At 33.5% G+C, this 144,179-nt stretch overlaps 12 protein-coding genes and 1 long non-coding RNA gene across 13 annotated transcripts in view; 1 reads left to right on the top strand and 12 right to left on the bottom strand.

Moving 5' to 3' along the window:
* LOC123654638 (endocuticle structural glycoprotein ABD-5-like) overlaps positions 1-2,553 on the bottom strand; it is a 2,640-nt gene extending 87 nt beyond the window's left edge. Inside the window, exons 1-3 of the mRNA XM_045590531.1 lie at positions 2,452-2,553; positions 1,631-1,737; positions 1-316 (exon numbers count right to left, since the gene is read on the bottom strand). The exon at positions 1-316 is cut by the window's left edge and continues 87 nt beyond it. Of these exons, the coding sequence (XP_045446487.1) occupies positions 130-316; positions 1,631-1,737; positions 2,452-2,463 (306 nt within the window). The 5' untranslated portion in view covers positions 2,464-2,553 and the 3' untranslated portion in view covers positions 1-129. The remainder of the gene's footprint in view (positions 317-1,630; positions 1,738-2,451) is intronic.
* Positions 2,554-9,470: 6,917 nt separating this feature from the next.
* On the top strand, positions 9,471-12,536 carry LOC123654636 (endocuticle structural glycoprotein ABD-5-like). The gene is made up of 3 exons (XM_045590530.1): positions 9,471-9,482; positions 9,794-9,915; positions 12,038-12,536. The coding sequence occupies exons 1-3, from the start codon at positions 9,471-9,473 to the stop codon at positions 12,234-12,236; spliced, it is 333 nt and encodes a 110-aa protein (XP_045446486.1). The 3' UTR covers positions 12,237-12,536.
* Positions 12,537-16,399: 3,863 nt separating this feature from the next.
* Positions 16,400-17,870, bottom strand: LOC123654707 (endocuticle structural glycoprotein SgAbd-5-like). Its single transcript, XM_045590593.1, has 2 exons — positions 17,617-17,870; positions 16,400-16,618 (listed from the first exon to the last, which is right to left on the bottom strand). Exons 1-2 carry the CDS (start codon positions 17,700-17,702, stop codon positions 16,426-16,428), a joined length of 279 nt encoding a protein of 92 aa, XP_045446549.1. The 5' UTR covers positions 17,703-17,870; the 3' UTR covers positions 16,400-16,425.
* Positions 17,871-19,757: 1,887 nt separating this feature from the next.
* Positions 19,758-33,039, bottom strand: LOC123654635 (larval cuticle protein 65Ab1-like). Its single transcript, XM_045590529.1, is given in 3 exon segments — positions 19,758-19,973; positions 31,999-32,123; positions 32,858-33,039. Coding segments are annotated over 3 exon segments (456 nt in total). The 5' UTR covers positions 33,005-33,039; the 3' UTR covers positions 19,758-19,789.
* Positions 33,040-54,710: 21,671 nt separating this feature from the next.
* On the bottom strand, positions 54,711-57,343 carry LOC123654712. Its single transcript, XM_045590597.1, has 3 exons — positions 57,189-57,343; positions 55,804-55,948; positions 54,711-54,755 (listed from the first exon to the last, which is right to left on the bottom strand). Exons 1-3 carry the CDS (start codon positions 57,341-57,343, stop codon positions 54,711-54,713), a joined length of 345 nt encoding a protein of 114 aa, XP_045446553.1.
* A 12,869-nt stretch (positions 57,344-70,212) lies between these two features.
* Positions 70,213-77,239, bottom strand: LOC123654710. The gene is made up of 3 exons (XM_045590596.1): positions 73,666-77,239; positions 71,958-73,587; positions 70,213-70,444 (listed from the first exon to the last, which is right to left on the bottom strand). Exons 1-3 carry the CDS (start codon positions 77,237-77,239, stop codon positions 70,213-70,215), a joined length of 5,436 nt encoding a protein of 1,811 aa, XP_045446552.1.
* Positions 77,240-77,681: 442 nt separating this feature from the next.
* LOC123654633 lies at positions 77,682-78,539 on the bottom strand. The gene is made up of 2 exons (XM_045590527.1): positions 78,262-78,539; positions 77,682-78,225 (listed from the first exon to the last, which is right to left on the bottom strand). Exons 1-2 carry the CDS (start codon positions 78,522-78,524, stop codon positions 77,775-77,777), a joined length of 714 nt encoding a protein of 237 aa, XP_045446483.1. The 5' UTR covers positions 78,525-78,539; the 3' UTR covers positions 77,682-77,774.
* A 2,247-nt stretch (positions 78,540-80,786) lies between these two features.
* LOC123654632 lies at positions 80,787-82,941 on the bottom strand. The gene is made up of 2 exons (XR_006743257.1): positions 82,543-82,941; positions 80,787-82,480 (listed from the first exon to the last, which is right to left on the bottom strand). It is a non-coding gene; the product is annotated as an uncharacterized LOC123654632 (long non-coding RNA).
* A 12,540-nt stretch (positions 82,942-95,481) lies between these two features.
* On the bottom strand, positions 95,482-103,831 carry LOC123654631 (endocuticle structural glycoprotein SgAbd-5-like). Its single transcript, XM_045590526.1, has 3 exons — positions 103,780-103,831; positions 97,639-97,763; positions 95,482-95,785 (listed from the first exon to the last, which is right to left on the bottom strand). The coding sequence occupies exons 1-3, from the start codon at positions 103,786-103,788 to the stop codon at positions 95,560-95,562; spliced, it is 360 nt and encodes a 119-aa protein (XP_045446482.1). The 5' UTR covers positions 103,789-103,831; the 3' UTR covers positions 95,482-95,559.
* A 1,760-nt stretch (positions 103,832-105,591) lies between these two features.
* On the bottom strand, positions 105,592-113,944 carry LOC123654709. Its single transcript, XM_045590595.1, has 6 exons — positions 113,940-113,944; positions 113,800-113,881; positions 113,324-113,431; positions 112,824-112,909; positions 106,021-106,134; positions 105,592-105,930 (listed from the first exon to the last, which is right to left on the bottom strand). Exons 1-6 carry the CDS (start codon positions 113,942-113,944, stop codon positions 105,705-105,707), a joined length of 621 nt encoding a protein of 206 aa, XP_045446551.1. The 3' UTR covers positions 105,592-105,704.
* Positions 113,945-114,855: 911 nt separating this feature from the next.
* On the bottom strand, positions 114,856-116,777 carry LOC123654630 (endocuticle structural protein SgAbd-6-like). The gene is made up of 3 exons (XM_045590525.1): positions 116,729-116,777; positions 116,094-116,233; positions 114,856-115,096 (listed from the first exon to the last, which is right to left on the bottom strand). The coding sequence occupies exons 1-3, from the start codon at positions 116,729-116,731 to the stop codon at positions 114,886-114,888; spliced, it is 354 nt and encodes a 117-aa protein (XP_045446481.1). The 5' UTR covers positions 116,732-116,777; the 3' UTR covers positions 114,856-114,885.
* Positions 116,778-124,188: 7,411 nt separating this feature from the next.
* LOC123654708 (flexible cuticle protein 12-like) lies at positions 124,189-130,272 on the bottom strand. The gene is made up of 4 exons (XM_045590594.1): positions 130,177-130,272; positions 126,243-126,370; positions 125,112-125,313; positions 124,189-124,367 (listed from the first exon to the last, which is right to left on the bottom strand). The coding sequence occupies exons 1-4, from the start codon at positions 130,270-130,272 to the stop codon at positions 124,326-124,328; spliced, it is 468 nt and encodes a 155-aa protein (XP_045446550.1). The 3' UTR covers positions 124,189-124,325.
* Positions 130,273-136,087: 5,815 nt separating this feature from the next.
* On the bottom strand, positions 136,088-138,881 carry LOC123654629 (endocuticle structural glycoprotein SgAbd-2-like). Its single transcript, XM_045590523.1, has 4 exons — positions 138,793-138,881; positions 137,950-138,092; positions 136,726-136,880; positions 136,088-136,380 (listed from the first exon to the last, which is right to left on the bottom strand). The coding sequence occupies exons 1-4, from the start codon at positions 138,799-138,801 to the stop codon at positions 136,253-136,255; spliced, it is 435 nt and encodes a 144-aa protein (XP_045446479.1). The 5' UTR covers positions 138,802-138,881; the 3' UTR covers positions 136,088-136,252.
* Between the last annotated feature and the right edge of the window lie 5,298 nt (positions 138,882-144,179).

Raw genomic sequence — 144,179 nt, 5'->3', positions numbered from 1 at the left:
ATTCCTGTCTGTGCATTAAGCATATTGATGAGATCGATAATTCTGTTATTAAGTTACGCGTTTCTCTGGTACCGACCAAGATTATTATTTACACGGTCATAAGTTTTACCAGATTTTTATTTGATTGGTTTACTTTTGTCCCAGGGAGGTTTTGGGTTGGAAGCCATTAGGACCGGCGGTGAATATGACAGAGTATTTCTTTCCGTCGGGAGCGACGTAGGAGTATTGACCGTTCACAGTGAGGGCTGCGTTTTCGGATTGTGGGTTGTCTAGTTTTCCTTCTTCTTGTCTTGAAGTACCATCGCTGGTCTCGTACCTGTTGATATAAAATAATTGTCATAGTGTCCCATGTATCAATGTCTTTAACATGATTTGAGACGACTGTTAGCTCTTATATTACAATACAATTAAAGTAGTATGATTAGTTAATTATATAAAAAAGAGTAGTCGCCTAAAATACCGATGGTTTGAAGGTTTGATTCCCGCTCGGGATGGATTGTATTTGTACAAATATTTCTTTCCAGTTTGGATATCTGTCCTTGTGGGTCTCCACAGAGTGCCTCGGAGAGCACGTTAAGCCGTTGGTCCCGGCTGTTATCCTACATATCTGATAGCGATCGTTACTTATGATAGGGAATATATCTACCAACCCACATTGAATTAAGCTCAAATCCTTCTCCTACACGGAGAAAGAGGCCTATTCCCAATAGTGGGATGTTATAGGCTGAATGCATGAATGCATAAAATTAATTTGTATATGTATTAGATTAAAAATTAATGGCTTGTAGCACAAGTTTAATCTTTTTATATACTTGGGAAGTCTCTAATTCAAGCACATAAATCATAAACAAGAGTTTCGTAGATCTTAGATTATTACTCTTATCTCAATAAAAACGAAAGTTAAAACGTGATGTTTATAAAGTTCAAAGAGTCATCTGACTATGTGAAATCTTCTGAACCAATCAAGCTCATTGACATATAACATTGAAAGCCTACTGTTAAACATAGACATAAATGAATAAAGTTTGTTTATTTTATTGTTAAAAGTACCTAAATTACTGTTTACGTTGTTTTCATAATTACGATGATGATGATCGTCTATGAATGTTATTTTCGTATTAAGTAGCATTCCTATACCAATACATCTCAAATGTTTATATTATATTAAGACAATAAATACAAGTTACATAAAATATCTACAAGTGTTTTATAATTATTAGTTTTTATTATATGTCTACAGCGACGCGATAATTGTTTTATATGACCACATTTGACAAACATAAGAAATTAGTATTATTAGAAGTTAATTATTCAAATGATCTGTTTATTAGTTACAAGGATTTTGAGTCTTCGTTTGAATAAATAGTAACCTAAATTTAAGGATACGATTAAATAATTTTCTGAAAAATAAGTATATAATTTCAATAACAATGGCTTTGAAAATATCTAAGCTTACACTACATCCTTATTTAGTTCTTTCAATTGTTAGTTTCCCCATAAAAGGATAAAAAAGGGAAAAATTAGTATTTTCTAGAACTTTTTTATAACATAGATTTGGTATACTATATTTATACAGGAAACTTGAAACTTAATATATATGTTATATTAAAAGAAAAGTTGTATATCTTACGCAAAGCTGTATCCGTCCGGTTGTACGTCGCTGTCGAATCTCAGGATTTGTACGTCCTGTTGAGGAGCTCCAGCGCTAAGCGCAGCGAGCACGCACAGAATTGTTACCTGTTGAGGAAGAGTTTAAACTATATAAGTAATAAATTATATTTCTTTTAAACTTTTTATCATACATAGGCATTGGTAATCAACATTACATTAGAAGTAGTAAAAATATTTATTAAACTGTCTAATGAAGAAACAACATTACAAATTTACAATTATAAGATAAATTACAATAAACTAAAAAAACCTTAAGTATATATATACATAATATAATAACTAAAAAATATTATTAACAGGAGTCCCTTTAGACAAGGTTCCGAAGATACTGGCAGCGTTCCTTCTTTGAGTAGCTAGACCAATTCTTTGTCAGAAGTAGCTGCCAGCTCTTCGGTCTTCTGTGACGTCGAATAACATTTTTGCTATTTCCTTAAGTAGTAGAAGTAGCTTAGAAGTAGTTTGTATCGATTGATGTTACTGGATTAACTTTTTAGGTCGCATCTTTAAACGAGTTTGATATCCTGAGAACTTCTATTGTATAAATATATATATATATTTATATATACTATACCTTTTATGTACAAAATATTTACAAATAGCTTTATGAGTAGCTTAATGTCACATACTATTTTTTTTTTTAATATTTAAGAAGCTGATGTAAACTTTAAAGTTACGACACACTTTCGTAATCGTAAAGAGAGGTTACAAATTAAATATTTCAAGTGACGTATGTTAATACGAGTTTTACTAATATTATAATATGCAAAAATAGGAACTCACGTATTTAAGCATGTTGTTAAGTATTCTTCGTGAGCACAAACTAACGAATGACTGACTATTGTATGATCGTTCATTTTATATGCATTCAGAGGTGCAGCATTTGCAGTAGTCTGACATCATACGAGGATGGTACACGATCCACCACTCTCCTGAGAAGTCTCAGTTTTTTATAAACGCCAGCCGATACAAACACAGCCGTCATTACAAGTACCTATCTGATGATTTAGCTTTGATTTTTTTTTAAATTAATGAATTTACGATTTATTAATTTATTTGCTTTGATTAACCCTGGCTTAATTATATTTATTCCTTAAATTTTTTTAAGGCACTTAAATTTACAATACTTAAAATATTTCAGTAGACAACATTTTGAGACAGGTTTATATAAAAGATACTCATTACTTAACAGATTTTTTTTTAAATTATTGTATTGAATTAAATTTTATATGTTATTGTTATTATTTTTTAATTATTAATTGTCATGCCCATTACTGTATTGTTATTTGTTAATAAAATTAGTAATGGTATGAATAATTAATTAACAAATATTCTTGTACGTTAAAAGTAATCAATTAATACAAAATGTAATATATATTTATATATTTCAACAGAAATTCAAATAAGATTTAATTTTTTTGATTAAATAAGGGTCTAATTTTTTCTTTTTTTTTTATAATAAATAATTTAATGATTTTTTAATGATTTAATAAATAATTTAATGATTTAATTTAAAATTAATTTTTTTTAGTGCGTAACCAAATCTGTAATTTTCTCATATATTTAGTATATTGTCATATTTTAATGAAAACAAAATTCATTAAATTTTTTTTAATTTAAAATTAATTTTTATATGCTAATAAAATAGGCAAAATTACAAGAATATATTTACATACACTCGAAAAGTAATGCCTTTCTTGTAGCGATAACTTTAATAAATCACAGTATATTCTTTTGTAGACACACCCGTCATCATGTCCATGTTGTGTTATATATTTTAATTATCACCGTTTTTAATTACAATTTAATTCAAACGGGATTTGACTTGATTATTATTCGAACAATCGCAATGATTCTACTCGCGAATACTATTGTTTTCAATAGTAGTCGGTATTTTTATATTATTTACGTGAATGGAATGAATGCCTTATCTATACAAATAGAATAAAATTGGAGTGTCTGTTTGTTATATTAAAATTACCGATTTTTGCTAAATGCATATGGTTATATACCGGTACATATACGAAACTAGATTTTTTTACAATTTTTGTCTGTCTGTCTGTCTGTTCGTTCCAGCTAATTTCTGAAACGGTAGGACCGATTTTGACGGGACCTTCAGTGGCAGATAGTTGATATAATAAGAAAAACATGAGCTACTTTTATTTTAAAAAAATATTTTTTTTATAACTCTACGAACTGAACAATAACTTTTTTGCTGAATAACACGCGGACGAAGTTACGAGCACAGCTAGTAAGCTAGAATTTTATTATATATACATCGATAAAACTCTATTATTTTTATTATGAAATTACTGTAATAAAATAAAATGTTATGTAAATGACAAATAAATCAAATCAAGTTATAATAATAAATAATACATTGTTATTTTATGTGACGATTATGAATATCTTATTAATTTTTTATTACCTAAAGCCATATTAACGTAGACTGTCAAAAAATCACAAAAACACAATGTTTGTTCAAGAAAAGCTCTGCTTGCATCGGCACGTGTACACAACCCATAAAACAACTGGACATACGACTATATTTGATACGCTACCCTTGAAATACAATCACCATTATCATCATGATCACTTCAGCCTAATACAGTTCACTGCTGGACATAGGCCTCCACAAGCGAACTCATGTGTTTTACCCATATTCACCACGCTGGGCAGGCGAGTTGGTGACCGCAGGGCTGGCTTTGTCGCACCGAAGACGCTGCTTCCGGCTTCGGCCTGTGTATTTCAAAGTTGGATGGTTATCCCGCCATCGGTCGGCTTTATAAGTTCCAAGGTGGTAGTGGAACTGTGTTATATCCCTTAGTTGCCTCATACGACACCCACGGAAGAGAGAAGGTGGTTATATTCTTTATTGCCGTTGCCACGCAGCTTACGTGAGGTAACAACGTTACAAGAAACAATACGTACGTATACATCAACGTTAAGTTATTGGTCCTGGTTGTTATCACAGATACCTAATAATCATTGTTACTCATAGTAGGGAATATATCTGCATAATATATACATATATCAACTCGCAGTGGATCATCGTAAATAATATTGTAATTATTGAATGAACTTCAGATGTGCCCACTAAATTCGTTTCTATCTATTTTATATTTACAAGTATAATTTTAACTTATATTTTGGTAAACGATTCATACATAATTAAGAAACAACTTTTGAAGCTAATCATAATCATAGTACGATCATCGTTTGTGTCAAGGTAAATTACACAAGTGCGATGTTTTTCTTAAATATGTTTTCAAAAGAAACTTTTAACTCACAACTTAAGCAAATTGTGTTAACTTGTCATTGAGTATGTTTTGCTAGGTGTCACAAACATAATACAAATATAATTGTAATAATTCATGTTTTATCGCATTTCAACTAGCTAGTGTAATTAAGATTAAACTGCATTGTGAATAACATTTCTATTGTTGGAATGATTGAGTTAAATTTGAAGGAATTGAATAAAAACAACATAAATCACAAGTAACCTGACATGCTGCTCAGTTGCAAATGGATGTACAAACGTACAATAAAATTTGTCCCGAGACATAGAATTTTGCACATAATGTTTAAGTTTACCTACGATTATAAAATAAGCATTTAATAAAGTTTATGAATATTCAGTAGCTATATTTCGGATTATTACTATCCTAGTAATTTATATGTGTTTAAGTTTTTACAACAAAAAATAGTTTTTAATTCTTAATTCTTTTAAAATAATAAATTAAAAACATATAATATTATTATCAACATGACAAAAACATTTAAAAATTTGATTATTTCGATTGGTATGGTAATGGAAAATATTATTCGTAACAGGGAACTGAAATTACAACATTGATCTTTGGTCAAGATAAACACTTCTATAAAACACAACACAATCATCTGAGAAAAACCATCGACAAAAAATAGCAAAAATAGAGGATAAGTATCATCTTTGTATTTGATTTCCGCAATCAATAACTGTGATACTACATTTTTTGTTACAGTAGTCAATCAAACTTTGTAAGTTAATTTGCAGTAATGGTCAAGTATCCATATACTTGAATGGCCTTAAACTTTTGAGATGCTTAGAATTTTTCAAACACTATAATTAAGCCTTTAGAAAATAGATAAATTACGACAGTAGAATATAGTTATAAAAAATATAATAATAGTGAACTTTTTGAACCAAGGTTGCAAGATTTTTTAGGATATAAAACTTCAAAGAGAATCAGTGACGTTCGTTATATACATATATATAAAACGAACGAACGTCATTGATTCTCTTCATTGATTGAATGAATGAACGTCATTGACTAGCTGTGCCCGCGGCTTCACCCGCGTTGAAATCAGTGTGTCATAAAGTTTTCCGTCAAACCCCCAGTGAAAATCTCATCAAAATCGGCTTAGCCGTTCCGTAAACTTTCCTCTTCAAGGCCTCTCTCAAAAGGTGAACCGCATGAATATCCGTTCAGTAGATTTTGAGGGAATCGATCACATACACTTTTGGGGACTTTGTTTTATAATACACTAACTGTTGGCCGCGACTACGTCCGCGTGGTTATGAAGATATGCATTACTATTAAGATGTTTAACGCAAAATATTTTTTTATTTCAGTCACTTGAAATGCTTATCACACTGAGTAACTTTTTAAAAGGCACAATTTAGTATAATTTCATAGTTATTTTTATAAAACCTCTCTATACACCACAAATTTTGTCTTTATTTTCAGGTTGCAGTATAAATAACCTTTCATGCGAACTTATAGCTAGCTGCTGTATATGTTTTATACAAACTATCAACCCCAATTAAACTCCCTTAGCAGTGGAATATCGCAAAATCCGTTCTTAGTGGACGTCTACTAACTATAAACTACCTCCCTGCCCAATTTCATCTTTGTCCATCCTGGATGGATGGACCCATCCAGTGGTTTTTGAGTTCTCGTGATGAGTGAGTCAGTGAACTTTCTCTATTATATATATAGATTACGATGCATTATTTGGACATCTCCTCACCATCTATAGAGCATACATTTTAAATTTCAAGCCTTTTACTTCAAAACATAGGACTTTCATACAAACTTCCAACCCCCGTTTTATCCCCTTAGATGTCGATTTTCGTAAAATTCGTTCTTAGCGGATGTCTTCGCTCTATAAGGAACCTTCCTGCCAAATTTCAAGTTTGTAGGTGTTATATTTTCGGAGATTTCGTGATGAGTGACCTTTCGCTTTTATATATAGATTTTTTTTTTAATTTACATCCACGGGCTCAAAATGCCCATGACTTTTGTTAATCATGCATGCATTATAACAACTCAACAGGGGATTTTTCATTATCACTACAAATCGACAGTCAGACAGACAGATTGATGGAAAAGTATACACATCATTCCTTTGTAATTTCTGAACATATTTTATCTATCTATGTCTATATTTACACTTATTATTAGCAGATATTTATAGTTGAAGGTATAAGATTTTTCTTCTTTTGTAGATATGCTATACCATTGAAATTGGTGTAATTTATACTACAAAAAGTTTTTCTTCAAGGGGTATTAAGGAGCAAAGATTAGATTACTCAATTTAGACAGTTGGTTACTCCTTAAAGTAACTCAAAACCACAACATCTACAATTAACTAGAATCTATACCAATAAGAGATGATAAAAATGAGATAATTGAACTTTATCAGCTATATTTTTACTTTTAAATCAGATACATCAGAAGAAATAAATGTTTTAACAGAAATGTACAGAGTTACACAATGTATTGAATGAGACAATTAACCTTGCTGGGTTTTTACTGTCATTGAGAGGTCTAAAAAGGTAACCTATGAGCTGCCAAAACCTCATAAAAAACTAGAAAACAAAAAATAAACAAACTGTAAATGGTGGTACGTTTCATACACTAAGAATAAGTACTTTAAAACCGAATTTTAAAGGTAACGATAGAATTGAATAAAAATGAGTAAAACCTTAAATTGTGTGTGGTTTCTAAGTTTAAATGTCGTTTTTTGTGTGTTTACTTAGTACTCTTAACGTAGCAGTTTTTTTTTTATTTTTTAAAATGACGTGGTGTAATCAACGTTTTTTATCCTAATCCTAATCAATTATAAAAATTTAGAAGAAGATGACAGTAAATAGTAACACAATAATTATATATGTCACAAAATAAAAGGGATAGGCAAATAAATAGATTTAAAGAATATTTATTTTTTTGTAATAGATATATTTCCTACTACGAGTAACGATCGCTATCAGTTGTACATGATAACAACGGGAACCGACGGACCGCTTTACCTTGCTCTCCGAGGCACGATTGGGAGATCCACAAGGACTGCATAAGCACCCAGACAGAAGGCCAATACAAATGTTTGTCATATGCGGGGATCGAACCCGCAACTGCCAACGCAATAGCCACAAACCAGTGCTGTGAACGTTGCGTCAACTCGTTGTCAATATTTATAGGTGTATCAATTTGAAAATAATTGTGTTTGCTCGTAAATGAAAAAACCGACTTCAATTACATCGACAATAATACAACGTAAGTAAACGAAAATAATTAACAAACGCAGTGTGTGAAGTCGGTTAAATTTTTTTTTCAGTGTTATAAATATTATATCATTAATTCAGATACAAATTTGTATCTTTCGTAAACTTGAAACGTACATCAATGCATACATTAATCTGAAGAAAAAAAAAACAGATTTTGATATATTACGTTACATACTCTATATGTAATACGTTTGTATTCATATAGTATGGTAATACTATCACATACTTATGTTTGTTATAAAAATTATACCTTTTTAATTATTATTTATTAAGGTCAGAGAGACACTAACATCACTTATATAACGTAACATAAAATATTGTTTATGAGTATACTCGTAATGTACATCAATGCTCCACAAATCTTTTTACGTTTTATTTTATTTTATGTTTGTGTATTGTGTGTGCAGTCCTTGTGGGTCTCGCCACCGTGCCTCGGAGAGCACGTTAAGCCGTCGGTCCCGGTTGTTATCATGTACAACTGATAGCGATCGTTATTAATAGTAGGGAATATATCAGCCAACAAGCATTGGAGCAGCGTGGTGGATTAAGCTCTGATCCTTCTCCTACATGATAAAAGAAGCCTATGCCCAGCAGTGGGATATTACAAGCTGAAACATATATGTAAAATAGTTTGTTGTGTCTGTTTTCTGTATATACGTGAAAGTTTCAGGATAAAATATATTTTTGCGTTAAATGGTTTGTTTATTAAGGAAGGTAATGTTGTATATTAGCAGCCAACTAAACAAATAAAGAAAAAAAGTCGTCTTTAAATTTATTACAAGTTTTAACACATCGTTGTAGAAATTATGACAAATATTATCAAACTTTTGTTTAAAGTGTCAAATACATACACTTGTTTTTAGAAACAGACGGAGAATCTGATCTTAGCTTTAAAAATCAACAATATATAAAAGAAATAAATAAATATATGAAATTTTGTAAGATGCTTTTAAGCTATAAGGAGTCTTGTATAACTGTGTTGGTTACTGTTTCGTGCAAGGTCCTAACTACATACGCAATTCAAAGAATTGACAAATCCATGTAACATTTTCGTGGATCTCCTTAAACAAACTCTTTACATGATAGTGATTAACACCTCCGACGACAATGAAATCTCAAAACGACGCATTGTCAATAAATGATGATATTTATACCTCAGGGTGTCGCTGCAGACAACAGACGCATCGGATTCATCCAGCCATCTACACTTGAAATTCAGTTTCAGAAACGCATATTTTTTTTTTAAATCAAAATGATGAAAATTGTAAGTTTAATTACTTAATTTGTATTTATAATATAACAATACGATTTAATAATATTAAAAAATTCAGTGACAAATTTTATTAAAGCCATTATCACATTGACTTTAATATTACTGTGATGTAATTTGATTTTGATGGACTCATTTTAAAAACGTTTAGCTTATATTTTTATTTGAAACCTTTAACAATATTGAATAATGTAAATATGTGTAAAATAAGTTTCTCTTATTACTGTTATAAATATGTATCGTTGTTTAATATCGTCTAGTATTTATTTCATTTTGTTTATTTGCTATAATCATTAAAATTTCAGACTATTTTCGCTTTGTCCGCTCTTGCCCTGGCGTGTGCATTGCCGCAAGAAGAAGCTCAGGCGCAGCCGGTCCAAATTCTTAAACAAGACTCCGAAATTAACGTTGATGGATACAATTTTGAGTAAGTTTATATTTACAGTATATTTCTGTCACACCATTATTTTAAATTAAAATTGAGTAAAAAATATGCAATTTTTGTAACCATCAAATGTTTTAGATATCAGGTTTTTAACTTTTTTGTTTTCAAATTGTCGTCATTGAAATAAATTTCGTATTTTTAGCACAAAACGTAAAACTTTTGTACAATATAATAATCGTATTTTGCTGACTACGGTTTAAAACCTTACTCGATTAAATTCAGTGATAAAAACTTTGCAATATGCCATTCAAAATAAATATAAATCTTATTACCTATTCAAAGACTACATTTGTGGATTTAGTCATAATCGGGTATAAATAGTAGTATTTAAAAATAATACACAATGTATCGAATATAAAGTATATAAATACACAATGTATATACTTTATATACATATGAAACAAAACAAACAACTAATTCTTAAATTTCAATTCTTAAAATAAATATTTAAGACCTCGAATAGTGTGTACGGTTTACAAATGCATCATAAAGAAATATAAATAATACTGTCATGTTATGTTACGTAAACCTTAAATATTAATTATGAACGTAGAACATTGCGTGATATGCACAAGGCTCATTAGATATAAAAATTTATCAGTTTTAAAATTTAAAGTGTAAGTTTATTAAGAGGATTTAAATCACAATTTTACTTTATTATTCGAACGGGAGTTATCGTCTTAGTTTACGATTTTGTAATAAAAACTTTTGTTAATTTTGAAGACTATAAATAAATACGAGTAAAGCATGATGTTCACAAACAAATTGTTTACTTATGGCTACTTTATTGTTGATTATGGGGACTACTATATTTCTTAAAGTTCTCAAACAATACAGTACTTACTATAAGTGTTATGACTAGATTGTATTGCACACTAGAAGTACTTTTAATCTGAGACTGAAATATTGTACACTTTTTATGTAATGAAACATAAACATGGCCATTTCTTCTGCAATTTAAGTTTTCCCATTAGATTACAAAACTATAATTGAATCCGATGGTTTTCTGGGAAGATAATAATGAAAAATTTAATTTATGAAAAATATGTTGTGCATATGAAACAAACGAGTATTTTTCGTTGTTATTTGTAACATCTTTAGATTTTGGATTAAGAAGCATTTATATATTTAAAATAAATTATGTGTATAAAATAGTGATATTAATAAATAATTATATATTATATAGTGATATTAACAATTAATAAGTAATAATCGTATTTGCTCGTATACGAAAAAAACAGACTACAATTACATCGACAAGTGATACAACGTAAAAAGTAGACGATAAAATAAACAAATAAATGCGCATTCTCGAAAATTACTTTTCGTTTTCGGTTAAAACAAGAATTATCAAAATCGTAATACCCAGTGAAAAGTTATGCATACAATCGCCTCAGACTGCAATATCCCACTGCTGAGCATAGGCCTTTTTCCCCATGTACGAGAAGGATCAGAGCTTAATCCACCACTCTGCTCCAATGTGGGTTGGTGGATATATTCCCTACTATGAGTAACAATTGTTATCAGGTGTACATGATAACAACCGGGACCGATGGCTTAACGTGCTCTCCGAGGCACGGTGGGGAGACCCACAAGGACAGCAAAAACACCCAGACCACGGCAAACACCTGTATGGCCAATACAAATGTTTGTCATGTGCGGGGATCGAACCCGCAACCGCCAGCGCAACAGCCACAAAACAGTGATGTGCCCGTTGGGCCATGCATACAATATAGGTCAACAAAAAATAGTCAAGCATATACGCATTATTATATATAGCTCGAAAAATACTGTTTAGATCTCAATTAAATTTAAATGCGACTACGTGACACAAGCTTTTGGTTAAAAAGTATAATCGAAACAGAGTCCAAATTCCTTAGGAACATACATAAAAAATTACAATAAGAAAAAGATCAAGGTTGTCGAGGTGCTAGATTTTGAGCAGAATATTTCTTGTTATTTCCTACTTCAGTGCTATAACGGTTTCAATCCCTTAAAAATTTCGAGACTTATTTAATCTTTTATGATCTAAGACTTCAGTAGTTTACAATTACAGTGAAGTAGTAAATTTTCACGTTTTTAATATTTATACTAATAATTTTAGATTTGAGACAAGTGATGGTACTTCAAGGCAAGAGCAAGGAGAATACAAAAACGATACGGAGCAACAAGGACTCTCTGTGAAGGGTAGCTATCAATACGTCGCCCCTGATGGCCAAAAGATATCCGTCACTTTTGTTGCTGATAAAAACGGTTACCAACCCACCGAAGTTAAGGATGAAGATAAACCAGCACAAGCTTAAAATCATTTAAGGAAGACCCAAGAACTTAAAAATGTGCTTTAACCAAATATAAGGTATTGAATATACCGCAGGCATTAAACTATAAAATATTAAGTATATAATGTATGTATATAGCGTATAAAGACTGTATATATAAATAAAGAATACAATAAGTAACCAAATAATATTATTTAATCATATTATATGAAGGAAGTTCCACTACGGCATAAAAAGTTAAAATCAGTCCTTATTTTTACCAATACTAGTTGGTCACCCATATGTCGAAATTTTACCATAATTAAAAATTTAAATTAAAGAAAACCAAAAAAATTATGAAAATAAAGAACCTTGTTTAACATTTTTCAATTTGATTATGACTTTGTTAATTCAACAAAAGAGTATATGTAATATGCGTGTGTGTGTCAAATACATGATAGTGTATGTAATGTTTTTTTTATTGATTTAATATATTTTTATGCTTAATTCATTTTGCATTTGCATTCTCCACTCCTTCTCTATATAAACTATAAGTGTGCAAAATTTCATACTCCTCCGTCCGCACAATTTTCGTAAAAAGGGGCACAAAGTTTTTGTTTTACTTATTAATATATAGATTTCGATATTACATTAATGTTTTATCTTGTTTATTTTCAAAATGTCGAATGTCATCGACTTTTTAATGTTAACAAATTTTTCTTAAATATCTGAATATTAATTCTGTTCTTTAATATTGAGTAGGTACATTAATAATAAATCTAGAAAATTTTATTTTAGCATAAACAAAAACTAATAATAACTGATTTAAGAGTACAATCAATAAAATAAAATGTCATGTAGGATAACCTATAACTTAACATAAATCACACACATCGAGTTTACACTGAACGTTCGACGTATAAATCATTATAACATGTTCTTATCCGATTTAAAATGCACACGCAAAAAATAAATTTTCATTTATATAATTGTGCCAAATGATTGCTAGCGGAACTACTATTTGTCTTTAAAATTGTCAGAGTTATTAGTCAATACAGCACAATCTTTATATAAATATTACTCAAAGAATAAAAATTACTTATTTGCATACATATGACTGACAGTTACATAAAATGTAAACAAAAAAATACCATTGGACTGGTATGGAGCGTTATGTAAACTACAACTTTGTATTATTTTTTAACGAGCTACTGCGTCCGTGACTCTGTTCTTGACATGGTTTAATACATAAATAAAGTTTTTCGTGACACACCGGAATATCCCATAGAAACTGCCATATCTCTTACTGTACAATACATTATTTTATAATATTTTATCTAACAGTACTTTAACGTAATATCTTCGGAATCCCTCTTTGAGGGGTATTTTTTAATATACGAGAGGAAGTGTGGATCTTAATCTTACGCTGATTTAAAGAAGATGATTTTGAAGACGTAATGATAATGATGCAACATTAGGAATATCATTATTATGAGTCGTGATTTATTTTTATTTATTTATTTTTATCGACCATTGTACTTATTAAACTGCTAATTAATTATTCTATTTCAGTAATGATATTGAAATACAGACAAATTAAAATTTTATTAATCTTTAATGTATGTTTGTTGAATATGTTATTGTTGAAAAACCGTTGACCATAACCTAGTGATCTTTCGAAGTATGAAATAAACAATAAAATATTTACTACCAAAGTGTCCATACGATGTGTTATAGGTTATACTTGCTTGAATTTCTAGGCGGCTTAGCTGATTCGATTTTGATTTGCAGATTAAAATAATTGATCGGTAAAAAAGTCTTTTCGTATTTTCTAGTAAAGAGCTGCGATAAAATATTTTTAGTTATATTATTTATAACTGGCTGGTTTTGATAACAAGAATAATATAGATGCCTATGACACCAGAAGCATCCCAAGTGCGTTGCCGACCCTACAACAAGCCCGGAGGGGTTAGCACGCCAGTAGTTTATACAAAAGTAGTTACTCACCACAGGAACACAATACTGCTTAAAATCAGTGTTATTTTAGCTGTGACCTTCTTTAAAGTCGAAGTATTGCACCAATCGGGCTGCTCCATATTTTGAGCAGAAAATTTCCTGCTGTGCCCTGCCTCATAGTTCTGGACTATTAGGTTTTAAACATAAAATCTTTTATAACTAGCTAAATATTTGTATACGTACTTAGAAAGCTTAGAAAATTAATGTCCTAAAACTCCCACCCCTCCGCCGCGCTTGTGTTCCTAAATACACCTCCGTCTCCCTCCCGTTCTGCCTGCGCTTCGGGAGTCGAGTAAACAACGCCCGCCGCGCATGTAGTCGGCCGTTGGAAGTGATCGTTTTTGATCTCGAGTTTCGGTAGATCTTGCCATTGAGCGTGGTCTTATACGCTCTATGAAAACTAAGGGAGGACTATATACACTAAATACTGTTGCAAGATATTGAATAAGCAGTGCTGTCATTTTTTTTTATGTAATACTTTAATCATTTTTTTTTACAGGCAGAGGTATAAGTGGCTTTGCCACGTTGCATAAAATGTGTAAAGTTATTGAAGAGTTCATAGGTGTAAAGTCAGATACCTCCGACCAACATGTAGATCAGTGAGACGCAAGAAAAACCAGAGACGATCAAGATCTCAAAATTTTACGTTACTGGTTATGAAATCACAATCCATTTGTATCAAGGTGAATAAAATGAACTGGTATCTTTGGTCACTGGATTACTAGGTGACGAAGCAATAAATTGTGATCGTGTCTCGGAATTGGCCAAGAGTCTATGAAAAACGTTAATGGCAATTTCGAGAACATAAAACTTAAGAGGAAGGGCAGAGTTAAATTTTTGTCTTCTATGAGTCACTGTATAACTGCGCGTAATGCTTGCGTGAAAGGGAATCCACAACAACTATTAAACAGAATATTGTGAGTAATGAATAGCGAAGACTGTCTTAAGGAAACTTTTAAATATGAATTCGCGCCGAAACCCCCCTGTCTATTTGATGATGTTTCATAGAGGAAGACAAACAAGGCAGAACTCGCAAATAAACTTGAAACTTACTTCCCTTGCTTATCTACCTTTACGTCGAACAGGTCTTATATCCCTGACGGGGGATATCTTACACGAGAATTAACTGGCCACCATGTACTGCAACTTACGAAGTTGCATGTAATGCTTATGTACCGTAAATATGGGAGATCTTGCATTATATTACTTGACGGTTGCAGAGGAGACATAAGTACAAAAATTGAAGAAGAAAAGCATCGATCCGCAGTTAAATCATGTGCAGACTTCAAAACTGAAGGATGAATTTCTTTGTAATTCAAAAAACAAAGCACAACTTAAAGACCTATTAATACAAAAGCTACGGGAAAACGAAATGGTCTTACACCAAGTTGAAGCAGACGCAGACACATTGATTTCAGAAGCGATTGATTTATGTTCTAATAATCCTTTACTTACTATAGTCGCGACAGATACTGATATTTTAACAGTCATACTCATATAGTATAGCAAGATCAGACGAGAGCAATGCTCCAAAACTGAAGATGCTAAAACCTGGAAGTCATAATAGGGAAAGTAAATACGACATTGCAGAAATACAAAAAAAAATATAGGCCCTTTGAAAGATGCCTTATTATTTGCACACGCTATGTCAGGCTGTGATACGATATCAGCGTTCTTCAGAAAAGGCAAAGTAAAAACCTTCCAATGCTAAAAAATACAATACTTCCGGACAACTGTTTCCGTATTTAACAACCTTTGAACTGAGCATTACATACACTACTTACATATCTCAAGTTGGATTTAGATGAGCTAAGGTACTTTTTGTTATCAGTTAATTTCTTTGCTACTTGTGTCATTAAATATTCGGAACTAAACTGTTTATCTAGCCTTCAATGGAACGATTGAATATCATTTAGGTCGCTATTTGAATAATGATAATAGATGAACATCAGAATGTGACTACATATATGTTTAGAGGTACTCTGTTCTTTCTAGTTATAACGTGATATGATTAACCTTTCAACAATATCCCACAAAACGCTTCCTAAATACAAAAGATTTTTTTAAAATTAGTTTAGTAGACCTTGATATCAACACGTTTTAATAAACATACCAACTCATTTTTAAATTTTATAATATTAGTAATACAGACTTAACAAAGGGGGATTTAAAAAATTATAAAACAAAATAAATAGTAAATTTTTAGAACAGATATATTTTATAGGCTGCCCGCAGGGCTGATGCTAACTTTTGGTCGGAAACCCTTATCATCAGCGGTGTAGGTGACGACGTACTGTTGTCCGTCGGGACTGAAGTATGAGTAAGAGCCTTTCACTCCGATGCCCTGATGATCTCCGACAGTGATTAGCTCAGCCTCCTCTTTCCTCGATACGCCATCGCTTGTCTGAAAGCTGAACGAAGTTGAAGATGTTAGTTTAAATTATTAGGTACACGATAGCAAACATCTATAGGCTTTTCTTATTGATAGCCTTTCTAACATTTCTGCCTTAATACTGCATCAACGGAATTATGATCCAAAATGAGGATATATTAACATGATGCGAACAAAATAACTATGATACAAATATTATTGTGAAATGACGGGTTAAAAGTTTTTAAAAGCCCAGTAGCATAATTTTAAATTGAATGAATAATTATTTTATATTATATTTAAAATGTGAGCAAAATATTTATCAAAGCTCAAAAAAAGCATAAAAAATACAAATATGTAAATTAGTATTTATGTTTTTAACGTATTCATTGCTATCTATAAAAATGTCTAAATAAATACTGTTTCTTGTTGCCTATCTACATTTCGAAGACAATATCTAAAGTCTTTAAATTACTCCACATACATCTTGTATATACATAACAAAATCGTAAGTCTAGTCCATGTCTGTTTGAGAGACATTAAAGAAAAAGATTCATGGAAGCAAAAAAAAAGACAACAGAACAATTAGATTTAATAATTATATTATTAGATGATTAAGTACCAAAATCACGATTATGTACTGCTAAGCTAAATCCGAGTACAGCTAAACTACTGAATAAATATTTATGTTAAGCACTTTTATTTTCTTTTGTTAACAAATTTTATCACGAAACTCAAACAGACGAACGCAACAAAACAAATAAAATTCCAACGTTCGTTTTATAAAACAAGTTTTTGTCAATCTTTATTTTTGAAGTTTATTTGGACCGACAATTTTACTAAAATTAACAAATTTATTTATATTAGACACAATGGGTTTTATTTTGTTTATTTGTATGTTCTCTTATAATAATAATAATAATAATCTTTATTTCTGGACTAGCCTATATAGTGTTAGTATATATTTTTAAAACCTATGTTTATTAAAGTATGTAAGTTTATATACACTCATTCTTACTGTAAACAAATATTACTTACTCAAAGTCATAGCCATTTTGTCTTAGAAATGTTCTTTCAGTGATGATTTTAGGAGGCTCAGATTCTTGCGTAGCTATTATTGCCATCCCAGAGGCGACAATAATCAGTCTCTGAAAAATTTAGTATAGTTTTATATGTCAACCATTTATAAACTTATATATTACATAAAAATTCTTCTTAAAACTGCCTTTAGACATGTATGCGAAGAATTTATATTTTTTAATTTTTATTGTTAAAAATAAACTTACCAAAGCTAACATCTTGGTTAGATTCTAGTAAATAATATCGACTGTCGAAAACTCGGTTTTAAATACAGACTTTGTTTGCTGAAGTTACAGCATGCTATTACATATTGAAAGTTAGCGATAGTAGATGAAGTGATAACACGCAAAATTATGAAACAATATAACGTCAGTCCTGTAATGATTTCGGATACTTACATTTAAAGAATGATGCAAAAAGTTTTGTTTGCAAGCAATGGTAAAAAAAAAAACGTTACAAAGTTTGAGAGAAAATTGTTGAATGATGATGACCATTTCTAGTCATCTTTATGCACCACTTGTCATCTTTTTCTTTGGACTTAGACAAAAGTAGTTAGAGTACGTAAGAGTTGAACTTAGATCAGAGTAGTATTTTTTACGCTCCTTAAATTTAATAGTATTTCAAAGTATAGGCTACTTACTTCATTTTTGATTATCATCGAAATGTAAAATAAGGGTTACATAGTAATAGTACATGTGTAAGAAAATAAAATAATAAGAAAGACTATAGTGTAGTATCTATTAGTACGCTCTGGCTTTAAGTTTACCTCGTTTATTATCTTTAACGTTCTAAAAGTCTTAAAGGGCAAGGCTACTAGTAAAACAATGAGTCAATGTTTTAACTTAACGTTATTAATATAAGTCAAAACAATTATTGATCACTTATTTTTCGAACTTCATAATCACAGATAGAAACAGAATCACATAGTTTTCTTTTTGATTATACAATAATTTTTTTTTTTTGTAAAGCCACTCCTAAGCTAACTAACCTAATGTTCCTCCTTGACCTGAAAACTACTTTTTCTCGTTTCAATTTTATTAATATCTTCAGGGATTCGCTACGAATGCTACGTCGCTTTAAAATTTTTTTTTGTTAGAAATGATCTTAACCTATTACATAACTCAAAATTTTAGAACAAACACGTGCTTATTTTACATTGCTAAGAGTTTAATAAATTTAATACAAATCACAGATTTTCATTAATTCTTAGTTAATTAATTAAATTTTATTGAATTAAAGTAGTTTTCCGCATAATATACACTAATTTAGGAAAAGGATCCGGCGTTTATCATCGAAGGACATAGCTCTCTTTAATAGTACGACAATCATTCATTCAAGTGACGGTAGTAACTTTGTTAATACTTCATTTTAATAGAATATCATTCATTTTAATATAAGAGTCCAGGAATCATTAGGAATTTCTTGATCGCTTGAATAGAACTCCATACCTCGGACCCATATGACAGTATGTTGCTGAAAAAGGGGTTGAAAGTTTGAAGGAAGCTCTGTTATTTTTTATTTCACATAAATGAAATATGGTATTTTAAAAAGTGCTTTAGCATATCAGCTTAGAGTAGAATACGATGATAACATGTTCAACAACATAAATTAGTTTCGCGTTATTCTATTACATCATAGTAATCGTATATGTTAATATAATATCACAAAATAATGGAAGTGCTAGCAAGCTAGCTAGAAGTCCGCTAATCAAATTTTAGGCTCATTAACTGTACATTAGGTTTGTCTTTTTATTTACTTGTAAATATACAAAATTATTCAGAGAATTGATATTTATATTGATAACTAATTTTTAAATTTGCTTCTATTACTCTGTAGTGTCAAATAGTTAATTTCAAGGCAATAACTGCAAAAATTTAAATATTAATATATTTCTGCAAATAGTATTTTTGACAGATCGAAAGGTAGACAGCTGATGGTGAGTGAAGTTTAAGGATTCCATTATTATGTTAAGTTAGAAAGCTCATATACATCAAGAAATCATTCTGCAGGTAGAAAGTCAGTCATAGACGAGTTTTAATAACTTAATAATTTAATTTAATAAATAAATAATAGTCAAACAAATAAATTATCATATCGTATCCAGTCTAATTTTAGTTTTATTTTTTATATTCTAAGATATTTTCTTGATAACTGTCCTGTAGCCTCTTTTTCCCGCTTTGTACGTCATTTCGTAGTGGTTTCCTTTCTCATCATACCAACGGACGGCTCCCTGTACGTCTAATGCCATATCGCCTTTTCCTGTATCTACCATGTGCCCTTCCTCTACTCTGGAAGATCCATCACTGCTATCGTAGCTGGAATATATAATATACGGTTATTTATTTGCTATATTTTTAAACTATATCGAAAAGAAAAAGGTATGTGTCATAATTATTTATTCATTATTTTCACGTGTATATTTTTAATTTCGTGCTTAAGCATAGGAAACTATAAATTGAGAAACGATTATCTTTGCTCGTCATTATGTTAGTGCTATTTTAAAGTCAAACCATTAAATAAATGTGATTGTATAACAATATAATAATATATATATATATATATTTACGATTCTATGAAGGACATACAGACTGTTGTCTGTATGTCCTTCATAGAATCGTAAACTATGCTTTTGATCATGTCATGATCTTTAGCAAAGTGTTGTGCATGAGTCTACAAAGGTTTTTGAGATGGTACGACCAAAAAAAAGGACAACAACGCGTGCAGGGTACAGCTAGTCTACTATATACATATCTTAATTCACACATTACTGTGTTTAAATCTGTGGAAATTATTTCTCAATGACAATTCCAAAAATGACAATTACCAGCAGTCATAGCTCCTAACTTGTTTTTGTCTTACTATGGACTTGCCTATTTGAACATGTCCATTCATCATTAAAACCATCTTGTGTCTACAGAGTTAATTATCAGATCATAGTCATAGATTTAATCCAGCAGGAGGTGCTACCAGGTAAAATTTACCACATAGTACACACAAATTAAAAAAAAAAAAAAAAACATCAAAATCGCTTAAATGATCGACCGCAGTTAGTGCGGTATTCCTCATTAACAGACCTTTTCGACGCGTATGGGTATTTTTGACCCGGTAGTCGTAGTTCATGTTGCATTATGGGGAACACCTCCCGCCGAATTAAGATTACCTCTTTTGTAGTCTTTTGTATATAAAAATATCTACGAATTACAGCCTAAAAACATAACCTCCACATCCACTAAAAAAGCTTAAATACTTATGTCAGGTTATTGTTTATTTAAAACAATTAAAACGCATTAATAAACTAATAGAGGCGCCGATCTAAACACGTGTAAGAATATGTAATAAGCATTCACACTAATGGCCTAAGAAATATATGTTTATAAATCTAAAACATACGTAGTTTTTTTTTTTACTTAAATAGTTTAATGCTCTATTGCTTCTTATTTGCATACATTTTACAACATTATACTATGAGTGATTTCTATAAATAAAGGCCAAAAACTAGATTAAAAGTTGTTTATAAAAAAATAAAATAAATAAGTAGCATTAGTACGCCGCGATTGACGCCGCGTTGGCGCAACGGTTACAGCCATGGATTGTACCTATTGCGTTGGCGGTTGCGGGTTCGATCCCCGCACATGACAAACATTGGTATTAGCCATACAGGTGTTTGCCGTGGTCTGGGTGTTTGTGTAGTCCTTGTGGGCCTCCCCACCGTGCCACGGAGAGCACGTTAAACCGTTGGTCCCGGTTGTTGTCATGTACACCTGATAGCTAGATACATGGGGAAAGAGGCCTATGCCCTGTAGTGGGAAATTACAGGCTGAAGCGTAGCGATTAGTAAGATGTATACGCTCGATGTCTTTATATTTTATATTTCGTGCTTTATTATAAAGTGAATAATATAAAAATTTGTAATATTATGTAATAGGCGTTTTAAAAGAAACGTGTAACTAACGAAGTTAAATTATACTAGCAATACCGGTGCGAAAAATTCGCATTAAATAATTTTAATAATTAATTAATTTACAAAAAAAGCAACAATACATTTTTACATTTTTTAGTTATGGATGCCGGTAGAGAAAGTAATTATCTATAAAATAATATATAATTTACTAGCTGTTGCCCGCGACTTCGTCCGCGTCAATTTCTATTATTATGATCGCAATTAAGAAGTTTTTAAAATAATATATATTTTAAAATACTTCTGCGTAATTGATATTTTTAGTTTCATTTACTTGTGACAGAAGAACATACTGATTTTCTCCGCAACCCGATCTTGACAGTGCGACATAGGTGTAGTTTGCCGTGTGAAAAGTAGTCTTGACGTAAATCGATTCCTACATATTTAAATGTTTGCCCCTGTGATTTATTAATTGTTACGGCAAAAGATAACTTAACAGGAAATTGGATGCTTTTAAAATTAAAAGATAACTCATTTGGAATCATTGAGATGCGAGGTATAAGCACTGATTGATCAACTGCTATACCAGTCAAAACTATTACTACGATTACGTTGTTGCGCAAAAATTTGACTTGAAGTCGGGCCCCGAAACATGAATTTGGTAGTTTAAGATTTGTAAGTAAAATTATTGGGGCACCTAACTTGAGGGAATGCGGGTGAAGGCCACACGGGTTTAAAGAACTAAGAATCTCCTGTGGGTGATGAACCGCATCTTCTTGATCCATTACATTATCGATAGATGTGTAGGTAACTATATCTCCTGCCTCCCCTTCGCCCGCAGGCCAGCGCAGCATCTTGTCTTGCACATCATGCGCGCGTGTTAATTTTGTTGTGGAGTGATTTTAAAATTGTATTCTTTAATTGAAATTAAGTGATGTCAAGGATAATTTTGTTTAAAATTAAATACTCTTAATCAACAAAACATATATTTGGATAAGGATTAATAATTTGTTGATAAAAATTTTTGGCAAATAATTGGCATTAATGCATTAATTTCGACCAAATTTTATTACCATAAAAATGTTATAGTGAGTCAAGCTTAAAAGATGTCGCGTCATTTGATTGTCGCGGACATTTTTTTAGATCATTTAAAGAGGAATAATCCTTTCATACATATTTTTTGGGTAACTTGAACCGTTCACGCAGCGCACGCAACGGAAGCCTTCAAATATGAATAATTTTCCCCGTTTTTGCAACATTTTCCACTGATCTTCGCTCCTATTATAAACAAACAAACAAAGAAACAAACAAACAAATAAAGTCTTCAGCTTTATAATATTAGTATAGATGTGGATCAATTGTGTGTTTTTTCTTAAAAGGGAGGAAAACATCTTAACCTTAGCGTATTAATATATATGATGATTCATGTTGATCCTTGATCCTCACAGAAGGTTTTTATTATACGTATAAAAATAGTTATGTGAGTACATTGTATAGAGAAGAAAAAACATAGTTTTTTCAAACCTTCATCATCAATTATAAATATTTATCCTTTTAAGATATACAAGTAAAAACTATTAACCTACACTATTTTAAAAGTTTTTAAATCTAAAGGCTTGAATGAAAAGCGTTACAATGATTTTGCTAAAAAAAGTATTATTGACTTGTCAATTATGTCGATAGTAATGATAATCTTATTAGTAACTAATATTGATATTTTTACTAGGAAAATGACTAGCCCGTTGGCGCAGTTTGTAGTGAACCTGCTTTCTGCTCCGAGGGTTGTGGGTTCGATTCCCACCCCGAGTCTGGGTGTAATATAAATATTTATTTATATATGTATTATTTATAAGTATGTTTATCGAAAAAAAAAAATGTGGCTATATATACCAGTCGGCTGTAACCTATAACACAAGCATTAAGTTGCTTACTTTAGGAACAGACGACCGTGTGCAAAAAAAAAAAAAAATTACTGTTCTTTAACAGTCTACAAATTTCCCACTAAAGGCGGGGAACCTCTTATTTATCAATGATGTCCATACTTGTAAGTTATCTTACAATATTTTGACTTATCGCAAGGCACAAAATAATATTAAAATAAATGTTGGCATTAAAAAATTATCACCTAGTTTTCACCAGAGTCAGTGCCCATGACCGTCAATTTAAAAGTATCGTATACTGTAAAATCGCTCAAGATATTGTAAAAATAAACATAAATGATGTTTTAATAACGTAAGAGGTTTTTCCAGAATAAGTCATAATATATAAAATATGTATGCATAGTATGTACATTTTCATTATTAGCCATTAAAATCACGATAATTAAGACGAAGACGTGTATAGTTATTGAGTATTATTTCATTATAACTCACATAACCATATAACTTGATGCGTCTACGTAAACCTAATGTTTCAAAAATAATACTTTACATCATCACATGTTTGTTGTTGGCTGTAATAATCACCTAAGCCTTGAACCTATTGTATTAATAGATATTTGTGACAACAGCTAAAACAAAAATCAAAACAAATGCCGATATATATGACTAAAAATCACTAACTAATATAATGGTAATTTACATCTATCGTTTTTTAACCGACTTCAAAAAAAGGAAGAGGTTACTCAATTCGACCGTATATATATATATATATATATATATATATATATATATATATATATATATATATATATATATATATATATATATATATATATATATATTTGTATGTTCGGGGATAACTCTGTCGTTTATGAACCAATTTTGATAATTATTTTTTTGTTGGAAAGAAGATATTCCTAGTTTGGTACCATGATAAGGAAACCACGGTCTGATGATGGGATCCTCTAGAAATCGAGGGAAACTCTCAAAAATCCGCATAGCTTTTTACTGGGTGTACCGATTTTAATGATTTTTAATTTAATCGAAGGCCGATGTTTATCATGTGGTCACATTTAAATTTCATCGAGATGTGAGTACAACTTTTGAGTAATCTTTGATAATGCGTATTTAATTGACTATTTTTTCGTCTACCTACGTTGTATTTCTTGTCGATATAATTGAAGTCGGTTTTTCTTCATTTGCCAGCAAACACAATCATTCATAAGGAATCCAAAACTCTTTGATAGAATATGTCCTGACCTAAGAGGATGGGCTATTATAATATACAATCTATTTATTTTGTAATGGTTAAACCAGGGCACGGGAGGAGGCTGACTTTGAATCGTGCGATACCAAATTCCTTTAATTTTGGATATTTCATCGAAATGTTCTTTTCAAATACCATTAATATCTTTTTGTATTTAACTAGAACTTCTGAATAATCTGGTTGTATATTAATTTCCTTTCCTGACTTTATTCCTTCTTTAGCTAACCGGTCAGCCTCCTCATTTCCACTGATGCCGATATGGGACGGCACCCATTGTAAAATTAAATTGACAGTAATATATTGAAAATGGTACAATTTGCTTATTATATTATAGGCTGTAGGTAAACCTCTTTTCCCTAAACTACACCCTTTAAGATGTTTCAATGCACTTTTATAGTGTGTCAATATAACAACATTTTATAAGCCCAAGTTTTGTACATAAGTTAGAGCTTCTGAAATAGCAATCAGTTCTATTGACATCGTAGACAAATTATCCGTTTTTATTTTTATTTTTTGTTATTGGAACATAAAATGCAGCCCCGGACCCGTTACCACATTTCGATCCATCAGTGAAAATTCTAATAAAATCTTTATTAACCGACTTCCAAAAAAGGAGGAGGTTCTCAATTCGACTGTATTTTTTTTTAATGTATGTTACATCAGAACTTTTGACCGTGTGGACCGATTTCGACAAATGTTTTTTTAATCGAAAGGTGGTGTGTGCCAATTGGTCCCATTTAAATTTATTTGAGATCTAACAACTACTTTTCGAGTTATATCTAATAATGCGTTTTTACTTGACGCTTTTTTCGTCGACCTACGTTGTATTATACCGCATAACTTTCTACGGGATGTACCGATTTTGATAATTCTTTTTTTGCTGGAAGGGAGATATCTCTAGTTTAGTACCATGATAAGAAAACCAGGATCTGATGATAGGATCCCAGAGAAATCGAGGAAAACTCTTGAAAATCCGCAATAACTTTTTACTGGGTGTACCGATTTTGATAATTTTTAATTTAATCGAAAGCTGATGTTTGTCATGTGGTCACATATAAATTTTATGGAGATCTGATCACTACTTTTTGAGTAATCTTTGATAACGCGTAGTTACTTGACTATTTTTTCGTCGATCTACGTTGTATTACTCGTCGATGTAATTGAAGTCGGTTTTTTTTTCGTTTGTGAGCAAACACAATTATATAATTCATTTATCTCTTCTAGAACATTACATTTAATCGTGTTTACTTCATAAGAATTTTTCGACTTAATTACACTAAGATTACATCTAATACAAGTTTGCGTATTTATTCTAGAAATGATATTTGAGCAAAACATGATATTTGAGCAAACATATTAACTATTAACTTAAAAATTAAAGTTTAAATTGTTTTGTTGGCGAATTTACACTCGCTGTAGTTAGGAACAGCCCATTTATTTTGATAATCTATACGAATAAATAAAATTGGAAAGTCTGTTTTTAATATTTAAAAAATCTGTACATATAAATAAAATGAAATTACCACTTTTTACTAAATGCATATGTATATATTTCATGTACTATATTTAACAAAATAATTTTTTTTATAGTTTATGTCTGTCTCTCTGTCTGTTTGTTGTGGCTAATTTCTGAAACGACTAGATCGATTTTGACGGGACTTTCACTTAGGATACTTTTTTAACCGGTTTAAAAAAAGGAGGAGATTACTCAATTCGACCGTGTTCAGGGATAACTTCGTCGTTTATGAACCGATTTGGATAATTTTTTTTTGTTGGGAAGGAGATAGCCCAAATATGGTACTATGATAAGAAACTTCTAAGAAAAAAGAAACGTCTACTTACGTTGTATTACTTGTCGATGTAATTGAAGTCGGTTTTTTTTGTGAGCACACACTATTATCTTACTTCGTTGTAGACGTAGACATATCCGTCGTATTAAAGTTACATTAATTGGATATAATATTTCATGTAGTGTATCGTAATTGGATTAAATGTATCAGAACAAGCTACATTTTCTAAGGTTTGAGTATAGAAATGATATAATATAGAAATGACTGAAATTCTATCGGGACATAAACCGCTTTCATTGCCCTCATTAGTTAAGAGCAGTAAATTTTGTTATTTCAACTTTAACTTATTATTAGTTAAAATATAAATTACAGCAACAAACATACACTGCACCTTACCCTACAAAATACTTATAAAACTTAACTTTAATCTTTGGTATGTGTCATAAAAAAAAACAATTGAAACAGCTTTTCAGTAATTTAGTCAAAGGAATTATTTCCCTGAATTTTACGAATAATTGATTATTTTTAATATAATATATCATGTATTTAAGAAATCAACACAAATTGACGTCAAATAATCGTGTTCTTGTAATGTATTTTTGTTTATTTTCTCAACGTTATGAGTCATAGCACATATAGGATGTTTATATATGAGTACCTTCACTGATATGGTCGTATCGTTTTACATTTATTTGTTAATCAAATCTAATTTTTACAATTAACTAGCGATCCGTCTTGGCTTCGCACGGGTAGTACATAATGATCTCAGCGACAGCGATGGGTGCGGTGCGGAGTTCACTTTAAGCTAGTCTCGTCATTGTGTGAGATCCGCTTAGATTTATTTTTGCGCGCGTTAATTTATATTTTGCAATAACTCCTAAGATTTTTTTAAAGTTATCATAATGTGTATGATATGCTAAAAATAGTATTTTATGTAGGTATTCAAGTGGATAAGGATTAATAACTAGTCTAACCTAACCTATAACAGTGAAATAATTCCACTATACACGCAATCTTCCACAATACATTAATTTGTTATATCTCAAAAAAATTAAATAGATTGCCGTTTTGACGTACGCTCAGAAGCAGTTTGATTTATTACGATTATTTCAATAATTATCTTTTATATTTCAAAGAATGAAAATCATGCACCTACAGCTTCTTAATGAATTAGTGTCTGTTGGTGTAGACCCCATGAAAAGTTTTTAACAGTTCTAGATATTATTGCAAATACACAAATATACATAGACGTTACGGGGGACTTTGTTTTATAATTATGTGCTAGCTTTTAAAATTTAGCGCCAGTTAAAACATTTTAAATTACCTATAATAATTATTTAGTGCTGGTATTAAAATGTTTTAAATTATTAAGTTCGTGATCATAAAGATTTTAAGTTATGCTTACAACCAATACAATGGTATAGAAATTAAAATTTTCGTAAACAGGATTCTATAATATTTAACGAGTAGGTACGTCTTGTAGCTTCCGGAATAAAGCGAAAAGAGTTGAAATGACATAAATGACAGTTTATGTATTTAATAAGTATTTTATTTGGATTTTATGAGACTGAAAATTATCTAATACTATTAAACGAGCAATTCTTGTATATATATATATTATATATATAGCATCTGAATCTCGGAAACGGCTCCAACGATTTTCATAAAATTTAGTATATAGGAGGTTTCGGGGGAGATGAATCCATCTAGCTAGGATTCATTTTTAGAAAATGTCGTTTTATCCCTGTTTTTAGGGTGTGAAAAAACATCATTAGAATACGAAGGCAAATTTCGCTACTGTCAATTTAGTTGCAATAGGTCGGTGGGAAATCGGCCGTTCAGGATCAACCGAGAAGATCATGGTTCAAATCCCCATGTCTCTGATCAATTATTTTTTCTTTTTTTTTCTAATTGGATTCTTTATTTTGTATTTCAATAGGCAGTTCTTATTTTTTATTATTATGTCGGTAAAATCGAAAAATATTATTTATATTTTATCAATATGTAATTCGTGTTTAAATATGATTTCCAAAACACACGATTTACTAAAAATACCGAGCTAAGCTCGGTCACCCAGGTACTATTTATTATAGTAACTGACAGGCGAACTTCGTACATCCAATTTTTTTAATCGTAAATATATCGACTTTTTATTATTTTGTTTTGTGCAATCTGTATATACATTTTGCGATTCAATTTAATAATCAATTTAATACTTAATACTTCTTCAGCTTTGGAGATGGTGTGTAGGTTTAAGATATCTCATACTATAGGTACTATAAATCAAAAATTGGGGGCGAAATGGATATCAGTTCTGTAAAAGGATATTCGAAACCGAACCGAGTATCCAATTTAAAGTTGTAACACATTTCTTAAGCGTCAACTTTTTGTGGAGACTTGTCATCTTCGTTCTACTTTTTATAACACCATTGTAGCTTGCAGGTTCATTAAGCCTTTTAAGGCTTTCAACATTTAAATGTTTATCATGAAAAGCAGACAGTGTTGTAAGTGGCTTACTAATTTTTTCACATACTCATTAGTTATTGTATTAACATTAAACATTGTTCTCAAATATTTATTTTACTTCGTAACTTCTTCTAGAAGTCGAACTTTAAGTAAATGTAAATATAATTGTGTTTTCTTACAAAGGAAAAAAGAACCTACATCAATCACATTACAAAGTACGAAAAAATAGTCAAGTAAATACGCCTAATTAGAGATAACTTAAAAAGTACCTACTCATCAAATCCCGATGGGTCCACCCAGTCAAAAGTTCTGAAGTAACATACATAAACAAATACAGTAGAATTGAGAAATTCCTTCTTTTTTAAGTCGGTTTAAAAACTAATTCCAATATACATCGACAAGTAATACATCGTAGGTAAGTGAAAAAATAGTTAATCAAATACTAATTATTACATTAGGGACAGCTTAATTTCTTGTCAGATCTCGATCAAATTAAAATGGGACCACGTCAAAAGCACAAGTTTTCGATTATTTATTTTTATTTATCTAAATCGGTAAACTCAATAAAAAGTTATTAGGCTAACACACATAAAAATACCGTCGAATTCAGTATACTCCTTTTTGAAGTCAGTTTAAAACGCTCGAAACTCAACCATTTCTAGTAGTGGAGTAGGAGGCTCTATAAGCACGCAACCTGCAGATGAATGTTTAAACTGTTCCATAGCATGTATAATTGATTAAATTGATTTTATATTGCATTTTTTTTTTTTTGAAAAGAAAGTAGTTGAATTTTTTTTATATTTATGGTTACTTTCGCTAATAATAATATCTCGTCACGTAGTCGGATAATCAGACAATTGCCAATTGATGTCGATATTTATGTCAATTTGACGTGCTACTATGTTCTTAACGTAACAACGCATCGTTATCACACTTTTACGATTTATTTATAAAGTACTTTCTTTTTTATTTTTCTTATTGATATAATTAATTCTAAATATGACTGATCGGCACGTATGGTGATATATAATATGTAATTATAAGACAAGCAAAAAACGTTAATCTCTTCTACCATCTTATTGCCTAATGACTCTTGCTTAATGACATAATATTTTCCACGTGATTTCAATTGTTTTGCACATACTTTGAATTATCTCTATAAAATATGTTTACGGTAATAATTACGATTAGAAATAGTGATAAAATATTTCAAATCCGCATGCTTCTTCACGTTACTACCGTGAGTATAATTCGTAATTGTTTTAGAATTTTAATTGGATGTTTTGATTGGAATGGTAGTTAGACGTGGTTAGGCGATATATATATATATATATATATATATATATATATATATATATATATATATATATATATATATATATATATATATATATATATATATACCCCGACCCCGAATGAATATATATATATATATATATATATATATATATAAATTCGGGGGTCAAAGAACGTAAAATACATTTGAACACGGATGTATGCTTTATTAATACATGTGTAGCGTACATTAGTACACTAATAGGTTCACAAATATGAGGACAAGATGTGGGAGGACTGGTTAGCTGGTTGGCATCTTAAAATCGTGATAACAGTCAGATATATCTGATTAAGCCGATAGAAAGGTTAATGTAGAAATTTTTACCGAAACATGATTGAAATCAATATTATCATGTTATATTAATATTATAAGCTTAATATACTAATTTAATTGTATTTTTACCAAATTTTAAGTAAATTATACAAATAAATTATCCATGCACATTGAAATGGGTAATTTTTTTTTACGCCAGGGAAAAAAATCCATTTCACCACTCCACGCTTAAAATGAATGGCTTTAACATAAATATAGCTTCAGTCAAGCATTTGGATCAATTTCAACATTCAATTTCAATGAAGGCGTACTAATTTTACTTCCAGTATTATTATTTATTTATTAACTTAGTATGTATAGAAAAATAGACAGTAATATTTAATGTGACAAATGAAAATAAGCTTAATAATTGAACTAGGAAAGAAATGATTTTTTTTTGTGTGTATAATAAAAAGAGTATTATTATATATCTCATTTAAATTTTATGTAAGGTTGCTGATTAATTCGTTTTTAGGTTCCTGATTAATTCGTTGACAACAGTTTTTATGATTTATGCGATTATATTCCGATTTCTAATGCCTTTTCTATGGATTAAATTTACAATAATCATTCAATTAACGTTTTTTACGGATGCCTTTATTATGTATATACGATGACTGCGACTTTACAATTTGCTAGTTCGTATGTTGTCACTCATGCTTTTTTTTGTTTATCCATCGTTACCAACCGAGATGGAAAAAATAAAAAATAAATGTTCTTTACTTTGATTTTCCTTCTATTATTACCATTGTTTAACAATTTCAAAGATGTTTCAAACACGCAAAATTTTTGTATTTTTTATACTTAAAGTCTAAACATCATCCATTTCTTATTAAGATTAATTCAAGCCGTTACAAAATTATATTCTCCAGATTTTTGTCCTACCTTCTTCTGGAAGTAATTTCTAGTCAATATAACATTAATAAAGGTTTTTAATTAAATTACAAAAGTATCCAATTTTATTTGAACTTATTTGTATTACAAAAGCATTAAAGTAATAGCGTGACAATAAAATAATATTTTAGAAATTTTATTTATTTCAAAAAAATATTTTAATACAGCGAAAATAGGATTTGCGCTTTGATCGTAAAAGTATAGAAATTGATGTATTAATGTGAATTTTCTTTTCATGATTTTGATATGTTTAACTGCGTTTACAAAATATGAATGAAATATTTGTTACTAATAGCTTCATAGGGCTAAAAATTGTGCTACTTTTTTACATCATCGCTTGTGTATAGGAATATTTTACTTTTGAACAAATATGTTTATATTTTTAGTACGTCTATTTCGAAGGTTTCAGTCGTATATTTCAAAATATGATTAATTTTATTTTATACTTTTGGAGATGTTTACGATAATAGCATGTTAACAAGAAATATAATACTCACTGAAAATTGTAAGAATTTGGCATATTTTCCGTATCCATATCGTAAGTTATCACTTGGGGTCTAGGTTGATTTTCAATACTAGGACTAGCACTCGTTATTTGTATTGCAGCAAGCATCACTGTGACCTGAAAAATGTGAAACATGGTATTATTTTAAATTTTTAGTAATTTTGCTCTTTATGTTTATGTAAAGGTTGCCTGGAAGAGATCGCTCATTAGCGATAAGGCCGCCTTTTGTACTTAAGTCCTGTTTTTATTTTTGTATTTTTGCTCACTTGTGGTGTACAATAAAGAGTTTTTATTATTATTATTATTATTATTATTATTATTATTATACGAATAAATTCCAATCCTAAATTTCTTTAAATTAATTTCTTTTGATACTGGAAAAATAATTTTATGTGAAGCTTTGGATATTATGACAACATGCTTATTTTAGTAGAAAACCAGTTACGATAGAAAAATAATTACGAATTCGACCTCAACGTCTTCATAACTTCGTGACACTATCCAAATTGAATAAAAAAAGAAACTTAAAAAGGTAAATGCGTTTTAGTTTCCATAAATAATTAAAATAGTAGCTCTCATATAATTTTAATGATAATTTATATAAACAAACATAGCTTAGGTTATTAAACATAGTGCACTAGACAAGAAATATTTTTGCGACATGTCTTGGAAGGCATCGCGCAATCATTGAGAAGGTCGTTGGATCTAAAGTTCATAACACTGTTGTCGAATCATTAAATACAATTGCAAATTTTAGATGCATCACGTGACTGATTACAAAACTTCGTAAAAAAAAAAACGTAAACGAACTATACACAAAACTATACTTTTAATAGACATGTTATAATTACCATTATTAACAGCATCTTGAGTCGTCCAATGAGAGCTATAGCAAGGGAGGTGATTTCCTGGACAGGCTATAGTCCGAATGTGCTAACGGTTTCGTAAGATCTCCTTATATATAAAGAGTCCCCGATGTGCGCGTTGCTTGACCGCATACAGAACGTGTGTTGAGCTCGGCCTGCACTGAAACTGAGCCAATTCTGTCTGACCATTAACTTGAAGTTGACACATGAATGAGTAGAAGATTAACCGCTACGTTACGTCAGGTCCTAATGCTATGTACTTCGTTACTCACAAACTGAATATTGAATATGAGTCGTTTGAAACTATTTCTTCTCAAAAATTGAATATATAACTTGTTTAAGGACTCAACATAAACATTTTTTAAACTGCAAGAAAACGTGTTTGTCAAGCTAAATTTTTCTATGTATTGATGTTTATTTTACTGAATGTCTCTTTAAATCCGGGTGTTTATGTATATTATGTTTTTGTTTTAAAACAAAACGTTAGAAACATTTACGGCCATATTATTCATGATTTAGTACATAATTTATATTAAAAGTAATAAAGGGTTTTTTTTTTTAATTTGAGCTTTCTTTACACATTTTTTTAACATCACCGAATGACGGGCTATTTGTAGATAACGGACAATATAACTACTTAGTTAAAAGTTCTTCTCCTAGTTACTAAGACTTACTTTATAAATGCTTAGGACCTAGTACATTTATAAAGTAAATAAGGGATAAGTATTTGTACTAATTTGCGTAGTATCTGTAATTATTAAATATGTAATACGCGTAATACATGTAGACGTTTTGGCCTTAGCTTATAAAAACTGATTTTTCATTTTGAGTTTGTATATGTCAAGAAATATAAGTATGCCCTGGATCGTATCAATCATCAATCATCATTACAGCCTATACAGTCCACTGCTGGACATAGGCCTCCACAAGTTTACGCCAAAAATAACGTGAACTCATGTGTTTTGGCGTAAACTTGTGGAGGATCGTTTAATAGTAAATAAAAGCTGATTGTCCGTCTCCAGAAGAAATTTTTAATATCTTTACAAGCATTTGATACCTATTTAAAATATATTGGGTATTTAATTTTTTTTGTTATTTTTAATTTCCATTCAAAGGTTGCCTGGAAGAAATCGCTTTATTCGATACGGCCGCTTGGTATTTTTTCTTGTTTTAAAATTAATTTTAAATATTATTTCTGGCGTACAACAAAGATTACATTAGTACTATTATTATTATTTAAATAATTGTTTAAGCATATAAAATTGCAATTAAACTATTGAAACTTTGTACCTACACTACCATATTATTAAATAAATATAGGAGCATATTGAATGAGAGATTAACATTTTAGGATTAAAGAATGTTTAAAAGTATAAAAGCCTAAAACGTATCTGTCATTTTAATATAGATAATGAAATAAAACTACAGTTAGCGAAAATATTTAAAATATCATGTTAAGGTAATATATGGATAAAACTCGCGTTTTCCAAGATTAATGACATATACAGTTATAATATATTCGAAGTTGTAATAATAATACATAAGATTCTTTCGTTTTATTTTGTTTGAAGGACACTCAGATAGTTTCAACTTTAACGATGTCTTCGTGCTTTGAATTAAGAAGAGCAATCGTACTTTCACGAAGTGGTATAATGTTTATTAGCACGCACACTTTTCAAAACAAATGTGGGTAAGCAGTTGTCGTAAGCCTATATGAGTCAGACAAAGAGTAAACATGTTTTGACAATAAAATTAAACAATGGAAAGTGACTGCGAGAAATACATACTTGTGTGTGGTCTATGATTGGTTCTTTAATAAAGTGTATGTTGAATTACTCTTCACTAATATATCAGATCTTTGCTAGTATCAGTATCGAAATTGAGGAATAGGTACTTAGTTTTGTATCATCTCATTTTATATATTATGATAACTTAATGTTAATTTGATATTTGTGTCTCATCGCAATGGTAGGATAACGCTTTAGTCAAACAAGGTACGAACACTTTATAATTGTCACTTGATCTTCTGCTGAGTATTGCTAATGACATTTTTACTACCAAGATCTGCTCTGTGACTTAAATTCCTTCTACTTAGCACAACATTTTGGATCATTCAAAGTTAGACCATTGAATTTCATGCAGTGGTGTGGCATTATGCCCCAGGCGCTACTCACAAAGGGGCGCCAAATGGTCCACAAAACAAAAAATTGCTGAACATATATTGCTTTCAAATGAAGGAGGAGGGGGTGCGCTACAAAGGTATTGTGCCCGGGGCGCGAGTTAAGATCATTACGTCTCTGCTTTCATGCCCTGCTTTACAACGTCAATCCATCTCATTCTAGGACGTCCAAGAGTTTTCATTTTTATTATATTTGTATTACACACTTGAGGAGTATAATTACTTCATACTTAAGTACAATACTATGTCAATAAGTAAACAGGCCTGCAACTTCACTGTAATCTGACATAATGTTAGTGTGTATGACTAAAATATAGCCACTGCGACAAAGTCGAGGCGTCGCTGGACGACACTGATAATGCACGGGATCCTAAAGAAACCGCGGCGCACAATGCCATGTCTCTAGTAAGATTTTAAATTACTATTATTTTTGTTGTAAACAAAAATTTCCATCAGTATTAAAAAAAAATACACATATTTTTCATAAAATAAATATATATTAAAGATGGATTTTCAAAGTATAATGATATTTATGTAATATTTATTATAAAAAATTTAAAGTAAAAATCATATAATCAATTAAATAAATAAATAAACATCTTATAAGATATTTCTTTGCTTATTTATTTTTACAACAGACAGGGTCGTCTTTAAAGTCAATTAATTAAAAAATATTTTACATTGAATGACGGCGTGAGCTAATTACAGGACATGATAGGTGAGTCAGTGAATATAAATGCTAATTAATAATGTATAAAATGGTAATAAAATTATGTAAAATAAAATTTAATGGCATATTTTCGATATAAATAACAACTAGTATTAATATCTAGAAATAAGTAAACGTAAATAAATGTTTATTATTTATTTTTGTACAAAGATCTTCAAACATAATTCAAATGAATTACAAAATAGATCATATCACTATATCATTTTACTTTATACTTACTAGTCTATACATCTATACAAATAAATAAAATTGGAGTGTCTGTTTGTAATATTAAAATAACCGCTTTTTACTAAATTCATAATTATGTATGTATACACGCTACATATACCAAAATAACATTTTTTATAATTTTTGTCTGTCTGTCTGTCTGTTTGTTCCGGCTAATCTCTGAAACGGCTGGACCGTTAACATTTAAATACATTTGCTTTATGCATGTATAGGAAAATGTTAAGATTCGCAGCTAGCGAATGAGATGATATCGACAGAAAAGACAAAAGGAGAGAAACGTTTTACAAAGATATTTATTCTTTTTAAATTATTTTAAAACAACAATATCCTAGCACCACTTACAGGAAAATTTTCGAAGTTTGTCCTGTTTTACTTTGGTATTCTTTCGATCTAACGAATTTGTCTTTAAACTTCTCGCAGTAGTACAAGTCTAAAACTCGCATCAACAACATCGGCTCCGTGAAAAAAATTCTTAAAAATAGGATTTTTGAGCCGCACGTGTAAAAAAAGTGGTGACCGTAACAGCTTAAGCTGTAACATAATAGTAAAAGTGTTCGCAAGCCTGTGGAGTCCTTGGTTCCCGAAATATTGCCATCAAAACTTCAGAGCCCTGAAAAGAGCGGAAGAACTGCAGGCACGGAGTTGAAAAATTGACGGTTCGGAGCCACCAAAGAAGCCCGCCGTTTGACATCTTTGTTGTCTCTATATAGGTCTTGGATCCAGGTATATAATCATCCAGAGTGGGTACATATAGCCTCTCTATAGAGGAATAGGATCCACGTGCCCGCCAGACCGGCGCCGTCAAGACCTAGTAACAACATTATTTAGAGACGAAGGCACGTACGTCACGTACATCACGTACGCCGCATAGATACGCGTCTGTCGTACCCGGCGCTCCACCGACGACAACCGATCTGTCGAGGACTCGGCCCGGCCACCTTCGGACCAGCTCTGAAGAGGATTAGCTCGCGAATAAAGTCGGAGAAAACTTGGCTCCAACAGAAATCCCGGATTAACAACCTCAGGAGCGGACACTAACATTCATCACACCAACTACCATCACCACCGGTCACCACTAGATCGAGCTTGGTACTCCACGGGGAAGCATCAACACCGGCGACCTCGTGCTACTGCAACATCGGCGACGTAACACCTTGCGCCACGTGAGTCCAACTGACCGACCAAATTAGTCTTAGTATACATTACTGTTAAGCTTAAATTGTAAGTAGTATTAAGTACAGTACAAATAGTAGTTAGTAAGTTGTAGAAAAAAAAAAAAAAAAAAAAAAAAAAAAAAAAAAAAAAAAAAAAAAAAAAAAAAAAAAAAAAAATGTCTTCAACCCAAAACACCAAGAAAACAACCGAGGCGTCATCGGTGACCTCAAAGTCATCGGTGTCGCTCCGGAAAAGAGTCTTAAAAAAGCTTGCTACCGTAACAGGCGCATCTGCTGATCCGTTGCCGTCGACATCAAGCGACCAACTGACACAGCAACAATATAAAAACGTGGCCGAAATAGTAATGGTCCATACCGATACAGCATCTGAGCCTCCAATGTCGGATTTGGAGGACAGCGAGGCGTCCCCGGAGGGCTCGCTCGCATCGGCGAGCAGCAGGAGAACCTCCCTGCTATATACCACTCCAAGGAGAGGCACAGGCGTTGAGATGGACATGGTCACGGGTGTGGCCAACAAACTTCTGCAACGCGGAAAGGAAGCACTGGAGAGTGCCGAAAAAATGAAACGGGAGTTAAAGATCACCGTCTACGAGAGCCTACAGGGGTTGTATGAAACGGTCCTGTCGCTCTCGGACTCACGAAATCGGCATAAATGTGCCCTCGAGAAGGAGCGCGCCCGTCACGCCCAAGAGCTAGTGAGGGTTGAAAGAGCCCATACAAAGGAGCTCACAGAAATGAAAAAGACGCTCCTCTCGGGGATACAAACAGTGCAGACAGACGTTGCAGAGTCATTAAGGGAGACTCGAGCCGTGCGTTCCTGGCTGGGCTACGAGACGGTTGAGCCCTTTCATCAGATACGCGAACTCCGGGAGATACAAGTGGAGCTCCAGGAGAAACAAAATGAGATCTGGAGGGCAATTTCGTTGGCCAAGGCCGGCAGTGAAGTGCCCCCACAGACTAACTTCGTGTCTCAGGAGGCGCTAGAGGCGGTGGGGAAAAAGATAGGTTCGATCTCAAGCTTTCTAGAGAAGCTCAAGGGTGACTTAGCAGAGACCAGAACCCTTCTCACTGCGAAAATAGACAACATTCCGTTGGCTTTGGACGACGAAAGCCGCACACAATCAAATATGGACACGGTGTGGAAAAACCAAATTGAAGAAATTTTACACCAAACAAAAATTACCAACATTCAACTATCCAATCCCCAAACACACCCAGAACTGGATCTGACCCCTTTATTCGAAACGCTTAACGAAAAAGTGGAGATCATGTCCTCGGAGGTGCGCACCTTGAGGGACTCGAACAAGATCACGACCTCCCCAAAGAAACCGTCACTGGAGACAGAGATGGCGGTTCGGGAAGTCAAAGAGACCCTCAATACAATTAAAGAAGGCGTCACCAAACTGGCTCCTCGGGCGCCGACTACCTACGCCCAGGTCGCAGCTCGACCCAAACAAGAGAGTGCGGAGCAAAGACCCAACCACACTCTCATCATCTCGTCCCGGAACCCGCAGGAAACTGGCGAGCAAGTACTAAACAAAATCAAAGACTCGCTGGACCTAACGAAGTCCGGGGCAAGGATGGAAAGGGTCCGGAAAGCTCGCGACCAAAAAATTGTAGTGAGGTGCGCCTCAAAAGAGGATATGGTCAAAATAAGGGGTCAAGTCCAAAAGAACGCAGACTTGACGGTGCGGGAGCCCACAAACCAGGACCCCCTGGTTTGCGTGCGGGGAGTGCTTTCAAGTTACACCAACGAGGAGATAGTAGACCTCATCAAGGCCCAAAATGGCCACATCCTCGAAGGAGTAGACGAGAAGGCACTTAAAATGAAGGTGCGGTTTAGGAAGCGCGCCCGAAACCCCCACGAGTGCCACCCTGTGATCGAGCTTTCCCCGGTACTCTGGAAAAAGTTTATAGACAGGGGCAAGATATATATAGGATTCGGTAGATGCGCAGTCGAGGATCAGTCCCCCCTCATCCAGTGCATGAGGTGCCTTGGATTCGGACATACCAAAGCACTCTGCAAACAGGACAAAGACGCCTGCAATTACTGCGCTGGTGAACACACGGGGGGGAACTGCCCCTCGAAAGCGAAGAGTGACCTGCCCCAGTGTATAAACTGTCTCAGAGCCAAAAGATCTGGTCATGACCTGGGACACACTGCATACAGCGCGGAGTGCCCAGAACGAATAAAATGGGATAATATAGCGAGATCACGGGTGCAATATTGCTAAGGGCGACCCGGGAGCCAAAGTTTTGGTCCCTAACAAAGAGGCGGACGGTGCAGGATGCGCTATGCGCTTTATACAAGCAAACCTGCAGCGCTCAAAGTTGGCAACTAGTGAACTACTTCAGGTGGCCCAGAAAAAGGGGATCTCTTTCGCCCTAGTACAAGAACCGTATACCGGTAGAACAGGCGAAATGAGACAATACCCAGGCACGAAGATCATTCAGTGCACCCTGGGCCGCCAGAAACCAGTAAAGGCGGCGATTATCGTGTTCGGTGACAACGTGGAAGTCATTCATGATCCCCAAATTGTCACCGAGAACGTGGCCGCCGTCTTCGTAAAGGCCGGCCGACTCGAGCTTGGCATACTGTCCGTCTACTTCGAACCAAGGGACCAAGATATAGAACCATATCTCAAACAGGTGAGAACGGCTACCGCGAAGTTTCCCACACACCATCACATAGTGGCCGGTGACGTCAACGCCTGGAGTCACTGGTGGGGCAGCAGCTCCGAAGACCAGCGAGGAGCACAACTCCACGGATTTATCACTGAAATGGACCTCCACATTCATAACAATGGGGATGTACCCACGTTCGAGACATACAGAGGAGACAGGTTATACTCGAGCTGCGTGGACTTGACCCTAACCAGTCAGTCACTTCTCGCGAGACTGGAAACCTGGCAAGTGGAACGAAATCTGATCACATCTGATCACAACGCCATAACGTTTAGACTGCGCACTGAGGGGCCCTTAAAACCATTGGTCCCAATCTCGACGCGCAGATAGAACACTAAAAAAGCGAGATGGACCGATTTCACCGCGACCCTAACATCCAGCCTCGCAGAAGAAAGCGTCACTCTGAGTGCCGTCCATAAAGTCTCGAACAAGGATGAGCTGGAGGGAATGATCGCAAAATATGTCACGATTATTCACCGCACATGTGAGAGGACCATTCCGAGGATAAAACCGTGGAAAGGCGACCCCCGACCACCCTGGTGGTCGTCTGAGCTAGACTCCCTGAAAAGGGAGCAATTAAGAGCCAAACGTCGCATAAGAAACGCTGCACCCTGCAGAAGGCCTGGCGTCATCGAAGAGTACGTACGGGCCAAGGAGAAATACAAAAAGGCAGCAGACGAAGCAGCCACTCGGAGCTGGAAGGAGTTCTGTACGGCACAGGACCGTGAAAGCGTATGGGACGGTATCTACAGAGTTATCAGAAAGACCTCTCGTAGGCACGAGGACGTACTGCTAAGAAACGAATCCGGCGAAACGCTGTCACCAGAACAGTCGGCAAAACTTCTGGCCAAAACGTTCTACCCAGACGACTCTGTAGACACCGAAACCATCTATCACAAACAGATCCGAGAAGCCGTAGAAAGCAAAACTCCCGCGGAGTTAGAAGATCTGTCCGACGACGACCCGCCGTTTACGGCCGCGGAGCTGGAACAGGTTCTTTTGAGCCAAAATCCCAAAAAAGCTCCAGGCCCAGACGGGTTGACGTCGGATATATGCGCGGCGGCAATAAACTGCGACAGGGAGTTATTCCTAGCTTTGGCGAACAAATGCCTATTGCTATCCTACTTCCCCAAGCAGTGGAAGGTCGCCCACGTATGCATCCTCCGCAAACCAGCCAAAGAGGACTATACTCACCCGAAGTCCTATAGACCTATCGGACTCCTGTCGATCCTAGGAAAGACAGTTGAGAAAATGATGGTAGGTAGACTTCAGTGGAGGCTCTTCCCTACGCTGCACCGAAGCCAGTACGGATTCATGCCACAGAGGGGAACGGAAGACGCCCTCTACGATCTCGTCAAGCATATCAGGCAGGAAATGGACTCTAAGAAGATAGTACTTCTGGTATCGCTTGACATAGAGGGCGCTTTCGATAATGCATGGTGGCCGGCTCTCAAAAAACAGCTGGTGGACAAGCATTGCCCGAGAAACCTATTTACTATGGTCGCCTCATACCTCCAGGATCGAAAGGTCATTGTTAACTACGCCAGAGCGACCAGTGAGAAGGAGACCACGAAGGGTTGCGTCCAAGGATCCATTGGCGGGCCAACCTTTTGGAACCTCATACTGGATTCGCTGCTGAGAAAGATCAGCGATATGGGAGTGTATTGCCAGGCCTTTGCGGACGACGTGGTCCTCGTCTTCTCCAGCCAAAAATCCGGCAACCTACAGACCTCAGCCGAAACCACCTTAGCTGCCGTACAAGAGTGGGGTATACATAACAAACTGAGCTTCGCCGCGCATAAGACCAACGCGATGGTGCTCACTAAAAAGCTGAAATACGATACCCCCATAATCCATATGTCCGGCACCCGACTGAGGCTTGTAGATCAAATTAAACTGCTGGGGCTCATTTTGGACTCGAAGCTCACTTTTAACGCGCACGTATCCGCCGTATGCAAAAAAGCTGCGGACATTTATAAACAGCTTGCGCGCGCGGCGAGAGTAACTTGGGGTCTGAATGGAGAGATCGTACGGACCATATATGTGGCGGTAATAGAGCCCATCGTTCTGTACGCAGCGAGCGTATGGTCCTCTGCAGCAGAGAAGTTAACCATACGAAAGCAACTAAACTCCCTGCAGAGAGGATTTGCACTGAAAATGTGCAGGGCGTACAGAACGGTGTCGCTTACATCGGCACTAGTCCTCACAGGCTTACTCCCGTTAGACCTTCGCGTTCGAGAGGCGGCCTTACTTTTTGAGACAAAAAAAGGTTACAGCACGGACCTTCTTCCACCGGGAAGAGAACTGGAGCGCAGGGTGGGACCAATGCAAAACCCCCACCCTTCTCTACTCATGCCAACAGAGTACGAGCGCTTAGAGAGTCTGAACCCCGAAGTCCTTGAGGAACACAGCATCGTCGGACCTCTCATCTTTACCGACGGAAGCAAAATAGAGGGTAAAGTAGGAGCTGCCCTCACATGCTGGGATCAAGACAGGGAAGTAAGATACTCCACTTTCCGGTTAGAGCCGCACAACACTGTCTTTCAATCCGAGATGTACGCACTCTTCAGAGCAGTGGAAATGGCAAAAACCTCAAAGTCACGCTCCATCAACATCCTGAGCGACTCGAGGTCATCTTTAGATCTGATGAGGAGCCCCTCAGTAATTCACCCTCTGGCCGTGGAAATGAAGAGTCAAATCAGACAGCTCCGGGAGGAGAATAAGACAGTACGGTTCTTTTGGTTGAGGGCCCATGTTGGAACACCGGGCAATGAGAGAGCGGACGAACTAGCCAAAAGGGCGGCTTTAACGAAAAAGACGGCACCTGACTACGACAGAGTACCACTCTCGTATGTCAAAAGGCAGATACGGGAAGCGTCTGCCAGGGTGTGGCAAGACAGATACAATTCTTCGGAGACTGGCTCGGTCACGAAAATATTCTTACCGGATGTAAAGACCGCTCGCAGACTGGTAAGGAAATCGGCACCAACATCTGTCGACACACAAATTCTGACCGGCCACGGAGGATTTGCGGCGTATCTTCACAGATTCCACATCACTGACAGTCCTTCGTGCGTCTGCGACCCGAATTGTGAGGAGACAGTTCTGCATATTATACTGAGCTGCCCGAGGTTCAGTAAGGAAAGGCTGGATCTGGAACTCAAACTCCAGATTAAATTAGACCAGCCATCGCTCCATACCATCCTGGAGAGCGAGACTAGCAGAACGTCCTTCCTCACATTCGCGAGAAAGGCCGTCAATACAGCCGCAAAGAGGAACAGCACGCTTTCTCCACCACTGGCTTTAACACCTACGCAGAATGCCAACACCGTCGTTCTTACAACACACACTCAGACACACAACACACAAACACAAATAGAACAAAACCGTGTCCAACAAGTAACTCAGCAGGACAACATCACGGCTCCGCGGATGTCTCCTGGCCGCACCCTTCTGGGCCAAATAACTAGGACCATGTCTTCCTCACTGCAGAACCTGTTCAGGAATAGAGCCAACCAAAACGCACCTCCGCAACCGACTCAGAGCAGGATGACACAATCCTCGCCCAGTGAAGTGAACGGAAGTGGAGAAGTTGGTATTAGGACCAGATGCGTGGCTCTATTCATGGACAGCGAAACGGAGAGGATGGGAATAAGCTTCTGTCGCTCTGAAGAACGCAATCAGCTGGCGATTTCGCCGGGGCTCGCCTTACTGATAAACGGTAGCACCCAAAAGACAAGCATAAAGCGCACAAAAATCACAGCGCTAGCGCAAGAGCAGGAGGGCGACCCGACCTATCGTTTATTGCGGTTGAAAAACAAAGAGATCGCACTTTTCGAATGGGGAGAGACGTCCGCCTTCGCGCAGTCCAGCTTGTGGCTACAGCGCTTGGGCGAGATCCCCGGGGGAATCCCCGGAAGAATCAGTGTCGATTCGATGAGAGTCGGTTATGATAGAGGCAACGTATCGGATAGGTACGGTTGCCTAATGGCTTCTAAGAACAGTGAGGTCATTGTTTACGAAGACAGGGGGGAGGATCTTGGTTACTTAAGACCGAAATCCAAAACACCTTCATCCCCTGCATTGCCGACTGTCAGCGAACCCGCACCTAGTGGCTCGGAGCGCCTACAACAAAAGATCGAGAACCAGAAGGTTGAACAACGCAAAGCAAGGGCCGCACCTGAGTCTAAGCCGAGCTCGATGTCATTGGCGACCTTTATCCAGGCAACCATCTCCCCGAAACAAGGTAAGCTCCCGCATCACCCCTCTCCCAAAAAGGCTGGACAGGGAGAGCGACTATCGGGGACGCTGAGCGGGTTCACCAAAGACGACAGTCCGAGGCACCCGGAGGCGTCACTCGCCGCTCGAACTAGGGCCGATATGGGACAAGTAGAACCACCAAGACTTCGACCTGCGTCCACACCGTTTCAACATGCAGAGAACGCCCTAATCGAGTTCCTGGCCATAATAAAGGCAAACCGCGAGGTAAGCCTGGCCACCTGCAAAAAGATCATGCAGGCCTACCAGTACGATCACCAAAGGCTACTGGAGGTGGAACTCGAGGAAGCCGAAGCAGCCATATACAACAGCAAAACCCGACAAATACTCAAGGGCAAGATGTCGGGTAGGTATATGGCTGCATATAACACCACAGCAGGTTTTGTGAGCGCGGTCGAGTCTGAGGGGAGTGACGAGGAGTCTCAAACCTTCGACACACCTGAAGGGGACCCGGTGGTGGTAGTGGCCAGATGCACGAAAGTAATGCTGGGCGACCGGATGCTGCGGATGGCGAAAACCATCTCGGGCGACCGGGAAGCCGGTTTACCGTCCGTGACCTGGGGGCTACCATCGCTGGAGTGGATAAACGGTGTACCGGGATGCGGTAAGACAACTCGCATAGTCAGGGACTTCGATGAGGACACGGAGGTCGTGATTACGACCACAGTCGAGGCGGCCAAAGACCTAAAGGAAAAATTGGCGCACCGCTATGGCAACAAGGCCAAGCAAAAGGTGCGCACTATGGCATCCGTGCTGGTAAATGGTTTCCGTGAGGGCTCAAAAATCAAACGCCTAACGGTGGACGAAGCCCTCATGAACCATTTCGGAGCCATAGTAATGGCCGCCCGACTATCGGGAGCAGAGAAGGTAGTCCTCATTGGAGATATAAATCAGCTGCCGTACATCGACAGGGACAACCTGTTCGAAATGCGGTACCGCAGACCAAACCTGTTAACAACCATCTCATGTGAGTTGTCATGCACGCATCGTAACCCCAAAGACGTCGCCTTTGCCATCAGTGAGGTTTACAAGACCGTGTACAGCTCAAGCACAAAGATCCGATCTTTGCGAGTGGAGAGCTTCACGGGCGCGCGCATTCCTGTAGGAAAGGACCGGACCTTGTACCTGGTCTTTACGCAAGAGGAGAAGAGATTGCTGACTGACCAGGGATACGGGTCTGGTGAGGGATCGCGCGTCTTAACCATCCATGAGGCGCAGGGCCAGACCTATGAGGACGTCGTTGTCCTCCAGACGAAGACAAGGAGGCTCAAGATTCACGACAGCGTCTCGCACGCTGTAGTCGCGGTGACTAGGCATACCAACACCTGTGTCTATTACACCGACGACCGTGACGACGCAATTGGTCGCTTTGTGACGAAGGCAGCGGAAACTTCTGAAAAAGATATCCTCGAGCACAGCCTCAGGATGGCGATTCACCACAGGGATGCCGCCGTCATTGAGGGTGTGCTCGAAATGTTAAAATTGTAGCACACCTTACTTGTAGGAATAAATTGTATAAGGAAAAAACTTAGGAGTAAGAAAAAAAAAAAAAAAAAAAAAAAAAAAAAAAAAAAAAAAAAAATTACTAATAATAACATAGGTTAAGTGTATATTGTAAGTAGGCCAAGTAGGCCATAAGTGTACATATACGTTAGCTAGACAATAAGTGTACATATATTATAGATAGCAAGTAAGTGTATATATAAACATAGATAATAATAATTATTATAATAGTGACAACAATAATTAAAGTAAGGCGCAATATAATTCTATGTCTTTTTGCATGTAAGATATCAATTAAGTTTAGCATAATTTTGGTCGGTGGACTCACGTCTGCATTAGGGATACTAAGATAGAATAATTAGGTCTCTTAGTGTAAGCTGCAGTAGTGTAACAAGTAAACGATCAGTAATAAAACTTAAAATCGGAATAACAAAAGCATGGGCACTTTAAGCCTGTGGACATAACTTTATTTAAAAAAAAAAAAAAAAAAAAACTTCTCGCAGTTTGGTTGCGTATTAAGTTTATAGAATGTGTCAATTATAATCCTGCCACTTTTTAAATAACTCCTACCTAACGCAATTGTTATGTAAGTTGAATAGGTGAGTTCAGTTTAAAGAATTTATTTCAAAAAATACGAGATCATACAGGAATAATGGTATTATTCGTGTCATTAATAAATGTTGAATGATAAAAGTGAAGTTTAAAACATTGCAAAAAACGAGTGTTCTTTACACCACACGACTGAAGTAAAACTTCTTTATCACATTCCGATTCTCTTCCGATATGATTTCCGATTACACTTTTCGTAACGCTCCCGTCACGTATTTACTAGATTACTACCCAAGTGAAGCGTGCGTTAAAAGTTTTACTCCGATAAATCTATGATGTTTTTAGTGACTCATGATTTTAAATTTATTAATCTGTTATTAATATGAGACATCGAATTATTGTTTTAAATTGAAATTAACATAAAATATGATAAATTTTATCATGTGTCACTGTTCGTCTCAGTGCATAAAGCATAAATCTAAAGATATAAACGCCAAAGGTCACTCACCCATTCATTCGTTGACTCATCAAGAAACCTCTCAAATTATTAAATCTATGAAGTTCGATGGTAAAAATTTTTGCAAAAAGATTGTTACTTTTAGTTTCTAATATGAAGCGCTATTATTAGGCTTCTATTTAAAATATACTTTTACGGTAAATTAAAGCAATCTCACCATGGTACTGAGCTACTATAAATTATTTATTATTACATTTGTATGTCACCTCCTACACAAAATTAAAAAAAAAACAAAAAAAAAACAATAATTTGTCAAGGCGTTTCTGCTATATTTTACTTGTAGAATTACATCAATCTATTACGGCGTAAAATGTATTATTTTATCGTTCATTTGTTTAGAAAAATAGGGTGGCAAAGCAAGCTTATTTGTCCACTTGGTGATAAGCGATTATCGTAGCCCACCTGCAACACCTCTGGAGATCAGATGCTTCTGCACCTGATCCTCCCCAAGAGTTCGGGCTACCTCATACACTCCAGAATACAACACTACTTGAGAGCATTTTTATACAATAAAATGTAAAGATAACTGCTTGTTATTAATGTCGCTATTTTAAAAATAAATTTTCGTTTGTATAAAAATAAATCATTATGATAAAATGGGATTCTAAAAATGCTAATTGAACTTTAAAGTGTATTAACATTTGTAACGTAAAGGAATACTTACTAAAATAAAATATTTAAGAAAGAATTTAGTCTTGCAGAGAATCAGGTTGTATTATTTTGATGCTATAACACAGGTAATGTTTCGAGGTTTATCAGATGATAAAATCGAAATCTCGCAAAGAGTAGTATCGAGCTAAGAGCCACCAACTTTCAAATATGTAATTTTTATTATTTTTTATTATTGGATATATTTTGTTTAATCATTTGATATAAAATACAGGAATATCAAAAATATTAATTGCTTTAAACTTAAGGCATTTTTGTTCATACAATTATTCTCATATAATTTCCTATTTAATAACCTTTAATTCGTTGCTGATGATTTATTTTTCTAAAACCAATAACAAGCCATAAGGAGTACTAGTAAAATTTCATTTTTGGTATTATTTAATTATTAAAAATTTATATAATTTGGTATTAAATATATTAATTTTAAACAAAGTTAACAAAATGTAAGCAAAATTACTGAAACAATATTTTTTTTGTCATTGTAGCTCTTAGTCCATATGTAGGTGACAGTTCCAAATGTGGACGCACAAAATAAGATTATCTCTTTAAGTATCTTAATGCAACTGCAGGCATGCAAGTGATTTAAGGTTCCACAAAAAAGATTTAGCATTTTTTAGTTTTAATTCATTTCATAAATAATGAATTACCTACATTTGCTATTTAGTCAGTCAGTTTTAATGGTGATCGTGATATATGAGAAATATATTTTATTTACGAAATATTCGTGTTATTTATATCCTATATACTACTACTTTATTGATTTATAAACGGACTATAATTTTATTAGTTACTAACCGCGATCTGCTCAGCTCAAAGCTTTTTGAGAAAAAAAACAAAGAATTAGGCTAAAATACTACACAGAGTTCAGACATTAGTCGAAATAAATAAGACAGACAGACAGACGAAAATGTACATCGTGGTTAAAATATCTTAAAATGACTGGATAATACTGAGAATCTAATGATTGGGCAAAAAAAAACGTACTAGAAAATAGTAAATGTTACAGCTAGAAAATAAAGAAAAGGCGGAAGATTAATTTTTTTGTAAAAAGTATCCTATGTTACTTCTAATAACTCTAAGAATATATGCACAATGTTTCATGATGATCGGTTAAGTAGTTTTAGCGTGAAAGCGTAACAAACAAACTTACATTCATAATTATAATATTACTAGCTTTTTCCCGCGGCTTCGCTCACATTGATTTTTTTTAAATAAAAAGTATCTTATATTACTTCTAATACCTCACATTTATAATATTACTAGGGATAAGGGATTAGGGATGTATATATATATAAGAACACAGCATGTTATAAGCCGTAGCAGATTTTTAACATTGATTTTTAAGGGTTCATTAGTCACTTTCTTGTACAATTGTATGGTGACATACTATGAGATTTTATTTTATATTACACATAATATTCATTTTTATTTATTTATTTTTTATGTGTTGTGCGTTTTGTGCGTTTGATTAATACATTAACTTAAATTTCATAAATACACGTAACTATTGACTACGTAACCCTGTTTTGTGCGTGTTTCTAAACCCTTTAAACCGGTTTTAGGATTTTAGGAAGATTCGAAACACGTAAGATAAAACAATGTTCTTATACATTTAAAAGATTAATTATTTATGTACATTACAGGCTCATAATGGTTCTGGCACCTTCTTTTCTCCTGTGAATAAGAGCATTGCTTTTACTATATTTTTTTAAATCATTAATTGGCTGAAATAAATCTCTGTTAGGCTACAATAAGACCGTCTGCTATATACTTGTATTTATTTATATATTTACTTCTAAATCAATAATCAGTTATTCTATTTTCGGTAAATGGAGTTTCTGTTACCTCTCAGTTAGCTCTAAGCTATTCCTAGCTCTGCCACTCTTGCTATTTATTCTTCTTCATTCATATTAGTGGGGATGGTAATTGTCGTTTGAATAGTTAATTTAAAGAAAAGAAATTTAATTGTACTGTACTAACAATATAATTTGGACGAAACCAAAAGTTTTTTTTTAAATAAGTAAACGTTTAATATTCATCGGTTTCTACTTTTTTATCTTTATTAAAGTTTCGGACAACTCAAAAACATTCACCCAGATCAAGACAAGTAATACCGTATAATGAACACATTAAAGGCCGTCAAAAGCGGGAATCAACCAGAAACCGGTAATCTAACAGTCAGTTATTATTAAATCGCTTTTAGTTTCTTTTAGAAAACCCAATTACCACGATAAGAAAATAATCTTGAACTATCAAACCAATAACAATAATTAACTCAAAAAACGATTAATTTCACACCGAATTGACTTTAATAACTGGTGAAACGTTAAAAATCACTAGTTTGGGACAAATTGAAAACAATTCATGAAATGAAATTGCGATGATTGCTACAGTGTTATTAAAGGTGAATATAATTATTAAACCCGTTTGATTTTAATTCTATTTATTCATATTGTCAATCCCTAGTTTGCTTATAAATAATTAAAATGTATTTAATAAATATACGGTTATTACACATATGTAGATACATATGATTTGTTTCAGTTATTGTTATGTGTCATGATTACACAATTAAATATTAATAACAACGTATTCGGCGATGCAAATACAAGCTTCTTGAATAAAAGCCGTACGAAGTTGGAAAGGTAAGTTTGGTGCAACTTTTTAACCAATTAACAATCAAATCAAACTGATCAGTGGAAAAAAAATTAGAAATATTAAAAAGTGTAATACGAGTATTAATTTTTAACGATTCTGATAATTAAAAAACGAAAAGTATTAAATAAATTAAGGAATAGTGTACATTTTGACTTTATCTTAATGTGGTATTTTATTTGAGTTTATCGCAACATTACAGATAAAATTGTCGAGAGATGATAAAAAATTTTAGGCATTGCAAAATGCAAATGTACTTGTATGTTGGGTATTTCCGGACAAATTAAAACAAGGTTTTAAACCTACCTGTGGATTTCACCTTGTGTGTATAGGTACATATCCTACTGAAGGCAAAAACCTCGTTTTGTAAATAGAAGAAGGGCTGGAGCTTGTGTATGCAAGATTGTTACGAAGTTTTCCTTCACAATCTAGGGCGGATTTCGATTTTCAATCTTATGGTGAATATAGTACGTAATCTATTGACCGTCTCACTCTATTGTTAGGAAAGCGTTCGGTATTAAAATAAAGCAATGATTTTTAAAATTTCTATTTCCACTTAGTAACAGTCTTTCAGATCTGTGTGTATTTCATGTTTTAGGATAGTATCTTAACGCTTTCAACGGATTCGAAAAAAATATTTAGGTTGTTAAGTAGAAAGTATATGGCTTTTATCTTTATTGGTGAAAGATACAAAATAATGCACTTTAAACATTTCGTTGGTCTTTTAAGCATTGAAATACATTACTAGGTGACTCCGTGAACTTCTTATCGCCATTTTTTATTTTTATGAATATAGCGATTTTTAGTTTTCTTTACAACTTATACAACCTTGTGCTGATAATAATAAACACCGAAAATGAGTTGATAATAAATTACCTAATTTGGTGCAATCGTTTGAAAATTATTAGCGTACAAGCTTTGTACTGATATATTTTCACTATCGATGAATTTTTGGTAGCGCTGTAAAAAGTAAACAACTATTACTATCATACATTGTTTTGTTATATGTCAATAGGTGTAGGCAGCGTTTTCGATGAAAACTCCTAGTCGTCTTGTTTCATTCCGATCACATTTCCAAGAATGTACACAATACCTTGATAATTTACATAACTATCTTCAGACTTCGCTCTGTCTAGATTTTGATTTTGATTATATCATCAACAAATAGATAGATCATATCATAGATATAATTTTAATAAATTATTATTTATGAATATATATCGTACCTATTAAACAAATTAAAAGTAAGTTTTATTAACACGACTAATATTTGACGACGCGTTTGCGCAGCGGTAATTTCACTGGCTGTTGCGCTGGCGGTTGCGAGTTCGATTCCCGCTCACGCCAAAAATTTTATCGACCATATAGATGGTAGTCGTGGTCGGGGCGTTGTGTTTGTGTTCTGTGTGTGTTTCCGGACCCCCGACACACGACAGCTGCTGCACTCTTAAATATCGACCTAACTGATAAATAGTAAATTCCATATTTGAGGATATGAAATAAATAATTTTATATTTATGGAGGCTATAAATGTACAAAAAAAGTGTAGACATTTTTCCTTTTTACAATCATAGTGATATCAAAATAAGGATTAAATAGGATAATAAGGATAGTAAGGATTAAATACTGGTTAGAGATTTATACATAATTTCTGTGTTTGAAACGAAAATGGCGAAAATGAAAATTAGATTTAGCTCAAAACAAATTACTTTGTAAATAGTAATAAAAATATAAATAAAAAGTAGTAAATAATACTAGAAAACCAAATGCGTTAGGAAATCCAATTTCAGTTTCTATATTAAAAATAATATTTACTTACTAAGAAAAATCCTAAAAAACCTTTACTTTTTCTGAAATAATCCAGTAAAATGTGATACTTGTGTTATGGAAATTATAAAACTTGAGTATTATGCGATATGTTTATCTGTAGATTTTATATCATTATATTTTAACTGAGGTAGCGCATAGCAGGAATTTCCTGCTCAAAATATGGAGCAGCCCGACTGGGGTAGTACCTCGACCTTACAGAAGCAAAATAATACTGTTTTCAAACAGTATTGTGTTCCTTATGGTGAGTAAGGTGACCAGAGCTTCTGGGGGGGTTGGGGATTGGGTCGGCAACCCGCTTGCGATGCTTCTGGTGTTGCAGGCGTCTATAAGCTACGGTAATCGCTTACCATCAGGTGAGCCGTACACTTGTTTGCCGACCTAGTGACATAGAAAAAATTAGATGAAAGCAATAATTGATTAATGTTTTAAATATGCTGTATTTATTGTTACAGTAATAATACTTATCAAATGTTAAGTAATGAAACTCAACATAAAGCAGTAACTGTCAAAAGGAGAGTATTGATTTTGAACGATGACAACACATAAAGATCTAAAAAACCTGGACAGAAAGGAGCAAAAGAAGTGACTAGCTTATTGTATAGAGAATACGACGATAATGGAAAAGTTTTGAACTCTTATACTATGACAAAATTAGAAGATGTTGTACAATTCTTCAAAGTATTTCTCGATACAGAAATATGTTACAGTAAATGTGAAGACGAGTAATTTTATACTGAAGAGTCCTTAAAATAAAATAAAAAATTTAGCCGCCCAATAACGAAGCAATAACTGCTGGTGACAGTTCCGATATTCGAAACAATGATTCTTCAGTTGTATCCTGAAATTTATTTATAAGAAAAATAAAATAATAAGTAAATAGTGATAAAGTGTATTTTTAACCGACTTCAAAAAAGAGGAGGTTACTCAATTCGACTGTGTATATATATTTTTTATGTATATTCGGGGATAACTTCGTCGTTTATGAACCGATTTTGATGATTCTGTTTTGTTGGAAATGAGATATCCCAAGGATCTGATGATGAAATTCCAGAAAAATTGAGGGGAACCCTCGAAAATGGTAGTGACGACTAGTGCGTTAGTTAATTTTTTTCATCTATTTACGTTGTATACTTGTCGATGTAATTGAAGTCGGTTTTTTTCGTTTGCTAGCAAACACAATTATTAATTATTGACTTACTTCTTGTTCCTCTGTAGTAGTAGTAATATCATCTGTGTCAATAGGCGTTTCCGTATTTATAACATTTAAGTTTTTTGTTTTTGATTTAGAATCGTCAGCTAAAACAATTAGATTTCCCTTAGGATTAGCAGTCGTTTCTTCAATAACTTCAAAGAAATAAGCATCAGATGACGGTTTCTTTGAATATAAGTTTTGAGAAGAAGCTTTCTGTTCGTTAACAGATTTTTCATAACTTTTACCAGTCGTTGTAAAAGTAGACGGTAAAATACGAAAACTTCGTAAATTTTCAGTGTTCTTATTCATGCTTTTTGAAATACCATCATGGTGCGGATTTTCTGAATTTAGATTTTGAGAAAAAACCTTATGTTCATTAACAGTTTTATCATAATTATTTCCAGGTATTGTAAAAATAGATGATGAAATACGATGAATTTGTAAATTTTCATTGCCCTTATTCAAGTTTGTGTTGAGAGTTGGAAACAAACTGAAAGTAAGTAATTTTAACGTTGACAAAATTAAAATATAAACAAACGTAAGTTATTGAAATACTTACGGTTTCCTTATTTCGAAAGTAGGTTGATTTGAATCATCAGATCTCGTCAAATAGAGCCAGTGACAAGAAAAAAGATCGATTTTGGAATTTCCACTAGGAAAACATAAAATAGTATTTACCAAAAACAATATACCAAATAAGCAAATCTGAAAAAGCAACAAAGATAATACAAATAAAAATTACTATATGCATTTATATTTACATATTCACCAATTGCATATGATTATACTTACCATTCTATTAATCACAATCCAAGTAATATATACAACTTTTAATATTTACTATAAATATATTTTAAAATAAATGTAGCTGAACTCCATGTATCTTGTTCGTGGTCACGAAATATATGAGGATGTAAACATAACTTAATTTATATATGATTCCTTATATCGAAAATGTTCTCAGAAACAACTATGTAAAAAAACATATTGTTTGGGTTCAACGTTAAACATATTTATTACAAATTTTGTTTTCGTTAAGTTAAGCTGTGTCTTTTAATGTTAAAAATGGATGTATTTAATTGCTCACAGATTTTATTCAATTGCAAAATAAATAAAGCGTTTTTTTTTAAATAGTTAAATAAATTAGATTTTGTCAATTCCATAATATTAAATAAAGCGTCCGCGTCGGAACACATCCTAACTTTACTAGGTTATAGTTTTAATAATAAATAGCCTATGGTATTATAATGCATGTTTAACAAAATGCGTGGGCATTTTGAGCCTGTGGATGAAAAATTAAAAAAAAAAAAAAAGAAATAATATAGCTTAAAGAATTTTAGTACATTTTTTTTACTTTTGTTTACACAATTTTACAACTAAAAATGAGATACAAGAGATTATAGAAACAATTTAAATATGTTACTCTAAAAATACGCGGAACCATTTAAACTTAAATAAATTCTCATACACTCAAAACTGGTTTAAATGATAATTTATGTAAAATCTTTATTATGTTTTAATTGCATGGATTTTTCGATAAGGTTAATCAATCGGAGAAATTTACAGACGAATATAGCGTGATGTATACACAATCATTTAAATTACACGGAACTGATTTATTTTTGTGGTTGTTATTTATGCAAAACTAACTGTACTGCAATTTCTTTTGAAGATCATCATTATACATTGCCTAAAATTAAAATAAGTTTTATAACGATTTGTCCAATAGTAATAGCTTTTTAAAAAGCCGAAGCATGTCCATTTGTTGTAAGTCTAGATATGTAATATTAATTAACGTTACGTTACGTAATATCCAATGTCAAACTTCGAAATCTAACGTTGTTAAATATCAATTTTTTTACTCGGAAGTTTTTGAAGTAATACTTCTTTACGCATGACTTGGGGAGTAAACTGGTGAATGCGTAACGTGAAGAGCGTTAGAAAAGTGTGATCGGAAGGAAACGAACGAAAGCTTAGTGAAGATAGAAAGAGAGAGAGTTACGTTTCTTAAGTTTTGCTTCCGTCGTGTGGTCTAAAGCACACTCGTTTTTTTTTTATAAGGAGTATTATCAAACTGTATATCAAGTACATTCTTTCTGATTCAATGTGTCAAACGACCACGCCACTCAACATTTTGACATCTGCGCGTCATTGGATACACAGGTATCTGTACATAAAAAAAGTAGTTATGTGCTAGCATTTACATGAAATTTTGTAATTTATGAGAAAAAAATAAATAGTGATACAGAACCAAACAACCTTTAAAAACAATACCTACTGTAATTATTACTCAACTGTATGTATACATAAATTATACTTTTTTGTTTTATATTTCGTCGAGAACTCGGATAAACATTAGCGAGAACACATTGTACATTTAGAAACTTCATAAATTTTCCTTGATTTTTTTTCTAGCCACGTATGAAATTAAATAAAGACGATTTAACTATATCTTATATGCTTATAGGATGTAATGCTTAAGCTCTAAAGTTTGCAACGGGACGTTGACGTAATGAAATATACATATATACTAAGCATATTAGCATTTTTTCTACAAAATTACCTAATTAAATTATTTTGGATACATATACCTGCTGAAAACGATAAAAGTTTTATATATTAAGTAAAAAAAAAGAAAAGTAAACTTGACGAATGTTGTTATAACATAAAAATAATACAATTTTATTTCAAACTTTTTATAAACTTTGCATATTTTTCGACTATTGTTGATTGCGTACGCGCATTGCCTTTTGACGCCTTGGTCGATTTCGAAAACGTATCTCTCTAGCTTCAATGGGTCGGACCAATCGCGACATATGGTTCAAACGATATCTTCCGCTTTCCATTTGTAATAAACCTAATTTAACTCCACGTTTTAAAGCCCTGTAAAATTACAAATTATTTAATAAACACGTGACAGTCAACGTTCCCCAGTAGGACGTGAATACTGTCTCAAAGATTTAGAAACACATAAGACGCAAGTAAAAACGCCCATACCATGCTGTCATGTCATTGTTTGGCTTATAAAATCAAAGTGAATCAAAATAAAGCACAACGTTATTAACGTCATTTTACTAATTAAAATTTTAAGGTGATTATTATTTTTAAAAGTGAACCACCGATTCGGAATGTTGATTCTGTAAAGAAGAATCAGCAAGAAACTCCGCGGTTACTCTTTTGAAAATAATATATAAACTGTGTTTCAGTACATAATTAGTCTCATATACAAATATTTGTCATGCGTAGATCAATCCCACAGTTATCGAACTAGCCAGTCGCGGTAACCACTACGCCTACGTAAATTTGAGTTTTAAAAATTCAAAAGTTATAACAAAGGTATAATTGATGGAGTGTCAATATAAGAAAGCTTGCCAAGCCAAAACTTGCCGTGATGGAAATATATACGTTGCCTACCATGTTATGTAAGGCCAAAAGAAACAATCAAAAAGACAAACGACCTTTCGTCTCTATGGTAAATTGCAAGGTCGCCTGATTGGCTTGAGTAACATAAGCTTGACACCAAAATAACGCAAATGTAAAATATAATTATTATCTGTCAGCTACGTTTTGCCGACCAAAATCAAACAAAGTTAAAGCTGTAAATGAAAATAAGTGATAGACAGATGAACTTATTTAGTGTACTAAGGCGGAGGTCTGTTCAGACGTTTTAGTCAGTAGGAGTTTTGCACACCACTACGATAAACCGCGCCGGAGGATGTCTATAAGGATTTTCCCCATGTAAAAAAAGGGCACGGGAGGAGGCTGACTTTGAATCGGGCGATACCGAATTCCTTTAATTTTAGATATTTCACTTAAATGCTCTTTCCAGATACCATATCTTTTTAGTATTTAATTGAGCTTCAGAAGAATCTCGTTTTATATTAATTTATGTTACTGACATTATTTCTTCTTTAGATAATTGGGCACATTTTCACTGATGCCGATATGGATGCACCCGTTATCGCTAGCTTTAGGTTTAAGGTCTATTTAAATATATAAAAAATTGCTGTCTGTTTGGTACCAAGGATATAAATTTTCACTGTATGCCTATTTTTGAGTATTGCTTTTCTAGTTTAAGTATAACAAACTTTGCTTCAATAATATCGATTAACACAAAACTCACCTTGCAACTTTTTTACTGATTTTGTTATCATTAATACCGTATTCAATTTTAATAAATTTCACAATTGTTCTAGTTGTCCAACCCGTGTTTTTAGTCATTTTCTTTATTGCTGACAAAACTATTTCACCAGTGTTTAAATTCGACGTCTTACCCATTTTATCTCTAGAAAAACAAAACATATAGTTCATGACTATAGTAAAGTCTTTTTACCTCTAAACATCATATATTTACTTACGTAAAGTTTTATTTCTGTCCTATATTTTCGCATAAAAATTCGGTAAAATATGATATGACATGGCATTTGCAATTAACTTAAAATATGTCATCTAATATGTCAGTTGCAAACATGTCTCTTTGTTTTTCATTGCCTTGGGAGCCTATAGAACTTTTTGTATAAATAAATAAATAAATAAGAAAAAATAGTTTGTACATCCATAGTGTATTAGCGTGTGTATTTATAAAAACATTGATTACCATGTATCAATAATGTCATCTTCCATTATTGGAATACTTAAATTAAAATTAATTTAATATCAAGTTTAGCCACTGTAAGGCGTCTTTCAAATATTATTTAATTAGATAAGTGGGTAAGTTTTAAAAACAAGTTGGCTAACGGCACGGTAGTAAAAAAGTTCGCGACAGTTAACGTGAATGAATGTTACGTTTGAAGTTATCGTAGGTAATAGATGTAATTATTTTTTTCCTCGTCTATATTAAAAAAAGAAATAACTGAAAGCTTAGTTAAGTAAGTTACAGCGATTCCGAAAATTCGGCCATAGAATGGATCTAGATATAAAATAGTATGATTAAAATTATTTGCTTTAATTACTTTCCAAACCTGAATAAATCGATTTTTCGGTATCATTAAATGATTAATAGGAATGCTGCTAAAAAAGGAACTTATTTATTGGTTCATAATTTTATTATCAATTACAAATTTAACTACTTACACAATAGGTACTATAGTATTAAGCGTTTTAAAAACTTAATGATTGTTGTTGATGAGTTGTTACTGGTAATAACAAACTTTATTACGCAAGATTAAGTCTTTCTAAGTAATTTATTGGCTTTTTAAAGAAGCTATGACTCCAGCTGGTATGCTTCCATCAGGACCCTGTTCTATTGTTGGGTGGAAGCCGGTGTCATCAGCTACATAGGTTACTGTGTAAGTAACGCCATCGGGGCCAGTCCAGCTATAGGATCCTTTTACTGCAACAAATTCATCATCCGTACCGGCATTCTTTAATTCACCTTGTTCTTCTTTCTTTGTACCGTCACTTTGTTCAAAACTGTAAATATAAAATTAAATATAACACTATATTACTGTATTATGTGGTTGTAAAAAATGTTGCTTTTTAACATTCCTACAGTAAATTATCAAATTGTATAGTATTATAAAATTACGTCTGTTATCATATTACCTACTTTTTTTCTAACATTATCCACATTTTTTAGGATAAGGTACTAACTACTTACAATTTTATGATTTGGAAGTATATATTTTTAATTAACGAGTTTTAAATTTGATAGTAACTTATGCATATAATTTGAGTCATATATCTAAACTATGATATAATAATTGATGGAAGTATGAATAAAATTTTCGTCAAACACCCTTCCGTAAAATATTAAGAGCAACAGCGTTCTATTACTAATTTGCTATGATTTTATTGTAAGGTAATTTTATTTTTATTTTGTATAAATATAAACATTATAGGTTTATTTGCGATAGCCACATAATATTATAATATCACAGGAAAGAAGCATTCATAGATTTACAATAGCCCGATGGCACAGTTTGCAGTGTCCTTGCGATAGAGTATACTCTATAGCCTTATAGGCTTCAGGGGTTGTGGGTTCAATTTACGCTCTGAGTATATTTATTATTTATAAGTATATTACAGCTTGTTACATATTATATCACAAGCGTACCTACGGTGGGGCAAGATGGATCATTTGCCCCATCCCGACTCGATGCTACTAATTGATATTTTAGATTTTAATAAGAAAAACATTGTCAACAGGCATGAAACATTTTAAAATGGATTCATTAGAGAAGCGCAGGATTTCATCTGATTATAATTTTTGTTTAAAGTGTTACGTAAAAGTATTGACTGTTCTGAACTACTGTCAAAATTTAATTTCAATATCCCTCACAAATGTCCTAGAAAACCAATTATGCTCCTGTATCTTTCTTTTCGAAGATCAGTTTTGGGCACTAACTCGTCAGTTTTACGGCTAAGTAAGATATACAATCACTACAGCAAACAGATTGATATATTTGGCACAACATTTCCGCATTTTAGGAGCCAAGTCCATAATCTTGCTTTTGATTTGCCATGTGCTAGTCACTGTGCTTTTTGGAGATGTACTTGATGTAAGTTTTGTAGCATTTGTGTAATCACTGTTTTGGATAACTGATTTTGTGTTTGTCTATTGAATTGTATTTACCTATATGCATGTGGTGCTTACCGTTTTGTAATGAATGTTTTAGTGTAATAACTGCTGGTCAACCAATAAATAAATAGATAAAAAAGAAATTTTAGCTAGATTTTGCTAAAACATCCGCAAGCTATTTTTTTATGTTACTAACTAGGTCGGCAAACAAGCGTACAGCTCACCTGATGGTAAGCGATTACCGTAACTTATAGACACCTGCAAAACCAGAAGCATCGCAAGCGCGTTGCCGACCCAATCCCCAATCCCCCAGGAGCTCTGGTCACCTTACTCACCAACAGGAACACAATACTGCTTGAAAACAATATTATTTTGCTGTGATCTTCTGTAAGGTCGAGATACTACCCCAGTCGGGCTGCTCCATATTTTGAGCAGGAAATTCCTGCTGTGCCCTACCTCAGTTAATCTATTATCGAAGTAGTGTGTATAGTGAAAAATAATGAAAAGTTACAGTGAAAAAAAAAATAGTATTTTGCTCTTCATTATTTTTGCTGCCCCACCCTTGCAAATTTCTGGGTATGATCATAATTTTTTGTTACCTAGATTAGGAAAATACAACCGCGTGCGCGCGCGCGCGCGCGCGTGTGTGTGTGTGTGTGTGTGTGTGAGTGTGTGTGTATTATAGTTATTTATTTAAATTGGTTTTTTCTAAACAAATACTGTAATTTAAACTCCCAGTTTTAAAAATTGAAAAAGTAAAAATTAGCTTAGTTAATAAAAATAACTACTACTATAGATGTCATATTTAATATGTTGTAAAAATGTTTTAACTTTTTTCCTTGTCATGCTTAAAAACAGGAGTCATATGCCTAAAACTGACTACTGAAAAGTTTTCGTCTTTTAGGTTCCATACCTTTTTGAACTGAACCCTCAGTATTTGTAAGACTTAACTCATTATTAATTGTTGTCTGTCCGCCTACTTTTCTGTTTTATCTATTTCAGCCGATCTGTTACGATTCTAGTAGACTGATTCAGATGTAATTTTTTTTCATGCTCGAATTTGAATCAATAATAATTAACGGAAGTGTACCCACTTTCAATATGAAGTTAATGATTAGGGATATTACAAACATATATATTTTTAAACACTTGCTGCGTATATTGCTATTAATAAATTAATATTTAAAAAACTGTAGACTTACGCGTAACTGTAGGTACCAAGTCCATCGTTGTTAGAGTCAAATCGTAATATTTGAATTTCTTTGGTGTCTGAAGCAAACTGTTTCTGCTGAGGTGCCGCAGCTACAATTGCAGCACAAGCAAGAATCACGAGCTGTTATAAAATAATTATCATCGTTACTGCACTTAGGTAGGTACTTCACTACTAGCACAAGAAACTTTTTCAATACCCAATATTCACAGATCACAATTACCCGAAATTGCACTTTCTAAAAGAAATCTTTTGCCTTTTCAACGATTCCTACAATTTATATCAGAAATATAAAAAGAAACATATGATTAATGATACAACATTAAAATTGTATAAACTTGCGGAGAAAAAGTTATAAATGTCGTAACCGGTCGCAAGTCCTGTTGAACTGTAAAATATATATTATATACTTTTCAATAACTCACCAGCTTCATGATAGGATAACTTTGATGTTTCTCGGTGACGTTAGAACTTCAAATGTGTTTACTTGTTTAAGCTTAGCACATGTTTTATACTTTACGAATTATTGTATTTCGTCACTAAAGTTATTATTCGGCGTATTTAACTCATTACCATGTTTTGTGTGACCGTTCCTTCGGTGCGAAGGTTAACTTTGGACGGTTGAAACTTTTGCAATATCTTTAAAACGCATAATAAATAAAAAAATATTTTCATTTACTATGATAAAAAAACAAATAAATTTGAAAATTCTTTTTAAGGTAAATTTAACTAGCTAGATTGTGATACATCAACTTAGGAACCTAAACTCTTAAAATTAAATAAAACCATTGATTTGTTCAATTTATTTTTATTTTAAGAGTCAGTAGAGACCATGTTGTAAAATTATTGTTTATTTCATTATATTCACGAATCTTTATTTTAAGACAAGGCCTTCCGCTTGCGCCTGCTTTGGTTAAATGAATTTAGCTTTTCCTTTTTTTTCTCATTATAATATGGCCTATATCACTCAATGATACCGTAGCTTACTCTTGGAGAAATGTTAAAAAAAAGTTCAGTAGTTCTTGGATTTATCCATTATGTTATAAAGTCAATGTAACGCAAAAGCGAGTAAAGCCGGGAGGTACGTTAGGTCTGTTTTATGTTTTGTATTGATCTGTTTGGTTGATTCTGTGTTTATTGTGTTAGTATTATTATATTTAATATGGTTTACGGTAATTTTCAGTTCGTCGTCTTGTGCTTAGCAGTCGTTGCGTGTGCACTTGTGCAGCGTCGCATATCATTCATATCATTATTTTTATTCATTTTTTTTATTCATTTATCAGAACGCGGTGATCGTGCACTATGATAATGACAACACTGAAACTCGAGACTACAAATATTCGTGAGTATAAAAATAGTTCCATCAGTATCATACGAAAAGTATGTGCTTTTAAGTATACTTGTGGTCGCTCAGTGGTTGAAATTCGACAATAATTAATTTCAGAAGGTTATCAAAGTGTATTAATTTGCTCTCAAGTACTCTCCATTATGTCAATGAATCCTTGACCTTTAATAGACTGAAACGATAAAAATATATTTGTACTTAAAAAAATTTAATTCTTACACCACCGAACAATACGACGGTATCACACAAGAAGTTGTAGACGAAAAATAAATAATAGGTAATAAATAAGCAGGAGCGGTCCCCCAACGCGATGTATTTTTTTTTAACCGACTTCCAAAAAAGGAGGAGGTTCTCAATTCGACTGTATTTTTTTTTTTATGTATGTTACATCAGAACTTTTGACCGGGTGGACCGATTTCGACAAATTTTGTTTTAATCGAAAGGTGGTGTGTGCCAATTGGTCCCATTTAAATTTATTTGAGATTTAACAACTGCTTTTCGAGTTATATCTAATAATGCGTTTTTACTTGACGCTTTTTTCGTCGACCTACTTTATTTATTTTATTTTATTTTTTATTTATTCGGAAAACAAACAGTGTTTCATTACAAAAAAACATATCCAAATGAAAACTATACACCAATTACATGTTTTCACAATTAAATTACAAAAGCTTGTTCACTTGATACAGTTGAATTAAAATAATAAATGCCACCTACGGATCAGTTCGAGAGCCGTCAAACCAAGTGTTCGTCAAAGTAGTTTTGAAATGAAGTGTTGAAGAAGTAAAGAGGTCAAGCTGAGTGGATGCCACCACACTATTTAAACTTTTAGCGCCACGAATAAAAAAAGAGTTTTGTCTATAATTTGATGCGGACTGCGGAATGTCCAAACATAAAGGTTGCCTAGATGTTTTATAAGGCACCCTCAAATTAATCTTCGAGAGTAAATGTGGAGAATCTACACGGTTTTGAGCAATTTTGGCTAGAAAGACAACGTCGGCAATTTGTCGCCGTTCCCGTAAGGGTAGTAAATGGTGTCTACGGCACCTTGCCTCATAATTGCAATCGTTGATTTCCAGCCTGTACTGTAGATATTTCAAAAATCTACGCTGTATGGACTCAATCCTATCAATGTAGACATTATATCGTGGATTCCAAACCTGTGAACAATACTCGAGAATACTACGCACCAAGGAACAATAAAGGACCTTAATTACCTTTATACTATTAAATTGGGAACTTGACCGAAAAACAAAGCCCATAGTTTTATTAGCCTTTTTACAGATCAGGTCTATATGCCTGTCGTATGTTAATTTAGAATCATGCATAATACCCAGATCACGGATCTCATTTACCCTGTGTAACACCTGATCTGTAAATTTATATAGAGTTTTCAGGAATTTAAATTTACGAGTGAAAGTCATACAGTAACATTTCTGAATGTTTAGCTGTAAGTTATTACGAAGGCAATATTGCTCGAAACGTTCCAAATCCTCCTGTAATAGCTTAGAATCACTTGGTGAATCGATATTTTTAAATATTTTCATGTCATCGGCGTACAGAAGGAAGTTAGAGTGTTGGAAGCAGGAGGCTACATCGTTTATAAAATATTAAAAAGCAAGGGCCCAAGCAATGACCCCTGGGGAACTCCAGAAGGGACATTATTCCAGTTTGATGAGAATCCGTTCACTACTACTGCTTGCGATCTCTTTTCGATATAGGAGGTAAACCATCGGTATAAATTACCATGAATTCCAGCAAAGAGAAGTTTTTGTAGCAATATTTGATGATCAATGCAATCAAAAGCTTTGCTAAAATCCGTAAAAATTGCGTCAACTTGACCCCCAGAATCCATGCCAGTTGTAACAAAATCTGTGAAAGATAAAAGATTAGACGAAGTAGAACGCATCGCTAAAAATCCATGCTGTTCTGGAATAAAGAATGATGATAATGATTGATAAACTTGAGAATACACTATGCGTTCAAACACTTTAGCGAAGAGGCATAATTTAGATATAGGTCTGTAATTCTTGACATCATTTTTACTACCACTTTTATGAATCGGGGAAATAAATGCGGATTTCCAAATACGAGGTACGAGTCCCTCCGAGATTGAGCGCTTGAATATAATAGATAAAGGCACGGAAATTGATTCAGCGCATTTGACGGCAAAGATGGGTACAATCTGGTCTGGTCCTGAACCCTTGGTTAAGTCCAATGCCTTTAATAATTTCTTAATTGAATCTATACTGATTTCTATATTACTAATACAAACAGAGACGTTATTTGGGTTTAAAGGTGAATAATTTAAGTTGTTTCTATGTGACCATGGAGAAAGAAAAGTGGATTGAAAAAATGAAGCAAAAAGATCACAAACACCTTGTCCAGTATCCGCGGACTGTCCCTCATAGTATAATTTAGACGGAAGGGAGTTAGAACCCTTATTGTTGGATTTTACAAACGACCAAAACTTTTTTGGTTGCCTAACTATCGCATCTTCCGTGCGTTTTATGTAATTATTGTAGCACTCCTGTTCCAGACGTTTAGCCCTAGTTCGAAGAAGTCGAAAAGTGTCGAGGTCAGCCATATTACCATAAACTTGATATCTTTTATTATATTTATATTTTTCTTTCAGTAGTTTCTTAAGTGAACAGCTGTACCACGGTGGAAATGATGAAGAACTTATTATTTTATGAGGGACATGTTTATCTCTAATATTGTATAAGTGGTGGTAAAATATATCAACGGCATTGTCCAAAGGGCTATTGTTCAGGTCCATCAACCAGTTCACTTCATTTAGTGAGGAAGAAATGGCCTCGTAATCTGCTTTGTCATAAAAATATTTAAGTCTGCGATTAGTTCCAAGTGAGTCATCCAGAGCACAGGTCAAAGTTAGATCTAACGACTTATGGTGAGGGTCCTCTGGTACCAGAGGATCGTCACATGCCGATACACACACGTATTCGTTACACAAAACATAATCAAGTATTCTATTGTTAATATTTCTATTTAAGTTAAACTGATTAAGGTTGCACTCTGCTAGAGTATCGAAAAATAATACCTGCGATTCGCCAACGATCCCATTAGGCTGCAAACAGTTAATCTCACCATTCCAGTTGATGTTGCTTAAGTTAAAGTCACCCAAAATTAGAAATAAGTCGTTCGGACATGAACTAACAATGAGCGACAGCTTCTCTGAGAAGTTTTGCAATTGTGTATTGAAAGAATTACCTAAATTTTCCTTACATAAGTATAGAGTGCAGATGTGAATTTTAATTGAGTGTGATCCCCGTATAGTTTTTTTCGTTGTGATTGTAACCCAGATGTCTTCAGCAGAGGAGTGCCATTCTGGGCGTTCCACTGCGGTTAACCGTCGGTGAGTAGCTAGCAATACTCCACCTCCATACCTCAACTGTGTTGATTGATAATTCCTATCACGCCGCCAGACAATATACCTATCATCGAATAATTCATTATCACCTAGACCATCCGGAAGCCAGGTTTCCGTTAGTGAGATAATATCGTAAGAGGACAGGAGCACACCCCGTTTGAACGCGTGAGTCTTGGTGCGTAGTCCCCGAGCATTTTGGTAATACACTTTAAGGTCGTACGAAGCCATCAGTAATCATGATACACATATACATACATATATATCCATATATACCCACATACACATACATGCACACACATACATACATACGCATACATATACGTGTAAAAACTTACATACATATACACGCACATACATAAATACATATAAATAGAATCAACGATCTGAGCAAAACCGCAAATAATAGGATTATCAAAAGGGTAAAATAATAATAATATGAGGTACCAATTATCACTATAGACAACCACAAGACCAGTTGACGTAGGAGTGCAACAATCACTCACTCTCCCACATAACAACATGAAGTATAACTTCATTATTACATATATATAAGTATGTATATATAACAATATAAATACACTGTCAGGCAGATAATCCCCGGAGGGACGGGTACTCACATTCAATAACAAAGAATACACATCTGTAAAATATAAAAGTATATAACATATATTTTGTAATAATGGTAATAATAATATACCGTTACGCGTATAGTACTTGGAGGGATAGGCATTTAGAATTATATTAGTATCAATTCGAACCAATTTTATATTAAAATAACAAATAATAACACCATTAAACAGTAGGGTAGATTTGAAATAGTTAATAATGGGTCTTGAGTAGTCGAGGTCATTGACAGGCGAAATTAAACTTACGTTCAGTAGCGCGCAAACTAAAATGGGCACTACGATAATGTATAAACGTACCCATACAGGTGAACTTTGCGTCAAAGGCTGCATACTCACGTATGATATTAGCTTGAACTCTGCAACACAATTGTATTTATAAATAATATTAAACGATAACAAATAAATGGTGACGGCTCTCAAACCTTGTAACAATGCTTCATATAAAAATAAAAGATTTAAGTATAATAAAGAAGAGGTCGAACTGATATTCAAATTATTCTGACAAGATCCTTCTCGCACCTTATAAAAAATATTGGAGAAGTATCAGACTTCCTAGCCATAATTTTTGAGTGCTTAACCCATATGTATTTGAAGTTATTATTCTTTGCCAGAGATTTGGCTTTACTCAGCAAAACTTTGTTCCGTTGGGTTAGGTGATCATTCACGTAACAATATCCAGTAGATGCAAAGCCCAAGTCAGACACCGACAGCCGAGTCTTGCGCGAAGACGAAACAAAATTTTCCTTAATATATCGGTTGTTAAAAGAAGTACGTTGTATTATACCGCATAACTTTCTACTGGATATACTGATTTTGATAATTCTTTTTTTGTTGGAAAGGGGATATCCCTAGTTTGATACCATGATAAGGAAATCAGGATCTGATGATGGGATCCCAGAGAAATCGAGGGAAACTCTCAAAAATCCGCAATAACTTTTTACTGGGTACACCGATTTTGATAATTTTTAATTTAATCGAAAGCTGATATTTATCATGTGGTCACATATAAATTTTATCGAGATATGATAACTGCTTTTTGAGTAATCTTTGATAACGCGTAGTTTCTTGACTATTTTTTCGTCGATCTACGTTGTATTACTTGTCGATGTAATTGAAGTCGGTTTTTTTTCGTTTGCGAGCAAACACAATTATTAGGATTATTAATACTCGTACATACTTTGGTACTTTTAGATTGAGTTTCTTTAATTATTTTTTACTTTTTAAAGGCAACTCAGGTCATTGTGTAGGGTTTTTTTTTAATTTTTAATTTAATTTTAATTTTATACTTTTTATAGGTACACTTATTAAAATGTAGATTTTGTATCTTTAGCAGAATTACAAAGACTGAGATGTAGTAATTGATACTTTCACTTGACAATTATATTTCCATGTCCCAATTTCCTGACACCATAACCATAACTTTAAAACAGCTTTTCACCAATTTTCCCATCAAACGAGACTAAGAACACTCTCGATTATGTCATTAATATTCTTTTCGAGTGCTCTTTCATTTGATACGACATAAGGATACATTCAGAGGCATTCTGTTTTCCATCCCCACTTTTAGTCCCATAAACTTCAAACGGCTCAATCGATTTTTTAAATATTTTTTATTTGTTTTTACTATTTATTTTGTAAAGTGCATATGATGCTATTTCACTTGATACTTGGGTAAATTTACTGACATTCGGATTTCCATCCTCATTTTCTCTCCACCTCATCATAACGCATCATCATCATATTTGCAGATATCGGGTATTTGCCCCACTTTTACCCCCAGAGTTTTTTCAGGGCTTAACCAATTGTTACTGAACACATTTTGTAATGTGCACGTGATGCGTTTTCATTTGAGAACCCGCTAGATTATATTTGCAGACATTCTGTTATTCTTTCCCATTTTCACTCCCACAACTCTTAAACGACTCAACCGATTTTCACCAAACATATCTAAAAACACTCACCCGTAACTCGCCTTTTGTACAAAAAAAAAAACTAAACTGAAATCGCTTCATCCGTTCGTGAGCTACGGAGCCACAGACAGACAGACACGTCAAACTTACATATAACATCCCTCTTTTTGCGTCGGGGGTTAAAAATGGCTAGGCTTAAACGGTCGCCAATCTTACATACTGTCGAAAGTACTAAAGTAAATGCCTTTCAATAATTATAACCAGAAATAGACATTTGCATGAATATCCATATTGTAGTTTGGTTCTCAGCGGGTAGATACTAAAAACTCAAACTTTTGATCAAAAAAAAAAATCGAAGTTGAGGTGCATAAAACAAACTAAAAGCTTATCATCTAGCTAGCCCCTCTCTCTAGTTTTATAAAAATATAGCAATGTTTATAATAGGCGTTTCTACTTAAAAGTTTTTTTTATTGGTTCATTTTGTTATTTGTATTACAAGAATTATTATTTAAGAAGTAAGTTATGGTTGATGTGGGTAAATTATGTATTCCAATTTGCCTCACTCAAGATATGTTTATATATATATATATACATTTTGTTTCACGATGTATGTTCGTGATAAACTTCAAAACTACTGAACAAATTTTGTAAGCATTTGTACTTTGTTCCGATTTGGGAGATTGGGAGGCTTTGTTGGATTTGGGGGTAGTTTTTATCTAATTTATTGATCTCAATATTTGTTATTGCAAATCAAATGTTTATTATACGACTTAAGTGTGTATTTATGTATCGGTTAGTTCTATAAAAACCTAATAGGTTCGGTAGATGGCGCTGTATTTCTATTTCTCTATAAGATGGCGGTTTGGTATCCAAGTTGCACTTATTTATATCCGGGCGTTTTTCTATGGATGAATAAAATGTAAATTCAAAAAGTATATGTTGGCTTGTGATTAATTTCAACATTTTGATATTTTACCACTTACTTTTAGTTTCAAATTTTGGCAGAAAGTTTTATTTTCAATTCCATATGAATGAATTTATGTTTAATTTTTTCAGAAAATATTAATTTTCTTGTATCAAAAGAATTAGTAAAAAATGATTTAATCTATTATAATTACTGAGCCACAGCAACGCGTGGCTGGGTCAGCTAGTAAACCTATATAATTTACCTATATACTCGTATACTTAGGTAGTCTTTGGACTGCTGGTCCGAAGTATAATTATCGAAAAAAAAACCTACGTCAATAACATATAAATTTCACGTAGCACAAAAATGCATGGCTAACTAAGATTCCGTGGATGTTGTGTAAGATAACAATGAAAAAAAGGAAGATGAAATAAAGTTTAAAAAATGCTTGGATCATATCTGTTTTTATTTCAAATGAAACAAAATTAATAAACTATGACAGATACTCTACCTTGTTTACGTACTACTATATACGTTACTACGTTTATTTTCTTTTTGACGGCTCACGCCTATAAATTATAGTTTGTTTTCGGAATAACGTACCAAAAAAAATCTATAGTAATATCATACTTTATTGAGGATTTGATCAATTGAATGAAGTGCCCTGTGTGTGTACAAACAATACAGACTATGAAACAGTTCTTGAAATACGATAAATCGATCATATGATAAAAATGATTTGACGTCATGTAATTACTGTTTTTATAAATTAAACAAAAAAAGGAAATGAAAACAGTATCTTTAAAATTTATTATTTGCATGGAATTAAGTAGAAATCTTGAAATTTAATTTCAAACCAAGAGTAAAGAACTATAACTCTGTTCGTTCATTTATTTATTTTTTGACGGCTGCCTTAAAATGTGATGAAATTTTACTTTATAACGTGTGGGTAATAAAGGCTAAATCAAGTTTATATCAAGAGTTATGAGCAAATATACTTGGAACATTATATACCTACCTATTTATTTATTTAACACACTAGCTACGTAATTGGGTAAAATAACTAATAAACAAATAATTAATATTATTTGTTTATTAGTTATTAAACTAAAAATATATCTTTCTAAATAAAATCGATTATTATTTCAAATCGAATCCGTAACATATATAGAGAGTCACTAACTTCAAATTTTCTTGAACTGTCAAAAAGAAAAACAGTATTTTTAATGTAGAATTATTTAACCAAGAAGGCTAGCTACAACTGCTGGAGAGAGAGCTGTACTAAGGATCCCTCTGAGACCAGTTTCATGTTGGCAACCATTTTCATCGGTGACATAGGTGACGTTGTAATATCCACCATCCGGACCAACCCAGCTGTAGGATCCTTTGAAAGAAATGTATTCGTCTTTTGTACCTGCATTCTTTAACTCTCCTGGCTCTTCCTCTGCCTTGAAGTCGGTTTGTTCAGTTCTGTAAAGATAACGTAACACTGTGTTCCTTCGGTTTTACAATATAATGTATCTAATTGGTCAGGTAAATTCTAAGTAAGTATATGTACAACATTTTTGTGTTGTGGGTATGATTTTATACTATCAAGATGACATTATAGATCAGTGCTTTTAGCTTTGCATTTTCTGATAACATTTACCACATTAATGTATTTTTTTTTACAACATCATAAAGTAGAGATTTCAACGGAAAAAAACCTTATGAACTTTTTTAAAAAAACTGATATTTCGACGTGAGATTTTGCGATTGAAATGCGGGTTGAATGCTTTTTCGATGTTGAGGTCAAAACAAGGTAAAAAATTCATCACAGCCTATACAGTCCACTGCTGGACATAGGCCTCCACAAGTTTACGCCAAAAATAACGTGAACTCATGTGTTTTGCCCATAGTCACCACGCTGGGCAGGCGGGTTGGTGACCGCAGTACTGGCTTTGTCGCACCGAAGACGCTGCTGCCCGTCTTCGGCCTGTGTATTTCAAAGCCAGCAGTTGGATGGTTATCCCGCCATCGGTCGGCTTCTTAAGTTCCAAGGTGGTTGTGGAACTTAGTTGCCTCTTACGACACCCACGGGAAAAGAGGGGGTGGCTAAATTCTTTAGTGCCGTAGCCACACAGCAAAGGTAAACAAATAAATATTTTAAATAAAAAAATCTACATTAGTTTTGGGATACAAAAACGTAAGATTTTTACCCAATTTCGTAAAAAAATTGTTTTCCTTTTGGTGGCGCGGGTATACGAAATTCTAAGCGGCGATTTAGTGGACTGTATATTTGTTTGTTTGCTCGATCCCACAGGTAAATGGGACGTAGGGACTTTGGAATTATGGAGGAAGGGAAACTGACCTTTGCAAGCTTCTTCTTAAATGGCCGCCGCCGCTGTCCTTCGGGCACACGACGAGCGCAGTAACACTTTGTCCAGGGCTGATACAGTCTTCTTCCCTTCACTTACACAACTCCCAAAGCGGATAATTATAGATTTACGGTAGGCAATATTAATCAGACGGCACAAAACTACGTAGGTTTACAAAACAAATTAGCGGGCGCGGCGCGGTGCATTCGATGCGTTATTATATATTGACAGCAAAAGGTCCGAAGAAAAAACGAAGATCCACGACGTCACTCGATGAGTTTACGAATTGATGCACAGCTATAAAGTTGCACTTGCAATGTTCACTATAGGTCAGGGGATAGACAGCGGGCGGGATTTTCAAATGGATTGTGGATCGAGCATTATTTATTTCTAGATTTATTAAAGTTAACGCGCTGGCGCGTCCATGCCCCCGGGGTTGAAGTGCTACCTTCAAAGAAACTACGACGCGGAGTTTACGAGATTTAGAAAACAAAATACGAAATGTAATCTAAATTATTATGACTAATAAAACTAAATAAGAACAACCTAACCTAACCCTACGCGGAATGACTACAACTAATTACTGTTTAGGTAGTGGACAAAGACGCACTACAGGACGCAAATACGTTCCTGTAGCGGTACGAATGCGAACAATACGCGTGACACCATTCGATCCAGGAAAGGCTTCCTCAATTACCCCCAACGGCCAGTGAAGTGGCGGTGCATTATCGACTATGATTATTACCACATCCCCCTTAGCGATCGGATTGGTTGGAGTGTTCCATTTGTTTCGAGTCTGTAGCGTATGTAAGTAGTCAGCCTTCCATCGTTTCCAGAACGACTGAACAAGTTTATCGATCAATTCTTGACGCGAAAGCAAATGTAACGGACCTTCTTCTATCTCCTGAGCCGGTAAGTATTTTAAAGGGGTGAGGGTGAGAAAGTGAGCCGGTGTCAATGCGAGAGATTCCGATGGATCGCTCGATAGTGTGCGGCACAATGGACGAGAGTTCATGACTGCCTCGATTTGAGCAAGCACAGTACTGAACTCCTCCAAGGTCAGAATTTGGTCGCCTATCACGCGATATAAATGAGCTTTGAGACTTTTAATGTTGGCCTCCCAATTGCCACCAAAATGACAAGCAGTTGGAACGTTCAGTGACCATTCGATGCGGTTTTCTGCAAGTATGTGACCAAATTCAGACCTGAAGTGTTTTGACATTAAAAAGTCGTGCAATTCAGATAGCGTGCGCTTGGCACATACGTAATTCGTCGCATTATCAGAGTGCACGCGAGCGACGAGGCCTCGGCGCGCCTGAAAGCGTTTAAATGCTCCGAGGAAGCTAGGTGTGCTTAAATCGCTCGCAACTTCTATATGTACAGCGCGAGTGGTTAAGCACACGAATAGACAAACGTATGCCTTTGCTGGTCGAATTCCGCGGCCGCGAGATATAGTCACTTTAAAGGGGCCTGTGTAATCAGTGCCAGTGTGCAAAAAAGGCTTAACGGCCGGCGTAACTCGACACGAGCGGTGATCTGCCATTTCCGGAAAATTTGGTTTAGCGCGGAGTCTAAAGCAGGGTAGACATTTGTGTACCCGGCTTCGAATTAAATTGCGAGCGGATAAAATCCAATATCTCTGACGGAGTATGGACATCAACAAATCTGGACCGGCATGGCAATTGACTTTATGATGATAATCAACCAGAAGATCTAATATATGACCCTTTCGCGGCAGAATGATCGGATGTTTTGTATCGAAGCTTATATCGGCGTTTCTCAAACGACCTCCAACTCTTATGATTTTATCCTGAAGGAAAGGTTTGAGGCGTTGAAACGTTGGGCTGCAATATTTGCCTGATTGTAAATTGGCAATTTCGTTTGCGAAGTAAGAGTGCTGTATTTCACGCAAAATCAAATTTTCAGCGTAATCCAGATCCGATGCAGTCACTGTTTCACGACGCGGTAGCAGCTTAGCGAAACGACAAACGTAAACTACACAACGTAAAAACTTCGACCATGATGAGAAGCGATCTGCGAGCGAAATTATTAGATTTCCTTCGCTGCCTTCTGCAGCGAGAAGAACATGTTTCTTTTCTTCCGGAGGCTGTGACACTGTGGAAGGATTGAAAGCGGTAACAGGCCAAAGATTTGGATCCGTTTCAAGCCACTCAGGGCCAGAGAACCAAAGCGGGTGATCAATTATTTGTGCGGGTGTAAGACCTCGCGACAAACAATCGGCGGGATTTTCAGTGCCTTGGACATGAAAAAAAGTTTGAACGGGAAACTCATTTTAAATTTTGGTGACCCTGTTGGCCACGAAAGTGTCCCAACGATGAGGTGAAGAATGCACCCAGCACAATGCCACCGTTGAATCCGAAAAAGCGAGAATGCGGTCGATATTAATGCGGTTGTTGCAGGCTTCAACTACCCTTGTAATTAAGCTGCTTAGTGTAAGGATCGCACAAAGCTCCAATCGTGCTAGTGATACGACTTTACGAGGCGAGACTTTGGATTTAGCAGTTATCAAAAATACTGAATTCCTGCGAAGGCCTCTGCCGTCTTTTACGTGGAAGTAAACTACTCCTCCATAGGCCTTTTCGCTCGCGTCCGCGAACCCCACGATTGTTACGATATCGCCAGTGACGATGCCTACATGCCGTGGAATTTTCAATTCACTTAGCAAGGGTAGTTCCTTCTTGAAACGGGACCACTGTTCAATAATATGTTCAGGAGGTACATCGTCCCAATCACATTCGCACAACCAAAGTTGTTTGATAAGAAGCTTTGCGTATAAGACGACGGGAGCAACGAAACCCATGACGTCCCATATTCTAGCGACACATGACAAAATTGTACGTTTAGTACATGATTCAGCGGGAACACTAATCTTAAGACTGAAATAGTCTGTAGCGGGTGACCAACATAAGCCGAGTACCTTATGTGGTTCAGAATCGTCGAATTCTTTAACTGCGGAAAGACGATGAGACAGCGGAATTGCGTCTAAAACCTTTTGTGAATTACTCATCCACTTCACAAGGTCAAACTGACCAGCTTTCAGGAGAGCAATCACTTCGGCAGCGGTGGAGATAGCATCGTGTTCACTATCGACGCTGTAGACGAAGTCGTCCATATACAATCCCATATCTAGGGTTTCTTTAGCGCGTGGGTATGAAGCACCTTCATCTAAAAGGAGTTGCTTTACTGTACGCAGAGCATGAAACGGACTTGACTTAAGTCCGAAACAAACGCGGTTAAATTCATAAACCTTTAAAGGTTCTTGTGGGGAAAAGCGGTACAAAATGCGTTGAAACCTTCGATCGCATGGACGAATTCCAATGCAAAGGAACATTTGACGAATGTCAGCGGAAAGAGCGATACCATATAAGCGGAAATTAACGATAATATTGAATAAGTTGCCCTGCAGATTCTGACCATTGTACAGAATGTCATTGAGGGAAACTTGTGTGGTTGTCTTGGAACTAGCGTCCAGAACCACGCGCAATTTAGAGGTCAACTTGTCTTCTCTTATGACCCCATGATGCGAAATCGTGTACGATGGCAAACTCTGCGTTGCCTCCGTGTCCGGGGATGCGCGGGAGATATATCCTTTGTCTAGATATTCCAGGATCACACTGTCGTAGGCCTCTTTAAGCTTAGGCGACGCTAACATTTTGCGCTCTAAGCAAAAGAAGCGTTTTTTAGCCTTTTTAAGAGAATCGCCTAACGACAGTACGTCACCCTTAAAAGGGAGTGCGACCACGTACCATCCATCCGCTTCGCGAGTGGTCGTGTTCCTATAAATTTCTTCACACGCCGTGTCATCTGGACTTAATGCTTTTGGTGCGTTCACCTCTTCCATCTGCCAGAATTTACGCACGGCGGAGTCTAGAGGATCTGTAGCACAACAGTAAGAAACCGTCGCGCAACTGTCAACACGAACAGGAGCAGAGCCGACGATAACGTAGCCTAACACCGTTTCCAGAGCTAGCGGCGAGGTAAGATCAGATTGACCTTGAACCTTACGTGACAACAGGAGATGCGGAAATATTGAGGCTCCAACCAGCAGATCAATGTCTCCTGGAATGAAGTAGGTGTCGTCTGCCAAAGGTAAATTATTGAAATTTATTAAATTCGCAATATCTACGGGGACTGTGGGCAAGCGTTCTGTGACCTTGTCTACAACGAGCGAGTCTATGTCGAAACAAACGCTGAGATCGAACCTAGAAAAGAACCTTATCGAAACTGAGCCTTGAATCGGTTTGGTTGTACCTCCAATCCCTTTAACTACCGAACAGCTTGGATTCTTACTTGCTTGTAACCCTAAGCGTTCGCATAAACTACGACTGACGAAGTTACTCTGTGAAGCACTGTCCAATAATGCGCGCACAGAATATTCTTTCCCTTTGGCATCGAAGACAATAACGCGTGCGGTGGCGAGCAGCACCGTAGTTGGTGAGCGAGAGATATTAGAACTCGACAATGAACAAATCGATACGTCATTGGAGCGTGCGGGTAAATCCGAAGATTGTGACTTACTGGTGTCGTTGCCAGCAGTGCTGGTAGTAGCAGGATGGTGCACGGTAGCACCGGGCGCCTTCTGCGAAGGAGTGGCACTAGCAGACGCAGAATTTACAAATGCGGAATTTGCGGAATTTACATTGGCGGAATTCCTGTGGATCATACTGTGATGAGGAGATGCACACCAGCGACACCGCGACTTACTGAAACAAGAAGCTAGCCGGTGGTTCCCAAAACAATTTATACAAAGGTTGTTCGCCTTAACAAACTTGAAACGATCTTCAACAGACATCTTATGAAAAGCGGAACAATTATAAAGATGCTCGTGTTGTGAATTACAGAGCGAGCAGAAATTCTGTACAGGCGTAGTCGCGGTAGTGGTATATGTATGCGTCGACTTGGGCGGTTTGTGTGGCTTAGAAGCCGTATCCGCTTTTCGTTCAGCACCTTTCGGAACATCCTGTTTCCCAGAAGTGCGTTGTAATACCTTAATATGTTCGCGGAGGAAAGCAACAAAATCGTCATACAAAGGTATGTCGCTATTATGTTTATTTAACTCGAAGAGGCGGACAGTTTCCGGATCTAACTTCTTTTGAGCGAGATATAAAAATAAGAAGTCAGCCAGATTGTCTAAATTTAAATTTTTAAGCGCGGCAACCGACGATGCAAAAGTGTCCAAAAAATTTTCAAGGTTGGTCGGAGTCGCGTTTGACATCGCCTTAATATTATAAATTTGATCTAAGTACGAAGTTGCCAAAAAACGTTTATCTTCAAATTTATCAACTAACGTTTTGAAAATTAGTTGATAATTTTCCGCGGATGGCGTGATTCCAGCGCAGGCCAATTTGGCCTTTCCGGATAATTTCCCCATAAGGTAGTATAACTTTTCGGCGTCGGTAAGAGTCTGGTTCTCATGTATGATTGTTTTGAAGTTTGTAGAAAACAGACTCCATGCCTTCAAGTCGCAACCATCGAACGATACCAATTGAATCGGAGGTAAGTAAGGTTTCAGTCTTCGCGGGTCATCATCCTTTGCAATTTTTTCACCTCCCGTATACTCAGAGACTAAACGCTTAACTCGGCTGTATAGGCGTTCAAATGACGTTAGGCTACCGAACTCCGGTTTCGCTGAAGGGTTTAGCAATAATAAGCGACTGTTATAGTCTTCCACTATTTTGTTAAATTCGGAACGCAATGTGTCTATGTTAGAACTAGCGTCGAGGAAGTCCTCCCGTAATGAAGGTCTAGTACTAACATTTTTTGACATATCAAAAATTTCTTGTAGATAGCTAAATATCGCATTGCGTTTTTGCTCCATTATAACTAATTGAGTATCAAAACTACTCTTATTTTCGGAATCCTCTGTCGTTTTGTTACTCTTTGACATGTTTACTAAGTACTAAGAAACGAAATATAACGATTGTAAGTTTTAAAAATTATTCTAATACGCGAGAAATGTTTGTTACGGCGTAAAGTTATTACTTATTAGTTAAGTAGCTAAAGTTATAAACTTCGGTTAAAGTGAAAGGGAGCGGTTGACAAGCCGCGGTACTCGAATCGATAAACAGATGTATTCTTTTATTTCACGTACGTAATTACGTAATTTAGACGATATATTTAATCAATAGACTAATTAATATCTAAGCGGGAGACAATTACTATGTAAAATAACTAATATTACGATGAATATGTTACGTATGGCCTATGTAGGTACTTAACAAATCAATATAAAATTACCTTATTTCCTAAGCAATGCGGACGAACGAAATTAATTTATTTTAGAAACAAGATAATATGATGCGCGGAATAATTAATTACCTACGTGTAAATCTTTTTTTTTTTTTTTTTTTTTTTCTTTATTAAAGAGCTTTGCCGCTACTGCGACTATGTCGCTCTGTTATTACACATTTATATTAATACAATTACATGATTGATTGAACTTCATCGACCAATTTATACAATTTCTTTGCCGAAATAGATTCTGGTTTTGTCAATATACTATTACATTCTCCAACATTCGTATAAAACAGTTTATATGGGAAAAATTGGCGTCTTCTGGTTTCGTTCTTAACACATTCCATTAATATATGATAGGCATCCTCTACTACTCCACAAACTAAACAATTAGGGTGTGGAGTTATACCCATCAAATGGCCAAATTTATTGAATGGAATATGTCCAGACCGCAACCGTAAAGCGGTGACAACGTCTTTTCTGTTCAATAACACTGTGTCTATCCAAGGTACATTGGGTGGGTGAGGTTGTATGGTCCGGTACCAGATGCCTTTGTCTTTCGACCTTTTATCAAAATATTCTCTCCACAAATCATTGCATTTATTTTTAACTATGTGTAAACACTCGGAAAAGATAGGCCTAACAATCATTTCTATACCATCGCAAGCGCCATACTTTGCTAGAGTATCCGCCATATCGTTACCTAATAGGTCAATATGAGATGGAATCCACTGCAAAAAAACTGTTTTAGACTGTTCTCTCAAACTACATATTTGTTTTAAAATTCTGTATGCTACGGGAGTACTTCTAGCGTTAGATGTACATCGAGCTACATGTTGAAGAGCGCACTTAGAGTCTGAGAAAATAACGAATTTGTCGTAATCAATGGAGGATACGTATGATAAAGCTTCAGAAACAGCCAATAGCTCAGCGTGCATGATAGAAATATTACTACTAATTTTAAAATAAATTGAATCTGAAGATTCGGCATCAAAAAGTGCTGCACCTATGTGTAGGCCATCCTTAGAACCGTCAGTGAAAATTTTGTAAAATCCGTTATACTGTTCGTTAATAAAGTTCTTACAGTGGTTATTTAAATATGATGTACTATAGTTTCTTTTAGGTTTATTAATATTCATTATATCTATTTTAATTAAATTTGCTATTTGAATATTGTTCGGCCACGTATCAAATGAGAAGAAATCCAAAGATTTACTTTTATTGACCTCAACATTTTTTAAAATATCGTAGACCTCTATTAACAACGGCTTACGCTTTCTTTTCCACGAAGTAACTAAATTTGAAGATATAAATTTGTCTAATATTTGTATGAGTGAGCTATTGGTCATAGACATCGATTTCAATAAAAATTTACCCGCTAAATAAAATCTTCTGAAACAAAGAGGTTGTATACACAAATCTGATTCCATTACGTGAGACGGTGTACTCCTAATGTACCCACCAATTAGTCGCAAAGCTCTGTTTTGCATCCTATCTAATTTAATCAAATGAGCTACACTGCTATCGTTATAAACAAAACAGGCATAATCTATTCGGCTTCTTATAACAGACAAATATAAGCGTCTTAAATGTTTTGGATGAACACCCCATCCATAGCCAGCCAAAACTTTAAAAATGTTAAGAAAATTCGAAATCTTGTTACATAAATCATTAATATGTTTGCCCCACCTTAGCGATCTATCTAACCATACTCCCAAATACTTTGCATGATGTACTACGGACAGTGTGGAACCGTTGACGATAATGTTTACTGGATATCTATTAAGTCCCTTTTTAAACACACAAACTTTACTTTTTGACGACGAAATGTTCAACCCTAAATTACCTACCATAACGACAAATTCATCAACTGCCGCTTGAAGTTCTCTCTCAGCCTCACCAACACTTTGACTAGTAACATATAAAACAAAATCGTCAGCATATTGAGAGATATGAACATAGTTATTCATTACTTCACATATATTTCTTGTTGCAATATTGAAAAGCAATGGAGATAATGGATCTCCTTGGGCTATACCCTGGCTAGTCTTACGAGAAATCGTTACATTGTTAGTTCTTATTTTAAGGAATCTTTTAGACAAAAAGCTCCATAAATAGCGACAAAACTTTGTGCCTACACCCAAATTATCTAAAATGCGCAGCAATGAATAAATATCAATATTATTATAGGCATTGTCAATATCCATGAAGCAGCCAACAGTTACATAATTATTACAAAAACCGTTTTGAATTCTAGACACAAGTACACTAAGGCTATCAACTGCAGACCGCGATTTTCTAAATCCTACCGTGTCTGGAGAGAAAAGGCCGTTTCTTTCAACAAACCATTCTAACCTTTTATTAATAATTGAATGAAGAATTTTACATAAACACGAAATTAGAGAAATTGGCCGAAAAGTATCTGAACCTTGCTTAGGAATAGGAACAATTGAAATATCACGCCACTGATAGGGTATAACATTTGATACAAAAATTCTATTATAAAGATCCAGTAGTATAGTTTTAGCTATTACTGGCAAGTATTTAATCATAGAAAATGAAATATTGTCGTACCCTGGTGCAGTATCATTAGGTTTAATACATGCTTCTAATTCATGTAACGAAATTTCACGTTCCAAATCGTAATTAAATGAAGTAAAGTTTGGTGAATTTCGGCAAGTAAAATCAGGACATAAACTATGTAATAATTTATTAACATTCTCTTCACTGATCATGGATCTTTGAATTTTATATCCTTTAATCCACTTCATACGGTTCCACACTTCCGAAGTTGTCGACAATCCGTGTAAAGATGAACAAAATTTTCTCCATGCCGCACATTGGGCAATTCTAATAAGCTTCAAGGAATGTTTTATTTTATCGTTTAGAATATCTAAATTACGTGGAGTAGGGTTACGACGAAAATTTTTTAATGCCAACCGACGAATAGCTACGGCTTTTGAAAGCTCTGGAGTCCAGTAGGGTTTTGGAATGAATTTACTGTGTGGGGTAAGACAAACTTTAATGTAGGGAATATATATGTCTGCAGCCTTGTTCACATAGCCAATAAATAAATCGTAATCTTTTTGGATATCATGAGTAAAATTAAATCCAATAAAAAGGGATTCTAAATATGTTCGATAACCAACCCAGTCAGCGCGTTTGAAATTACGTTTCTTTAAATGATTTAACTCACAATGTATTGTAGTATTTAATTTAATAATAAGATGATCACTGCCCAGTGATTCATTCGAAACTAACCAAGAAAAATCCATAGAAATATCTGATGTTATTAAAGTTAAGTCGGGTGATGACTTGCGTAAAATATTTTCATTTAGTTGAAGTCGAGTAGGGCTACCGTCATTGAGAAGGACAAGACTAGTTTCAAGTAATGAATCATGAATTTGCGTACCTCTAGTATCCGTTTTAACAGACCAGCTTGAATGGTGTCCATTAAAATCACCCATCAATATTGATTTCATGTTAACTAAAGAAAACAAATATTCCCAATCTCTCTGTGTTGTCCGAATGTCACTAGGGCAATAAACAGAGTAAATAGTTTCAATTTGTGCACAATTAAATATTTTAACACCTATTATTTCAATATCACTATTACTGACTTCTACATTATGTATGTGAGCTTGGACAGATTTATGTGTAAAAATTGCAACACCCCCATAAGAATTATTTCTATCCTTTCTAAAGATATTGTAGTTATTAATTTTGACAAAGGCATCAGGTTCGAACCAGGTTTCACTTACAGCAGCAATATGAACCTTTTCTCGAATTAGCAGGTCTTCAAAAAGCTTTAATTTTGGTTTTAGACTTCTACAATTCCACTGAATAATGTTCAATCTAATTAATTTTTTAACAATACTATCCATTACTTTGTATATAATTAAAAAAGGTTTTAATCAACGGAAAGTCTGAAAAGATGTTTACAATAACCAAAGTGATCCACTCAATTATTATTTGAATCATATTTTTAAATTTAGTCGACATACTTATATTCTTTTCAAATATTACACTTTTAATTTTATCAATCAATTCACGGTGCAAATTTATATTTTCCTTCGTTACATTCTCCTCACTATCATTATTAATACAGTAATCACTTTTAACACTATTATCAGAATCAGAGGCTACTTCTATGTCTGCATATACATTTTCAGCACATTTAATACGTTTTTTCTTCTTTTTCTTCTTGTTCATTGTGTTTTGTGTCCCAGAAGTTTGAGGGATTTCCTGATCAACAGATTCAATTTCAGGATAAATTACTGGTACTGTGCTTGTTGGAGCGTAACATGCTTTGTCGTAGGTTTTGATTCACTGCAAGCTACGTTGGTGGTTGGCAAAATTGGGGACTGGGGGACATACATACTAATAGCTTTCAAATATGAACAGTTGAATTCTGTCATTATTTCTCGAATCCTTTTCTCTTTTTTAAATATAGGACAAATTTTATCCAACGGCATATGATTACCCTTACAATTAATGCATATAAAATTATTATTCTCACAATTTGGATGATTTCTTGTACACTTAGGGCAAATTATTTTGTTGGATGGACACATTTTTGCTGTATGTCCAAACCTCCAGCAACGAGAACACTGAGTGACTGGAAATATATATTGTTCTACTTTAATTCTCAGATCTAGAAGATATACATACTTCGGTATATTCGGCCCTTTAAACGTTAGTTTAATGGTTTCACTAGGTACCCAACCATCGTCTGCTCGACGATTCAAACGTTGTACGGCTAAAACTTCAATATCACAAAGTAAACTATGAATTAATTCTTCTTCTGACAGTTCTTTGTCTATATTTTTAATAATTCCATATGATATTCCTACTTCCCATGATTTTTGACATCGCCATCCTAAATTTTTAAATACTTGACATGCTAAAAATTTTTCAGCACTAAATTCTGTATCAAATGTTATTCGAATTTTATACGGATTTATGTATTTAACCTTACTGACATTCACGATTTGGTTCTCTCGCAATATTTTTGCTAATGCAAATTGTTTAGGTAAGACTTTATTACTCGTAATTCCGATTTGAATAAGATTTTCTTCTAAATTGTTATCGAAAACCCTCACCTTTTTCTTAGCATGTTTAGTAACTTCTTGCCACTCTTCTGTATTTTCGTCCACCTCATGTAACATACGTTTTCTATTCGTATCAATCATTTCCATATCTTGCTCCAAATGTGTTTGTTCATCGTAAGTTTTTTCTATGCATATAACGTTAGCATCGTTCTCCGTCAAATGAATTGTATAATCGTCTTCACGCAAAATTGTATCCTTAGCCATTGTCAATAAGGATCATTACGGATTGTTTATATAATACAAAGCAGCGATAATGCAGTATTACGGGGAATCGGTCGATGCAGTCGTAAACAACAAAAAAATATTTGTTTACGCGCCTCGCACACGTCTCACTCTAACCGGTTGTGCATTAGCACTGACGTGTAAATCTTATAAACTTAAAACTATTTAACAATTAGCGGTTTCGAAATCCGGGTCGAATGGAACCAGCAATGGTGGCGCGGGTATACGAAATTCTAAGCGGCGATTTAGTGGACTGTATATTTGTTTGTTTGCTCGATCCCACAGGTAAATGGGACGTAGGGACTTTGGAATTATGGAGGAAGGGAAACTGACCTTTGCAAGCTTCTTCTTAAATGGCCGCCGCCGCTGTCCTTCGGGCACACGACGAGCGCAGTAACACTTTGTCCAGGGCTGATACAGTCTTCTTCCCTTCACTTACACAACTCCCAAAGCGGATAATTATAGATTTACGGTAGGCAATATTAATCAGACGGCACAAAACTACGTAGGTTTACAAAACAAATTAGCGGGCGCGGCGCGGTGCATTCGATGCGTTATTATATATTGACAGCAAAAGGTCCGAAGAAAAAACGAAGATCCACGACGTCACTCGATGAGTTTACGAATTGATGCACAGCTATAAAGTTGCACTTGCAATGTTCACTATAGGTCAGGGGATAGACAGCGGGCGGGATTTTCAAATGGATTGTGGATCGAGCATTATTTATTTCTAGATTTATTAAAGTTAACGCGCTGGCGCGTCCACCTTTAAAGGAAAAATAAAAAACCAAAAACTTGGTTTTTTGAATTTTTCACATCAATTTTGAGGTTATGTGAAAAAAGTATAAAAACAAAAGTTGTAGATCTTTTTAGTACCTACAACTTTACCGTTGAACTTTTTTCCATAGGACTTTTAGTTTAGCCGAGAATCGAGATAAACAGTTTTTGACCTTTAAACTCCTTCCTAGCACTTCCCGACCACAGATCGCCCGTAATTTATTTTTCCTTTAATTTTCATTGCATTTTCTTTCTTTTACAATGAGTTTTATCCTACCAATTTTTTTTCACTTTTTACCATTTTCAAAGGCTAAAAGCACTGGTCTATTAGATTAGGTCTAAATATTTTTATATATAATACAAGTTATTTCATTATGGTAGTGTAGGCTAGAAAGTTAAATATGGATTTACTCGAGCGTCGTGGGGAGTGGGTTCCGGTTCCGGTGTCAATTAGTAAACAGGTGTTGTTATTTTTCCACTTCGTCAAACGTTCAAACGTAGTCTACGTTTGTCGCCGGGTTTGTCGTGCAGCTACGGCAGTAAAGAATATAGCCACCCCTTCTCTTCCCGTGGGTGTCGTAAGAGACGACTAAGGGATAACACAGTTCCACTACCACCTTGGAACTTATAAAGCCGACCGATGGCGTGATAACCATCCAACTGCTGGCTTTGAAATACACAGGACTTGCAGCAGCGTCTTTGGTGCGACATAGCCAGCCCCGCGGTCACAAGCCTGGCTACCCAGCGTGGTGACTATGGGCAACACACATGACTTCACGCCATTTTTGGCACGAACTTGGTGAGACCTATGTCCAGCAGTGGACTGAAATACTTGACTTGAAGTGATGATGATGAGTAAATTTTACTTGGCGTGAAAATAGGAGATACTTTTTTTATAGATGAAGAAATTTTTAAACCGCTTGCCAGTGAATAAATGTTTGGATACATGAAAAATTCGTTGTTTTAATCTAAGGAAGAGTCGATATATGAATCCACGGAAAATTCAATGTTTTTAAATCCACGGAAAAGTCGATGTTTAGGACCAATGAAAATTCACTGTTTAAATCCACGGAAAATTCAATGCTTGAATCCACAAAAAAAAATCGATGATTGAATCCACGAAAAATGCAATATTTGAATCCACGGAAAAGTCAATATTTGAATCCAGGGAAAAACCGTTGTTTAAATTCAAGGAAAAGTCAATGCTTGAATCCACGGAATAATCGATGTTTGGATCCATGGATAATTCATTTGTTAAATCCACGAAAAAGTTAATATTTGAATTCATAGAGGATTCGACGTTTGGATCTGTAGACTTAGTGTTATTTTTCATACTGTCAATGTATTATGCTTAAATAATAATAATGCAACATGAATCGAAAAATTAACTACTCTACTTTACTTTACTTTATTAAATAGTCACGGATTTTCCGTGGATGGTGTCAATACACTTTGATTATTCTTATTGTTTTACGACAACTTGATCTGGTCTCAAAATGTCATAATTATTGGTTTGTATTTTATGTAAATAAATAAACGCCCCATAACTTTCAATAGTTCAGTGTGTGTATTATGCTAGGCTCCCTACACAAATTTTTTGCCTAACGGAGGCCTTTGAATGTAAGAGTTTTAATAAGTAATATATAAATAATAGAGAAGCGTAATAACTTAATACTTACACGTTGTAGTCACCAATATCGTAAGCGTCGTATTTGAAACACTTGATTTGAACATCTTGCGGGTAATTATTAACTATCGGAGAAGGTGCTGCCCAGGCTACGACGATACACAATAATATTAACTGGAATACAAAAATAGTAATTAAGTTTCAATACTTTTCTGTATATATATATATATATATATATATATACTATATATAAATTCGCAACTTAAGAACTAAATATTTACAGATGTAGGTACCTGTAAAATATTATTCGGAATAGGTGGACTTGGAATAAGGACGCTGGATTCGGTAACGGATGCTTTTCGCTTAAGGCTTCTACGACACGCTTCTACAAACAGTGCGAGGGTATCACTAGAGAAAAAAAATGTGAGCTGCAATCTTAAGATTCGGTGTAACAAAGTCACAATTCAGGATACTTTTTTGTTGTCTTTTGTTAGGACTTTTTTTTTGATAATTTAATATAAGATTTTTAAACTATAGCAAAGAAAGTAAACTATTAATTTTATAAAGATTTCAAACCTACTATAAATAGTAATCCAGAAATGAGGAAGTAAAAGCGAAAAAAAAAAAATTAAAAATCCTCTCCTGTAAAATTAAGAAATGAGCTGTTTTGATATAACTCGAAAAGTAGTCGTTAGATCTCAAATAAATTTAAATGGGACCAATTGACACACACACCACCTTTCGATTAAAAAAAAGTTGTCGAAATCGGTCAACCCGGTAAAAAGTTCTAATGTAACACACATTTAAAAAAAAAACAGTCGAATTGAGAACCTCCTCCTTTTTTGGAAGTCGGTTAAAATACTTACTTATTTATAAAAATCCGTAAGCTTGCAATCGTAAAATTCAATTCGGCTAATCTATATATCTTTGAATGGATTAATTAAAATATATTTTAATTTAAAAAAATAGAGAAACAACAATAATAAAGAATCACCACCGCATTTCAATAAGGCAACAAAAGAATTGTATACTACTACTTTGTAGTGGAAAAAATTGTCCTCTAAAACCAATTACGCCAATAGTCCCCTACGTCTCAAAGATGTTCGTGAATATTTTGTTCGTACACATTAAAGATGATATAAATTTAGATTTACAGTATTAAAAATTAAGGATTACAGTATCAAAAATTGGTTGATTAAGTTTTGATCCTTTTCCTACATGGGGAAAGAGACCTATACCCAGTAGTGGGATATTACAGGCTGAAGCGTTGTATCAAAAATTTAATATCAAGCAAGAATTCTTTAAATGAATTCTCAAATTATAATGTACGAAAAATACATATAAACACACTTTCTCTTCTCTTTTTGAGTATGCAAAAAACGGTTTTATCACTCTTCTGTTACACTTATCACTTAACCTTTGTTTTACAACACATTTAAGAGATCACATTTAAAATTAAAGGATACTTACCAGCTTCATATTTGTTAGATAATCTCGCGACGGTACAGTTTGTAAGATTGTGATCCATTAGTTTTGGTCTCATCTTTTTATATTTGTGTCAGAGTATCTATACATATTATATAAATAAACGTTTAAATACGTATTAATATATAAATAATAAATGTTTGTGAAGGCAAACTGCTTTTAAAGAATTCTTAAATTAAAAATATTCTGTATTTCCGAGTTCATACAACCCAAATATGTTTAAAGCGCGAGTGAAGAGGTCTGGGTCCAAGACTAAGCCCATAATATAATTTCAAAAAAAAAAATATGATGTAAAATTTAGGTTTAACACGCCCGCGCAACCTAACCTAATTAGTCACCTGCTTTGTCATAAAGGCAAAAAACCACTACCATTGTGGTTAAAGAGTTTGCCCATTCTTGGCATAGTAAGTACGCTTTCTTAATTTTATAGTGTTTTTTTATGAACATTCATTTAAAATAAGGGGTTCAAGGATTCTATTACTATAATTTATAAAAAATAAAAGGGTTTCTACTATTAAAACCGTATAAAATAATTGTTAGGGATTCATTTTTAGCAAGTTATTATATAAAATTTATTACGCTTCATACTATAATATCCCACTTCTCGGCATAGACCTCTTTCCGCATGTAAGAGAAGAATTAGAGCTTAATCCATCAAAATGCTTCAATGTGGGTTGTCGGATATTTTTTTTTTATTAACAAATGATTTCGTTATATGCCGAAAACCTTCATCACTTCAGCCTATGGCAGTCCACTGATGGACATAGGCCTCCCCCCAAGTTCGCACCAGACATCCCGGTTTTCCGCAATCCTCATCCAGCCTACACCGGGAATCTTACGTAGATCGTCGGTCCAACGGGCCGGAGGACGTCCCATACTGCGTTTGCCCAGACGCGGTCTCCACTCCAGGACCCGTCTACTCCAACGGCCATCGGTCCTGCGACACAGATGACCAGCCCACTGCCACTTCTACTTGCTAATTCTGTGGGCTATGTCGGTTACTTTCGTTCTCTCGCGGATAGTCTCATTTCTACTCCTATCTTTGAGAGAAACCCTAAGCATAGCCCATTCCATTGCACGTTGAGCGACTTTAAATTTGTGGATCAGTCCCTTCGTCAGTGTCCACGTCTCGGCTCCGTATGTTAACATACGTAGGACGCATTGCTCGAAGACCTTTGTCTTCAAGTATTGCGCAATCTTCGAAGCGCAGACTCGACGAAGCCTGCCAAACGCCGCCCAGCCCAATCGAATCCTCCTGTTGGCCTCCTTCTCGAAGTTGTTGCGGTCTAGTTGGATAGTATGGCCTAGGTAAATATAATCCTGAACAACCTCGAGAAGGGTACCATGACCGATACCGGTCTCGGTATGACTTGGTTGTTAAACATAGCTTTCGTTTTGTCTAAGTTCACACAGAGACCGACACGCTGGGAGGACTCGTTTAGGCCGGCCAGCATCTGGCCTAACTCATCCAACGTCTAGGCAAAGATGACAATATCGTCGGCGAAACGAAGGTTTTAAAGACATCCTCCAGCGCAGTGGTAAACAGTTTCGGTGATATTACATCTCCCTGTCTTACGCCACGCCGGAGGGTAATAGGTCCTGTTCTCTGGTCCTGTACATGAACGGTCATCGTCGCCGCGTCGTACATACATTTCAGTATCTCGATATATCGCCAGTCGATATGACATCTCTGCAGAGAATCCAGGACAGCCCAGGTCTCGACAGAGTCGAAGGCTTTCTCGTAGCCCACAAATGCCATACACACCGGTTGCGTATATTCTTCCGTCTTTTGAATAATCTGCCGAACAGTATGGATGTGGTCTACGGTGCTGTAGCCATTTCGAAACTCAGCCTGCTCCGGTGGTTGGAATTCGTCGAATCCTCTGGCGAGACGATTCGCAACAACCCTTGAAAACAGCTTATAGATGTGGCTCAGAAGTGAGATCGGTCTGTAATTCTTTAACAGAGACTTATAGCCTCTCTTAAAGAACAGCACCACCACACTCCTGGACCACGCCTCCGGCGTGGTACCTCGGTGGATGACGGCGTTAAAGAGTCTTGCCAAAGCCTTTAGGACAGGCTGACCTGCGGCTTTAAGGAGCTCAGTGATAACTCCGTCATCCCCAGGAGCCCTCCCGTGTTTAAACTGCCCGAGCGCTGCACTAATCTCATCCTCTTTGAAGTCCGGGATACACTCCGAATAATGGCGCAACAATGGTGCCCGTGGATCGTCGGTGTCCCAACTTGCAGGCTTTCGTGCGCTTGATGAGTACAGTTGTCCATAAAAATTCTCAACCTCTTCTCGGATCTGAGGGCGAGAGTAGACGGCTCTGCCATCCGCTGTTTTGAGCTTCGCAAGAAGGCTTCTCCCCAATGGAAATCTTTGGACCCCCTATTCTGCTCAAACTGAGTAGGCAATCTCTCTCGTATTTGAGCAGTAGAGGTCTCGGTGTACAAGTTTCCATATCCTCTTGGAAAGAGCCCTCTGTTCTGACGAAGCAGCCGGCAACTCGCGTCTCTGCCGCATCAGATCCAAGGCTTCGGGAGAATGTTTGGTTTGCTTCGTTGACTTTGTTGGTGGTTTGGTACCTGCGATCCAGTGTACACACTGTCTTCACCACGTTGTCGGTTATCTCGTCCACGTCGCCAGTAGTTTTCAGCGAATCGAATCGCCGAAAACCATATCCAGTATCAATAAAATTTGCAATGTATATAATATTTGCAAGAGCTACTTGATATTATAGTATTCGTACTACTTCTTTTAAAGTACTTACTTGTGTTCAACAACTATTTCTTTTATTGCTAAAAATTATTTAAAAGTACGAGACTCGTGAACAAGATTTTCGTAGCTAATGTCAAAATATCATGGTATCATAAAACTTGGTAAATATCCTGTTTTTTGAATAATTTTAACAATAAAAATAGTCATGTTAATTCATACTTATTAAGTCATTATCATTTTAAGTCATCATATAAAAATAGTTATGTTCACTTCCATGGCAAATCTCATATGAAACGAAATACAATGAAACTAAATAAAATGTCATCGATTTTATTGGTGCAGTAACTATAATTTTTGATTTTGTATTCTTGAAGTTATCTAATATATAAATTTCTCGTATCGCGGTGTTTGTAGTTAAACTCCTCCGAAACGACTTGACCGATTCTCATGAAATTTTGTGTGCATATTGGGTAGGTCTGAGAATCGAATAACATCTATTTTTCATCCCCCTAAATGTTAAGGGTAGTCCACCTCTATATTTATTTTTAATTCTTAGATAAATTATTAATTTTTTATTTTATTATGATTTGGTGTTGATAAATACATAGAAACCTAAATTTTCACCCTTCTACCACCAACCCCTATTTTTAAATAGCGTTTAGCGGCAAGACAACGTTTGCCGAGTCGGCTAGTCTTATATATAAAATTCTCGTACACACTATGTTAGTTACTATACTCCTCCAAAACGGCCGATTTTTATGAAATTTTGTACGCATATCAGGTAGGTCTGAGAATCAAAATGCTATTGGTATATTTTGTGACCAATCAAAGGCATTCGATTGCGTGGGCCACGGGATCTTATTAAGTAAACTTGAGTATTACGGCGTTAATGGTAAAGCTCTTAATCTAATTGCTTCATATCTATCTAATAGAATTCAACACGTATCAATAAACGAAACGAAGTCTTCTGGATCTATACTCAAAATGGGCGTTCCACAGGGGTCAATTCTGGATCCATTTCTTTTTTTAATATAAATAAATGATCTGCTATTTTATGTTAAATATATTTTTGATATAGTGCTATTTGCAGATGACACTTCTCTAATATTTAAAGATGATAGGAAAAAAAGTAAATTATGATGACGTGAACGCTTCTTTGTCGCGAATTCAAGATTGGTTTAAAATAAATAATTTGGTTTTGAACGCCAAAAAAATGGGAATTCCACTGAAGTTTTGATTTCAAATTTATCCCTAAGAAAACTGTAGTGTCATTTACAATAAGCCTCTCGTTATTTATTTCAAAATTATAATTTGGATGCTTAACATTAGGCAACGAAAACACAACGTAATTGGTTTTTGACCAATCCAACAATCTTGAATTCGCGATAAAGAATTGTTCACGTCATCACAATTTAATTTTTTTCCTATCAACTTTAAATATAAGCGATGTGTCATCTGTAAATAGCACCATATCACAAATTCCCCTAGCATAAAATGGCAGATCATTTATATATATTAAAAAAGAACAGGATTTAGAATCGATCTCTGCTGAACGCCCATTTTAGCACAGATCCAGAAAACTTCGTTCTGTTTATTGATACGTGTTGAATTTTATTAGATAGATATGAAACATATTGTTTTATAATGTTTACGCGAATTTTACTCATTTAATGAACCACGGGAGGACCTCCCGTGACCATGGTTGCTGTAAAGTATCCGAAACGTCGGGAATCAAAAGTTAATAATAAACCGCGATAAAATCCGAAAAAAAGTTGTTTCATTAAATAGATATGAAACAATGAGATTAAGAGCTTTACCATTAACACCGTACTTATCAAGTTTACTTAATAAAATCCCGTTGTCCACGCAATCAAATGCCTTTAATAAGCCACAAAATACACCAATTGGCATTTTGGAACTTCTCCCAAGCGTCATATATATGCTTGAGAAGTGTCACACCAGCATCTATCGTAAAGCGACCTTTAGGGAAACCATATTGTTCGCTGCGAAACATTCCGTTAATTTTCAAATGGAAAAGAAGTTGATTCAGTATAATTTTTTCAAAAGTTTTACTTAAGGACGATAGGATTGAAATGGGTCTATAAATACTGGGATCACTACGATGTCCCTTTTTAAAAAGTAGTAAAATTTTACTATATTTTAGCTAATCTGGAAAATAACTCACTTTAATAGTTAAAAGTTAAAGCTAAGTACGGAGCGAGATCATCAATAATATCATTAATTAATTTAACTGAAATGCCCCATAAATCATTGGTTTTTTTTTTATATTAAAGCTCTTAAATGCTTTTAGAATATCTAAAGAACCAACTTGCGAGAATGGAAAATCAACATTACATTTGCTAACTTTATTTTTAAGAACTTGGGTTGAATTAGTTAAAGATGAATTCAGTCGAGAAGTTAAGCCAATGGATATTTTATCGAAAAAGGCTTCAAAGACGTTTGCCAACTTGTCATCCGCGCTTACAACAGCATCGTTTAGGTATATTTAATTCAATTGGTATAGTTTGCTCATATACATGTGCACTTAATTTTATCATCAAAATTAATAATTTTATCTTTGATATATTTTGATTTAGCAGCCATACAAACAGGCTTAAAAGTTTTAGAATATTGTTTTACATAATCCAAAAATAATAGTTCGTACAACCTATTTCTACTCTCATAAATACCTTCAGAGATTCACTAGATTTTAAGTTACATTTATATCTAAAGTTGTAAGTTTACAAATGTCATAGAATTCATCTAAAATTAATTTGAAAACTGAATTATAAATTACATTTGGATCCTGTGCCATCATATCTACTTTACATATTTTTTGCGCTACAATACCAATAAAACAATTGATTTTCTATACCATTATTGATCTACATGTAATTCTTGGAGAAATTATATTAATTTTCTGATCATGAAAGAATTTTTGACCGCAGTGATCGGAAGTTAAAACAGTTGTAACAGATTTATCGCGAATTTCAATATAACTAAATACGTACGTAAGCTATGTAATTGTAAAACATTGTTGACCTATCGCTTTCCTATTCTGGCGTAAATATATTTTAAATATTGCGGTTACTGTGATATTACACTATATTTATATAACATATTTTATGTTATATAAATATAGTGTAAATATGATAACGCTGGACTGACAGCTTCGCGTGTAAAGGACCTAGGATGGATACCCAGATCAGAACCAAACATTTGTACAAATAAAATACCCATCTCGAGCGAGTCTAATCCACGACAACTAGTATTTAGTCGCCTTCACGAACTAATAAACAAGGAATTTTCTCGTAAAGTACGAATGAATATGGTAAAAATTTAAGGTCTATGTACTATAATTATGGTACAATTTATCAATTAAATCCCAAAGTGCCTCAATATATTATACCTTCGTAGATAGATCAACAAGTAATATAACTTGTTCATTCTCATATGTATTATCTAATATCTATATACGTGAAGCAAAAACTCTGTATCCCTTTTTACGAAAATTGTGCGGACAGAGGAGTGTGAAATTACGTACACTTATAGTTTATATAAAAAAAGAACGCAGAATGCTAATATTTTTTTTAAAAATTATGCATAAAAATATATTCAATTAATAAAATAACCATTACACACACTACGATGTATTTGAGACACACGCAGATTACCTATACTTTTTAGTTGATTGTCAAAGTCTGTAGTCAAAGTGAAATTTTTTAAAAAGTTCTTTATTTTCATTATTTTTTGGTTTTCTTTATAATATTTAAGCCTAAATATAGGAAGAAACATGGATCTTGTATTTAAATATTCCGTGAACACCCCGCTGGTCAATGGTTTTTGGTTAATATAAGAAAAGAATTGGAACTGGAACTGCTGCAAAACTGCAACCCGCGTTTAAATCAGTGTGTCATAAAGCTTTTCCGGCAAACTTCCAGTGAAAGTCTCATCAAAATCGGCGTAGCCATTCCGTAAGCCTTCTTCGTGAAGCCCCGCTTCCATTGGTGAAACCGCATTAAAACTCGTTGAGTAGATTTTGAGGGAATCGATCACATACACTTTTTGGGACTTTGTTTTATAATACACTAATTGTTGCCCGCAACAACGTCCGCGTGAAGCGCGCGTCTCGGCGAACAAAATGGTTCGTTGAATTCGTCAGAATTGTGGTATGAAATAATGTAGTAATAATATAGTATTGTAGTGTAAATATGTTCAAAATATACTACATGCAATTTAGTTTTTAATATGGTTCTACGTAAATATATGCCACGGAATAGCGTAACGCACGCTCCTCCGTGACTCCGTGAAACCAGGGGTAAATAAAAAAGTATTCTAGTAACGTAAATGTTAGATATTGTGAATTTTTTTTTTTTTGTATTACTTATAAGTGATCAATATAAATGTTTCTTGAACATATAGGGTTGCAAACACGGCTATTTTCCTTTAAACCGACCCTGCTGTATATGTTTCATTCTAACTATCAACCCCCAATTACCAATTAAACCCCCTTAGCGGTGGAATATCGCAAAATCCGTTCTTAGCGGACGTCTGCTAACTATAATCTACCTCCCTGCCAAATTTCATCTTTGTCAATCCTGGATGGATGGACCATCCAGCGGTTTTTGAGTTCTCATGATGAGTTAGTCAGTCACCTTTCTCTTTTATTTATAGATTACGGTGCATTATTTGGAAACCTTCTCACCATCTATAGAGCATACACTTTAAATTTCAAGTCTCTTCCTTCAAAAACATAGGACTTTCATACAAACTTCTAACCCCCGTTTTACCGCCTAGGGGTCGAGTTTCGTAAAATCCATTCTTAGTGGTAGTTTACGCCCTATAAGGAACTTACCTGCCATATTTCAAGTTTGTAGCTGTTCCAGTTTCGGAGATTTCGTGATAAGTGACTCAATCTACCATCCCCTGTTTTAACCCCAAAAGGAAATTGATTTCTAAAGATACATAATTTGTACACCTTCTGACCATCTATAGAGCATACATTTTAAATTTCAAGTCTCTTACTTCAAAAACACAGGACTTTCATACAAACTTCCAATCCCCGTTTTATCCCTTTAAGGGTCGAGTTTTGTAAAACCCGTTTTCAGCGGATGTTTACGCCTGATAAGGAACCTATCTGCAAAATTTCAAGTTTGTAGCAGTTATAGTTTCGGAGATTTCATGATCAGCGAGTCAACCTACGATCCCCCGTTTTAACCCCAAAAAGGAGTTGATTTCTAAAGATACATTATTTGGACACCTTTTTACCATCTACAGAGCTTATATTTTAAATTTCAAGTCTCTTACTTCAAAAACATAGGACTTTCATACAAACTTGCAACCCCCGTTTTACCCCCTTAGGGGTCGAATTTCGTAAAACCCGTTCTTAGCGGATGTCTACGCCCTATAAGAAGCCTTCCTGCAAAATTTCAAGTTTGTAGGTGTTATAGTTTCGGAGATTTCGTGATGAGTGAGTGACCTTTCGCTTTTATATATATTATAGATATATTATAGATTATATATATATATATATATATATATATATATATATATATATATATATATATATATATATATATATATATATATATTTACCTATATAAATTATCGTAAAAAACAATGAGAATCAAATTTCACGTAGTACAAAAATGCATGGCCAACTATGAGTCCATGGATGTTGTGTAAAATAGTAACGAAAAAAAGGAAGACAAAAAAACTTTGTCAAACTTGTCTGTAAAGCTGGTTTACGGACGATAGTTTAACGTGACAACGTCATAACAAAACATCTCCTCTGACGTACAGACCAATCCATTACATATTCCATATACTATCACTACGCGTAACGGGACAATGAGTGCGTAACGCAATAAGTCACTCTTTTTGTGTATGGCTCCGGCGTTCATCGATTTATTAGACGTTGTCACGTCAATAAAGTCAAAAAAATACTTATATGCATCATATCTGTTTTTATTTCAAATAAAACAATTTCTAAACTATGACAAAGACTAGGCATTTTTATGTAGATTTATTTAACCAAGAAGGCTAGCAACAACCGCTGGAGGGATAGCGCCACCAGGTCCTTCCTCAATTTCTGGTTGGTAACCTTTTTCATCGGCGACATAGACGACGCGGTATGTTATACCATCCGGACCGACCCAGGTATAGGAACCTTTGACAGTAATGTATTCGTCTTTAGTACCCGCATTCCTTAACTCTCCTTGCTGTACTTGTGCCTGGCCGTCGGTTTGTTCATATCTGTAAAAATAGCGTAACACTATGTACAGTTCATTCGAATGTATCTAATTGATCATGTAATTTCTAAGTACGTCTACAATATATTATCTATAGTAATTGGATTATGGAGATTAGATGGTAAAAAGAAAAAAAAAAAAATAGGATGTATGTCTTTTCAGCGGTAGGGAGTATTAATAGTATAACTATGCGCCCTACGTGTTTCTCATAAGAAACGAAGAGTCTGGTAAAGCATAATAATTTGATGTGCTCGAGTTTTTCGAACAATCAACTTTTTTCTAACTTGATCAATATAGGTTTCCAACCTTTTATGGACTCTCTTACAAAAAAAAAAACAAATTCCAACGCTCCCTTCATATTATATTCAATTATACCAATTTTACTTGTCTATCTATTAAATTATCTATTAATAATCACAAATTAAAAATTCTCTCTCTCTGACAACGTTGAGGTCGATGGTCGTAATTATTAATTATTTCATCATCATCATCATCATTTCAGCCTATCACAGTCCACTGTTGGACACCACAAGTTCACGTCGAAAATAGCGCGAACTCATGTGTTTTACCCATAGTCACCACGCTGGGCAGGCGGGTTGGTGACCGCGTTTGGCTATATTCTTCACTACCGTAGCCACATAATTATTTAAAAATACTAAAATATGTTATAATAAAAACAATTAAATCAGATACTGGCTAACACAATTTTTGCTTTTGTTAACCGACTTCCAAAAAAGGAGGAGGTTCTCAATTCGACTGTTTTTTTTTTTTTATGTATGTTACTTCAGAACTTTTGACTGGGTGGAGCGATTTCGACAAATTTTCTTTTGATCGAAAAGTGGTGTGTGTCATTTGGTCCCATGTAAATTTATTTTGAGATTTAATTACTACTTTTCGAGTTATATCTAATAATGCGTTTTTACTTGACGCTTTTTTCATCCATCTACGTTGTATTATACCGCATAACTTTCTACTGGATGTACCGATTTTGATAATTATTTTTTTGTTGGAAAGGGGATATCCATAGTTTGGTACCATGATAAAGAAACTAGGATCTAATGATGAGATCCCAGAGAAATCGAGGGGAACTCTCGAAAATCCAAAATAACTTTTTACTGGGTGTACTGTTTTTGATAATTTTTAATTTAATCGAAAGATGATATTTATCATGTGGTCACATATAAATTTTATCGAGATCTGATAACTACTTTTTGAGTAATCTTAGTTACTTGACTATTTTTTCGTCGATCTACGTTGTATTACTCGTCGATGTAATTGAAGTCGGTTTTTTTTCGTTTGCGAGCAAACACAATTATTGCACTATGTATTAAAAAAACACACACAATATAATAAATTGTAAATTGATAGCGAGTTGGACAGATCTTACGTGTGTGTAAAAAGGTTTTAGACAAGTTTAAATAAAATATTTGTCCCCATACTTTGTGATTTAGGCTTAGGCATTAGTTATAGTAACAGGCTGTTGTGTTAATTTGCTTTGACTCCTACTCATAGCAAATATTTGTATAGATAATACAGATGATGTCTGTCGAGATGTATGCATTCTTGTTTTATACTGTGTTATTCCTATTGTTTTACGACGACTTTAACTGGTCTCAAAATGTCGTAATTATTGTTTTATATTTTTATGCAGATAAATAAACGCCTCATAACTACCAATACTTCGTTGTGTCTATTACTAGACTCCCTACACAGATTTTTTATCAAACGGAGGTATTTGAATGTAAGAGTTTTAATAATTAATATATAAATAATTCGCTTCAGCCTGTAATATCCCACTGATAGGCCTCTCCCTATAAATATATTAATATTAGAGAAACGTAATAATTTAATACTCACACCCAGTTGTATGTACCAAAACCATCAGAGTCGTATTCGGAACGCAGGATCTGAACATCTTGTGGGTAATTAACTTTCGGAGGAGGTGCTGCCCCAGCTAGTACGACGAGACACAACAATATTAACTGGAATACAAGAACAGTAATTAAGTTTCAACAATTTTTTGTGGATATTATATAATGGATATAATAACTAGGTTGGTATAAATACTATAGTAAACATTTTATTTTTTATTTTATCAACGTGTAAATATTGGTAGGAAAACAAAAAAGATTTTGCCGGGCCGAAACTGTCCGAAATACATTTTTAATAACAGGTGATAAAGATCTAGCAAGATACATCATTGCGCCTCTAGGAACTCCTTTAACAAGCGGGATATTTTGGTGACATTTAGAAATAAAATTTTCAAATGGTACCTAATTATTACCACTGGTTACGGTTGATGAAGTATCGAAGAGAATAAAAACGAGAGTAGAATGCTGATATTTTTTCTTTTGTAATATAATAATATAAAAGGTGTGCTATTGATATATTTAATCTCTTTAGAGAATTAGTGCATGAGGTAAAAAATAGTTTATATTTTTAACAGAGCTTTTATTTAAATCACTTCAGCATATCGCAGTCCACTGCTGGACATAGGCCTATATCCCCAAGTTCGCGCCAAAAATGGTGCGAACTCATGTGTTTTACCCATAGTCACCACGCTGGGCACGCGGGTTGTTGACCGCAGGGCTGGCTTTATCGCACCGAAGATGCTGCTGCCCATCTTTGGTCTGTGTATTTAAAGGCCAGCAGTTGGATGGCTATCGCGCCATCGGTCGGCTTTTTAAGTTTCAACATGGTAGTGGAACTGTGTTATCCCTTACTCGCCTCTTACGACACCCACGGTATGAGAGGGGGTGGCTTTATTTTTTACTGCCGTAACCACTCAGCATATATAGCTATAATTGTTTAAATAATTGTTTTTTAGTTAATCCCTAAAAGAGACTTAGACTTACGAGGTTCGTCCGGTGCATTGAGTTAAGCGGTCGTACTTCGCGTGGTTGTATCATGGGTAGGTACTAAGCAAACCCCAAAATACTAGGTACCAATTTGCCTTCATTTTTTAGATATATAGCCTCTTACAATTTAGTTACGGTTTACGTTAGCTTACGTAATTTGACCGCAAAAGTAACAAGGCGACTAGTCCCCTAGAGATCTATCTGTGCAACTCTGGATCGATTCTCCGTTTTCTTCACTTTATTACTTTTTTATTTTTACTTTTCTTTTTAATTATTGTTCAAATTCGTGAAACATAACACCAATTTAATTCTAGAATCTATATATTATACATGAAGCAAAAACTTTGTACCCCTTTTTACGAAAATTACGTAGACGCAAGATTATGAAACTTCGCACATATTATAGTTTATATAGGGAAAGAGGGCAGAATGCTAATATTTTCTTAAAATTATGCATAAAAATACTTCAAATCAATAATAATAATAATAAAAAAACATTACACACATTACCATCAATTTGACACACACGCATATATATATATATATATATATATATATATATATATATATATATATATATATATATATATATATATATATATATACGCTCTTTTGTTTATTAACATAGAATATAGTATTTGACAACAGAACCTTAATATTGTTCAAAATTATAATTTAAATTAATTAGGGTCGAATTTTTACCACTGGGCGACCACTAGTAGAACAAAATTTACATTTTGTATTACTTATTGAACTAGAATGAAATTTTCTTTCTCAAAACTTGCAATTGTTTTTATTTTTATTAACTGTAACTGAAACTAGTTTTTATTGTTATTGTTTTGCTTTTTTGATACATTAGATTTTTTAATATTCACGAATATATTGTGTCTGTGAGTATTTATAAGAACGGATACAGCTCAAGCTCAAAGATCCGATCTTTGCGAGTGGAGAGCCTCACGGGCACGCGTATTCCTGCAGGAAGAAACCGAACCTTATACCTGGTCTTTACGCAAGAGGAGAAGATGTTGCTGACTGACCAGGGATACGGATCCGGGAGGGATCGCGCGTCTTAACCATCCACGAGGCGCAGGGCCAGACCTATGAGGACGTCATTGTCCTCCAGACGAAGACAAGGAGGCTCAAGATCCACGACAGCGTTTCGCACGCTGTAGTCGCGGTGACTAGACACACCAACACCTGTGTCTATTACACCGACGACCGTGACGACGCAATTGGTCGCTTTGTGGCGAGGGCAGCGGAGACCACGGATAAGAAAATACTCGAGCACAGTCTCAAGATGGCGATTCATCATAGAGATGCCGCCATCACTGAGAATGTGCTCGATATGTTGAAAAATGTTGGCGTGTGAAAATATTGATTGAATGAATAAATAGTGTGTATATAAACATAAATGACGCCGCGTTGGCGCAACGGTTACAGCCATGGATTGTATCTGTTGCGCTGGCGGTTGCGGGTTCGATCCCCGCACATGACAAACATTTGTATTGGCCATACAGGTGTTTGCCGTGGTCTGGGTGTTTGTGCAGTCCTAGTAGGTCTCCCCACCGTGCCTCGGAGAGCACGTTAAGCCGTCGGTCCCGGTTGTTATCATGTACACCTGATAGCGATCGTTACTCATAGTAGGGAATATATCCGCCAACCCGCATTGGAGCAGCGTGGTGGATTAAGCTCTGATCCTTCTCCTACGTGGGGAAAGAGGCCTATGCCCAGTAGTGGGAAATTACAGGCTGAGGCGTATGAACATAAATACTAAGTACTAAATTAAATAGGATTAATTATATAATATTAAAAAAATGTATATATATATATATATATTTATAAATATATATAGTGATAAATATATAAGAATATATAAAAAAAAATGAAAAAAAAAGTCTTACTAACAGTAACCTAGGTTAAGTGTATATTGTAAGTAGACTGATAGGCCATAAGTGTGTATATAAGGTAACTAGGAAATAAGTGTACATATATGATAACTAGCATGTAAGTGTAAATATAAACTTAGATAATAATAGTCATTACAGCCTATACAGTCCACTGCTGGACATAGGCCTCCACAAGTTTACGCCAAAAATAACGTGAACTCATGTGACTCAATAGATAATAATAGTAACAGTATGTAAACAAAATTTAAAGAAATGTATACAGCTTCTACCCCTGGATCACTGTAAGATGAAAAAAAATAAATAAATAAATAATAATAATAAATATATAATATAAGTAATTTTAGTTAGCGTAACTTAAAATTTTTGGTCGGTGGACTCACGTATGATTTAGAGATACTAAGCTTAGTTTAGTAAGTCAATTAGTCCTCTAAATGTAAAGTTGCATGTGTAAGTACCAAGTTATCGATATTAACAAACAAATAATTGGAATAACAAAAGCACGGGCATTATAAGCCTGTGGATATATATTTTTATAAAAAAAAAAAAAATTATGTCAGGTAATATGCATAATATTAACAATCGAAACATGTCGATCGATGTCATCGATTGTCACCATATTTGTTTCAATGAATTCCGCTACACTATGAATTATATTAATTTTATACTTAATTATATAAATTAAAATTACCAAAAATGAATTTGAAGTTAACAGAGTCACAGTTAATCGAACCAGAGTTTTACGTAAATACCTCGTATAGATTAGTCGCATTGTTGTGTCGGCGGTCAAATTAAGGGTTCGTAAGCTAAGTAAGCGGATGGCTACATTTTGAGAGGTTATCGCCGAGTTGCACGAAACAAAATTGAAATTTAAGTAGAGATTAAACTAATTTAATCACAAGAATTTCATACAATTCTTGCGATTAAATTAGTTTAATCACTACTTAAATTTTAATTTCTTTTCGTGCAACTCGGCGTATATCTCGAAAACTAAGTCGAGTTGGATCCTAGTATCTTAATATATCGCCAGTAAATAATCCGTTCCCTGCGCGTGGAAAGCTTCACGGGCGCGCAAATCTCTGCAAAACAGAACTGGACCCTATACCTGGTCTTCACGCAGGAAGAGAAGAAGTTGCTGGTGGACCGGGGATACGGGAAAGGGGAGGGGTCGCGTGTCTTGACTATCCACGAGGCGCAGGGCCAGACGAGTGAGAGTGTCATCGTCATCCAGACGAGGAGTGGGAGGCTGCGAATACATGACAGCGTTTCGCACGCGATAGTCGCGGTGACTAGACACACCAAGGCCTGTGTCTACTACACCGACTACAGAGATGACGCGATCTGTCGTTTCGTCGGGAGGGCGGCGGAGGCTACGGAAAAAGACATCCTCGAGCATAGTCTCAAGATGGCGATTCATAATAGAGACACCGCCGTCGTTGAGAGTATTCTCGAGATGTCAAAATAAAATTCGAATAGGTTGCTTTGCTTGGGAGGAGTAAGTTTGGTAGTAATATAGACAATATTAAAAAATATATTTCTAAGAAAACGATTATTACGCATGTAAATAATGTAAGATTTAGCTAGATATAAGTATAGTATTATAAGGAAATAATAATAATACAAAAAAAAAAAAAAAAAAAAAAAATGTTGTACCATAGATTAGATTAAGAACCGGTCGGTGGACTCACGTCTCTTTTGGAGACATTAAAAACAAACATAGTCTGACTTGAACAGCGATGTTGTTGACTAACGCCTACCTTGAAATAGAGAAAAAAATAAAAATAAAAATTTGCATGTATTAGAGTAAAAAAGGACATGGGTTCATAAGCCCGTGGATGTATAAGACTTGTTAAAAAAAAAAAAAAAAAAAATATATCGCCAGTCGGTAAATATTTTATTATTTTTGAACCAATAATAACTACGATTTACCATGGTATATCTATATTTCTCTCTTTGAGTCTACAGAACATTGTGCAGAGAAATGACAGCTAATTAATTCATACATTTATTTCATAAAAAAACAAATAGTATATATTAGTAGGAGATGCTAAATATTAAGACACTGACTGAAATTACGTAATTTAAATTAATATTTTAATAATTAATAAAAAAAAATGTAACTATTGTTATTATTTATAGTCTTAGTTTTTTCTTTTTCTTAATTTATTTCTAATTGATAATTGTCGCAAGAAATTTTGTTTCCAGCCATCTATCTATTAAACTACCAATATTACATTTTGTATGTTTGTGTTTAGTAACCTAGCTTTTAAAATACCTATGTTAAATTTTCAGTAAATAATTCTGTTTAGTTTATTAACGGTACGGTAGTACGTAAAATTAATAAATTACAAATTTAAACAATTTTAAAATAATAGACTGCTTAATTTTTTTCAATTCGCGAGAATCAGTCGTGTCACAGCTTAAAAAATAAAGCTTTAAACATTTTAACTTTGCAATCGTAACATTCAATTTAGATAATCGATACATCTTTGAATGGATTAATTAAAGTATATTTTTAACCGACTTCAGAAAAGGTGAAGGTTACTCAATTCGACCGTATAGATATATAATGTATGTCCGGGGATAAATTCGTCGTTTATGAACCGATTTTGATAATTATTTTTTTGTTGGAAACGAGATATCCCAAGGGTGGCATCATGATAAGAAAACCAGAATCTGATGATGGAATTGCAGAAAAATCGAGGGAAATCCTCGAAAATTGTAGTAACGACTAGTGCGTTTGTTAATTTTTTTGCGTCTACTTAGGTACCTGTCGATGTACTTGACGTCGGATTTTTTTCGTTTGCGAGAAAACACAATTATAAATAAATAAATTAGAGCAACAACAATAAATTTGAATCACTACTGTATTTCAATAACTATACACTTTGTAGTGGAAAAAAAACTTGAAATTTTTTTTTTTGGTTTATAAACCCCAATTAATTACGCCAATAAATCAAAGTCTACGTCTCCAAGATGTTCGTGAATATTATGTTCGTACACATTAAGGACGATATAAATTATATTTACAGTACTAAGATTTATATATTACACAAGGATTTTTTAAATGATTTCACAATTTATACTGTTGATTTTACAAAAAGTAAATGTAATTTTAATCTAATTTTTTTGGGGTATGCAAAAATCGGTTTTGTCACTCTTCGGTTACACTTATCACTTAACCTTTGTTTTACAACACATTTAAGAGATCACATTTAAAATTAAAGAATACTTACCAGCTTCATATTTGTTAGATAATCTCGCGACGGTACAGTTTGTATGATTGTGATCCATTAGTTTCTGTCTCATCTTTTTATATTTGTGTCAGAGTATCTATACATATATAAATAAAGGTTTAAAAACATATCAATATGTAAATAATAAATGTTTGTGAAGGTAAACAGCTTTTAAAGAACACGTAAAAAAAATATAATGTCAAATTTAAGTTTTACACGCCCGCGCAACCTAACCCAACTAGACGCCTGCTTTGTCATAAAAGCAAAAAAAAAACGCTACTATTGTGGTTGAAGAGTTTGCCAATTCTTGGAATAGTCAGTAAACTTTGGTAATTTTATAGTGCTTATTTATGAATATTGATTTAAATTCCGGATTCCATTCAAGGATTCTGCTACTATAATTTATAATTTCTAGAATGCTTAAAAAATGAGAAAAACGTGTAATGGTATAAGTATAAAATAATTGTTAGGTATTATTTTTACAAAGTTATTATATATAATTTATTACGCTTCATCCTATAATATCTCACTGCTGGGCATAGGCCTCTTTCCCCAGGTAAGAGAAGGATCAGAGCTTAATCCTCCACGCTGCTCCGATTCGGGTTGGATAAAAAAAAAAATTACAAATTATTTTTTATGCCGAAAAATTTGTCCAGTATCATGAAAATTTGTAACGTACAGAATGTTTGCAAGAGTTACTTGATATTATATCCTTCTTACTACTACTTTTAAAGTACTTGTGTTCAACAACTATTTATTTTATGCACACTTCCAGGGAAATCTCTTATTAGGGAATCAATTATTTGGGTACTATTTATGTAATTGTCAAGTAAAACGTTGTTCACCTATCACTTTCCTATTCCGCCGTTAATATATTTTAGAATATTGTGCTTTTGAACTATATTTATATAACATTAAATGTTATGTTAACGATCGGAACTGACAGCTTTACATGTTAAGAACCCAGGATGAATGACCAGAACATTTGTACAAATAAAATTTTCATTTCGAACGAGGATCGAATCCGTGACAGCTAGTGTTTAGTCGCATTCACGAACTAATACACCAGGAATTTTCTCGTAAAGTATGAATAAATATGGTAAAATTGAAAGGGTAATTTATCAATCAAATCCTAAAGTGCTTCAATATAATGTGCCTATATATATATATATGTGTATATATATGTGCCTGTGTATATATTGCCTTAATAATACTTACGTAGATCAAAAAGTAAAATAACTTATTTTTTTTAGGTTTCACACTAATTAAGTATGAGTATAGCTTGCGACAAGCTTTCATATAATATAAACTAGATGTGCCCGCGACTACATTCGTGTGGAATTTAACAAAAAAGTTATTGTTCAGTTCACAGAGTTACAAAATAAATCAATTCCTAAAATAAAAGTAGCCTAAGTTACTCCTTATTAAATCAGCTATCTGCCAGTGAATGTCACGTCCAAATCGGTCTAGCCGTTTCAGGGGTTAGACGAAACAAAGACAGACAGAAACAGACAGACAGTCAGACCAACAGACAAATATTGTAGAAAATGTTTTTTTCGGTATATTTACCATGTATACAAATATTATTTTAGTATAATATGAGTGGTATTTTTAATATTACAAACAGATACTCCAATTTTATTTATTACTAGAGATTATTAGGTCTATGCTGATAACACTTTACTTGTAAAATATTTATATGAAATTTGGCAAATGTTGTATCTGTATACTATTTATATTTAGTAATTATATTCTCGTTTATTCGAACTGATTTAATATAGGGGTTTTATGTAGGGTTAATTAAAAAATATCTAAATAATATTGACTATATTAACATTAGTCTAAGAAACAGTACATAAATGTTATATACAGTTCATGAGTATTGAGCTATTTACAATCTATGTTTTTAACATAAATTTAGATATTTAGCCGAGTAGGGACGCTACTACAGCAGGAGGTATAGCGCCGCCTGGTCCTTGTTCTATTTGGGGCTGGAATCCGTTTTCATCAGCAATGTAAGTTACTGTGTACAAAACACCGTCATCAGCGACCCAAGAATATTTTCCTTGAACCGTAATAGCTTCGTTTTCAGTTCCTTGGTTCTTTAATTGCCCTGCTTCTTCGTGTTTACTACCATCAGATAACTCCCATCTAAAAAAAAAAAAAAAACAAAAAGTTCGTAATCGAGTCAAGTATGTATATGTCAGATATGTATTCACATTTCTTTTTAACGTTGCTTACGCGAAACTGTAAGCACCGAGGCCGTCGTTATTGGTATCGTAACGTAAGATTTGAACATCTTGAGGATTTTGCGGTGCAGCACACACAGCAGCTGCTAGAGCGAGTACAACGAACTGAAAGAACATTTTAGTATAAATAACCAAAACTTATTTATCGTAACACTTAACTATTAGTCACTTCACTTTTTACTAACCAATTTCATTTTTTTATTGTTTTATCATCAACCGTCTACTTCAAAGTATGGTGGATGTGTGGGATGATTACGTATCTAACAGGCCCTCTTATATATGTAAGTATTTCTTCTATTACCAGATTGCAACACGACGTTTCGGCCGTTGCTGTGCCTGCCTCTTATTATAGGCGAAGCAAAACACAGCATCTATAATCTTTGTACTTATAGTAGTTGGTACATAGTTTGTACATCTTACTATGCCGATGCATAGATGCCTCCGTATATGATTTAGTAAACAACTAATATGACCTATGTCTTTTAAGTAATTATGGAACTATAAATGTCAATGTTAATAGTCATTGCATAAACAAATTTATATTTTTTAACAAATGCCTTTATAAAGGCTCTTACAGTATAATCATTTGTTTTATGCGATGTTATTATATTTGGCCAATAAATATTGTAAAGTTTTTTAATTAATGTTCAAACCTTGTGTGATTGTTGCTATGTATGGTATCGTGTAACAAACAGAGTTTGACCCAGCTTTGAGGCGGAAGATGTTTCATTATAAAGTCGTCCGTTAATTAGTAGGTTCTATGATAGATGGTCGTGAATATAATTAATGTAAATTGGAGCGAAGCCGAAAGAACATAAATACATAATGATGTATTTAAAATTATAATCTTTCCGACTTAATTTTTTGCTCACATTGTACATTAATTACTTAATCATAATAAAGTTTTAACACATGTCATTTTTACCTACGATTAACTTTTAATTGCATTTATTAACATACATATACTCTCATTGGGCTCTGCATTGTAAAATCTACAACTTAATTAATATACCTGTTAACGAGAATACAAAATAGTACCTAGTCTCTTTTAAGTTGCTAACTAAATCGGTGTTATGTAACTGACATTACGATTTATGACTGGCCCTTATGGTTACTTACTTTACTTTTGTTTTAAATTCATCGTTTAGCTCTTAAAATGACTTTGAATACAAAATTCATTTAATGACGCTCAACTTTTCTATTTGCGTCACAGGAATAATGTTACAAATTTCATCAAAATTTAAGTGTCACAATTCAGTACAGAATTCGCCTATAACAAGCACACAGGTTCGATCCTAGCAGGGTTCTGTTTTTACTTAGCATAAGAATATATCCAAATTAATATAAAAAATGTTAGCGGTACAATAATAAAGAAGAGATGTAGGTATCAACTTTAATCCTATTGGTCAAAAAATATTGTTCTGACTCATAAATTAAAAATCGCACTAATCCTATACCAAAAATTCAAATCCCTGTTTTCAAATTATATTTTTATCTTAAGACATCTTAAGTTATACAGACATTGCTTAAGCAAGTTCAACAGATGTATTATTTTAAGGTTATGAGAACATCAATCAGTACAAGTGTCTTGCACGACCTTTAATCTTCCCAGATACACATGCTATTTAAAGATGATGCATTTTGAATTATATTTTATTATGTTAAAAAGTTCTTATTCAAATGTAAATAAAGACCATGGTACATTGTAAGCGTGTCATACCTATGTTAATAAGTTATTATGCAGCAATTTTATGTTGTTAATCGCGGAAAAGTTCAAGGTTTCTTTTTGCGGTGAATAATTTGTGTCCAATTGATTTCTGATGAGTATTTTGAGGAGCCATCTTGTAAAAATATGGGAAAATGTTTACTTGTGTTATTACAAAATTATTTATGTGGTGTATTAATTATCTCCGTAGGCATAACAAATTGAATTTATCATTTAAATAGATAAACTTTATTAACAATAGATAGTCTTTCTTAATTTAATAATAATTATAGACGGTCACTGTATTTAAGTTTATATTTTAAATTATTAAAAGTTTAAATAAATACTTTATGAATAAATTATTCATACCTATATATACTTGAATTTGATTTTTATTCTCCAAATGTAGCAAATTATTATTTTTTAGTCAGGCTTTAGATATTATTTCCATTTTATACGCTTATTACTCAATGCGAGTGAACAGTGACCTAACAATTGCAATATTTTTTGTTATACTAACTTAACATGAGAAAACTTGAAATTATTACAAATTGTTACAAAATTGACATAAAAATGTAAATATGGAACCCTTCAACACCATATCGTTCGCGTTGGCCGGCCGTGTTATGTCACATATTGTTGAACCCAAGACTTGCGCCTGACCTCCGACCGAGATCGGCGTTGCCTTCCTAAACCTATGATTTTAGGTCAATCTTGTTGTAAATTTCGATATATTCACATCATTATTGGTTGTTTAATTAGCATTTTTCTATATTGTTCAAGGTTATTCTACATGTGTTGACATAGATATAAATAAGAGTGTAATATTTACATATGTATGAATAACTAGACATCCTTTCACCCACGTTAAGACTTGACTTTCGTTAGGCAAAGCGAGTATGGCTGCTGTTTACTTATTTGAGAAATACATATATGTCTTTTAACCTTAGTAATATCATCCTCAATAACAAATATTAACTCAAAACAATTTTTATATTCCCGTTCATGTACCTTGGTATATGTACAAATGATATAAGTTTATAAGTTTATATATATATAGATTGATTGATAGATTTTGTTGATATTAGTTTTAGATCGATACCTATCGCTCTTTTTAGTCCTGCCACACTCATGTTAAAGAGATCAATATCGACCCTCCGGCACGCCGCGTTTAACAAACGACAAGCTCTGATAATATATAAATTCTGCCTATAGATACTAAGGGTTGTAGGAATGCAAAGAACATCATGTTTTTGTAACAGAGCCGATGGTACGCGTAGCCCAAATTTGTTCACCAACTCGGCTACACCCGTCGACCCGTTTGCAATTGTAAATAAAAAGAAAATATCCGCTATATAAATATCCGCTTTTTTTCGCTTTCGGCATTGCCTGAAGTGATGCGGCTGAAATATCATTCAAAAACATATTTATGTTGAAGAACTTTTTTTATGGTTTCTAAACGTGAGATATACATATCATAATTGGAGTTCCACACCTGAGAAGCATATTCAAGGTGACTACGGACAAAACCACTTTACAAAATTTTGATCGTTTTAATGTATTTAAAAGGATTCGATATTATAATAATGAATCCTAGTGCCTTATTAGCCTTACTAACTACGTTTGAAATGTGGGCATCAAATAAAAACTTTGAGTCGAATGTTACCGTAAGATTCCTGATAGCGTTATATTAACTCTAGTTGTTACGATACCAGATAATGTGTGTTGGAAAGTTATTGGGTAAGGATTGTGTGTAAAAACATAGTATTTTAAGATGTTCAGGTCCAGTTTGTTCTTTGTATAGTAAATTCAGAATCGATCCAGATCGCCCCGCAGGCCAATAGTATCCTCATATGAACATATTTTACTAATTTTTTTCACGTCGTCTGCATACATAAGTATTTTTGACGTACGAAAACAGGATATGGCATCGTTTACAAATGTATTAAATAACAAGAACTGTGTTTGTAAATGTGTTCTCGTGAACTATAACAGGTACAAAAATATGGTTGGAACAAAGTTAAATTTGGTGATTCGTGTATATTTTGCGTCCTGTTGGTAGGTATACTATGGATCTTCTCATTAATGTGAGGATCCGTTTGTTACAGCAACAATGGATCCGCCGTTGTTGTTGCCTTATTAGTAATGGGTACGATCAAAATAGATATTCGCTAATATCTGGGTGTTTGTGTTTGTCTTATTACAAGTTTGTCTTATTCCTTACCACGAGTAAACGGCTGCTGCCAGACTTCTGTGATAACAACAACGACTAACTGTATTCCGTGCTTTTTAAGTCATTATAGGGAGACTCACAAAAATATACATCAAGACTAGTAAAATATTTGTACACACTTGCATCACTATCAACCATACAACTGTTGGTTACGGTTGGACTTAAAACTCATTTTTTTTTAATCTAATGCATTTAATTATACTACTGTAGCATACGAACATACTTATAATTATCTAATAAATATTTCCAAATATAAAATAAAGGTTAAGCATTCTTACACTTCTAAATGCTTCTTAAATAATGCTTATTAATTTTTGGTGGCTATATACTGGCATTGATTTATAAAATCAAAGGCTTCATAATATTAATGTAAGATGATTCGTCAAGAGCTGTTAAAACTGTATATAATGGATTTTTAATCTTTAGTAAGTGCTTAAAAATCCTTGAAAACTGTTAGTGATTTAACATACTAATTAGTTTTTATAGATAACTACTTATAAAATGATTGCTAACTGACCTACTATGCACATCATCGTTACAGATATTTGGGTATGTTTATAACATTTTTAATGTTATGTTGTTTTAAATATGTAAATAACTATTTTTTTTAACATATTGGTAGTGGAGGTCAAAAAGCTAAATACGAGGTCAAAAAGTTTAATAATAGACCTATAGGATTGTGAAGAATTTCCTTCACATAATTGTCAGATTTTGGGTCAACACAACGAGAACAAGATGAAGAGTCTGTATAGGGTAATAATCTGATGCACTCGAGTTTATTTAACAACAGATTTTTTTACGAATTTGATGAATCGTTCAACGTTCACGGCATTCCAATAAATGGTTTAAGTATGATTGGCGCTCGAGTCACTCCCAAAATCCCTGATAGGATCCTGGAGGAATCCCCTATCAAAATCACCATTAATCTCGACCACATCGATTAATCTCCTTTGTGTCTCCATCTTCTCCCGTGGTGGTGGGTCCGTAAGAGGCGACTAAGGGGTAACACAGTTCCACTACTACCTTGGAACTTATAAAGCTGACCGATGGCGGGATAGCGGCTTTTATGGTGAAGGAGCTCTATAGTCTTCTTGTGGAGTTATTTTCACAAGCTATTATAACAATTACGTCACAGTATTTTTATATCAATATTATATATATTCACAAGAATATCGATTGTTTTGATACAAATCTTATACTATTAAACGAGCAATTCTTGTATATTCAGATTCTATATATATATACATATATATATATATATATATATATATATATATATAGAGAGAGAGAGAGAGAGAGAGAATCTGAATCCCGGAAACGGCTCCAACGATTTTCATGAAATTTAGTATGCAGGGAATTTCGGGGGAGATAAATAAATCTAATTAGGATTCATTTTTAGAAAATTTCGTTTTATCCCAGTTTTTAGACTATGAAAAATATCTACAATATCGTTAGAATACGAAGGTAAATTTTGCACTTGTCAATAAAGTTGTAATAGCTCAGGTGGGAAATCGGCCGGTCGCGACCGGAGACCACGGTTCAAATCCTCAAATTTTCAGATCGATTATTTCTTTCTTTTTATTTCTTATTGTACTCGTTATTTTTTATTTAAATAGCCACTTCTTATTTTTTATTATTATATCGGTAAAATCGAAAAATATTTTTCATATTTGATTTTAATTATTTTTTATTTTTGATCTTTTATGTTTGTTTATATTTTTATTATTGTCAGTAAAAAAAAATATTCATATTTTATAAATATGTAATTCGTATTTAAATATAATTTCCAAAAAACACAATTTACTAAAAATACTGAGCTAAGCTCGGTCCACCCAGGTACTATTAATAATTGCAACACGACTCCAAATTTCCGACTGAGTAAAGTAAGCGTCTCCTTTCTAGGTTAAAATTCCACAAACGATTTTAAAATCGTCAGAAAATAAATTGAAAGTTTTTATTAAAAGGAATTTAATAGCTAAAACTAAATTTGGTACAAGTGTACCTACCACCAAAAAGTGAAGCTACCACCGATCCGGAATGTAGATTCTGCAGAGAAGAATCGGTAAGAAGCTCCGCAGTTACTCTTTAAAAAAAATAAACTGTGTTTTATACAAAATAACAAAATACAGTGTCACTAAATCCATACATCTTTATCATATATCCCGCACCGAATACAAAGCTTTAACTATTAATTTCTTTTTAATTATCAAAAATTTTATTTATATACTAACTGTGTGAAATTAAAATTATAATTATTGTTGTTTTGTTTTAGTCTAAATTAATGTTATTTGTTAGGATAATGTTAAGACAATTATTATCGTACGACGATTCAGCCTGTATGATTCCAATGCTGGACTAGGCCTCTTTCTCCATGCAGGAGAAGGATTGGAGCTTAATCTAGCACGCTGCTTTACAGCGAGTTGGTGGATATATGAGTAAGAATCGCTATCAGGCTTTTAATATAACAACCGGGAACGACAGCTTAACGTGCTCTTCGAAATGACAAAACCCACAACGGCAAAAATATCCGTCCCGAGCGGGGCTTTAACGTAATTAACCGTTTGACGAGGAATCTTCTAATAAAATCAAATTAAATATTTTTAGTAAAACACTTTTGAAATACGCGATACAACTTTATTAATCAAAAATAAAATTATGAAATTGAATTAGAACATTTAATCTAACGTAAAATTTTATAAAAAAGCGGTGTTTTATAAATAAAAAAACTACACTTTTTTCTTAAATAACGTTTTTGCTTGTAGATTTACATCGGAACTTGCAATTTATTTTTTAAAAAGAAGCGACAACCCTATCAAGCTCATCTTCATTAAAGCACAATAGCATGAAACAGTATATTCTACGTCTGTCAGTATAACTTGTAAGATCTGACGCCATGTATTGTTCTTCATCAGGTGAAAATTGATTTGTGTCTATCATACATACCTGTAATACAAATATGAAATAGTAAACACTATTTTTTTATCACTGTGTAATAACTATTTTTCTTTGATATCTAGTAATTGTTTAATTTATAATAATTTTGCGCTTTTTTCGTCTAGGAAATCCTTGTTACACAATACTTATTGCAAATTTCGCGTGTCGATATGCATTATGGCTGCATGTCTAAATAGTGGAAGCATACAGTTCATTTCACATAAAGCGAATTTGTGATTAAGGCTCAATTTAGTGCGACCGAACGCAAGACATTTTCTGGGTTTACATGTTCATCTTTGTTATATTTAACGACTTTTGTTGTTTCCAAGTGGCATAGTAAAGTGAACACATAATAGTTGACATGTATATATGATTCGTATAATAAAAACATTACAACTATTTGATAAAAAGCTTAAGACTTACTTTTCTTCCATTTTCATTATTATAACAATCTAATTCTTCGAAATGACTGTTCAACTTAGACTTCGGATATTTAAAATAGTTACTTAATTCAAGATAACGACCTAGATGCTAAAAACAGTTTTAAAATCGCGATTAATGCCTTTAATTTTTAATAATAAAAATTTAGTATTTGTTATATACATGGGTATATATATATATATAGCATAAATACACTCTCGTCTGCTCCTTCGGTAAGCAACTTAATGCTTTTGTACATTACATTTCGATAAATACTTACAAATTATACTTATACATATATAAATACATATATATCACACCCAGACTCGAGAGGAAAATCGATGTCATAATCCGCGGAGTAGAAAGCAGTCAATGCAAACTGCGCCAACGCGCTAATCGTATGTACTGTAATTAATATATATGTAAAATACAAAATATAAAAACAATAATATTTTTATTGTTATAGTTATAAATATTACTTCAGGATCCAAAATGCCACTTTTTCTTATAGTATCCTGAGGAAATTCACTTGGAAATATTCTTCTTAATTCGACGTCTTCGCTAAAATAAATAGGTACATGTATATTATTTGACTAGGCGCATTTGTTTATAAATGTACATCATTCTTACAGAAGTGGGTACTTAGATTTTTGTAACACTTCATTGTTTTCTTTCCTTTCAAGATTTATCAATTATAACGTTGAAATTATTAATGGTACCTTATGTCGGCGACGATATTTTTAAACTTATGTCTGCATTTATAGTAATAAAGTATAGGAAAATCACTCACTATGTATAGATTTCACAATTAATGCACTTTATAAGGCAACAGAAAACCTAAAACAAGTTCAAAAACTATAATATACTAATTTAATAAAGACATTTTAGTTTAGCGAATACTTGTAATAACTTACTAGTTGAATACATAAGTAAAATACTGATTTCAACATTGTTGCTGGAGAATGGACGTTATTCTCCAGTGTACGCACAACATCAAAAGTACGAAACGATAGTTTAAATATTACACTAATTGATTCTCGCGGCTTGACCCGCCTGCGTGCTTGTACACATGTAGGAAATAAATTTGCGTGAATGGCAAATAAGTGTATAATTTATTTATGGTATAATTATATTTATTTATTGTATAATTTATCTTTTAATTTATTTTATTATTTTTATTTGAAGAACGTAGTTAAATTTCGCGTCAAGAGAAGAAGTTTTACGTCATCTATACATTCTTAGTCTCCCCTCTCCCTCATTAGAGGCAAATTTCAAAGATATTTTATGTTAAATCAACGTTACCAAAATAAGCAAACTAACTTAATGCAGCTTTATCTTGCTTTCCAGTAATGTTAAAATTTTCATGTTGAAACCAACATCGAGTAGCATTTCATTTATAAATATATACATATGTATAAAATATTACGAAACTAACAATCTTATTTTATGACATACGTGTTCTGATTTTATTTCTTCTAGGTACTTCGTGAAATTGGGAATTATTTTTTACTTAACAATAAAAACGAGCATTATGGCTTAGTCGTTTATTTTATGATATAGGCATTTTAAATTATTCGTCTGTCATTATATCTTATGTCGTCATCGTCCATTTTTGGTTGGTAGCCATCCTCGTCAGCTATGTACTGCACTGAGTGATGACGTCCTTCAGGGTCTATAAAACCATATACGCCACGTACAACAAAACCAACAACACCTTTGGTATTTGCAGCAATTCCCCCATCTTCTTTTCTAAACGTACCATCTAAATTTTCAAACCTAAAAGAATACCATTTTATAATAGAGTTATATAGTAGAAATTAAGAATATTATATTATAAAAATATCCCCACGAGACCTTGACATCATACCACATCATAGATATGAATGTCATCAAATTATAATTTTAAGTTATAATATTTTATTTCAATATCATAACAAAACTATATTTATTCAGAACTAGCTGTGCCTGCGACTTCGTTAGCGTGCAATTTATTAAAAAAGTTATCATTCAATTCTCAGAGTTATAAAATAAATACATTTTTAAAATAAAATTAGCCTAAGTTACTTATTACATCAGCTATCTGCCAGTGAAAATCCCGTTAATATCAGTCCAGCCATTTCAGAGATTAGCACAAAACAACAGACAGACAGACAGACAGACTAAAATTGCAAAAAATGTTATTTTGGTATATGTACCGTGTTATTTTAATAATACAAACTGACACTTCAATTTTATTTATTTGTTTAGACAAGTTTTCAAATCAGGTAGACTAAGAAATCTACTTTATTTAAATAACAAAAGAAAAAAAAATATTGTCCAATTAATCAAGCTATAATAAATCATATAATTTAATTCAGTTAAAAATTCCTTATTTTATAACACATCTCTATATATACTAATCTATGAATAACATGTATGTATATAATAATAATAATTTATTATTGAGAGTATAGATTTTTTACAATTATTGTTTTGCTTTTAATGTGAGGACATAAGAGAATCAGTGTTTTATTAATTCAACATTTTACGCAACAGTCCTGCGTTACAAAATGTTTAAAACAAAAGCGAAACTAAGTTATATGGATGACACATCTCAGGACAGACTTTCATTTTTTTGATATTTAACCATGCTTAATACTCACGACTTTAAGCAATCTTTGTAAGCCTTCTGCAAGGAATAAATTAGCTTTTTGTACTCGCACATTTGAAAGATTACTAAACCTCTTACTACCTACCTATGTTCTTTAATAACGCTTATTTAATTAATACTTACTCGAAACTATATGTCCCCAACCCATTACTGTTATAAACAAAGTTTTTTATTTTATTTTTGTAGGCATCGGTTTCGGAAAAATAATAGTCGATTGTTACATAGAAGATGACTGCGTAAAGGCAGCAACGCGCGCCTTTTACCTGTAACATACAACATATGTCAAGGACGACGACTAAAAATCATCATCATTTTGCTGGTATTTAAGAGAACAAAAACTTATTTATTGAGATTGAGGATACACGCGGATGTAATGACCCGGCCAAACGTGACTTATTTGACAGTGATGACTGAGCTTTGATGATTTTACGTGGGTTTTAATATACATTTAATAAGTTCTAGCTTATGTTAGTTTCCGTGTTTGTATTGTAGTCAAGTACACTAACAAAGACGTCAGTCCGCAAGGGAGTAGCGTGGTGGATTTAGCTCTGATACTTCTCCTACATGAAGAAAGAGCCAAACGTGGGATGTTACAGTCAGAATCAATCAATTAAAACATAAATTATAAAACACATTGGTTAATTGTACTAAACAATTTGAGACAACACCTATGTTTTATCAATCAAAGCGTCGTTTTGTTTAAAGCCAGTACGGTACATGATCCGCGAATGAATGTATATTCTATTTCTATTACTTACCATAATTTGAAAACGTTTTTTCCCACTGTGTGTCTAAATAAACTGCGACATTGGTTCAACTGCCCACACCTTATATCCAGTTCTTCAAGAATGTCAAGTCTGGACTTCATTCCTTTACAAACAATGCGACGTCAAGGACTGTATCATGTCATTGACACCATAATAGATCTTGCGTAATAAAAACGTAAAAAATCGATTTAATTAACATGATAAATTACATGGACAATTATAGTTTTATTAATATTACTCTGTTTAACGTGTTCAATTTTCAACAAAATCATTTTAATTACGTTAAAAAATTTTATATCGAATAATTACTTAAACAACAAGATAAAATTTGTATTTTGTCAAAGTTAAAAAGTTTAAGTGAACTTATTCAGTATTAAAAGCGATTCTGGTCTGTACGTACTCAATGCCATTTTTTATTACATTTCAGAGTAGATACTCGTTCTGGCGGCTTTTTTATGAAAATCGGGCAGTTAAATAATATAATTAACAGTAATTATTAAATATTTAAATGCCTAATAGTATATTTGACGACCATTTTAATATCTTTCTAGTCTGAAACATTAACTTTGAATGTGATGATTATATTCTATTCATTTAATTTGATAAGTCTATGCATCTTAATAGTAAAAAGACAAAAAGTTTTATCATTGCTTTTAAGGATCCGTACCCAAAGGGTAAAACGGGAACCTAATACTAAGACATCGCTGTCTGTCCGTCCGTCCGTCTGTCTGTCACCAGGCTGTATGTAACTCAAGAATTATGATAGCTAGACAATTGATAATTTCACAATTTATGTATTTCTGTTGTCGCTATAAACAAATACGAAAAACAAAATAAATTAAATATTAGACTAGCCCGTTGGCGCATTTTGTAGTGACCCTGCTTTCTGCTCCGAGGGTTGTGGGTTCGATTCCCACCCCGAGTCTGGGTGTAATATAAATATTTATTTATATATGTATTATTTATAAGTATGTTTATCGAAAAAAAAAATATAGCTATATACCAGTCGGCTGTTACCTATAACACAAGCATTAAGTTGCTTACTTTAGGAACAGATAGCCGTGTGTGTATTGTGTAGATATTTTTATTTATTTCTGTACCTCAGAGGTAAACTGTGTCAAGTCCATTTTTTATGAATTTTGCTTTTTCAATGAATTATGTCAAATTTGTTCAGACGGATTTAGTGGTAAATTGCGTCAAGTCCTAACTTCCATAAATAAAAAAATACTCAGAAATAAATTATGTTAAGTGACAAACTAACACAGGGTAAACTAATTTATGTCCCACATAACACTTTGGAATTGTGAAATTTTTATTCAATGGTACAATTTTAAGTTAAGTCCCACATAACACATTTTACCTCCAAGTATTTTATGGCACTTGAATTTTTAATGCATTAGTCTTAATTAAATAAAAACAACAACAAGGATAAATACCTTAAAAATTACAACCTTTTATAATAAAATAAATGTTTACATATATAATTTATACATATATATATATATATATACGTACATTTGTGGCAAACTGTGTCACGACAGCTGATATTGAAAGGCGGAGATCGCGTAATGACTCTAGACTGAACAAAAGTGGGTGGTCCTTAAAGTACAGTTTTAAAATAAATAATAAAGATGTATATGTCTCGTTTCGCCGACGATATTATCATCTTTGCGGAGACGTTGGATGAGTTAGGCCAAATGCTGGCCGGCCTAAACGAGTCCTCCCGACGTGTCGGTCTCTGTATGAACTTGGATAAGACGAAAGTTATGTTTAACAACCAAGTCATACCGATACCGGTATCGATCGATGGTACCCTTCTCGAGGTTGTTCAGGATTTACCTAGGCCATACTATCCAACTAGGCCGCAACAACTTCGAGAAGGAGGCCGATAGGAGGATTCGGTTGGGCTGGGCGGCGTTTGGCAGGCTCCGTCGAGTCTTCACTTCGAAGATTCCGCAATGCTTGAAGACAAAAGTTTTCGAGCAATGCGTCCTGCCTGTGTTAACATACGGAGCCGAGACGTGGACACTGACGAAGGGAGTGGTCCACAAGTTTAAAGTCGCTTAACGTGCAATGGAACGGGCTATGCTTGGGGTCTCTCTTAAAGACAGGATTAGGAATGAGACTATCCGCGAGACAACGAAAGTAACCGACATAGCCCACAGAATTAGCAAGTTGAAGTGGCAGTGGGCTGGTCATCTGTGTCGCAGGACCGATGGCCGTTGGAGTAGACGGGTCCTAGAGTGGAGACCGCGTCTTGGCAAACGCAGTGTGGGACGTCCTCCGGCCCGTTGGACCGACGATCTACGTAAGATTGCCGGTGTAGGCTCGATGAGGATTGCGGAAGACCGGGATGTGTGGCGCGAGCTTGGGGAGGCCTATGTCCAGCAGTGGACTGCAATAGGCTGAGCTGACTGACTGACTGACTGACTGATGTATATGTATGTAAAACCTTTTTTCTCAATACTCTTTGCATTTCCCAAAGCTTTGTCGATGTTGCTCTTAAAAAAGAATAAATGGGCCCTATCTGAACTAGTAGACACAAATGTAGAGGAGTTGACAGTTTGGTCTGACAATTGTGCTGGACAAAACAGAAATTTCATTTTGGCTTCTTTTTATATTAGGCTTTTGAAAAAATTACCAATAAAAGTGATAAATCACAAGTACCTCTTAAAAAGTCATACGGTCATAGGTTGATGTACAACACTCTGTAATCGAAAGAGCCAAAAAAAACTGGACAGTTTCCAAATCAATTTAGGATGGATGCCTTGGGATTGGATGCAATTTGTGCGGAGTTGCAATTCACCCAACAATCCCATGGAAGTCATAACCATGGAAACCAATGACTTCAAAAACTTTAAATCATTGTATTCGGGACCTGAAGCTCCTCTTGTAATAAGAAAAAAAGGTGCCAATAGCCAACAAGTGCTAATTTCCGAAATGGTTTGGATGCAAGTAAGAGCATCAGAGCCAGATATCATATTTTATAAAACGAGTTTTAATGATATTGAATATCAGAGCACAGACTTAAAAAGAGGTACAAAACGTTTACCAAGACCATGGCCTGAAGATGTACAATCCATAAGGTCAGGTAGAAAACCTGTAAATTCTAATAATTGTGTTTGCTCGCAAACGAAAAAAAACCGACTTCAATTACATCGACGAGTAGTACAACGTAGATTGACGAAAAAATAGTCAAGTAACTGCGCGTTATCAAAGATTACTCAAAAAGTAGTTATCAGATCTCAATAAAATTTATATGTGACCACATGACAAACATCAGCTTTCGATTAAATTAAAAATTATTAAAATCGGTACACCCAGTAAAAAGTTATTGTGGATTTTCAAGAGTTTCCCTCGATTTCTCTGGGATCCTATCATCAGATCCTGGTTTCCTTATCATGGTACTAAACTAGGGATATCTTCTTTTCAACAAAAAAAGAATTATCAAAATCGGTACACCCAGTAAAAAGTTATTGCGGATTTTCAAGAGTTTCCCTCGATTTCTCTGGGATCCCATCATCAGATCCTGGTTTCCTTATCATAGTATTAAACTAGAGATATCTCCTTTCTAACAAAAAAATAATTCTCAAAATCAGTACATCCAGTAGAAAGTTATGCGGTATAATACAACGTAGGTCGACGAAAAAAGCGTCAAGTAAAAACGCATTACTAGATATAACTCAAAAAGTAGTAGTTAGATCTCAAATAAATTTAAATGGGACCAATTGGCACACACCACCTTTCGATTAAAAAAAATTTGTCGAAATCGGTCCACACGGTCAAAAGTTCTGATGTAACATACATAAAAAAAAATACAGTCGAATTGAGAACCTCCTCCTTTTTTGGAAGGCGGTTAAAAAAATATAAAGATTTGATGACTTCTCTACAACGGGTCCCAACAATTTTTCACGATTACTATAAAAAATTGCAGCATGGAGCAGAAATACCGGAATTCCCTGAAGAAGACGAATGAAAAAAAAAATAGTTTAAGAAGGAAAGTGAATGTATACAGTTTTGAAATTTATAATAAACATTAAGCTATAACAATTTTGTTTCATTTTCACTTATCATAATATTCACTGTTGTTGGATTAGTCTATTATATTAAAATCCTTACTAAATAATAAAATACATACATAAGTTATCTGTCTGTCTGTTCCCTTTTAAAGCTTAGATGCTAAACTTTTCATATAAAATTATATAGTTGTATGGAAATAGTTTGCAGTACAAATATATAATTTTGGATTTCGTCATAAAATATAATAATGTAGACAAAACAACGGCTGAAAGTATAATTCTTAATAGATAATGGACTTAAAACAGTAATTTTATTAATATAGGTAAGTAATATATTTTCGGAGAACAACGCGTTAAGTCCTTCTGTGAACGTTAGGTACATGCTAAAATTTTTTTAACACTATGATATTAAAAAGTACTCCTTTAAGCATAAAAACCATGATAATAATCAATGTTTCCTAAAAACATTTAAAAATAAAATGTAAAATTCATATAAATTTTTCATAATCTGCCTCTCCTGTAAAGTTCGCCAATTGTGACTTGACACACATTACCTCTGAGGTACTGATTTATTTATTATTTGTGGGGGGCTTCCATACAACAAACGCGTTTTTTCCCCTTTTTGCTCGATATCAATAATGGCAACTGATAAGCACTTGAAGTATTCACAAAATACACAGTTGTATTTATATTTTAATGATAAATAATAAAATGAAAATAAAAAATATTTTGATAAAAAAAATTTGTCTAAATATTTTACCTAGTCAATAAGCACAGAACCCTTCGTGTGTGTGTCCGACTCGCACTTGGCCAGTTTTTATAATTGAATTTAGTAGTAACTACAAGAAATATAATTTTGTGGTAAATTTATGATTAAAACTAATTAACAAAAGTGATTTTATCAAAGCTGATTATATCAAAATATAATGAAACGACTAACATTGACAGGGCAATAAGGAGAGTACTCAAACATATATAACAGAATTTTTTCGTTGAATATATACACTACGAGTCATTTAATAGATAGCGGGTGCCTCAGGCTATCAATATATTTAGAGGTTTCGGTTTTCCGTCTTCTATAATGCAAGAATATGAAACTTTAACTTATATCGGTTCGATCGAGATTAGTAAGCATGTCTTTCTGTTTATGCCATTTTATTGTTCAACCTTGTAATTTAAATAGTACTTAATAATACAAACTAAGAATATAATATTATCGATTTTTTTTTCGTTGATTTATTTTTAATAGCAAGAATATTAATCACCTGTTTGGTTGTCTAGTCAAAATAGCAGCAGATACGACTGTGCAATCGATCTAAATCCATGTCAAAGATGACTATCGCAAAGATTCGAAAGAGTTCAAATTACACATAATTCGGATCTTGGTCTCTTTCCCAGGAGATGGTTATGGCGATTTCCTCTCTCCTCTGTGAATCAAAAAAGCCTTGTGCCTGAATAATGTAATTTAATTAATCAACTGTACAACAAAAATTTGAATACGTTTTTTAAAATTAAATTTTACAATTAAAATTACAATTTAGTATTTTTGAAAACAAAAAATAATTTACACACATAAAATCGGGTAATATATATAATGTGATACGTATTCCCATTACAAAACATAACAAATACAATATACAGTATTACACTTATTATGATTCTAATTTTCAAGGTTTCATAAAGCACTTATTTATTTATTACCAAAATCACCAACGGAAAGTATGTAGTAGTAAGTCATATATACTTTTATAAAAACTGTGGTCGCCCAGTGGTCGAAATTCGACCATAATTAAAAATTTAAATTAAAAAAAATAATGAATATAAAGTATTATACTTTATTTTTAATTTTCAATTTGACTACAGACTTTGACAGTCAACAAAAGAGTATAATATGCGTGTGTGTGTATCAAATAGATGATATTGTGTGTAATGTTTTTTTTATTGATTTAATATATTTTTATACATAATTTTAAAAAATATATTAGCATTTTGCACTCCTTCTCTATAAAAACTATAAGTGTACGAAATTTCATACTCCTTGAAATTTCATAGACCTTGGCGCCTTGTAGAGAAACTTGGCTGTAAACTATATCTGGTAAGATTTTGAAATTACGAACCATATGGATATGGATGGATGTCTCTTTTTAAAAAGAAGTATATGGTGATTTAGAAGTAATTATTTTTATAGCCATAAATTTTACAAGTTACTGCAGTCATCATTAATGCATCTTTATGATCTATTTTTTCATACAAAAAACTGGTAAACAAGGAAAAAGAACAAGCTGATGTTAAATTGATATCTGCTATATTAATTTTGGCTGCGTTGTCGGCCTTTAGGGAAAAGAGGTCTCTCTCTCCATACAACGTTGCAAAATCTCCAAATCCAATATTGTACGATATATGGATATGGTACGTATTGCAATACATACTTTCTTCCGTGTAACTATTAGCAGTAATCAATTGAACGTATAACTCTAAGTTTTTTAGGTACATCTATAATATAAAAATGAGTCGCTGAATGTGTTGCTAAGCGCAAAACTCGAGAACGGTTGGACGGATTTCGCTAATTCTTTTTTTAAAATATTCCTTGAAGTACGAGGATGGTTCTTACGGAGAGAAAAATTCTAAAAAAAAAATTTAAATTTCCTGAAAAAGTCTAAAAACAACACTTTTCTATACTCCAATACAAAAGATTTGTGATAATACTTAAAAGTCAATTTGAACTTTAATACCATACGATAAAGTTTGTGTTAGGCGATACGAAGTTCGCCGGGTCAGCTAGTACTGAATAAGTGTGTACTTTTAACGTAACTATTTCTGTTAAAGTTTTTTATACTATGTAACACAGTTTTTTTTTATCATTGAAGTTAATTTATAGGTTTTTAATAACTGATTATAAGGTTTTCAGTTACGGAAGATTAGTTAGTGATGTGAAATAAGTTACTACACTCCCATATACATATAGCCCTAAACGTTTTTATTAATTAAATACAGTTGTTCAACTGAGTGTTGTTTTAGTATTATCGTTTCAAATTTCCTTTTTACCTTGTATACAATATACCTACATATAACAACTAACCCCAGCTAAAGTTTAGCACTGTCTTGTCACTCAGTAGATGACGTAGATAAATGAAATTTCTTAGATATTATGTTTTAAATATTTTTAAATCAATTACCTATATTTTTTAAATTAAAAACAAGACATTAAGTAAGCCTAACCCTACCTCATACAGAATATATTTAACTCATTATGCTTATTGTAACCCCCAATCTTACAGGAGCTTTGGTCACCTTATTCACCACGGGAACACATTGTTCTTCTGTAAGGTCGAGGTACTTCCCTAGAGGGATTGCTCTAGATTTTGAGCAGGTTATAGTCTGTTGTGCCCTACCATTACTATACTACATGTTAATTAGTAAAAAAAATAACAGTTTAAGTCTTACAATTTGTTTAATGGTAGTAAACTGAAACAATACTGTAGAAGTTAGGTAACCAACTAATTATTATATCACCAAAAATATATTTGTTTTCATCATGTTAATTGCTTAGATATTCACACAAATATCATTCATTTTCCAAGCAATGACGCTACTACCGCAGGAGGTAAACCCTGTAAAAAAATATAGGAAATATTAAATTGAAGTAGACATCTAAACAAAGAGAAGCTTTGTTATGTTAGAAATGTTTGGAAATATTTGACAGAATTTTTTTTTTGTATTTACATGCAAAATCGTCTATTTTCAACCTTTTTAAGAAAATCTGTCTAATTAATAATAATTTTTTGTTTGATTCTTACTAATTTTGGTTGTCGAGATACTTCATATTTTTGTAATACATTTTGTAATTTATATAAATAGTAACGACATCTGTCCGTCCATAATCTTTACACGATAAGTAATACCACCATATCATATATTCAAAATCTTTTCCGAAATACGCTGCAAATTATGGTCCAGTAGTTTTCGCAGTATAACTGAACAAAAAACCGGCTCTACGTTTATTAGTATAGAAGATAGATTTAAACACTGAACTTATTTGTCATGTGTTTAAAAGTATCAAAATTTTAATGTATGTGAAATAATGGCTATATAATTTTTTATGTATTACAATTCGTTATTTAAAGTATTTTTAAAGCAATGATATTTTTTAATGAAAAAAAAAACGAGATCGACAGCTTCACGTGCTTTGCGTGAAATTGGGGACAGACAACCATATCAGGAACAAATATTTGTACAAATATCTATTTCGACAGGAAAATGAAACCCCGACAACCCTGGCCACTACTCTAGAACGGTTGTAGTTGTCTTAACAAAATTTAATAGATATTCGCTTAATATACATAATTTCTATTTACTGCTGCTGGTACTGGTGGTAAAACTTCTTGTGAAGTCAAAATAGTGTATCCGTTCTCATCAGAAACATATTTGACAGTTTCTATTTTTCCTTCTTCAGTCATGTATGAGTATGAGCCTTCTACAGAAATGTGTTCGGATTCGAGACCAGCGTCTACTAGTGTTCCTTTTTCCTCCCGTGTTATACCATTTGATGTTTCGAATCTGTAATTTAAAAGGGTCAAGTCTGAGCATAATAATGATGTACAATTGAATGTAATCTAAAATTTGTATTACTTTGCACTTCGTTTGAAAGTTTAATTTCTGTTTGTCAGCCTATTGCAGTCCACTGCTGACATAGGCCTCCACAAGTTTGCCCCAAAAATGGCGTGAACTCATGTTTTTTGCCCATAGTCACCACGCTGGACAGGCGGGTTGGTGACCGCAGGGCTGGCTTTGTCGCACCGAAGACGCTGCTACCCATCTTCGGCCTGTATTTCAAAGCCAGCAGTTGGATGGTTATCCCGCTATCGGTCAGCTTTTTAAGTTCCAAGATGGTAGGGGAATTGTGTTATCACTTAGTCACCTCTTACGACACCCACGAGAAGAGAGTGAGTGGCTAATGCCGTAATTACACAGCATATTCAGCAATATCATTTGTTATAGTCGAAATACTTTCAAATGTGTATGTACATGCGATTCAAATCTATAAATAGAAAAAGTTTATATATTCTACAACAAAAAGCTCAATGAAAACTTCTAGGGTCAATTCAGAATATGACGAAGTATTTTAGAATACTCTACGCGATATTAAAACTTGGTTTCATAAAAACAAAACGCATAACTACTTTAAAATAAGTAGTAATATAGCCTGTACAAAGTTTTAGATATTTATTAAAATGTATTATTTGGTATTCGTTCAGTTTTATAATAACATTTTACATATAAGTTTTTTAATGAAACTATTGCACACTAAAAGGAGTAACCTTTATGCACTATTTAAAGTGTGATAAACATCAAAAGAACAATAAACTAACTCGCCTAATAAGAAGTCTTTAAGTTAATAATATTGAAATAATGAGATATCGCTAATAAGAAATTTATTACGTATTTCTTTTTACATTTTTTCAAATTTAAAATTATATAAACTGTACCTGAAATAATAGTTGCCTGTACCGTCGTTTGTATTTTCATAGTTTAATATTGTGGCTTCACTGTCTTTTGATAACGGCGCACAATTAGTGACAATTAACACAGTAGAAATAACTAGTAAAAGTTGCAGCTAAAACAAGAAAAAAAAATAGTGTAACATACTAACCCTACAACATACTATATTTTTACATAGCTTTCATCTCCGGAATCAGTCCGTAACGTTGTAACGCTGCACAAGGCTTCTTTATCCACATAAAAGAAGGGCCAGAGATGAAGAGAGCTTACTATATTTTGTATTATATCATCTTACCTTGATAAAATTCAAACGGTTCATTTTTTTTTTCTATAAAAAACAACGAAAAGACAAGTGCACTCGAAGGAGATTTAGATACATTTGATAGATCGGATATTATGAGATGGTTTATATAAGAATCTATTAGTAAACGTGAAAAATTATTATCTATGTAATTCATACGAATCTACACAAATAAATAAAATTAGAATGTTTGTTTGTAATATCAAAATATAACCGCTTTTTACTAAATGCTTGTAATACACGCGTTGACGCAACGGTTACAGCCATGGATTGTACCTGTTGCACTGGCGGTTGCGGGTTCGATCCCCGTACATGCCAAACATTTGTATTGGCCACACAGGTGTTTGCCGTGGTCTGGGTGTTTGTGCAGTCCTTGTGGGTCTCCTCACCGTGCCTCGGAGAGCACGTTAAGCCGTCGGTCCCGGTTGTTATCATGTACACCTGATAGCGATCGTTACTCATAGTAGGGAATATATCCGCAAACCCGCATTGGAGCAGCGTGGTGGATTAAGCTCTGATCTTTCTCCTGCATGGGGAAAGAGGCCTATGCCCAGTAGTGGGATATTACAGGCTGAAGCGTATACACGGTACATATAAAAAAATAACCTAATATTTTGAATTTTTTTGTCTGTCTGCCTGTCTGACCATCTGTCCGCTTGTTCCAGCTAGGCATTGTAGCAACTTAGGCTACTTTTATTTTAGAAATTTATTTTATAACTCTGCGAACTGAACAATAACTTTTTGTTAGATTCCACGCGGACGAAGTCGCGGCCACAGCTAATACACACATAAAAATTAAACGGAAATTAGTTTGTTTATAATGGAGGTCACGCTTTAGTAAAATAATTAATTTTTGATAAACACAATATATATATATATATATATATATATATATATATATATATATATATATATATATATATATATATATATATATATATATATATATACACGCAATGAGCCAATCTTTACGTAGATACATAAAATTGGAGTGTCTGTTTGTAATTATAAAATAACTGCACACATATACACGGTACATATTATCAAAATAACAATTTTTACAATTTTTGTCTGTCTGTCTGTGTTTGTTCTGTCTAAAAAATAATAAGATTACAGATAATATAGATAAAGCATTTCACTTTCATAAAATCTATTATTATTTTTAAACATTATCAAACAAAGAAGAACGCGGGCTATGTTAGATGACTTTACTGTCAGCTGTTGCTAAAGTTCCATATTGTAATATTCTTAACAGGAGCCAAATTTTTGTTTTAAGTCTGTAGTTAATTAAAGGGGCGAAAGGTCAGTACTATATATATATATATATATATATATATATATATTACATATAACAGATAGTTCGGAGCTGAGGCAACTCAAATACAAATTAGGGTGGGTAGGTCTCAGGGGTGGCCTTGTTGTGAGCGAGGTCACCCCCACCATTGTGCCGGGGGCCAGCAGGTTTCGTCCGGGCCTACCACCAGGGAGAGGTGGCCAATGCTAGCGCGACCCCATCTCGTCCTACCCAAGCAGACAACTGCTCATACTTGGTGTTTTTTTTTGTCAGTAGGAGTCTGACATAATCGGCGCGGGGGCGCCAGAGGGTGTCCATGATGGATTTTCCCCACGTAAAAAAATAGGTAGGGCTACCTCAGGTATAGGCCACGTATATTTGTATAGAATACTCCAACACTGGCTTCAGTTGAATAGGCGGATATTGATAGATAAAAATTAAATATCCGTAACTTGATATTGTTCGATTTTTCTACCATAAATAATGTACAAATTTAAAATTTCTAAACTAGGCTTGTATTAAAATATATTTTATTAATAAGTTATTAAAAATATATAAATATTGCGTAAAAGTTTTATTATCTAAAGTAAAAAGTGTTTTACAAATTTATAACGAAATCAATTTTTTTGAAATATACGCTTCAGCATGTAATATCCCACTTCTGTGAGAACAGGCCTCTTTCCCCATGTAGGAGAAGGATCAGAGCTTAATCAACCACGCTGCTCCAATACAGGTTGACGGATATAACACGGTAACTATAAATATAACACGTAACTATAAATATAACACGTGACTGAAAATTGCTATACAGAAACTACCAACCTAACCAACAGCCAATATAATTTCATGAATATTAATGGTATAATAATAATGGTGAACCTTTAAATTAATAACAAACTTGTTAAAAACAACCAAAGCGATGCTCTAGCTTTAATATTCTAATAGACTTGCACCCTTGGTATCTTAGTATCATCTATACAAATCATTTATTTTTCAATAACATAAATTAGTTTATATCAAAATTTATGAAGGCCAAATATTAATAACAAATTAGTTGAAGAATATTATCAGTGTTATATATTTGAATGATGTTAACATGGGCACGAATTTTAGTAACAATTAGATGCAGAAAAATATTGTGTCATTGAACCTATACTAGATTTCGTTAAGTTGGTGGAAGATATAATATTAATTAAACCATCTAAATGATGCGGATCTAGCACCGGTTTAACAATAAAATTTTAAAAATTATAGACCTATTAATTTCTACAACATTTTAAAAACATCAAGACCTTCACAAAAAAACCAGAATATACATGTTTTTTTAATGTTATTATATTCAACAAAAACAATGTTATTGATAATTATATTATTTGTAAAAAGATCTCAGATGCTTGTTTATCGATTCAAATATATTTTAACTGACTTCGAAAAAAGGAGGAGGTTATCAATTTCAAAGTTTATTTTATTTTTTTATTTATGGTCGCTCAGTGATCGAAATTCTACTAAAATTAAAAATAAATAAATAATGAAAACAAAAAAAAAAACATAACCCTTCCTTGGCAGTCGGGTAATAAACCTTTTTAGAGTTATCAATTTGACTACCGACTTTGACAATCAACATAAGAGTATACTAAGCGTGTGTGTGTCAAATACATAGTAATGTGTGTAATGATTTTTTATTTTTTTATTGATTTAAAATATTTTTATGCATAATTTAAAAAATATATTAGTATCCTGCACACCTTCTCTATATAAACTATAAGTGTACGAAATTTCATACTCTTTCGTCTGCGAAATTTCGCAATTTTCGTAAAAAAGATGGTAGTAAATAAGATATGGTAATAAATATAACTAATACAGAATAGAAAACTAAAAACTTTTTGATGGATTTACTGATTTTGATGGTCTTTTTTTATTTGAAAGCGGGTGCTTTTGATGTGGTAACATTTAAATTTTTGTGATATCTGATGAGTACTTTATGACACGTCAGAATGTACCAGACTACCCACTAAAACCCAGCGGTGCCCTCGGGACGGGATCGCTGACAGGATCGCTGATGCATGCAACCGTGGTATTCGGAAAGTTGGATCGCCTGTGCGGGCCGTCTTCATCTATAGAGCGCCCACGGGCACCGTGAGCTAGCGATTTGATGCAGGTACTTACCGAAACAGCTATATCCGTTAAGCACCTGTGTCAGCATGAAAGTCAGTACCCCGTGCTGCCTTCTGTCTCAGAGATACACTTTCGCAAACACTCTGCCTGGAGTTCATAGGGCGGATCCCTCGCCAGAAACCCTTCACGATACTGTACGGATTCCACGTACAATTTTCGCCGTTTTTACCCACTGGGGTCTTCTCAGGAGGATCTTGTTCGGAGTGGTGAGAGCGCCTGCGAACACGGGGGCACCGTACAGAGTCATGTTCTGGTATGCCGATTTTAAGATATGCCTGATAATGTGTCTTTTATTTACTTCGACTACGTTGATGACGATCACTCACGATTCAGCCTGTAACATCCCACTGCTGGGCGTAGGCCTCATTCACCGTGTAGGAGAAGGATTGATGGCATTCTCATTTTATTACTTGTCGATGTTAACTGAGGTCGATTTTTTTTTTGTTTATGAACAAACAAATTATTATTTGTTTATTCTTTATGCTAAACCACAAAAACATACTAGAACAACTAGATACATTACATACAGCCACAAATGAAAGCTTAAAAATATTTTAAGTTAAAAGTCTAATTCAAAATAAAAGTCTAATTGGCTATTTTTCCCCAACTTTTAGGGGTGAAATACAAAAAGAACTTAATATTGAGACCGCTTTAGTGTGACACCCGCTCTGGTGTAGTGATGCGAGTGCTGCTTAAGCGCTAAAAACCGGCGGTCGCGGGTTCAATTACCACTTAGAGTAGATTGTAATTTTACAAATATTTATTTCCGGTCTGGGTGAATGTTCTTGTGGGTCTCCCTACCGTGCCTCGGAGAGCATGTTAAACTATCGTTCCTAGTTGTTAAGATAAAAGCCTGACAGCGATCGTAACTGAAAGTAGGAAATATATCCGCCAACCCGCAGTTTAGCAGTGTAGTTAATAAGCTCTTGCCCTTCTCCTACATGGAGAATAAGGCTGTTACAGGCAGAATCAAATCACCGGGGCGAGGTGGCGAATGCTAGCGCGACCTCATCACGCCCCACCCAGGCGGACGACTGCTCACACGTGGTGATTTTTTAGTGAGTAGGAGTCTGACGTAACCCTATGGCGACCCCGCGCCAGAAGGGATCCATGATGGATTTTTCCCACGTAAAAAAAGGCTGAAACGAATCAAATCGAAAAATGTCAAGACTGGGCAGGATGTTTGGTTATACATACAAATTTACTTTCTATTACTTATAGCTCATGCATTAATATATGGACTGAAAAATACAATATATACGCCAAAATAAAGTAACAATTACAAATTCATATTACATAGGTACATAGCATAGAAACGTTCGCACGAATATACATGGTAGTTAGTTACTTAGAGGTTTAAAGTAAGAAGCTATTGGGGACTTTTAATATTCAGCACAACGTCAGGCCTAAATAAATTTTTTATCTTTACCTATTTTATAAAAACGTCAGCTTCTTTTTCAAATTTGTTAGGGCTAAAGTTGAATTTTCTTTCAAGCTTTTAAATTATTTACTGGAAAATGATAAAACTCCTATATTAATTTACTGCTAAGTAATGCTCATTTCTTTGAACATATTTTTATATATTTCTGTGTACCCTGTACACTCGTTATTATCGTGAAACTTGTCACAATATTACGGGGCGGGTAACATAGAGAAATCATATAAGTAGCCACGTTTATTTTGTGATTACCTACTCCAAAAAAGCACTTATTTTTTCTTTAATATTCGTTTGTAACGCACATTAAACAGGAAAAAAAAACGTTAAATATTAACAACAAAGTTAATAAACGATTCTATTTGTTTCTTCTAAATTTATTCAAAGCCAAATTAAGGTACTTGACCTTAGTAGTATTTTAAAGGTACTTTAATTTTATATACAGTTTGCCTATTTAATTGATTTTTCTGAAAGATAGTAGTTTAGCACAGGAAGTTCTTACACATAACATTATAAAACGCACAAAATAATATTGAACTCTGCTGAATTTATTAATAGTATGAATTGTCAAATATACGCAACAACACGAAGCTAAAAAGTTTTTATATCTTATTCATTTCAATGCACTTTTGACAAATTAACTTCTATATAAATAACCTTTTCATTGAGGAAGCGAAGCTGTAACTACGTACGAGTACATCAAACAATGAACTTAACGCTAGAGAATGCAAGGGAACGTCTGACGGTTATATAATTTAAATTTCATGACCCTCTGTGATAAAAACCGCCTATTATTGATATACGGTCTTTCGAAATTGTGTTGAAACGTAGTACGCTTTGTATTTTAGATGGTTTTGCGTGACAGATGACAGCGGATCATAGGTGATCTAACAAACTAGTCGGAACCCTATGATGACATATTTCTTATTATATAACAGTTTGCCAATAATCGAAATACCATCTGTTGACCGAAACGTGAACGAATGTTTATTGACTTATGTTGGTACATTGAGGTTACATAATTAATTTATAAGGTAGCGGCTGGTTTTTGATATTATAATTTTATATATATTTAGTCCATTATGTCCATATGTTTATGAATTGTAAATGTAGTACGAACATACTATGTAAGGGTATCCTTAATGCTTTTATAAGTGCGTTAGTATAAGAGAACAACTTAGATTAAGTATGAAAAGTCGGTTTTTAGATAATTATTGGATTTAACACGCATTTTAAACGTCTACATTTTTCAATTATAGATATTCGTGTGTAAGTATAATATCAGACAATTTTGTTACCTTGTACACTGAATACTAGTTTGTCAAACTTTGTTTCTGATCTCTTAGCAGAGGTCGATAAAAGACAATAGATTGATATCATTTATACCGATTTTAGCATAAATTTATTTTAGGCAAGCTTTCGTACTACGGTGTGGGTGAATTTACAGTGAAATAGTTTAAATCCTATTTACAAAGAAGACCCTTGTTGTTAACAGTTTAGAATTCGAGAAGTACTTTGCAAGTCTAGGGTACCACAGGGTTCCTGTTTGGAACCTTTGATGCATGCGTTTTTAAAGATCACTTAAATAATTATTAGAATTATAAATTAAAAAAAAAAAAACTCAAGATTGTCTTTCTTTTCAACTCAAGATTGTATAATCTTTTTTGCTCATACTGCCATCTTCTGTTGAAATTATGAACTTTTTGAGCGGTTTAATCAAGATTTGTTGTGAGGTCATTCGATGGAAATGTCATTGCCCAACGAATCGCTGTATTGAGACCTAGAGCTTTCTGCCTATTATATAAGATGGCGTTGTACAAATTAATGCTATGTGAACGCAAAATTATTTCACTGTTAAATTAATGTTTATAAGTTGGCTATAATATTGCTGGGAAAGTTCTTTATATTAATACTTAAATTACGCAAGCGATCATCTACCTTATTGCGTGTGTTTAAGGTAACAGACACTCGATATACATACAAATCTATTTACATACATAATTTTAAGCTAGTTTGTAAATAAATAAAACACATAGTTATACATAAATCATTCACGACGATAAAAAAAGTTTATCGTGAAAGTTTGGGCCCTGAATAATATTATTAAGGGGTGTATCATATAGGTTTTTTAAAAGTAATCGCATTTTTTTTACACAAAGCTTGTCAATTATCAATCTGAAAAGTTTTGACAATACCTATTCTTAAAGGAAATTAAATGTCCTACAAAAAGTTATCTTTAGTAAATTAATGTAAAACAAGCCGTTTCCTTGTAATCATGCCTTAAACATTGATTGATTTTTTCAATTTTGCATTTCGATTTTTGATTTTTGTAACTACCAGAAATATAAATATTTTTATAGTTCAAAATACTTTTTTCAAAGGAAATTTAATACTCTACAAAAAAAGATTCTTAAAATTTTAAATTAAATTCCTTCCTTCCAAAGTTATTCGACGTTGAAGTTAAATTCAAAAGTAACTTATCGTTTTTTTGCGTCAAAAAGTGCCCGCAAATTATTTTAATTAAAATAATTTTAATTTATTTTCGAAAAAAAAAAAAATATTCTATACTTTTTTAAATAAAATATCACCCACATCACAGCATGCATGTAGATATTTTTTTTAAAAGCCATGGGTGATGTTGCCTTCCCATTTGGCTGCAACTTCTCCGCAGCCAGGTGTACAAAAATTATCGTACAGTAATTTTATCGTACATTTACGATAATTTTATCCTATGTACGACATACGATTTGTACTCTAGTATCATATAACGTATCGTACAAGATTTGTACGATAATTCTGTCTGTCCTACCGGAATATTCCACAAATTATAAATTTGCAGGAATGACTTTTTTTGGCCAACTGAATTTGAAATTTGATGAAATTTTACGATAATTTGAAGCAATGACGACCTTTAGATTTGAAAAACAGTTTTTCAGTACTTGTACGATAATTTGGAACAACGACGACTTTTTTTGGCCAATTGAAATTTGAAAACAGTTGTTCAGATTTTTTTGGGTAGACGGCCCTTTTTTTGCTGACTGACATTTGAAAACATTTGTTCAATGTAATTTATACTTAAAAACATTAATTTTAAAATTGTTTTGGGTGTACGTTCATTGTTCCAAAAGTACGATAATTTCACGGCACTTTGTCGATCAGAAGGGTAAAAACTTCTGGTAACACTGACAGGTATGATGTATATTCATGTTTTCTATTTTAAATTAATGCTCATTTTTTAAATATAAATAAAATAATATCGGCTGCCTGTGAATAAATGACCGCAAAAAAGGTAAAAAATAATATCAATTTGTTAAAAATGTGCGCCGTACCTACTGTTTTTATTTTCTTTAATTTTTCATACGTTTCTTTAGCAGTCAGTGTTAAATCATTATGTGAGAATATCGGTAACATGTATAGCAGCTATAAATATCACCATTGGTTAAGGCCATCTTTACGTAAGAAGCCGGTCTGTAGTGACACCGGTTGAATTTGAGGTTTATGTACGACTAGTAGTAACTATAAAACTTAAGTGTGTGTTGTAAGATTACCATTTACCATTACCTAACCCTATATATGTACATAACTATAATAAACTGATAACGCTTAAAACTAATTAAGTACCATGGCCATTTTAACTTTAAAGCACATTTATATAAGACAAAAAAGTGCTAAATTCTTTTTTTTTACTACCTACAATTAACAAATAAAAATGATGCGTCATTAAACAAGCGTTCATAATAATAATTACAATATGGATATAAATTTGCCTTTAAAGTCGTTCCGTACTGTGATGAACTTTCCATAAAGTATTTTTTTTTTAATATTTTTATTAATTCAAAATAATATTGTGACATGTTTTTTTTTAATTTTGTGGCCTATTTCAGTGCACTGCTGAACATAGGCCTACCCAACCTACTTACATACACCGGCATACAGGGAAATGCGATCTACGTAAGATTGCCGGTAGTTTAGTAAGTTATGTCTATTTATTATTAGAATATTATCACCAAATTATGGATATAATATAAAAATTGTAACACGCTTCTTTACGTAAGAGTTATGACTATGAAAATAATGGGCTTTATACCTATAAAACAATGCTTCTTGAATTTTTTACAGTAACGTTTTCAGTTTATTGAAAATCTACTTTATGAAATGAAATGTTTTATACAGTTGTTATCCTGCAGGTATGATTTAAAATCTAGTTTATGTTTCATCTCAATACGCCGTCTAGAAGTGGAGCTATTACTCTACAAATTTTTGTAATTAGTAGTAAAATTGAAATGTTTATATTCAAATATCGCCTGCCGTTATTTTAGCCGTTTTTTAATAGCTGATTAAAGATATTGAGCAAATTTCTTTGTATTTTTTCTTACTTTAATTATTATTTGTTAGTCATATTAATTTTAAAACAAAAATCCATTTTTTTTATAGACGAGAAAAAAATTACAGTCATGACAGGAATTGACTCAATATTTTTATATTACTTACTTAATATTAGGAGATATGTTTAATCGTATTTTTTCAAAATATTTATTGGATTAAGTTCCAAACTATTACCTATTTGGAGGAGAATTCTTTACCCAACTGTACAGTTCAGTTCATAGGAAATATAGTACACATATGATTATTTTTTATTTTCTGTTTAATCTCATTCTTATAAAATAAAATACATCACAGTAGCAATATTCTTATTACTAAATTTCGTTCAGTTAACGTTATCATAAAGCCATCAGTTGTCTTTCAGTAGATGTGTAGTTCGCGTGCATCATTTTACAGCACGAAATCAAAGTTAACCCCGAAAGCCTTGGAATTGGTTCTGCGGTTGTTGAGGTTGGGACGCGATAGTCTGAAGGCTACGAAGGATCGCCTCAGGGATAGGAGGAGGGGTGGGCAAATGAGCTCCTTCAGCACGGAAACCTGAAAAAATTGTAAGTTAAAATAATATAAATATTCTACGTAAAAAATTACATCATCCTGGTAAAATTTTGTGTTTAGAATCTGAGGGCACGTGTTACTTCAAGAAAGCGTTCCAAACAAGAGGAGAATGACAGATGCAGCTTAGTTGAAACATTAAGAATATGAAAAGGTACTTAATATTAATGCAAGTACATTAAGATAAATGTGAGTGACATAAAAGCAAATGTTTGATAAATCAAATAAAAAATTAGCTCCCTTCTATATATTATTATCCGTGACACATAAAATGTAGTTTAAAATTGTTTTTACTAATAATTAAAAGATAATTCTTAATACGAAATTTACCATTTTCATCAGCAACGTAGGTCAATGAAATCGGGACTCCCTCAGGTGAGGTGTAGCTGAATGAACCCTGGGCGACCTGAGCTTCGGCATCCTTAATTCCTGCGTTTTTCAGATAGCCTTGTTCTTGCGCCGTGATACCGTTGCCAGTTTCGTAGCTATTAACATTATTAACAATAGTGTATAAAACGTTTATTTTTAAAACAAAGTCTTAATATTTGAACATTTGCGAAATATTATATTTCTCAATTTATTAAAAATGGTTGTCAGATACGACAAAGAAAACCTTATCCTTTTTATGAGCACAATCTTTATGATGAGCATAATATGTTATCGCAGTACTCAAGCGTATGCTCTTCATATTTCTGGAATTGATAACAATCACAGCCTAACCATATACAGACTGAAAATGATTGCCGCGTTATGAATCACAACTAATTTTTAAGCGTCGGTAATTTAAAAACAAATGTTACAAAAGAAAAAATACAAAAATCTTTTAATTTGCAACCAATATTAAGAAATAAATAATGAAATACCTTAAAAAGAAAAAAAATAACTATCCCATTTTTTCCTATAAATCATACAATTGTAGTATTAAAATTGTCAATCTCGTTATTTCAAATATTTTCTGTGTTTTAATATGTCAAATATATTTGAACTTAAGTTTTATACATTAAATTAAAAACTAATAAGCTTGTTTTAAGAAATTATCACATTCAAACAAGATTATCGCAATAATTATTCATTGATTACAAATCAAGACTCTTTTCTAGCACATATACAATGTCCTAAGTTAAGTAATCACCATAAATTATGCGAAATAGTTAAAATTACCATATATTAACATTGACATTAAATAGCCATAACATATTCGATTCGATCATGTTACCTAAGAAGGATTTGGCACTATGGCTGGGAACAGTTTCAAAGATGACTGTCACAAATTGTGCGTTATGTACTTGACAGAAGAATACCCATTTGTGATGTGCCTTTGGTTGCTATTTCAGAACGATGACTTTTGGTACGAATTAAAAGAAATCATAGTAAATAACGTCGCAAAGTAAAAAAATAGTAAAATTAGTATCTTTTTGTACATTTTTAATCTTATTCTAACTTATACATGAAGAAAATGGTCATGTACAGTAGCGGGATATTACTTGCTGAAACGTTTATATTATTATATTTAGTTATTTATTGAAATAATTCTTGAACATAGAAAAACTGTACCTGAATTGATAGGAGCCATCAGGGTTGATTTCCTGGCTCTGTCTGATGATGGGTATCACTTGTAACGGATATTGAGGTTGTTGTTGGTATTGAAATTGGGGAGCTGCATAAGTCATAGCCACAAGGACAGACAGCGCGATGAACTGCAATAAATAAAAGAGTTAGCTAACAAAAATATTATGTAAGATATTAGTAATGAATGAATTAAACAAGAAGTCATTTTCGTTTTCTACGCATTTTATATTCGAAATAAAATTGTGCTAGATTCTTGTTAGTTGCTCAAATAATAACTTATGACATATTTAAAATATTCTACCTGAGTAAAAATATTTAATGAATATATAAAATGTCAAAAAGCACATAAAATGAAGTTTAAATTAAAAAAAAAAATAGATACTTAAAAGTTGTGTACGTATGTTTTCTAACGGCATATACCTTTATATGTTTAAACAGTAATATCGATAAAAAAGGGACCTAACTTTTTACGTAATCATAACCACGAAACAAATTTGGCTATTAAAAATAGATGACAAACGTTTGTTCAGTTTTTATAGTTGGAAATTAATTTGGAGAATTTAATAAAGAATAAAGATCTTTTATTCAAAAAATAGTTAAGTAGAAAGTATTAACAACTTTTTAAAATATTTTGCAATAATTTCATCAAATATGAAATACAACGTTAAAAAAATCTAAGCGCATTATAAAAATAAGTCCTATAAATTTCTAAGTCAATTGTTTTTCAACAAACTTAAACCTCAGCATCATTTAATTTTGACAGAAACGGATTTGACCTAATAATGATTCACCTAGAAGAATCATTTTTAGTTCTTGTCTTTAACTCACCGTCTTCATTTTTTGTTTATGATTAATTTAATTATGAAGTGATGTGGTGATCTTCGGCAGATGTGTAAGGCTGGAATGATTTTTCAGATCGTCGCCGCTGCTTTTATACGAGTCAGAGTCAGTGCAGTGCGTGAAATTGGAGTACCGCGATGCGAAGGCACAGCCGCGAAATGTAGACACATCAAAGATCTACCGCCCAACCGCATTGTATATATATTTAGTCATCAATCATCCTTTTTTCTATTTTTTTTTATAATGAATAATTTTAATTATTTTTAATTTATATTAAAAAAATATTGAGTATTAATATAATATAGCGTTATTTGTAAAAAATATATATTTTAAATATAATGCTATATTTTATTATTTATTGGTGTTTAGATCTTCTATATGGAAAACTTTTTAGGAAGAATTTAATTATATATATATATATATATATATATATATATATATATATATATATATATATATATATATATAGACTACGATGACCATGACAACGAAAATGTCTTTAAACAGAAATGGAAAAAAATAAAGTTGGTAAAGTTTAATAAACAGTTTAGTTCTACATCAATGTATAAAAGGGTATGTAATTTAAAATATTCGTAACCTGAATAGGTTACGAATATATTATTATTGTCATCAATGTGTCGTTCGCACCAAATTAGTTAAACTATTTGCATAAAACATAATATATTTACAATGCAAACTGAAATTTCCTGTATACAAACCAAAGCTATAGTGAATCTTTTACAAATAAAGCTTTAGGGCTATGGAATGCCCTTCCGCGCATTCGATTCAAATTTTTAAACGACGAGTTAAAACGCTTTATTTATCTACGTATGTTTAATTATGTATCTTAGATGTATGTAATAAAACATTTACGTCGCATCTAGATTTATAAATAGAATGAGGCAATAAAAAATAATTGAATCGAATTCAAGTAATTTTTGGAATATTTCATTTATTTTTATAAACATACGTGCTTTATCAGCACAAATGTTTGTCTATTGATTTTGAAAAAAAAAATTAGTCTATTAATGTTTTGAAAAAAAATCAAATAAGTTGTGTTTTTTATGTAAATGTCAAATTTCGTAAGGATTTCCCTTCTATCTCTGTTATGTAAAGATGTAAATTGTTAATTTTAGCGATGGCACGTAATAAAGATCAAAAGACAGCTTAAATAAGCGAACTAATCAAGTAAAGTATGTGTGTTGAATAAAATCGATGGTCACAGTTTCAAATCCTGGTCGTTATCGTTGAGTTTTTTAACGAAAACTTTTGTAATTAAGGATTAAATAAAACAATGCTTGTCTCACTTGAAATTTTTTACCTACTTCTATGTTTTATTTTGGACGCTGGAGAACAGCGACCAAGTGCGAGTCGGACTCGCGCACCGAGGGTTCCGTACAAACAAATTTTTTAATTTTAATTTCATAATTTATCTGTTTTACAAGATGTTGATTCGTACCAAATTTCAAGATTCTGAGTTCACGGAAAGTACCCTGTAGGTTTGGATTCCCTTGCGAGTGTCGAAAATTTGCAGCATAAGCGACTGTATCTTTTGATTACGTTGGCTTATAAGTTTGATTTTTTCTCAGCTCCAAGGGACAGTAGACTTGGGTATTTAATATGAATTACAGCTTTATACCTCCGCGCGTTCCTGAGACGAACGGTCTTGACAGACAGACGGACAACAAAGTGATCCTAAAAGGTTTCCCTTTTTTTTCTTTTGAGATACGGAACCCTAAAATAGCAATATTCTTATAAATATCTTCATAATTATGTAATACACATTAAATTTTGCTGTGTTGTTACGGCAGTAAAGAATATAGCCACCCCCTCTCTTCCCGTGGGTGTCGTAACAGGCGACCAAGGGATAACACAGTTTCACTACCACCTAGGAACTTATAAGGCCGACCGATGGCTGCTACCTTTGAAATACACAGACCGAAGACAGGCAGAGTCAGCGTCTTCGGTGCGACAAAGTAAGCTCTGCGGTCATCAACCTGCCTGCCCAGTGTAGTGACCTTGGGAAAAACACATGAGTTCACGCCATAATGTCTGTCGCGAACTTGGGGAGGCCTATGTCCAGTAGTGGACTGCGATAGGCTGAAGTGACAATAAATTCAGTGCCTTTTTGTTTTTCTCTTTTAATAATATTCCCTGCAGTTAAATCCCTCATCAGTATCTACCATGCGTTGACTGGTAGAGATCTCTTTTAATGATGTTCGCCGTTAACCAATTCTATTGTAATCTTACTAACTAATGTAATTAAAACTTATGAATATGTTTATGTTGCAATATGCAATATTTATATACACATTTACTTATTTCTTTCTAAATTCATTTATAATTTTACTATATACTAAAAATGAAATTAAACAAATAGGTGAATCTTTGCAACTCCTCAACGAAAGGTTAGCAATAATTACTTGCAAATCGATTAGAGCGTGCTACATCACTACATATTATAAAACAAAGTCGCTTTCCACTGTCTGTATGCTTAGATCTTTAAAACTACGCAACAGATTTTGATGCAGTTTTCTTTAGTAGATAGAATAATTCCAGAGAAAGGTTTATGTGTATAATACATGCATAATAAAGTAGAGAAACACTGATAGTTTTAGAAGTTTCTAATGTGATGTCGTAAATAAACACATTTATTTGCGATTACATTTCAAACGCTGGCTGAACCCTACGCGATATATCCAAATAATGTATTGTACACCCTAAAAATCCGCAGTGGTAGATGTCTATCTCTTAGAGAAAACCTACAATAACCGCTTTTCACTAAATTAAACGAAAATATTTTTTACGAAAAATAATAGCTTATTTATGAAATGATTTTATACAATACAGCATTAATCGTTATCTAATTTTTTTTTTTTTTTTATTTATAAATTTTAATCCACGGGCTCAAAATGCCCGTGCCTTTGTTTATCATGCATGCATTATAATACTACAGGCGATTTTTCTACTTATTATACTACAGATCGACAGTCCTGTGACTGCCTAGTAAAACTAGGACGTGGTCCGACGCCGACGTTTTTTTTTTTTTTTTTTTTTTTTTTCCCTTACTAAATACTATTTATGCAGAAGTATACACATAATTGCTTTCTAATTTCTAACATTATTATTTTTCTTATCTATGTCTATATTTACACTTATTTGCCTAGATATCATATATGTACACTTATTTACTAGTTACCATATATGTACACTTATGTTCTACTTACAATGTACACTTAACCTATGTTACTGTTAGTAAGGATTTTTTTTTTCTTATATATATATATATATATATATATATATATATATATATATATATATATATATTATTTTTCGTTATCTATTATCGTTATCTAATTAAGTACATTAAATACATTGTGCATGCAATAAAGATCAATTGGCTTAATACAGTATGTAATTAAAATGAATATTTTCGAAGATATAATAATATTTTAAAAATATTTTCGTGCTTTTCAGCGCGACAACGTAATCCGTACTTATTACGTTACGATAAATTTAAAAAATATATATTCGAAATCGTATGGTAGTATTTAAATTTTAAAGTGAATTATTTTTTAAGACAAACGTGCTATTCAGCGTGACAATCTTTTTCAAAATTGTATGTTCTTACTTTAGTCGGTATTAAGGTTAATTTTTAAACCGCACTTATATAAAGTACATAAGGTTGAATAGACTTAGATTAAAACCATAATTTATTAATTTTATTTCTTATATTAAGATCTTGGTTTGAATATAGCGTTAAGGCAATTTAGTATAAGGAAAAGTATTTTTAATTATCGATAATCGTAGTTTAAGGTTTAGTTATTTAAGTTCAAAAAAGAATTGAATAGAATAGGTATCTTTTGTTGTTGATAGTATTTAGTATTAGCACTGTACCCTTGCGAAGCCGGGGCGCGTCACTAGTAATATATAAAAGAAACATTTTGTATGTACTAAATGTTTCTTGCGGGTTAATAACATTAATAGCGAAAACAATCAAATAACCCATCACACACAAGGCACGCCTGGCAGCGCTTAATTTAATGATTCGCCGCAAACCTTCACAACGAGACGATTACAATAACTTCACATTACTCTGCAACATGATATTTTCGACCGTTTATTTGTAAAGGCCAAAATATAAATATTTCAATAGAATATTCAATCTACTCTATTGACAGAATTTCCGTTATAATGTTACTACATCATATTTAATTGTATACGTTATTTCTTTTTATTAAATCGAAGCATTGTTATTTTAATATTTGCTTTTTTTATGTGTATATGTTGTTCTGAAACGAAATATATTTTTAACAGTTTATATTAATGCAGCTATTTATGGAAGATCCTAGCTTTGTACAGCGTATCTTTGTTAAGGTAACAACTCCAAACACACATATTTTAAAGTCAAGTAAAATGCATTTATATCATTCGGCATTCGGCAGAATAAAATAGCTTATTAATAATTAATATTGGAACTGAGATCTCAAATTATTTTTTTCATACCTTTATTTTTATTAATAATTATATTTATATTTAAAAAATAAAAAAAAAATGTTTACCGAAATTTTAAGATTGTTTTAGTTATTTAATTATTTATGAAATTTTCTTTAATGACTATAATAATTCACATTATTGCTAGTATAGCATTTAATTAATTAGCTGTCATTATCCAGGTAACATTATAAAACATAAAAGATTTTACGTTTAAAGGTAGATTTAGACATTATATTTTACTTTATAAGTCGTTTCAAATGATGCTTAAGGTGATTATTTAATATTTTACAATCAATATTGGTTGTAGACGCTAATGAACGTTAAAAAATCGTTTGTTTATGAATTTTGTTTACTAAAATATTAATATTTTCATTTGTATACTTTTTTAGACAGAGTTAGAGTAATTAAACAAACCGGCAATGCGTTTGTGATGCTTCTGGTGTTGTAGGCGTCTAATAAAAAAAAAAAAAAAAATAATAATTCTCATAATTATTAAAAAACTAAGATTTCTAACTAAATTGGTTTTAATTTTAAATTCTTAAATGCTTTTGTCTTTTTTTTTTAACAAAAAAAAATTAAAAAGAAACAAAAAATTAAACTGACTTTTGTGTTAATCACATAATATATTAAAAAAAAAAACTGTAGATAAATATCTAACTCGTTGGCTATCAAGTGGTGTGCCGTGTAGTGATCCTTTATGACATAATTATATTTAAAAAATAAATGTTTGATATTTTAAATCCTTTATGGACTTTGTTTATTGTGACCTTTTCATTGTCTCGAAGAATTCGTCATCGAGCTATTTACCTACATTATTTAATATTTCTATTAATAGCAGTATTTCCGGTCAAGTACGAGTACGGTAAGGTATTTTTACT

This window comes from Melitaea cinxia, chromosome 6 (assembly GCF_905220565.1).
Source record: "Melitaea cinxia chromosome 6, ilMelCinx1.1, whole genome shotgun sequence".
In the NCBI taxonomy this organism is placed as follows: domain Eukaryota; kingdom Metazoa; phylum Arthropoda; class Insecta; order Lepidoptera; family Nymphalidae; genus Melitaea; species Melitaea cinxia.
The sequence above is the reverse complement of the archived record's forward strand: the minus strand, read 5'-3'. Positions and strand labels throughout refer to the sequence as shown.

Coding starts and splice junctions, on each gene's coding strand:
- LOC123654636 (XM_045590530.1), top strand. Junction 9,916..12,037: donor GTTGATGGATACAATTTTGA/GTAAGTTTATAT, acceptor TAATAATTTTAG/ATTTGAGACAAGTGATGGTA.
- LOC123654707 (XM_045590593.1), bottom strand. CDS start 17,702: ATGGCAATAATAGCTACGCAAGAATCTGAGCCTCCTAAAATCATCACT. Junction 16,619..17,616: donor CAAAATGGCTATGACTTTGA/GTAAGTAATATT, acceptor AACTTCGTTCAG/CTTTCAGACAAGCGATGGCG.
- LOC123654712 (XM_045590597.1), bottom strand. CDS start 57,343: ATGGGTAAGACGTCGAATTTAAACACTGGTGAAATAGTTTTGTCAGCA. Junction 55,949..57,188: donor ATCAGTAAAAAAGTTGCAAG/GTGAGTTTTGTG, acceptor GTAATTTTACAG/GGCTTTAAAACGTGGAGTTA. Junction 54,756..55,803: donor GGCGTCAAAAGGCAATGCGC/GTACGCAATCAA, acceptor TTTTAATTTTAG/GCAATGTATAATGATGATCT.
- LOC123654710 (XM_045590596.1), bottom strand. CDS start 77,239: ATGTCAAAGAGTAACAAAACGACAGAGGATTCCGAAAATAAGAGTAGT. Junction 73,588..73,665: donor GGTGCATTCTTCACCTCATC/GTTGGGACACTT, acceptor TTCATGTCCAAG/GCACTGAAAATCCCGCCGAT. Junction 70,445..71,957: donor ATTCGTACCGCTACAGGAAC/GTATTTGCGTCC, acceptor TTATCTTTACAG/AACTGAACAAACCGACTTCA.
- LOC123654633 (XM_045590527.1), bottom strand. CDS start 78,524: ATGCACGCTGAGCTATTGGCTGTTTCTGAAGCTTTATCATACGTATCC. Junction 78,226..78,261: donor ATGGCGGATACTCTAGCAAA/GTATGGCGCTTG, acceptor AATGATTGTTAG/GCCTATCTTTTCCGAGTGTT.
- LOC123654631 (XM_045590526.1), bottom strand. Junction 95,786..97,638: donor TTTGGTACATACAACTGGGT/GTGAGTATTAAA, acceptor CTATTTTTACAG/ATATGAACAAACCGACGGCC.
- LOC123654709 (XM_045590595.1), bottom strand. Junction 106,135..112,823: donor AGTTATACTGACAGACGTAG/AATATACTGTTT, acceptor AATGTTCTTTCA/GTTCGTTGTACTCGCTCTAG. Junction 105,931..106,020: donor CTCGGTGCTTACAGTTTCGC/GTAAGCAACGTT, acceptor TTTTTTTTTTAG/ATGGGAGTTATCTGATGGTA.
- LOC123654630 (XM_045590525.1), bottom strand. Junction 115,097..116,093: donor TTGGGGACATATAGTTTCGA/GTAAGTATTAAT, acceptor GTATTCTTTTAG/GTTTGAAAATTTAGATGGTA.
- LOC123654708 (XM_045590594.1), bottom strand. CDS start 130,272: ATGACTCTGTACGGTGCCCCCGTGTTCGCAGGCGCTCTCACCACTCCG. Junction 125,314..126,242: donor ACAGGCAACTATTATTTCAG/GTACAGTTTATA, acceptor TTTAAATTACAG/ATTCGAAACATCAAATGGTA. Junction 124,368..125,111: donor TACCACCAGTACCAGCAGCA/GTAAATAGAAAT, acceptor ATTTTTTTACAG/GGTTTACCTCCTGCGGTAGT.
- LOC123654629 (XM_045590523.1), bottom strand. Junction 136,881..137,949: donor GATGGCTCCTATCAATTCAG/GTACAGTTTTTC, acceptor TAATGTTAATAG/CTACGAAACTGGCAACGGTA. Junction 136,381..136,725: donor CTACGTTGCTGATGAAAATG/GTAAATTTCGTA, acceptor CAATTTTTTCAG/GTTTCCGTGCTGAAGGAGCT.